Consider the following 144,179-nt stretch of genomic DNA (forward strand, 5'->3'; position numbering starts at 1 on the left):
AGAGGTCTTCACGAAGCCACTTGTACCCGAATACCCGAAACCCACTCCGGGACCTGATTGGGTCCGGATCCAGAATTGTAAATAACGTCACGGGTCTGGGTCGAATCTGATCTGATTGTCACGGGTATGTTTAATTTTAACTGACTTGTCCAGAAGGACCCATATAAATCCTAACACGACTGCTGCAGTAGAGAGAGAGAACTTTATAATTTATGCTGCTGCTCTTTTCTTTTCACAAAAGGGGCGTGAGTAGCTTGTTGTTGGCCAGCCGTAAGTGGCAATAGGCAACAGTCAGAGCCTCCAGGTGGGGAAAAAGTTAGCAGATATCTAAATCAATGGAAGATGGAATTAAAATGGAATAAAAAAGTTAAAGGAGAAGGAGAGGCTACAATGACCAAAAGCCAACAGTTAGGCTGCTATTAATAGCTATGGCAGCTATTAGTCTACTATAGTGCGAGTCAGCTTGGTTGGTTGCGGTCTCTCCTCTCTCCCTCCCTGTTCCATGTCACTCGCTCACACTCACAGTTGCCTATACACACAGCACAGCCACTGCTAGAGCGTCACCTCTACCTCCTCTCCTTTGCACTTTATCAGTCCTGCAGTGCCCCCAGGCAATAGAAATGAGTTACATCCCATGATCTATAATACATTCATTACATACTGTATTGAACAGTCTAGGTACATTTTCATAATTTTCCTTCCATTCACAAACAAATACATTTATCTTACTGGAGAAAGCATCTGAGTGAGCAAAACAGTGCCCTTCTGTCTCTATGTGTAGGCCATCTATCTGATGCTGTCTGGTCATGAAGCGTATGACCTTCTTGCCACCGTTGCATTGAATGCAAGGGAAGCCAGCGAGCATTTGGCCTCCCTTGATAAAAAAGTATAAAATCATAGCCAATCAGCATTGAGCTAAACTGAGTCAGCTCAACTGTGAATGCTCCTGCGCACAAAAAAAAAAGTGTCAAGGGAAGCCAGTTTGGATTTGGCTTCACTCCGATCTCTTCGCATCAAGAGAAATATGTCATTAACAGAAATAACTTGAATTGTTGCATCTCATTGTGTTGTCCTCGGGAGGCTAGCTGGCTAGCTAAAGTGGACCCTTTCCTATATTAGCCATGGATGGAGATAGGGATTTGGACTTGGATACGGGCCAATGATTATAATGGTGATTCTGATCCAACCATAAATTGATACATTGTGTCCTCAGACTGAGAGGATAGAAGTTCAATATGTAGCTAGATGTAGAAGGCTAATGTTAACTAGCTAACGTCGCCCATGAAAGGAAGTTAGGCTAGTGAGCAAGCATTTTAGCCAGGTAGCCCAGTACAACAAAAAATACAACGTACTGTCTGACAGAGTCATAGGCCGGTTCGTCAACATGAAAGAAAGGAGGATGGCTTTGGCATTTCTCTACAAGTAGAGTGAGCATACATGTTTTTTTCTATTTGCATGAACGCACACACACACACACACACACCCACACACACACACCACACACACACACACCACACACACACACACACACACACACACACACACACACACACACACACACACACACACACACTCTCCTCTCAGTCTTGTATAGCTAACCTTGTGGGGAACAATTTATTCCCATTCAAAATCCTATTTTCCCTAAGCCCTAACCCTAGCTCCTAACCATAACCCTAATTGTAAACCTAAACCCCTACAAATAGCATTATACCTTTTGGGGACTAACAAAATGTCCCCAGTTGGTCCAGTGTTTGTTTGTTTACTATTCTTGTGGGGAGTTCTGGTCCAGAAGTCTTCTGTTGATTGGTCTAAATTGTTTTTGGTATATTTTAGTTGTCACTAGCGGACTAAGCATAGGTGATTTGATGATGTTAAAATGGTGCTGGAATAGTGGAGGCAGCTCCTGTTTTCGTTGCGACTTACTCTCCGTGGTGACTTACTCTCCGTGGTTCTAAATCAATAGTTGTTTAGCAGGCCAAAAATGTCTGAAACATTAGTCAGTTGTGCAACTGAATGTATCTTCCGCATTTAGTCCAACCTCTCTGGTTGGACTCATTTAGTCCAACCTCTCTAAATGCTGGTCATTTATGAACATTTGGACATCTTGGCCATGTTCTGTTATAATCTCCACCCGGCACAGCCAGAAGAGGACTGGCCACCCCTCATAGCCTGGTTCCTCTCTAGATTTCTTCCTAGGTTTTGGCCTTTCTAGGGAGTTTTTCCTAGCCACCGTGCTTCTACACCTGCATTGCTTGCTGTTTGGGGTTTTAGGCTGGGTTTCTGTACAGCACTTTGAGATATCAGCTCATGTAAGAAGGGCTATATGAATACATTTGATTTGATTTGATTTGGCTGCCTTAAACAAAATCCACGGCTTCAGCACCCAGGTAATGGTGGGTTAAGTGCTTTGCTCAGGGGAAGAACGACCGATTTTTACCTTGTCAGCTTGGGGATTCTATCCAGCAACCTTCCGGTTACTGGCCCAACGCTCTAACCACTAGGCTACCTGCCGCTTGACCATGTAACTGTTTGTTACATGAAATATGCTTTGCGGACTTCACCTGACAGAGGTCACACTCCAGTTTTGTTATAAAAGAAAGGCGTGGTAGAATTTATTCTGCCACTTTCATATTGTCTCGGCCTTAGGCCTATATACATCACGGTCACAAGGCGTATGAACTAACAGGTTATAGAGTAAACAACGCAATTATCACAGCACAAGTTGTAATTTGGCAATTTTGTTTCTGGGTTGGTTCCCCTGTGATTTTATCCACACACTGTGACTGGCACTGACGTTCTTTAAAAGTCACATTTAATGAGTTTATCCACTGTACTTCAAATCTATACTTTTCGAAAGAACTGACATTTTTTCTAACGCACACGAGCACGTCCGAGGAGTCTATATTCAGAACCACATTCCTGTAAAGCTTAGAGACGATCTAATGTTAAATACTGTTGAAGTATTATGGCTACAGGTTCATCTGCCTCACCTAAAGCCCATTCTGGTGGGATGCTGCTATAGACCACCAAGTGCTAACAGTCAGTATCTGGCTAATATGTGTGAAATGCTTGATAATGTATGTGATATCAACAGAGAAGTATATTTTCAGGGTGATTTAAATATTGATTGGATATCATCAAGCTGCCCACTCAGGAAAAAGCTTCAAACTGTAACCAGTGTCTGCAAAACTGGATCAGGTTGTGTGGTGGCTAATTTCTGCATTACCAAATGAGGAGAGTTACAAACTTCACACACCAGTCAGAGTTATACTTAAAACTACATCTTTAATAATTAAGATGCTTTTGCAAAAGCACTTTGACTTTCAATGATGCGCTATCTCTAATGAACCATTGAGAAGTGACTACACAAAAGTACAAAGATCTTTTATAGCCAAGATACACCCCTCTCAACATACATGACGAACCACAGATACATAGAATGGGTCACAAGGTTAAGTTTTGTATGAAAGATATCTGTAGAACATAGCCGACAGCAACTGCTGTATCAACAGTGTTCATTGTATAGACCAGTGTCTGGTCCTCCTACTCCAAACTGGAACCGTCCCTCCTTGGTACGGTATGGAACAGAACCATTAGCTCATGTCCTCTGGAATGCTCTTTAGGAGTAATTATCAAAAGACATCATAAATCTCCTCTGTCAGTGCTCTCTCATAGAGGCCCATCCTCAGTAAAACATACACACATACACACATACCTCTGTAGACAATGTTCCATTCTGTCCTCTTCCCTTTCTGATATTCTGCATATCACCAGAGACATGTAAAAGACAAGCCTGACCTATCCCCTCTCTGGGCCCCATGTGACTGAGCCCCAGCTGAGGGAAAAGTGCAACTGAAAGACACCAGAGTCCAAAGGGATACATTCTAATGACAATTATCTCACATAAGCATATTATGCAAATAAAACATCTTAATTATCTATGTTACCCAACTAATTCTGATTCATCCACCACAGTTGTCAGTCAACCTACCAGGGTCGTTACAAACAGCACAGGAATTAAATCATCAACATGTATTGATCCCATTTTTACTAACGCTGCAGATATTTGCTTTAAAGCAGTATCCAAATCCATAGGATGTAGTGATCACAATATAATAGCCATATCTAGGAAAACCAAAGTTCCCAAGGCTGGGCCTAATATAGTGTATAAGAGGTCATACAAGAAGTATTGTAGTGATTCATATGTTGATGATGTAAAGAATATTTGCTGGTCTGTGGTGTGTAATGAGGAGCAACCAGATGCTGCACTTCACGCATTTATGAAACTACTTATTCCAGTTACTAATAAGCACGCACCCTTTCAGAAAATGACTGTAAAAACTGTTAGATCCCCATGTATTGATGAGGAATTGAAAAATTGTATGGTTGAGAGGGATGAGGCAAAAGGTATGGCAATTAAGTCTGGCAGCCCAACTGATTGGCAAGTGTACTGCAAATGAAGAAATAATTTGCAGTATCATGGGGGGGTGTCAATGTAATAGTCTGGTGGCCATTTGATGAATTGTTCAGCAGTCTTATGGCTTGGGGGTAGAAGCTGTTAAGGAGCCTTTTGGTCCTAGACTTGGTGCTCCGGCACCGCTTGCCATGCGGTAGCAGAGAAAAGTCTATGACTCGGGTGACTGGAGAGTCTGACAATTTTATGGGCTTTCCTCTGACACCGCCTATTATATAGGTCCTGGATTGCAGGAAGCTTGGCCCCAGTGATGTACTGGGCCGTATGCACTACCCTCTGTAGCGCCTTACGGTCAGATGCCGAGCAGCTGCCATACCAGGCGGTGATGCAACCGGTCAGGATGCTCTCGATGGTGCAGCTGTAGAACTTTGAGGATCTGGGGACCCATGCCAAATCTTTTCAGTCTCCTGAGGGGGAAAGGTTTTTCTCGTGCCCTCTTCACGACTGTCTTGGTGTGTTTGGACCATGATAGATCGTTTGTGATGTGGACAGGTGTGTTAGCTGGGGCTGGGGCATAAGTGTGACACCAATCAGTCCCCCGAGGACTGGAGTTGCCCAGGCCTGTGCTAGCAACATGTTGTGGGGATATCTTTCAGCGGCAGGATCGAAGGAAAGATGAACGGCGTAAAGTACAGAGAGATCCTTGATGAAAATCTGCTCCAGAGCTCTCAGGACCTCAAACTGGGGCGAAGGTTAACCTTCCAACAGGACAACGACCTTAAGCACACAGCCAAGACAACGCAGGAGTGGCTTTGGGACAGGTCTCTGAATGTCCTTGAGTGGCCCAGCCAGAGCCTGGACTTGAACCCGATCAAACGTCTCTGGAGAGACCATAAAAAAGCTGTGCAGCGATGCTGCACATCCAACCTGACAGAGCTTGAGAGGATCTGCAGAGAAGAATGGGAGAAACTCACCAAATACAGGTGCACCAAGCTTATAGCATTATACGTAAGACTCAACGCTGCCTAAGGTGCTTCAACAAAGTACTGAGTATAGGGTCTGAATACTTATGTAAATGTGATATGTCAGTTTTTTGCAATTTCTGTCTAAACTACTGGCACACAGCTCGGACACCCATGCATACCCCACAAAACATCCCACAAGAGGTCTCTTCACAGTCCCCAAGTCCAGAACAGACTATTGGAGGCACACAGTACTGCATTGAGCCAAAACTACATGGAACTCTATTCCATATCAACTAACTAATGCAAGCAGTAAAATTAGATTTAAAGTAGTAGCAGAGTACCTATCCAAAGTACCTGCCCAATATCAATTGTAGAGTCCAAGTTAGTCTCTCTCACAGCACCACCATCCATATTTCTGTCTGCTTGGCTATTTTTTTACACATCTAAAATTAGCATTGGAGATATAATTGAACTATTAGTTGTTAGTATTGAATTAAAGGACTAACAAATACCTAAATATATATAGCATTAAGATTTGGCACTGATTATAAAAAAGATATGCCTTTTTTATAGTGGGAGTGTGACTCCGTTAGCACATGGCTTTTCCCAGTGTCATTGGTTTGAAGTGATGTCAATCACGAAGGGGCAGTGCTCCACCTGTCAAGTTGAAAGGTGACAAGAGAGTGAGGAGATATCTGTGGGGGAGACATGGCGAGCAGGTCCAGAGGGGAACGTGGCTTCTGGGCTTAGCAATATTCCCTGCAAGCTTGATCTTAACACAAGCTTAATTATTTTGTGTTGAGTTCACCTTGTGTAGCACTAGCACAGTCAGTGTAGTCAGCTCAGCTTCCCCCATTGAGACCGTGTCTGTGCCTCGATCTAGGTTGGGCAAAATTAAAAATGGCGGTGTTCGCTTTAGCAATCTCACTAGTATAAAGACCTCCTCCATTCCTGCCATTATTGAAAGAGATTGTGATACCTCACATCTCAAAATTGGGTTACTTAATGTTAGATCCCTCACTTCCAAGGCAGTTATAGTCAATGAACTAATCACTGATAATAATCTTGATGTGATTGGCCTGACTGAAACATGGCTTAAGCCTGATGAATTTACTGTGTTAAATGAGGCCTCACCCCCAGGTTACATTAGTGACCATACCCCCCGTGCATCCGGCAAAGGCGGAGGTGTTGCTAACATTTACGATAGCAAATTTCAATTTACAAAAAAAAAAACAACAATGACGTTTTCGTCTTTTGAGCTTCTAGTCATGAAATCTATGCAGCCTTGCCGGATATAAAAGCATTTGCATAAACCTAAAAGATTAAAACTGCTCACATTCTTATGTTGAGAACATTTAACTCTGTTATCAGTAGCAGAGGTAAAAGAAAAGGTCACGGATGCTGTGTCCATTAAATATATATTTTTTTGCACATTGAACTACTTGCTAGTATGCTTTCTTTTAGATATTTCCAAGTTTTTAGAACAGATAATTTCTTTAAAAAAAAAAAAGATTTACATTAGTCAAATCCATTATCAAATCTTTTTTACAGATTCAAACTTTTAAATTGTCCAATTATTATGTTTATAATGTCCATACTGGAGACGTCATTTGCTCTGGGAATAAAAAGGGGAAAACTTGTCAAGTCGTGCTTGATGTTGTACAGAGCAACACAATGTTTAAACCATCATAACTTTTTACAGGATACAGTTAAACATTTTTCATTTATTTAACCTTTATTTAACTAGGCAAGTCAGTTAAGAACAAATTCTTATTTACAATGACTGCCTAGCTCAGCCAAACCCTACCTTAACCCGGATGACGCTGGACCAATTGTGCACCACCATATGGGACTCCCGATCACGGCCGGTTGTGATACAGCCTGGGATCGAACCCTGGTCTGTAGTGATGTCCCTAGCACTGCCTTAGACCACTGCGCCACTCAGGATACAACCTTACAGTGAAATGCTTACTTACAGGCTCTAACCAATAGTGCAAAGAAAAGTGTGTGTGTGTGTAGGTAAGTAAAGAAATAAAACAACTGTAAAAAGACATTTGAAAATAACAGTAGCAAGGCTATATACAGACACGGGTTAGTCAGGCTTATTGAAGTAGTATGTACATGTAGTAAAGTGACTAAGCATACATGATGAACAGAGAGTAGCAGTAGCGTAAAAAGACGGGTTGGCGGGTGGTGGGACACAATGCAGATAGCCCGGTTAGCCAATGTGTGGGAGCACTGGTTGGTCGGGCCAATTGAGGTAGTATGTACATGAATGTATAGTTAAAGTGACTATGCATATATGATAAACAGAGAGTAGCAGCAGCATAAAATAGGGGTTGGGGGAGGGGCACAAAATGCAAATAGTCCGGGTAACCATTTGGTTACCTGTTCAGGAGTCTTATGGCTTGGGGGTAAAAACTGTTGAGAAGCCTTTTTGTCCTAGACTTGGCACTCCAGTACCGCTTGCCATGCGGTAGTAGAGAGAACAGTCTATGACTGGGGGTGGCTGGGGTCTTCCTCTGACACCACCTGGTGTAGAGGTCCTGGATGGCAGGCAGCTTTGCCCCAGTGATGTACTGGGCCGTACGCACTACCCTCTGAAGTGCCTTGAGGTTTGAGGCCGAGCAATTGCCGTACCAGGCAGTGATGCAAATGGTCAGGATGCTCTCAATGTTGCAGCTGTAGAACCTTTTGAGGATCTCAGGACCCATGCCAAATCTTTTTAGTTTCCTGAGGGGGAATAGGCTTTGTCGTGCCCTCTTCACGACTGTCTTGATGTGTTTGGACCATTCTAGTTTGTTGTTGATGTGGACACCAAGGAACTTGAAGCTCTCAACCTGCTCCACTACAGCCCCGTCGATGAGAATGGGGCATGCTTGGTGCTTGGTGCTCCTTTTCCTGTAGTCCATAATAATCTCCTTAGTCTTGGTTACGTTGAGGGATAGGTTGTTATTCTGGTACCACCCGGCCAGGTTATCTCACAACATTAGACCTGTTAATACTCTAATCCATCAAGGTCTCACTGTTATGAATCCAATAACTACACTACAGATATTGTTGCAATCTCTTTGTCTAAGGGTCCTTGGCCTAATTACATGGTCTGTAACCTGAATGAATGTGTGCATTTTCTGTTGTTTTTGTCAGCAAACAGTTTGTGCCTAGGGAGACAGCAACCTTCCAGGGCCAGCTCTGTCTCTCTTGACCTCATGGTCAGCCAGTCCAATCAGATTATTGTTGGTTCAGATGGTGACTAAACATGTACAAAAAGGAAAAATACAAAAAGACATGCCCAAACTAAAGATTCAAAAGCCAAACGAAAGGCTTTATGGCCACTAAACAAACCCAGCAGCCTCACGGCTTGCCAACTGGTACACTGGCTGAATATCACCCTAATTGGCAGCACCTGATTTGTTTATCCACCATGCTCAACACCTGGATAAGGTTGCTGCTGCCCCCTAGGGGAATGGAGTGTGGAAGTGTATCCTGGACAATTAGTTTGTCTATGTCCTAACACAAACCTTGTACCTACAAGTTTTACATTCCATAACCTCTCCCTCCAACCTCCTGGAAAAACCAATTTGACCATTTCATAGCCTAGAATTAAAACATATCCTACACGTGGATTTATTTGTCCCTTTAAGGAGGGTTCAACATTTGACCTATAATAATTATATTATGCTCTAGTATCCTCCAGACCTATTCAATGAATAAGCAACTATAGCTTCAAACAATGTTCAACATTCTTTATTTTTCTCAAGGAATTGTCTTAATTTACTTCTTCAGACATACAGTTTCATAGACAATAAGGTGTGTTGAGGTTAGACTTGCACAGAGCACCTATCATTGAGATTTTGTCTATATTGATATTCACTTGCCCTCAATGGAACATAAAAGGGTAAAATCCAATGTGAAAGCAATGTGTGATTTGATTGTATATCAGTGTGATCACAAGTTTTGGAATTGCTTAGACTGTTTAAGCTAATGTCCTCCAGTGGGTGGCAGTAAAACTCATGAAATAATCACAATTTTACATTTTGGTCATTTAGCAAATGCTCTTATCCAAAGCAACTCACAGTAAGTAGTAAGTCGAACCTACAACCTTGGCGTTGCAAGATCAATGCTCTACCAACTGAGCAACACGAGACAACACAATCAACCAGGATGAAATCAGACATTATGTATAATACATGATCTACATAACAGTCTAGGTCTATACTGAAGCAGGAAGAAGAATAACAAGAGCCACAGCACTGACGTTCTTTAAAATGTCACATTTAATGAGTTTCACCACTGTACTTCAAATCTACACTTTTAGAGACCGGACATTTTTCCCAAAACACACGTGAGCACATCCGAGGAGTCATTTCTGGTCTCAACTTCACATTGGCTTTAAGGTCCTTGTAAGCAGAGCTTTATAGATATATTTAACGTAAATTGTATTCAAATTACATTACCTCTGAGTATAAACTTCAAATGTCTTATAAAAATGTGTGACAGCACAAGTAGTACCTATCCAAATTTTGCCCAAATATCAGTTGCAGAGTTCAAGTTAGTCTCTCTCACAGCACCACCATCATATTTCTGTCTGCTTTGTTATTATTTGTACATATCTAAAATTAGTATCAGTGGGTTTTTGTACCTAATTTCAACACAAAATCTCTTCACACACAGATATTACACAGGGAGACGGGGGGGAGGGTCATAGACTATCAAATATATGACTCAACGTCAACTAACAGTCTGGAATCGCTTGGCTATTGATAGGGTCTTTTAATACAATGACATGATGAATCCTACCTCTGGCAAATTTAAAATAGTTTTTCAAATGAGTGAAAAAGAAAATTAACTGTTTTTATATATAAAAACAGTTAGTTTTCTTTTATATATATATAAAAGATGTAAGGGACATTCAAGTTGTATTTTTAATTCTCCACATGAAATGATACATTTGTGGAGGTAAACAAACCAAGTAATAGAGCTCAAGAGGTAGAGAGCAACATTGTCATTCTTTATATACATATACACACAGTAGTAAAGTGTTTCTCTAAGGTAGAAATAATAATAAGAAAAAAGCCTTCTACTTCAATATATCCACAGCTCTGCAGTACACACAAGACACAATTAACATAATTGGTTGTGTTTTTTCGTTTGTTTTCTGAATCATTTTTGTTTTGGATTATTTATGTCTTCTACATGTTCGTGTACAGGGGAAAACATAAAAAAGACAAAATAAAATATATACATTTATATGCAAGTCTCAAAAATAAAATAAAATGCACAGCCCTAAAAATGTGCAGGCTAATACACCTATACAGCAGTATTGTTTTGAGTTTTCATTTATTTATCTTTATCCTCCATTGTAGATTTTGTTTAAAATCTATTTGTTTTTCACCTATTGACATATCATATTCCATGGATCATGAGAAAGCATGCCATTGAACATTGACTGAAAGAAATAGAAAATAATCATCTAAAAATATATTAAATAGTTTTCTTCTGAGAGTTTATTTTATTGGCGTAGGTGCAGGTGTGGGTGACATGAAACATCGCAATGGGGAGTGAGGCTTAAAGTAGACCTAATATTACTGGGTAAATTATTAATTGACCTTATTAATTGATGGGAATATCTATCTCTTTGACACCATTCTTGATAAGGTGACACCCCCTAACCTAAGCAAGTCACTGTAGTTAGTTAAACATATTAATTTGCACGTGACAGGACACACGTATAAGCAACACACACACCCCACTTGTTAGAACCTTATGGAATAAATCAACATCTTCCAGAAATGGAAGTATCCCCGTATCATCAAACATCTATTTTTTTTTAAATCTTGGTTTCGCTTTCTCTTTAGAATAGTTTAATTATTTTGGTTTGGCTGATCTTCGTATTATTTTTCTTGTCTGTCTTTAACTAGGTATGTATTGACAGAACATGGACATGCAGTGTATAGTAGGACTATATATTCAGAAGACATGGCAGGGGAACCAGTGAACGTCTGTATCCCTTACACTCTTAACATGCCTGTTCATATGGTACAGTACGTTTAACAGCAGATTACTTGAATTCGGTCTCTCAGAGCCTCCAGAGAGAAAACGCAATGACCAAGTACCACCCCAACATGGCCTTCTTGTTCCTGTAGCACAAAATCTGTGCCGAATACCACAATGTCAATATGTACCCTAAACTACTTTGTGTCTGTCCCCCGTCATGTTACTGTACTTCTACCCAGAGCGGAGGATCTCTTCAGCTCTCAGTGGCGCTTCCACTAATAGCCTATTCTTTGATGCAACCACATTCCATGGTTCCCACATTTTACCCAGCTAATACTGACACAGCACCATACTTCCACATGCCCATACTTGGGTTAGTCATGCGAGTGTGTGTGCCAGGTGGGGTGTGAGGGGTTCTCGCCATACGTATGGCAACCAAGTGGCATGCAGAGCACACACCTCTTCACAAATACTGACTTCTAACCCCGGGGGACAGCAGGCATAGAACAAACAGCAATAGAGCAGGAAAAACAATTGACAAAACAAACAATGAAACCCTCTGACTAAACTGTTTAACAGTACACCACAAATAAATAAAAAGCATTATCTCTAATTGAACGTTGTGATTTCTGGGCTGGGGTTAACTAGCGTGAGCAGGTAGTGTCTTAAATCCTGTGCTATATATAAAAAGAACACCCTTTCCAGAACGCGTCTCCCTCCTTTAATAAATAAGTGATGACTATGCATGTATGGAAGTGGACGGGAGCTGTGCGTTGCCCTCTGGGACTGCAGGCAGAGACTACGAGGACTCTCTGCAGCATACGGTCTCATCCCTGGCTTTACACACACTTTCAAGCCCACGAGGTTGGCCCTTATACCAGCTCTGCACAATGTTTGTATGCACATGTGTGTGTGCATCCATTTGTGGCTTTGCATCTACAGAGCAGTGTGGGCATACACACATAGCACACTGTAAAAGTCCCTCCATAACCCAGTCAGCAGTGGTTGGTTGGGTTCATTTTAAAACTTCATAGTTAGTATTACAGTACACACACAGTGGACATTGCTAGTCCTAGACTCCAGTGAAATGCTACACAGGGTGGGGTTTCTTCTTCATGTCCTCAGTAGTCCAGCACGGGGCCGGGGTGTGGCCCAGACAGCAGCTATTCCCACACCAGGGGGGACGGGGGCATCTCAGAAGGCTGAGCCACAGTGGAACTGTCAGGGAGAGACGGGCGAGAGAGAGAAACATTGAGGGAGACGAGTGAAAGAAAGAACAAAAGAGGAGACAGAAATAGATGAGGGGACAGGGAGAGATGGAAAGATATGTTCAGTCATTGGCACTGCCTCACCACCACTTTCTGTTTAATGAGCAGCATGCATCTACTGTAGAGGACCTGCAGAAAAAGCGATTAACTATTGCACCAAATCCTTCACAATAACTCTCAGCATGTTGGCTGGCAGGCTGGAGGTAGGAGGAAAACTCACAAATCAGATGTTGTAGGCCGGTAATAACAAACTGCAAGGAGAAAGACGTATTGGTTGCCAATGAGGAAAGCTGGCCAATGCTATGGACTGTTACTGTTCTCATTGTGACACAGAAGGACACAGGTATCAAGGTGTGGCAGGTAGATTATGCTGAGGGAAGGTAAGCGGACATGCTCACAGGACCAGGTCAAGTAGGGTCAATGTCATCTAACAAGCTATCAAGTTCCTAAGAAGTGGCTAGCTTTCAAACTATTGTAGCTTAAGTACAAAAATCCAAACAATGAAGAATATTGTGGTATCCACCGGCAGAGGCCTCTAGTCTTACCTGATAAAGCTTTTGAAAGCGGCTGACTGGGGGTTGATGCAGAGCGGCACTCTGTTCCCCTTCTGCTGTTCCAGGATAAACTGGTGAATGATCTCTGTGGAAGACAGAGACAGAGTCAGACTCAGGGAGATGGACCGAACACATTCTTTACAGTTACACCGACTTTCAAAGTAAGCTTTTTAACCGGGGCTAACTTACTGTGTTATACAGTATTTAGGGCTCGTGTTTTAATTTGGTAAAGATCTATTTTGAATTGTGGATTTTCACTTATAAAACACATGGTTTGTACAGTTGAAGTCAGAAGTTTAAATGTATTTGGCTAAGGTGTATGTAAACTCAGTTTTTCACAATTCCTGACATTTAATCCAAGTAAAAATTCCCTGTCTTAGGTCAGTTAGGATCACCACTTTATTTTAAGAATGTGAAATGTCAGAATAGTAGAGAGAATTATTTATTTCAGCATTTCTTTCATCACATTCCCAGTGGGTCAGAAGTTTACATACACTCAATTAGTATTTGGTAGCATTGCCTTTAAATTCTTTAACTTGGGTCAAACGTTTCGTGGTTGGCTTCCACAAGCTTCCCACAATAAGTTGGGTGAATTTTGGCCCATTCCTCCTGACAGAGCTGGTGTAACTGAGTCAGGTTTGTAGGCCTCCTTGCTCGTACATGCTTTGTCAGTTCTGCCCACAAATCTTCTGTAGGATTGAGGTCAGGGCTTTGTGATGGCCACTCCAATACCTTGACTTTGTTGTCCTTAAGCCATTTTGCCACAACTTTGGAAGTATGCTCGGGGTCATTGTCCATTTGGAAGACCCATTTGCGACCAAGCTTTAACTTCCTGACTGATGTCTTCAGATGTTGCTTCAATATATCCACATAATTCTCCTTCCATGATGTCATCTATTTTGTGAAGTGCACCAGTCCCTCCTGCAGCAAAGCACCCACACAACATGATGCTGCCACCCCCGTGCTTCACGGTTGGGATGGTGCACTTCGGCTTGCAAGCCTCTCCCCTTTTCCTCCAAACATAACGATGGTCATTTTGGCCAAACAGTTCTATTTTTGTTTCATCAGACCAGAGGACATTTCTCCAAAAAGTACGATCTTTGTCCCCATGTGCAGTTTCAAACCGTAGTCTGGCATTTTCATGGCTGTTTTTGAGCAGTGGCTTCTTCCTTGCTGAGCAGCCTTTCAGGTTATGTCGATATAGGACTTGTTTAACTGGATATAGATAGATACTTTGGTACCTTTTTCCTCCAGCATCTTCAAGGTCCTTTGCTGTTGTTCTGTAATTGATTTGCACTTTTCGCACCAAAGTACGTTCATCTCTAGGAGACAGAACGCGTCTCCTTTCTGAGCGGTATGAAAGCTGTGTGGTCCCATGGTGTATATACTTGTGTACTATTGTTTGTACAGATGAACGTGATACCTTCAGGCGTTTGGAAATTGCTCCCAAGGATGAACCAGACCTGTGGAGGTCTACAATTTTTTTTCTGAGGTCTTGGCTGATTTCTTCTGATTTTCCCATGTTCCCAGGTACACCTCCAATTGACTTAAATGATGTCAACTATCCTATCAGAAGCTTCTAAAGCCATGACAATTTTCTGGACATTTCCAAGGTGTTTAAAGGTACAGTCAACTTCGTGTATGTAAACTTCTGACCCACTGGAATTGTGAAATAATCTGTCTGTAAACAATTGTTGGAAAGATTACTTGTGTCATGCACAAAGTAGATGTCCTAACCGACTTACCAAAACTATATTTTGTTAACAAGAAATTTGTGGAGTGGTTGAAAAATGAGTTTTAATGACACCAACCTAAGTGTATGTAAACTTCTGACTGTATTTAGTGCGGGGCCGGGGAGATTTCTAAATACAACTGTATTTAGAAATCACGTGGTAAAATGGTAGTTGCATTATATTGATCTGATTATTTTGCTCATTGGGGTTCATTAAAACAAGCGTTGTTGTGTAGATACCACTTAGGACGAAGTAAATAGTTGAAATAAGTACCAGAGAGTACAATATCTGAAGTAAAAGTAAAATGCTATTCATTTCTTTTTTTTGTCACAGGCCTACTCCAGGATATCTGGCACCTGCACTAAGGTTTCAGATGTATTGAGCTATGTTTTGTCATTCATCACATTCCTGCAAACTCCAGCCATCTGTCTTTTGCTGCAGAGGAGGAAAGTGTGATTGCATTAAACAATTGATGACAAATCATCTTAACATTTCAGTCATTTTTACCAGTTTGAGCATGCACGTTTGTGTGTACAGTACATGTGCACACACCAAAGGCCTCTAAACGCTAGCAACTAAAGTGGTGCACTAGAGGCCAGTGCAGCAGTTTGTCAACAGCTTGGAGCTAGCCAGCAGTTAGCCTACCACCAGGCAGAATGGCTAATCTCTCAATGGAAATAAGGGGCAAGCGGATTGAGGGATGGGGGGGGTGGAGAAGAATGGGGGTGGGGAGGAAGAGGAGTAGGAGGGAGGGAAGAGAAGGGGGTGGGGAGGAGTAGGAGGAAGAGAAAATAAGGGAGAGAAGGAGGAGGGAGAAAGGCTAGGTTTATTTCGACCACCCTCCACCAGAGTAAGCCTGCTTTTAGAAGACAACCTCACTAATACCTGCTGACAGAACAGGCCACCACTGATCTGGGTCTCCCCCTATGTAATGATCATGCTGTTTAAAAAGCTTCTTGATATGTAAAGTCCATGGAGAACAAGAGCACCTCCTCCCAGCTGCCCACTGCACTGAGGCTAGGTAACACGGTCACCACCGATAAATCCATGATAATCGAAAATTTCAATAAGCATTTCTCAACGGCTGGCCATGCCTTCCTCCTGGCTACTCCAACCCCGGCCAACAGCCCCCCCCCCCCCCCCCCCCCCCCGCAGCTACTTGTCCAAACTTACCCAGCTTCTCCTTCACCCAAATCCAGATAGCTGATGTTCTGAAAGAGCTGCAAAACCTGGACCCGTACAAATCAGCTGGGCTAGACAATCTGGACCCTCTCTTTCTAAAACTATCCGCCGCCATTGTTGCAACCCCTATTACCAGCCTGTTCAACCTCTCTTTCGTATCGTCTGAGATCCCTAACGATTGGAAAGCTGCCGCGGTCATCCCCCTCTTCAAAGGGGGTGACATCCTAGACCCAAACTGTTACAGACCTATTTCCTGCCCTGCCCATCTAAAGTCTTCGAAAGCCAAGTTAATAAACAGATCACTGACCATTTTGAATCCCACCGTACCTCCTCCGCTGTACAATCCGGTTTCCGAGCCGGTCACGGGTGCACCTCAGCCACGCTCAAGGTACTAAACGATATCATAACCGCCATCGATAAAAGACAGTACTGTGCAGCCGTCTTCATCGACCTGGCCAAGGCTTTCGACTCTGTCAATCACCGTAAAACCAAATGCATGCTTTTCAACCGTTCGCCACCCGCACCTGCCCACCCGGCTAGCATCACCACCCTGGATGGTTACGACCTAGAATATGTGGACAACTATAAATACCTAGGTGTCTGGTTAGACTGTAAACTCTCCTTCCAGACTCATATTAAACATCTCCAATCCAAAATCAAATCTAGAATAGGATTTCTATTTCGCAACAAAGCCTCCACTCGCGCCGCCAAACTTACCCTAGTAAAACTGACTATCCTACCGATCCTTGACTTCGGCGATGTCATCTACAAAATAGCCTCCATTACTCTACTCAGCAAACTGGATGCAGTCTACCACAGTGCCATCTGTTTTGTTACCAAATCACCTTATACCACCCACCTCTGCAACCTGTATGCTCTAGTCGGCTGGCCCTCGCTACATATTCGTCGCCAGACCCACTGGCTCCAGGTCATCTATATGTCTATGCTAGGTAAAGCTCTGCCTTATCTCAGCTCACTGGTCACGATAACAACACCCACCCGTAGCACACGTTCCAGCAGGTATGTCTCACTGATCACCCCCAAAGCCAACACCTCATTTGGCCGCCTTTCCTTCCAGTTCTCTGCTGCCAGTGACTGGAACGAATTGCAAAAATCGCTGAAGTTGGAGACTTTTATTTCCCTCACCAACTTTAAACATCAGCTACCTGAGCTGCTAACCGATCGCTGCAGCTGTACATAGTCCATCTGTAAATTGCCCACCCAATCTACCTACCTCATCCCCATACTGTTTTTATTTTATTTACTTTTCTAATCTTTTGCACACCAGTATTTCTACTTGCACATCATCATCTGCTGATTTATCACACCAGTGTTAATCTGCTAAATTGTAATTACTCGCTCCTATGGCCTATTTATTGCCTACCTCCTCATGCCTTTTGCACACACTGTATATAGCCTTTTTTCACCCTACTGTGTCATTGACTTGTTTATTGTGTTATTGGCTTGTTTATTGTTTACTCCATGTGTAACTCTGTGTTGTTGTCTGTGTCACACTGCTTTGCTTTATTTTGGCCAGGTCGCAGTTGTAAATGAGAACTTGTTCTCAACTAGCCTACCTGGTTAAATAAAGGTGAAATAAAATAAATAAATAAAATGGATGCAATGGATGGATGTCTATCTATCACCCATTGAAACTAATTAGCTTTAGCTAAAGCTGCATCTCTTTGCAAACCCAGTGGAAAAACATAACCCAGCAACATAAAGGGGATAAAAACGGATGAGATAGATAGGCCTAAAACAGAGGATAAAATGATCAAAACAACAAAACTTGAAAGGGCTAATTCCCATAGTACAACTCTGCCCTCTGCTGGTTAGTCGACAGACTCACCTTTGACCTGTCTGACGGAGGTCAGATTCTTCTCGAAGCCGTCGTCGAACTTGGGGTTGGTGACAGGCTCGAAGTCGCTGGTGTAGACGCGGCCAGAGGAGGTGGTGTAGCAGCACTTACACATACAGGTGTGGTACCTCAGTCGGCCCTCGTCCAGGTAGGGGTGGGCCAGGGCATCCTTTGCTGAGATCCGTTTAGACTGAGGGAGGGCCAAACACACACTGATGTACACAGACTACACACACACTGATGGAATACATACAGGACTATGAAATCCCTCCAAATCAAATGGTCTGTTTGATAAAGCATTTGCTGGCTCTCATAAACAGCAGTCTACTGCACATTCTCTCTCTTTCGAGGACACCCATATTAAAACTAGACCTTGGAATCAAACCAAATCAGCCTCAACTGAATAACCATCTGACTAGTCAGCAATATCCCACTTAGATGTGCCAGATTGAAACGAGGGGCGAGAAATACTGCCATCCGGTCTGGAAAAAGACACCCGAAAAGAAAGGTTGGCTTATTTCCACATTACAGATCTCAATGAGACAACCCTGTATTCAGTAGGCCTCGATAACTCGATGTATTTGGCCACCATCATTACCATATGTCAGATTCCTCCTAATCTGTTAGTGACAGAGCCTCAGAATCATTACAGTGCTCATCTTATTTCCCCAGTCAGTCAGGAGATGCCAAGAAACACCACCGCGTGTGTTCTGTCAACGCTAGCTGCTAGTAGGGTTTCTGCACACACACTCACTCACACACACACCATGGATGTAGGACAAGCATGCAACATTGTTTGGTTTTAATCATCTCCTAAGTGCATGAATAAGTAAACGTGTGGGTCGGGGAGAGAAGATGGCATAGTTAATCAACCTCCCTTTGTTGCATAAGACAGTGAATAAGCGTCAACTCGTCAACCTAACTCATGATAGGAGGATGTTGTTGCAGGGCAGTAGGGTCAAGGCAGTGCTCTTTAGGGGTTGGACTTGGAGACATATGCACTGGGGGAACAGTCTTACACCCTAGCTATTCATCTTTCTGGATTGGCCACTGGCCAGAGGTGAAAGCCTGCCATTGAAGCCAACGTCATTCAATTGAAAGCTGGATTGTTGATTACAGTCAGTGACAGTGGTGTCTAGGGTTACCACCACCTTCCACATGTTCCCTTTGGTCAGGATGTTGAATTCAGATTTTTCCAATGTGTAGTGGAGTTGACTGTACAGAAGTGATGCAAAAACTGTCTTCGTACCATAACGTATACTTGTACGTTTTAGGAAAATAAGGTATGTTATTTAGGCAGAAAGCCAAAAAGCTGCTTCCGTCTGTAAGCAGGAGCCAAAACTCTTGAGTAGTCTTTTTTACATCTCTAGATATGGTGTCCAATCTGCAGGTCATTTAGCCTTTGAACCATTACTTGTAATGAGGATATTATTTTTGTTTAGACAGAAATGGCATCCTATTACTGTGGAGTATAATGATCTGTTTCCCCAACAGGCACGCACGCTCGCGCACACTCTCTCTCTCGTTTACCAAAGCTTGTCGGGACACACAATTGATTCCCATTCAAAATCCAATTTTCCCTAACCCTAACCCCAAAACCTAACCTTAACCCTAAACCTAACTACTAACCCCCCTAGAAATAGCCTTTTTCCTTGTGGGGACTAACAAAATGTCCCCAGTTGGTCACATTTCTGTTTGTTTACTATTCTTGTGGAGGCTTCTGGTCCTCACAAGTACAGCTAAACATGACAACACACACACACACACACACACACTACTCACCGGATCGAACACAAGCATCCTGCACAGGAGGTGAACAGCTTCGTGGGTGGCCTGGCTGGAGAGGGTGTACAGGACAGGAAGGGATGGCTGCAGAGACAGGAAATTACATACAGTCAGTCAAATAGTTACACCATCAACTTAACCAAATAAAGCTATTTCAATGCTGGCCTTGTTTTTATTACATGCGGATTTTAACAATTGTGAAAACAGCTTGGATGATAATATCACGAACTGTACATTCAACATGAGATTTTTGACATTCAGAAGAAGCATCTACCTGTGAAGGCAGTGTAGATGGTAGTACAGTTTTTGTACAGCAGTCAAGGGCTACTGCATACATATTTCAATGTGGATTCAATTGAATTGCGTCCTACAGTAGATCTTATCTGTGGCATCAAAGCCAGCCACAGCCAACGATTTTACAAATCTCTCCTTCACTTCCAATGGTCTTCCACGCTGCCGCAAAAGGGATCTTTTAAATGACAGCACCGCTGTGTGCTTATCTCTAAGAGTAGGTGGGTCCAAAAGTTATTTTTACACTCTAATTGCTTTCCTGCCCCATCTCTCTCTCTCAAACTCAACAAAGTTGATTGAAAAATCCATTGGTAATCACCTGTTTAGGTTTTGCAGGTGCAAACCCCAACTGGTGATTCACACTCTCCAGGAGATGACTTTCTGTTACAACACACACTCTCCAGGAGATGACTTTCTGTTACAACACACACTCTCCAGGAGATGACTTTCTGTTACAACACACACTCTCCAGGAGATGACTTTCTGTTACAACACACACTCTCCAGGAGATGACTTTCTGTTACAACACACACTCTCCAGGAGATGACTTTCTGTTACAACACACACTCTCCAGGAGATGACTTTCTGTTACAACACACACTCTCCAGGAGATGACTTTCTGTTACAACACACACTCTCCAGGAGATGACTTTCTGTTACAACACACACTCTCCAGGAGATGACTTTCTGTTACAACACACACTCTCCAGGAGATGACTTTCTGTTACAACACACACTCTCCAGGAGATGACTTTCTGTTACAACACACACTCTCCAGGAGATGACTTTCTGTTACAACACACACTCTCCAGGAGATGACTTTCTGTTACAACACACACTCTCCAGGAGATGACTTTCTGTTACAACACACACTCTCCAGGAGATGACTTTCTGTTACAACACACACTCTCCAGGAGATGACTTTCTGTTACAACACACACTTCTCTCTCCGATGTGTTTCAGGAGAGGGGGAGGAGGAGAAGATAAGGAGAGGAGAGGGGGAGCAGAGGAGAGGAGAGGGGGAGGAGGTTGATAAGGAGAGGAGAAGCAGAGGAAGTGGAGGAGAGGAGAAAGAGAAGGGGAGGAGAGCAGAGGCGAGGGGGAGGAGAGCAAAGGAGAGGGGGAGGAGAGCGGGAGGAGAGCAGAGGGGGAGCAGAGCAGAGGGGGAGGGAAGGGGGAGGAGAGCAGAGGCGTGGGGGAGGAGAGGGGGAGCAGAGCAGAGGAGAAGGGGAGGAGAGCAGAGGAGAGAGGGAGCAGAGGAGAGGGGAGGAGATCAGAGGAGAGAAGAGAGGGAGGAGAGCAGAGGCTTTTAAAGCTGCATCCTCAGGACAATGGACATGAAATGTTCACCTTTTTTCCAAGGCTGCATAGTGTGTGTGGTGTGGGTGTATGTGTGCATGCGTGCGAGTGTGTCTATGTTCCATTGGGCAGAGTTGATTGCAATGTGTGACAACTCCAGTGATAATTAAAAGTGGACCCAAGTTCTCCGTTACCGGAAGTAGGATTTTCACCTATTAACTCTGTGCTTTGTTTGTGTGTGTTACATCAGTGTGTGTGTGTTACATCAATGTGTGTGTGTTACATCAATGTGTGTGTGTGTTACATCAATGTGTGTGTGTTGCCATGGTGGCAGCGCATTGGGGCATGGTGCTGGGCCGAGAGAGAGAGCGTGGAGGTGCACAGTAGCAATAGTAGGCATTAGTCTGGGATTAGCAGGGGATGCAGTTCTAGACAGATGAAGGGGGAGGAGGGCTGGAGAGAGAGAGAGGTGAGGCTGGACCCCTGTCCCACTCCCTGTCCCGGCCCCATGATGCCACCTGGGGCACCACAATATTAAACAAACAATGACTCAGGAAAAGACTCTGAAACAGCCATGGCGCTGTTTCAGTCTAGACATCACTCAGAAACTCATACTGTGGCAAACACTGTGAAGGAAGAGACTGTCTAAGAGGAAATTAAGGCCCTTTTTAAAGACAACATAGAGATATAGATGCATCTATCTACTTACATGATACACTACATGAACACAAGTATGCGGACACCTGCATGTCGAACAGTAAGCCAGCGTTCCCTTTCTGACTTACGAGAAGAGAGAGAAAGAGGCTCCAGGTTGGTTTAGCTCTGCTCTCTTCTAGGCTTAGCACTAGGAACTTTCCTCAGCTTAACACAGATGAGCTTCCTGTGTGGTGAAACCCATGTGACCCCTACCCCCCCTGCATTCCATCTTCTCCTCAACCCCCCCAACACACAAACAACACACACTATGCCCAAAGACAGTACAGTATGAAGACACACTACCGGTCAAAAGTTTTAGAACACCTACTTACTCAAGGGTTTTTCTTTACTTTTACATCGTAGTATAATATTAAAGACATAAAAACTATGAAATAACACATTTGGAATCATGTAGTAACCAAAAAAGTGTTAACCTCTTACATCTAGACGTTCCGCTAGCGGAACACCTGCTCCAATATCCAATGATGGGCGTGGCGCGAAATACAAATTCCTCTAAAATCCGAAAACTTCCATTTTTCAAACATATGACTATTTTACAGCATTTTAAAGACAAGACTCTCGTTAATCTAACCACACTGTCCGATTTCAAAAAGGCTTTACAACGAAAGCAAAACATTAGATTATGTCAGCAGAGTATCCAGCCAGAAATAATCAGACACCCATTTTTCAAGCTAGCATATAATGTCACAAAAAACAAAACCACAGCTAAATGCAGCACTAACCTTTGATGATCTTCATCAGATGACAACCCTAGGACATTATGTTATACAATGCATGCATGTTTTGTTCAATCAAGCTCATATTTATATAAAAAAACCAGATTTTTTACATTAGCATGTGACGTTCAGAACTAGCATACCCCCCGCAAACATCCGGTGAATTTACTCAATTACTCACGATAAACGTTCACAAAAAACATAACAATTACAGAACTCCTCTATGCACTCGATATGTCCGATTTTAAAATAGCTTTTCGGTGAAAGTACATTTTGCAATATTCTCAGTAGATAGCCCAGCCATCACGGCTAGCCATTTAGACACCGACCAAGTTTAGCCCTGATCAAACTCCGATTTACTATTACAAAAGTTTCATTACCTTTGTTGTCTTCGTCAGAATGCACTCCCAGGACTGCTACTTCAATAACAAAATGTTGGTTTGGTCCAAAATAATCCATCGTTATATCCAAATTGCGGCGTTTTGTTCGTGCGTTCCAAGACACTATCTGAAATGGTAAATCAGGGTCGCGAGCATGGCGCAATTCGTGACAAAAGATTTCTAAATATTCCATTACCGTACTTCGAAGCATGTCAACCGCTGTTTAAAATCCATTTTTATGCCATTTTTCTCGTAAAAAAGCGATAATATTCCGACCGGGAATCTCCGTTTAGCTAAACAGAGGAAAGAAAACAAAGCTTTCGGTCGACGCGGGCACGAGCCTGAGTCTCACAGTACTGTAACCAGCCACTATCCAAACGCGCTACTTTGTTTCAGCCAGAGCCTGCAAAGCCACGATTCAGCATTTTGCCGCCTTCTGAGAGTCCATGTGAGCCGTAGAAAGTGTCACGTAAGAGCAGAGATCCCCTGTAATAGATAGAGATAATCAACAAGGCCAAGAAATAGTCAGACAGGGTACTTCCTGTACAGAATCTTCTCAGGTTTTGGCCTGCCAAATGAGTTCTGTTATACTCACAGACACCATTCAAACAGGTTTAGAAACTTTGGAGTGTTTTCTATCCAAAGCTAATAATGATATGCATATTCTAGTTTCTCGGAAGGAGTACTAATCAGATTAAATCGGGTACGTTTTTTATCCGTCCGTGAAAATACTGCCCCCTAGCCATAACAGGTTAAACAAATCAAAATATATTTTATACTCTTTATAAATCTTCTTACGGCTAGGGTCTATTTTCCTGAATTTCCGTCTGACAGACGTGCCCAAAGTAAACTGCCTGTTACTCAGGCCCAGAAGCCAGGATATGCATATAATTGGTAGAATTGGATAGAAAACACTCTGACGTCTGTAGAAATGTTGAAATAATGTATGAGACTATAGCACAATTGATATGGTAGGCGGAAGTCCAAAGAAAAACAAACCAGAATATATCATTGTTTTTAGGTCCCAGGCTCGTATAATGGAAAGCTATGGGTCCTATGCAATTCTAGCTTCCAGATTGCAATTCCTATGGCTTCCACTAGATGTCAACAGTCTTTGTTCAAGGTTTCAGGCTTGTTTCTTCCAAAACGAGTAAGAATTTGGAGTTTTTATACAAAGAGTCTCAGTGGAAAAATCAGTTTGTTCGCACGCAACAAAGAGGACGTGCGCTAATCTTACATTTCTATTGAACATACTTCTTTCCGTATGAAATATTATAGTTTATTTACATTTTAGGGTACCTGAGGATTAAATAGAAACGTAGTTGGACTTGTTTGAACAGTTTAGCTGTAGCTTTTCGGATTCCTTTGTCTGCATGTTGAACGAGTGGATTACTGAAATCGATGGCGCCAACTAAACTGACATTTTGGGATATAAAGAAGGATTTTATCTAACAAAATGACCACTCATGTTGTAGCTGGGACCCTAGGGATTGCAAACAGAGGAAGATTTTCAGAAGTAAGTGATTTATTTAATCGCTATTTGTGATTATGAAGCCTGTGCTGGTTGAAAAATGTTGATGTGGGGCGCCGTCCTCAAACAATCGCATGGTATGCTTTCACTGTAAAGCCTATTTGAAATCGGACAATGCAGTTAGATTAACAATAATTTAAGCTTTTAACCTAGATAAGATACTTGTATGTTCATAAATGTTTAATATTACAATTATTTATTTGAATTGCGCGCCCTCCAATTTCCCGCTGACGGGACACCTAGCCCTATTATATAGCCACCCTTTGCCTTGATGACAGCTTTGCACACTCTTGGTATTCTCTCAACCAGCTTCATGAGGTAGTCACCTGGAATGCATTTCAATTAACAGGTGTGCCTTGTTAAAAGTTAATTTGTACAATTTCTTTCCTTCTTAATGCGTTTGAGCCAAACAGTTGTGTTGTGACAATGTAGGGGGTATACAGAAGATAGCCCTATTTGGTAAAAGATCAAGTCCATATTATGGCAAGAACAGCTCAAATAAGCAAAGAGAAACGACAGTCCATCATTACTTTAAGACATGAAGATCAGTCAATATGGAAAATTTCAAGAACTTTGAAAGGACCCACTTGCTTGCATAGGACCCACTTGCTTGGGCCAAGAAACACGAGCAATGGACATTAGACTGGTGGAAATCTGTCCTTTGGTCTCTAGTCCAAATTAGAGATTTTTGGTGTGGGTGAACGGTGTGGGTGAACGGATGATCTCTGTATGTGTATTTCTCACCGTAAAGCATGGAGGAGGAGGTGTTATGTTGTGGGGGTGCTTTGCTGGTGACACTGTCTGTGATTTATTTAGAATTCAAGGCACACTTAACCAACATGGCTACCACAGCATTCTGCAGCGATATGCCATCCCATCTGGTTTGGGCTTAGTGGGACTATCATTTGTTTTTCAACAGGACAATGACCCAATACACCTCCAGGCTGTGTATGTGCTATTTTACATCAGGGGCAGCCAGGGCAAGCTGCCTGCCTCTCCCACACCCTCCTCTCAAACATTGTCCTCTCTCTCTGCCCCCATCCCTCAGCACGACAAACAAGTTGTACATCACTCTGCCATACAACAACAAAGCCTTCCCAGGCTACAGCAGGGCACTGTGAAAGGAAGAGTTGCACCTGGGGATGTATGGTGGTGTGGACAAGTGGATGTGATTCCACTGTTTACTCATGCAAACCTGCTGCTAACGCTAGCTAGCTAGCCAGCCTCCTGGAGCTAAGAGATGAGACTGGTGAAAAATGGGATGGGCCAATAAAGATGTAGGTAATTATTTGAACAAACTGCCAGAGACTAGGGTTCAACCAGCGTGTCAACGCCATATCAGACTGTTCTGTACAAAGATTTGGAGAAAGGGGAAGGCGGGTTTATTTGGATTGTGTGTGTGTTGTGTGTGCTCCAGCAGCAGAGTGAAGTGTGTGAGTAGCAGCCTCTGGTAACTTCTCTACCCAGACGGACAGCTCAGGTAACAGCAGACTGGCAGTGAGGCTTCCTGTTTCAGCAGAAAACCCTGCACTTTGCTTTGCCGTGGTTCGAGGGTAGAGCAGAGTGGTTGGGGGGTGTGCGTGCGTGTTTGCATGAGAGAGAGCGAACGACAGGGAGTGACACATACACAGTGTGTGTGCGCGTGCGTGAGTGTGGCGAGGGTGTGCTTAGCAGCTTTCAAGACCTTCTCTGATTTCTAAACTCATTTGGGATGGGGTATTGACCTGTCTAAGCCTCCATAGCAGGGTGGGTGAGGGCTAGCAACCTGGTGTGTTCTATTTTCCCCTATACATCTCATATGACTGGACCAGTTATTGCAGTCCTTTTATGGATGGCCCAGGGTGCATCCCAAGACTCTAAAGTCGTGTCCTCTTCTCATCTCCTCTCTCCCTCATCTACAGCTTGCTCTGAAAACAGAGTAGGGGTGAAGTGATATGGTGGATGACGACCTGGAATTTGCGCTTGCCCGTCTTGTTCTCTCACACCAGTACAGATGAAAGAGAGCTGTTGAGGACAGGAAGCTCCATTAGAGTAGTGAGAAGGAGAGGAAGCTTCATTCGAGTAATGAGGAGAGGAAGCTCCATTACAGTAGTGAGAAGCAGCGAGGACACGAGAGGAGAGGGAGCTCCATTAGATTAGTGAGAAGGAGAGGAGAAGAATCTACATTAGGTTAGTGAGAAGGAGAGGAGAGGAATCTACATTAGGTTAGTGAGAAAGAGAGAAATCTATATTAGGTTAGTGAGAAGGAGAGGAGAGGAATCTACATTAGGTTAGTGAGAAAGAGAGAAATCTATATTAGGTTAGTGAGAAGGAGAGGAGAGGAATCTACATTAGATTAGTGAGAAGAAGAGGAATCTACATTAGGTTAGTGAGAAGGAGAGGAATCTACATTAGGTTAGTGAGAAGGAGAGGAATCTCCATTAGGTTAGTGAGAAGGAGAGGAATCTCCATTAGGTTAGTGAGAAGAAGAGGAATCTACATTAGGTTAGTGAGAAGAAGAGGAATCTACATTAGATTAGTGAGAAGAAGAGGAATCTACATTAGGTTAGTGAGAAAGAGAGGAGAGGAATCTACATTAGGTTAGTGAGAAGGAGAGGAATCTCCATTAGGTTAGTGAGAAGGAGAGGAATCTCCATTAGGTTAGTGAGAAGAAGAGGAGAGGAATCTACATTAGGTTAGTGAGAAGGAGAGGAATCTCCATTAGGTTAGTGAGAAGGAGAGGAATCTCCATTAGGTTAGTGAGAAGAAGAGGAATCTACATTAGGTTAGTGAGAAGGAGAGGAATCTACATTAGGTTAGTGAGAAGAAGAGGAATCTACATTAGGTTAGTGAGAAGAAGAGGAATCTCCATTAGGTTAGTGAGAAGGAGAGGAATCTCCATTAGGTTAGTGAGAAGGAGAGGAATCTCCATTAGGTTAGTGAGAAGAAGAGGAATCTACATTAGGTTAGTGAGAAGGAGAGGAATCTACATTAGGTTAGTGAGAAGAAGAGGAATCTACATTAGGTTAGTGAGAAGGAGAGGAATCTCCATTAGGTTAGTGAGAAGGAGAGGAATCTCCATTAGGTTAGTGAGAAGAAGAGGAATCTACATTAGGTTAGTGAGAAGAAGAGGAATCTACATTAGATTAGTGAGAAGAAGAGGAATCTACATTAGGTTAGTGAGAAAGAGAGGAGAGGAATCTACATTAGGTTAGTGAGAAGGAGAGGAATCTCCATTAGGTTAGTGAGAAGGAGAGGAATCTCCATTAGGTTAGTGAGAAGAAGAGGAGAGGAATCTACATTAGGTTAGTGAGAAGGAGAGGAATCTCCATTAGGTTAGTGAGAAGAAGAGGAGAGGAATCTCCATTAGGTTAGTGAGAAGGAGAGGAATCTCCATTAGGTTAGTGAGAAGGAGAGGAATCTCCATTAGGTTAGTGAGAAGAAGAGGAATCTACATTAGGTTAGTGAGAAGGAGAGGAATCTACATTAGGTTAGTGAGAAGAAGAGGAATCTACATTAGGTTAGTGAGAAGAAGAGGAATCTACATTAGGTTAGTGAGAAGAAGAGGAATCTACATTAGGTTAGTGAGAAGGAGAGGAGAGGAATCTACATTAGGTTAGTGAGAAGAAGAGGAATCTACATTAGGTTAGTGAGAAGAAGAGGAATCTACATTAGGTTAGTGAGAAGAAGAGGAATCTACATTAGGTTAGTGAGAAGGAGAGGAATCTACATTAGGTTAGTGAGAAGAAGAGGAGAGGAATCTACATTAGGTTAGTGAGAAGGAGAGGAATCTACATTAGGTTAGTGAGAAGGAGAGGAATCTACATTAGGTTAGTGAGAAGGAGAGGAGAGGAATCTACATTAGGTTAGTGAGAAGAAGAGGAGGAATCTACATTAGGTTAGTGTGAAGGAGAGGAGAGGAATCTACATTAGGTTAGTGAGAAGAAGAGGAATCTACATTAGGTTAGTGAGAAGGAGAGGAATCTACATTAGATTAGTGAGAAGGAGAGGAATCTACATTAGGTTAGTGAGAAGAAGAGGAGAGGAATCTACATTAGGTTAGTGAGAAGGAGAGGAATCTACATTAGGTTAGTGAGAAGGAGAGGAATCTACATTAGGTTAGTGAGAAGGAGAGGAGAGGAATCTACATTAGGTTAGTGAGAAGAAGAGGAGGAATCTACATTAGGTTAGTGAGAAGAAGAGGAGAGGAATCTACATTAGGTTAGTGAGAAGGAGAGGAATCTACATTAGGTTAGTGAGGAAGAGGAGAGGAATCTACATTAGATTAGTGAGAAGAAGAGGAATCTACATTAGGTTAGTGAGAAGGAGAGGAATCTACATTAGGTTAGTGAGAAGAAGAGGAGAGGAATCTACATTAGGTTAGTGAGAAGAAGAGGAGAGGAATCTCCATTAGGTTAGTGAGAAGGAGAGGAGAGGAATCTACATTAGGTTAGTGAGAAGAAGAGGAATCTACATTAGGTTAGTGAGAAGGAGAGGAATCTACATTAGATTAGTGAGAAGGAGAGGAATCTACATTAGGTTAGTGAGAAGAAGAGGAGAGGAATCTACATTAGGTTAGTGAGAAGGAGAGGAATCTACATTAGGTTAGTGAGAAGGAGAGGAATCTACATTAGGTTAGTGAGAAGGAGAGGAGAGGAATCTACATTAGGTTAGTGAGAAGAAGAGGAGGAATCTACATTAGGTTAGTGAGAAGAAGAGGAGAGGAATCTACATTAGGTTAGTGAGAAGGAGAGGAATCTACATTAGGTTAGTGAGGAAGAGGAGAGGAATCTACATTAGATTAGTGAGAAGAAGAGGAATCTACATTAGGTTAGTGAGAAGGAGAGGAATCTACATTAGGTTAGTGAGAAGAAGAGGAGAGGAATCTACATTAGGTTAGTGAGAAGAAGAGGAGAGGAATCTCCATTAGGTTAGTGAGAAGGAGAGGAATCTACATTAGGTTAGTGAGAAGGAGAGGAATCTACATTAGGTTAGTGAGAAGGAGAGGAATCTACATTAGGTTAGTGAGAAGGAGAGGAATCTACATTAGGTTAGTGAGAAGGAAAGGAGAGGAATCTACATTAGGTTAGTGAGAAGGAGAGGAATCTACATTAGGTTAGTGAGAAGAAGAGGAGAGGAATCTACATTAGGTTAGTGAGAAGAAGAGGAGAGGAATCTACATTAGGTTAGTGAGAAGAAGAGGAGAGGAATCTACATTAGGTTAGTGAGAAGAAGAGAAATCGACATTAGGTTAGTGAGAAGAAGAGGAGAGGAATCTACATTAGGTTAGTGAGGAAGAGGAGAGGCATCTACATTAGGTTAGTGAGAAGGAGAGGAGAGGAATCTACATTAGGTTAGTGAGGAAGAGGAGAGGCATCTACATTAGGTTAGTGAGAAAGAGAGGTTAGTGAGAAGAAGAGAAATCTACATTAGGTACACAGTGTGTGTGCGCGTGCGTGAGTGTGGCGAGGGTGTGCTTAGCAGCTTTCAAGACCTTCTCTGATTTCTAAACTCATTTGGGATGGGGTATTGACCTGTCTAAGCCTCCATAGCAGGGTGGGTGAGGGCTAGCAACCTGGTGTGTTCTATTTTCCCCTATACATCTCATATGACTGGACCAGTTATTGCAGTCCTTTTATGGATGGCCCAGGGTGCATCCCAAGACTCTAAAGTCGTGTCCTCTTCTCATCTCCTCTCTCCCTCATCTACAGCTTGCTCTGAAAACAGAGTAGGGGTGAAGTGATATGGTGGATGACGACCTGGAATTTGCGCTTGCCCGTCTTGTTCTCTCACACCAGTACAGATGAAAGAGAGCTGTTGAGGACAGGAAGCTCCATTAGAGTAGTGAGAAGGAGAGGAAGCTTCATTCGAGTAATGAGGAGAGGAAGCTCCATTACAGTAGTGAGAAGCAGCGAGGACACGAGAGGAGAGGGAGCTCCATTAGATTAGTGAGAAGGAGAGGAGAAGGATCTACATTAGGTTAGTGAGAAGGAGAGGAGAGGAATCTACATTAGGTTAGTGAGAAGAAGAGGAATCTATATTAGGTTAGTGAGAAGAAGAGGAATCTATATTAGGTTAGTGAGAAGGAGAGGAGAGGAATCTACATTAGATTAGTGAGAAAGAGAGAAATCTATATTAGGTTAGTGAGAAGGAGAGGAGAGGAATCTACATTAGATTAGTGAGAATAAGAGGAATCTACATTAGGTTAGTGAGAAGGAGAGGAATCTACATTAGGTTAGTGAGAAGAAGAGGAATCTACATTAGGTTAGTGAGAAGGAGAGGAATCTCCATTAGGTTAGTGAGAAGGAGAGGAATCTACATTAGGTTAGTGAGAAGGAGAGGAATCTCCATTAGGTTAGTGAGAAGAAGAGGAATCTACATTAGGTTAGTGAGGAGAGGAATCTACATTAGATTAGTGAGAAGGAGAGGAATCTACATTAGGTTAGTGAGAAGAAGAGGAATCTACATTAGGTTAGTGAGAAGGAGAGGAGAGGAATCTACATTAGGTTAGTGAGAAGAAGAGGAGAGGCATCTACATTAGGTTAGTGAGAAGGAGAGGAATCTACATTAGGTTAGTGAGAAGGAGAGGAATCTACATTAGGTTAGTGAGAAGGAGAGGAGAGGAATCTACATTAGGTTAGTGAGAAGGAGAGGAGAGGAATCTACATTAGGTTAGTGAGAAGAAGAGGAATCTATATTAGGTTAGTGAGAAGAAGAGGAATCTATATTAGGTTAGTGAGAAGGAGAGGAGAGGAATCTACATTAGATTAGTGAGAAAGAGAGAAATCTATATTAGGTTAGTGAGAAGGAGAGGAGAGGAATCTACATTAGATTAGTGAGAATAAGAGGAATCTACATTAGGTTAGTGAGAAGGAGAGGAATCTACATTAGGTTAGTGAGAAGAAGAGGAATCTACATTAGGTTAGTGAGAAGGAGAGGAATCTCCATTAGGTTAGTGAGAAGGAGAGGAATCTACATTAGGTTAGTGAGAAGGAGAGGAATCTCCATTAGGTTAGTGAGAAGAAGAGGAATCTACATTAGGTTAGTGAGAAGGAGAGGAATCTACATTAGATTAGTGAGAAGGAGAGGAATCTACATTAGGTTAGTGAGAAGAAGAGGAATCTACATTAGGTTAGTGAGAAGGAGAGGAGAGGAATCTACATTAGGTTAGTGAGAAGAAGAGGAGAGGCATCTACATTAGGTTAGTGAGAAGGAGAGGAATCTACATTAGGTTAGTGAGAAGGAGAGGAATCTACATTAGGTTAGTGAGAAGGAGAGGAGAGGAATCTACATTAGGTTAGTGAGAAGGAGAGGAGAGGAATCTACATTAGGTTAGTGAGAAGGAGAGGAGAGGCATCTACATTAGGTTAGTTAGAAAGAGAGGAATCTACATTAGGTTAGTGAGAAGGAGAGGAGAGGAATCTACATTAGGTTAGTGAGAAGGAGAGGAATCTACATTAGGTTAGTGAGAAGGAGAGGAATCTACATTAGGTTAGTGAGAAGGAGAGGAGAGGAATCTCCATTAGGTTAGTGAGAAGGAGAGGAGAGGAATCTACATTAGGTTAGTGAGAAGGAGAGGAGAGGAATCTACATTAGATTAGTGAGAAGGAGAGGAATCTACATTAGGTTAGTGAGAAAGAGAGGCATCTACATTAGGTTAGTGAGAAAGAGAGGAATCTACATTAGGTTAGTGAGAAGAAGAGGAATCTCCATTAGGTTAGTGAGAAGGAGAGGAGAGGAATCTACATTAGGTTAGTGAGAAGAAGAGGAGAGGCATCTACATTAGGTTAGTGAGAAGGAGAGGAATCTACATTAGGTTAGTGAGAAGGAGAGGAATCTACATTAGGTTAGTGAGAAGGAGAGGAGAGGAATCTACATTAGGTTAGTGAGAAGGAGAGGAGAGGAATCTACATTAGGTTAGTGAGAAGGAGAGGAGAGGCATCTACATTAGGTTAGTGAGAAAGAGAGGCATCTACATTAGGTTAGTGAGAAAGAGAGGAATCTACATTAGGTTAGTGAGAAGAAGAGGAATCTCCATTAGGTTAGTGAGAAGGAGAGGAGAGGAATCTACATTAGGTTAGTGAGAAGAAGAGGAGAGGCATCTACATTAGGTTAGTGAGAAGGAGAGGAATCTACATTAGGTTAGTGAGAAGGAGAGGAATCTACATTAGGTTAGTGAGAAGGAGAGGAGAGGAATCTACATTAGGTTAGTGAGAAGGAGAGGAGAGGAATCTACATTAGGTTAGTGAGAAGGAGAGGAGAGGCATCTACATTAGGTTAGTTAGAAAGAGAGGAATCTACATTAGGTTAGTGAGAAGGAGAGGAGAGGAATCTACATTAGGTTAGTGAGAAGGAGAGGAATCTACATTAGGTTAGTGAGAAGGAGAGGAATCTACATTAGGTTAGTGAGAAGGAGAGGAGAGGAATCTACATTAGGTTAGTGAGAAGGAGAGGAGAGGAATCTACATTAGGTTAGTGAGAAGGAGAGGAGAGGAATCTACATTAGGTTAGTGAGAAGGAGAGGAGAGGAATCTACATTAGATTAGTGAGAAGGAGAGGAATCTCCATTAGGTTAGTGAGAAGGAGAGGAATCTCCATTAGGTTAGTGAGAAGGAGAGGAGAGGAATCTACATTAGGTTAGTGAGAAGGAGAGGAATCTACATTAGGTTAGTGAGAAGGAGAGGAATCTCCATTAGGTTAGTGAGAAGGAGAGGAGAGGAATCTACATTAGGTTAGTGAGAAGGAGAGGAATCTACATTAGGTTAGTGAGAAGAAGAGGTTAGTGAGAAGGAGAGGAATCTCCATTAGGTTAGTGAGAAGAGGAGAGGAATCTACATTAGATTAGTGAGAAGGAGAGGAATCTACATTAGGTTAGTGAGAAGGAGAGGAATCTCCATTAGGTTAGTTAGAAAGAGGAATCTACATTAGGTTAGTGAGAAGAAGAGGAGAGGAATCTACATTAGGTTAGTGAGAAGGAGAGGAATCTACATTAGGTTAGTGAGAAGAAGAGGAGAGGAATCTACATTAGGTTAGTGAGAAGAAGAGGAGAGGAATCTACATTAGGTTAGTGAGAAGGAGAGGAATCTACATTAGGTTAGTGAGAAGGAGAGGAATCTACATTAGGTTAGTGAGAAGGAGAGGAGAGGAATCTACATTAGATTAGTGAGAAGGAGAGGAGAGGAATCTACATTAGGTTAGTGAGGAAGAGGAGAGGCATCTACATTAGGTTAGTGAGAAAGAGAGGTTAGTGAGAAGAAGAGAAATCTACATTAGGTTAGTGAGGAAGAGGAGAGGCATCTACATTAGGTTAGTGAGAAAGAGAGGTTAGTGAGAAGAAGAGAAATCTCCATTAGGTTAGTGAGGAAGAGGAGAGGCATCTACATTAGGTTAGTGAGAAAGAGAGGTTAGTGAGAAGAAGAGAAATCTCCATTAGGTTAGTGAGAAGGAGAGGAATCTCCATTAGGTTAGTGAGAAGGAGAGGGATCTCCATTAGGTTAGTGAGAAGGAGAGGAATCTACATTAGGTTAGTGAGAAGGAGAGGAATCTACATTAGGTTAGTGAGAAGGAGAGGAGAGGAATCTACATTAGATTAGTGAGAAGGAGAGGAGAGGAATCTACATTAGGTTAGTGAGGAAGAGGAGAGGCATCTACATTAGGTTAGTGAGAAAGAGAGGTTAGTGAGAAGAAGAGAAATCTACATTAGGTTAGTGAGGAAGAGGAGAGGCATCTACATTAGGTTAGTGAGAAAGAGAGGTTAGTGAGAAGAAGAGAAATCTCCATTAGGTTAGTGAGGAAGAGGAGAGGCATCTACATTAGGTTAGTGAGAAAGAGAGGTTAGTGAGAAGAAGAGAAATCTCCATTAGGTTAGTGAGAAGGAGAGGAATCTCCATTAGGTTAGTGAGAAGGAGAGGGATCTCCATTAGGTTAGTGAGAAGGAGAGGAATCTACATTAGGTTAGTGAGAAGGAGAGGAATCTCCATTAGGTTAGTGAGAAGGAGAGGAGAGGAATCTCCATTAGGTTAGTGAGAAGGAGAGGAATCTCCATTAGGTTAGTGAGAAGGAGAGGAATCTCCATTAGGTTAGTGAGAAGGAGAGGAGAGGAATCTCCATTAGGTTAGTGAGAAGGAGAGGAGAGGAATCTCCATTAGGTTAGTGAGAAGAAGAGGAATCTCCATTAGGTTAGTGAGAAGGAGAGGAATCTCCATTAGGTTAGTGAGAAGGAGAGGAATCTCCATTAGGTTAGTGAGAAGGAGAGGAATCTCCATTAGGTTAGTGAGAAGGAGAGGAATCTCCATTAGGTTAGTGAGAAGGAGAGGAATCTACATTAGGTTAGTGAGAAGGAGAGGAATCTACATTAGGTTAGTGAGAAGCAGCCCGAGTGCCTGTACTTCTCTGTGGACGTTCTCGCTGTCTGGGAGAATAAACAGATGTAATGACGTCGCTGATTCAGCTCGGAAAACCTTGTCTTTAAAAGCGGAACTCGCTCCTTCTGCCATGTTTCACTTCTCTCTTCCCCCCCATCCTTCCCTCCCAAGCTCCAAAACCCCAGACACCCATTGCGTAAAAAGGAACCCCTTCTTCCCTCTTCAAAGCTCCTTGGTCAACCTCTCACCCTCTCTCCTGTGCCCTCTCATCCACCTCTCGCAGGTCCTTCACCTCCTCCAGAGGGAAAAGAATGGGGGGATGAGGAGGGCAGGGGCTCTCTGTGATGCTTCATTCTCTCCACCTCTCTGATCTTCACAAAGACCCTGTCCTCTTACGAGAATACGTAGCTCGCCAAACTCTCCAAAAAACCTTCAAGTGTGTGTTGACCTCTGGCTGCATGTTGTACGCTTTGAACTTGCATCTGAAGGAACAGCTAAAACCAGGGCTTTTACAGAGATGTTATGTACTGAATGTGATCAACTTGTGAATAATCATCCACAGAAAGGTGTAAATCAGCCACTGAACAGCCACCCTGCAGGTAGAGCATGGTTGGTAGTGATGGGGGAAAAGAATCCATAGTTACATATCAGGATATTATTTTTGATGATATACTGTATCATATTGTTTTCACAATATCACAATATTATTTTTGTGCTAGTTTGCTGTACCTCCACCAAAACTCAAAGCTTGTTCTCCATATTCTTTTTAAATAGAGAGCCAATTTGTTTTCATGACTCTCTCATCACTCTGCAGCAGACATATGGTTAGCAATATTTTTGCAACATCGAATCGTAATAAATACACAGTATTGAATTGCAATACATTTAGAATCGTGAGAATCAGGGAGGGGGATTCAGATGAACAGCCACCCTGCAGGTGGAGGACCAACATGATTGTTGGGGGTGTAAGATTAACTCCAGATGCTAATATATTTCCTACCACTGCATTTCTGTGAGCGTCATACACTTTTTCAGACTACCGTCAAGCCCCCTCCCTCCCACCTCAACCGCATGATGGCACAATGTGTCCTGGGACTGCACTGGTGGCAGGAAACATGATCCCTTTTGGCTCGCACCCCACCACCATCCTCCAACCCACATCCCCCATCACTCCCCTAACCCTCCCTCCTCTCCATATGCTGTCCCTACCGGCCCCAGGTCTGTAATCTAAACGTCAGTCGATAGACATGATTAAAACATCCTGCTCCACGCATTGCCTAGCCTGCAGGAGACACACACATGGGAGGGAGCGTCGAGTGACAAGGTCATCTAAATGTCAGCGTTTGCTTACAGTGATGGTGGGGGTGGGTGGTGGCCGTATGCATGCACCCACACACACACACAACACGGGGTAGGGAGATGGCAAGGAGGTATAAGAGTGGCCTGGCTTGTGGGTCGATGGGAGGCAGGGGGCAAAGGCACAGTGCTTGCTCTGCAGTTCCTGTTCCCTGCAGGATACCATCTGCCCAAATCAGACATGGAAGACTCACAGAACACACACCCAATACCAATCAACCATTGGCTGGTTACTAGCTATGTCATTCCATTCACAGAGACCCGACCCACTTACGCAAATCTGTCAAGCCTTAGTAATGAAGACAAGAGCTCCAGAGGACTGTAGGATCACACTCACACACACACACACACACACCAGGGCTGTCCCTGACAAGACAAATCTTGGTGACCAAAAGTAATCTGTTCTTTCAACCAATTGATTGGTCGAAATGTTTAAACGTGTATTTTTCCATATATAGACACACCGTATGTGTTTTAATAAAGTCAACTATATATGCATGGAGCTTGTCTGATACTTTAAGCTGACTGTTGAAATAAAACACAAGAGAGAGCCAGATATCTAGATAACCAGAAGAAAGAAAACTTCACCTGACCCAACCATTCTCCTCCTGCTCCTGCTGGCTTTCACAGATTCTGCCATTACTCTCCTGAAGTTGCCGGTAATGGGCTGCACGAGGAGTCGGCAACCTTTCTCATGTGGAATGGCAATTTATTTCACCATTTCTACTGATCTGCGTGCCCGTTATGGTTTTCATCTGCACATTTGTGGAATAGTTTCATTTATTTATAATAACGTCTTCATATCTCAAAATCATTGTCATGTGGTTAATCAAATACTATGAAAATGATACTTTTTAGGTTTGTAACTTCTATTCCCATTGCCAACTATGTAAAAATAGCCTACATAAAGCCAATAAATAAAAACTGCAGCATGCAGGTAGAAAATATCCCGATAAAAATAAATATCCTATAAATCACATTGGCTAAGCATGGCTTGTCTGCAATGAACTTGAATCATTGTATCAACTATTAACTTGGGTCCAGCCAGAAGCTTGCACTAGCGAACTTGTAGCATTGGATAAAATATTCAGGGCCCTCAGAGTTTCCCGCGCCAGTGAGCTTGGGACAGACACAGATGTAGGCTACTTGCGAAAGGGATAAGAAGCAGTGCTTGACTTGGCCAGGAACTCACCAGAGCTGAGTACAGACACCTAATGCGTTTGAGCCAATCAGTTGTGTTGTGACAAGGTAAGGTTGGTATACAGACGATAGCCCTATTTGGTAAAAGACCAAGACAATATTATGGCAAGAACAGCTCAAATAAGCATCATTGCTTTAAAACATGAAGGTCAGTCAACACGGAAAATTTCAATAACGTTGAAGGTTTCTTCAAGTGCAGCCGCAAAAATCATCAAGCTCTACGATGAAACTGGCTCTCATGAGGAACCAGGAGTTCATTAGAGTTGACTGTACCTCAGTTATTGCAGCCCAAATAAATGTTACAAAGTTCAAGTAACAGACACATCTCAACATCAACTGCATGATTTATTTTTTATTTTTTTTATTTCACCTTTATTTAACCAGGTAGGCTAGTTGAGAACAAGTTCTCATTTATAACTGCGACCTGGCCAAGATAAAGCAAAGCAGTGTGACACAGACAACAACACAGAGTTACACATGGAGTAAACAATAAGTCAATGACACAGTAGAAAAAAGGCTATATACAGTGTGTGCAAAAGGCATGAGGAGGTAGGCAATAAATAGGCCATAGGAGGGAATAATTTTCAATTTAGCAGATTAACACTGGAGTGATAAATGAGCATATGATGGCAGCGAACGGTTGAAAATCATGCATTTGGTTTTACTAGCGTTTAAGAACAGTTAGGGCCACAGAAGGAGTGTTGTATTGCATTGAAGCTCGTTTGGAGGTTTGTTAACACAGTGTCCAAGGAAGGGCCAGAAGTATACAGAATGGTGTCGTCTGCATAGAGGTGGATCAGGGAATCGCCCGCAGCAAGAGCGACATCATTGATATATACAGAGAAAAGAGTCGGCCTGAGAATTGAACCCTGTGGTCGTCCCATAGAGACTGCCAGAGGTCTGGACAACATGCCCTCCGATTTGACACATTGAACTCTGTCTGCAAAGTAGTTGGTGAACCAGGCGAGGCAGTCATTAGCAAAACCAAGGCTATTGAGTCTGCCGATAAGAATACGGTGATTGACAGAGTCGAAAGCCTTGGCCAGGACGATGAAGATGGCTGCACAGTACTGTCTTTTATCGATGGTGGTTATGATATCGTTTAGTACCTTGAGCGTGGCTGAGGTGCACCCGTGACCGGCTCGGAAACCGGATTGCACAGCGGAGAAGGTACGGTGGGATTCAAAATGGTCAGTGATCTGTTTATTAACTTGGCTTTCGAAGACTTTAGATAGGTAGGGCAGGATGGAAATAGGTCTAACAGTTTGGATCTAGGGTGTCACCCCCTTTGAAGAGGGGGATGACCGCGGCAGCATTCCAATCTTTAGGGATCTCGGACGATACGAAAGAGAGGTTGAACAGGCTGGTATAGGGGGTTGCAACAATGTCAGGCAATCATGTCATGTCAGGCCATCATGGTTGAATTGCTGCAAAGAAACCACTATACTAAAGGACACCAATAAGAAGAAGAGACTTGTTTTGGCCAAGAAACATGAGCAATGGACATTAGACTGGTGGAAATCTGTCCTTTGGTCTAATGACATTTTAGGTTCCAACCGCCGTGTCTTTGTGAGATGCAGAGTAGATGAACGGAGGATCTCCGCATGTGTGGTTCCCACCGTAAATCACCTACAGTGTCACCAGGAAAGCATTTGATGGTGTGGGTGCTTTGCTGGTGACACTGTTGGTGATTTATTTAGAAATTAGAATTCAAGGCACAATTAAGCCGCATTTCTACCACAGCATTCAGCAGCGATACGCCATCCAATCTGGTTTGCGTTTAGTGGAACTATCATTTGTTTTTCAACAGGACAATGACCCAACACACCTCCAGGCTGTGTAAGGGCTATTTGACCAAGAAGGAGTGTGATGGAGTGTGGCATCAGATGACCTGGCCTCCACATCACTTGACCTCAACCTAATTAAGATGGTTTGGGATGAGTTGGACCGCAGAGTGAAGGAAAAGCAGCCAACAAGTGCTCAGCATATGTGGGAACTCCAAGACTGTTGGAAAAGCATTCCAGGTGAAGCTGTTTGAGAGTATGCCAAGAGTGAACAAAGCTGTCATCAAGGCAAAGGGTGGCTACTTTGAAGAATCTATTTGTTTAACACGTTGTTACTACATGACTCCATATGTGTTATTTCATAGTTTTGATGTCTTCACTATTATTCTACAATGTAGAAAATAGTAAAAATAAAGAAAAACCCATCAATGAGTAGGTGTGTCTAAACTTTTGACTGGTACGTACATAAACTGTGTATGTATGCATGTATGCATGTATGTATGCATGTACGTACGTACGTACATACATATGTAAACTTCCGACTTCAACTGTGTATGTATGTATGTATGTATGTATGTATGTATGTATGTATGTATGTATGTATGTATGTATGTATGTATGTATGTATGTATGTATGTATGTATGTATGTATGTATGTACGTACGTATGTGAATTATAAGTGAAATAATCTGTCTGTAAACAATTGTTGGAGAAAAAAAAACGTACGTACATACATACATACATACACAGTTGAAGTCTGAAGTTTACATACTTCGGTTGGAGTCATTAAAACTCGTTTTTCAACCACTCCACAAATTTCTTGTTAACAAACTATAGTTTTGGCAAGTCGGTTAGGACATCTACTAAAATGACATCTACTAAGTCATTTTTCCAACAATTGTTTACAGACAGATTATTTCACTTAATTCACTGTATCACAATTCCAGTGGGTCAGAAGTTTACATACACTAAGTTGACAATGCCTTTAAACAGATTGGAAAATTCCAGAAAATGATGTCATGGCTTTAGAAGCTTATGATAGGCTAATTGACATCATTTGAGTCAATTGGAGGTGTACCTGTGGATGTATTTCAAGGCCTACCTTCAAACTCAGTGCCTCTTTGCTTGACATCATGGGGAAATCAGAAGAAATCAGCTAAGACCTCAGAAAAAAAATTGTAGACCTCCACAAGTCTGGTTCATCCTTGGGAGCAATTTCCAAATGCCTGAAGGTACCAAGTTCATCTGTACAAACAATAGTACGCAAGTATATACACGATGGGACCACGCAGCCGTCATACCGCTCAGGAAGGAGACGCGTTCTGTCTCCTAGAGATGAACGTACTTTGGTGCGGAAAGTGCAAATGAATTACAGAACAACAGCAAAGGACCTTGAAGATGCCGGAGGAAACAGGTACCAAAGTATCTACATCCACAGGTAAACGAGTCCTATATGGACATAACCTGAAAGGCCGCTCAGCAAGGAAGAAGCCACTGCTCTAAATCCGCAATGAAAATGCCAGACTACGGTTTGCAACTGCACATGGGGCCAAAGATGGTACTTTTCGGAGAAATGTCCTCTGGTTTGATGAAACAAAAATAGAACTGTTTGGCCATAATGACCATTGTTATGTTTGGAGGAAAAAGGGGGAGACTTGCAAGTCGAAGAACACCATCCCAACTGTGAAGCTCGGGGGTGGCAGCATCATGTTATGGGGGTACTTTGCTGCAGGAGGGACTGGTGCACTTTACAAAATAGATGGCATCATGAGGACGGAAAATGATGTGGATATATTGAAGCAACATCTCAAGACATCAGTCAGGAAGTTAAAGCTTGGTCACAAATGGGTCTTCCAAATGGACAATGACCCCAAGCATACTTCCAAAGTTGTGGCAAAATGGCTTAAGGACAACGAAGTCAAGGTATTGGAGTGGCCATCACAAAGCCCTGACCTCAAACCTATAGAAAAATTCTGGGCAGAACTGACAAAGCGTGTGCGAGCAAGGAGGCCTACAAACCTGACTCAGTTACACCAGCTCTGTCAGGAGGAATGGCCAAAAATTCCCCCAACTTATTGTGGGAAACTTGTGGAAAGCTACCAGAAATGTTTGATCCAAGTTACACAATTTAAAGGAAATGCTACCAAATACTAATTCAGTGTTTGCAAACTTCTGACCCCCTTTGAATGTGATGAAAGAAATAAAAGCTGAAATAAATAATTCTATCCACTATTATTCTGACATTTCACTTTCTTAAAATAAAGTGGTGAGCCTAACTGCACTAAGACAGGGAATTTTTACCAGGATTAAATGTCAGGAATTGTGAAAAACTGAGATTAAATGTATTTGGCTAAGGTGTATGTAAACTTCCGACTTCAACTGTACAAACATACAGTTGCTACTGCTCGACTAACAAAATATTGGTCGAACAACAGCCTATCAACCAGTCGACTAATTGGGGTCAGACCTAACAAACACACAAACAGCTGGATCTTTTCTCAGTAAGGGGTGAAACCTATGTTCTTTAAATAAATATAGTCAATATAAAAGTCAATGAAACAAAGAGGTGGAACAAAACATCAACAAAACGCCATCTTGCTGTCCAAGAGGACCATTCATCACTGACTCCTGTAATAATTGATATGTAGGACTTCTGAAAACCTTGCTCTGGAGACTCATCTGCTGTCCTGCTCCAGAAAACATCAGTGTCCTTACCTGTTTGTGTGGTCCTCTGAGGATGTGGGCCCTGGCCCCCTCACACGCCGTCCTCATGGCCTCCAGAGAGGGAGTTCCCAGCAGGTCCGTGATCAGATCCAGCTTCAAGACAGAAGAACACCATGCAGTATGTGTTACTGTACTTGAGACATGCACGCACGAACGAACGCACACACAAACAAGCGCTATGGCACATATGCAGTAAAGGCAAAGTAGTTGAGAGAGGCAGGCTAAGTAAATGACTCCAGGGAGCTGTACTGTATGTATTGTGTGTGTACTGACTTATTGCTCCAGAATGCAATTTTGCAGTGTATTGTGAACATACAGTATCTGTCATTTTAGACACGAGCCATTTGTGTTGATATCAGAAGTGAAAGGGAGTAGTGTGTACTGAGACATAAAACTGCATTCATCCCTCCCCAGCTAACTCAACATGTCATCTGTAATTTCGTTTTTTTTACCCCTTTTTCTTTCCAATTTCGTGATATCCAATTGGCAGTCACAGTCTTGTCCAATCACTGCAACTCCAGTACGGCCCCGAAAGACGACTAAATTCAGCCTGCAGGCGCCTGGCCCACCACAAGAAGTCGCTAGAGCGCAATGAGCCAAGTAAAGCCCCCCTGGCCAAACCCTCCCCTAACCCGGACGACACTGGGCCAATTGTGCGCCTCCTCATGGGTCTCCCAGTGGCAGTCGGCTGGGACACAGCCTGGGATCGAACCCAGGTCTGTAGTGACGCCTCTAGCAATGCGAAAACAGTGCCTTAGACCGCTGTGCCACTCGGGAGGCAACATGTCATCTCTGAAAGGGATGTAAACGAGGCAGGACCAGAGCCCAAGGTCTGGAGAGACACGGACACTAAAGGTTCAAGGAAACTCTGTTCTGTTTTCAAATACAAACTTGATATCTGAAAGCTCTGCTCAAGCTGAAAAAAACCCATCTCAGTGAAGTCTACAGACTAACACAAGGATGGCGAATACCTTTTTGTCTTATAAAATAAGCCCAGAAATGCTCTGCACTGAATACTAGATCAGCAAGTATTCCATGTCAGATCAACATGTCCCCAGTGTTTACAGTATTGGTTACCTGCTGGATGGGGCTTTGGGCCTGGAACAGGATGCGTCGGCCCAGTAGCTCGGCGAAGATGCATCCTATAGACCAAATGTCGATGGCGTTGGAGTAATGGTGGCTGCCCATGAGGATCTCTGGCGCGCGGTAATACTGGGTCACCACCTCCTGAGTCATGTGACGAGACTCGTCCAGCTCCTCCACCCGCGCCAGCCCAAAGTCACAGATCTGGAGAGGGATGAAGGCAGAGAACATGTTCACATTAATACAGCCATCGATACCAATATACAAATAGACTAGTCCTCCCAAACCAACTTAACCCAAGGTTTAGATGCATGCAGCTTCTTGTAAGATACACTATTTATTATTTGGCAGCTTACTGTGACTGTTCTGAGTCAATTGTTACATAACTGAATGAGAACATCGTCTGATACATCTAAAAGACACAAAAGAAAGGAATAGTTGGATCGTTCATAAACGGACTAACGAGCTGCTCTGAAATTCTTTGTTCCCTCATCTCTTTCCCCCCAAACTCTTCAAGGGATGAGCAGCTTTGCAGAAATGCATGGCGCACCACTAATTCTATTTTCCAATGAAAACACTCACTGAAGTTGATTAGCAACCTCTTCTATGGTGTCCCTACAGGAACACACTTCCATCTCGGTCTCCCCCCCACCCTCACCTCCTCCAAAGAAATCTTAGGACAACACAGCTACGTGCTAAAAAAAAAATAAAATTTTTTTTTTTTTTTCAATTTCTTCTTGTTGCTCTGTTAGCTAAATATACATTCTGGTCAGAATGACAGAAAGTGAAGGATTGGGGAGCCACATTAGTGTCGCACTACTCCAGACAATTGCTCCCCATCAGCTTGTACACAACTGAATCAAACTGCTTGAGTAGCTGATGCTGCTGAGGGAGATTTTTGGAAGGGGATGTTTATCATCAGAAATTAAATGACCGCCTCTCTAAAATAATGGCAGACTTGGTAGAGAAGGAACACAGCAATATCATGGGCAGACAGCACCCAATCATATGCAGGGAGCATCACAGAGGCAGGCAGGGATGGGTTTGTCTGAAAATAGTCCAGAATGTGTAGGGAAGGTTTTTGGGAAATGAGAATTAGGAGCTAAATTAGTAAATGTCTGCTAGAGACAATCTGTTCTCCAGAGTCAGCCAGAGAATGAATCTCTCTCTCTCCCTCTCCCCCTCTCCCTCCCAGTTGTCTGTGAGGGGGAGCTAAGGGTAGAATAAACCCAGGCAGGGCCTCCATTATTAGACCCCAGGATGAAGATTTAGGTGTCAGGAGCCCAGCATCATGTACTGTAGAAGTCAGACCCCCAGTAACACAGGCTACAGAGACTCAGGGCGCCAGACAGCGAGTGAGGGCAGGAGTGTGTGTGTGTGTGTGTGTGTGTGTGCGCATTTCAGATACTGTACTTCCACAGAGCAAACTCCAACCCCAAGTTGACCTCATAAATATCATACTGTAGATCTCAGTTGAGTAATACATGTCATCATCACAGGAGGATGGAGATGTTAGATAGCAGGGGACAGTAGATCAACCTTAAGCACACAGTTGCTGTTGACCAGGAGGTTGCCAGGTTTGATGTCTCGATGTAGGATGCCAGCTGAGTGCAGGTACTTCAGTCCTACAGACAAAACACATGCCGGGAAGGATTCAGTTGAACGGTTTTCAAACAGTTCCTTGTGTGAAGGTCCCACCCCGTTTTTTATCATGACGATTCAAACTGATATGTGTGTGAATATCACATTTTAATGTTTGCAATGTGATCTGGGAGTGTGTGAGCATGTCGGAGAGGTCTTACCTCGGAGGATCTGATAGAGAAACACTTTGACGTGGTCTGGGCTGAGGGGCTGAGGTGACACGATGATCTTATGGAGGTCACTCTGCATCAGTTCTGTCACCACATAGCTGGACGAGGAGTGGTCAAGGAAAACAACACCACAAAGACTACACAGATATTCTGCAGAGAAGAGCTAGCTAGGTAGTGAAGAGGGGTTAATGGAAGTAAGTGGGAATGGGTCGAGGAAAGACTATTCACAGTGTCTGTTCTGTTACATTCTAAACTACATAAAATGTTGCCACCCTAAATGGATGTTACTGACAGAGGTTGTTCCAATTCCTCTGCAAGTAGCAGTACGGTATCGATCCATTTTCACAATGGACTACTGCTGAGAGTTTTAATTGACCTCTATGGTGGGGTCTCTATTTCCTTCTTTCGTTCTGCCCCTTTCACACTCTCCTGGGAAAGACATTCAGGCAGCCCTGTTTTGCTCTCCCGCCTCAGTCATTCTGGCAGGGTAGACACAAAATACATTACATGTGGCATACCTGAACCACAGCGCATAGAAACGCCTCTCTGATAGAAACAACTTAATCCTGCCATCTAGCACTGTCAGCAGGCAGGCCAACTCCCAGAGCACACAGGCAGCCCAGCCCACCCCTGTCGTGTGTGTGTGAGAGAGAGTGAGAATGATTAGAGCTGAGTGTGCGACACTGCCTCATCGATCCTCCACAGCTCAGGCAGGGACTTTAACAAAAGTGCGCACGCACGCACACACACACACACACACACACACACTTCAATAAAGATGGAATGAAGCTACTTGTGGCATGATATCAGAAGAAGAACAGAAAAGGCAGTGCACACACACCCCACCAGGAAGGTTGAGGCTACGTACCCGCTCGTGCACACGCCTGAAACACACGCACACACAGCCACAGCCAGTTGGAGAAGGCTGAGGACACTGGGTGCCTTGTGCTCCGTTGGGTCCTCGCCTCCCTGCAGACCCCCCCCATGTCAGCTGCTCAACAACTCCCACTCTTTTACAGCCATTTTTTGTTAGCTGACGCCAATGGCGACAGCTAGACCTCCTGGGGTCTGACACATAAAAAATACATTACAGAAAAAAACAATTTACAATTTACATACCATTTTAAAACAATAACAGACATTACAGACATACACAATTTCAGTGCATTCAGTAAGTATTCAGAGCCCTTCCCTTTTTCCACATTGTTACGATAGACTTTCTAAAATGGATAAATATAAAATGTTCCTCAGCAATCTTCACACAATGCCCCATAACGACAAAGCAAAAACTGTTCTTTAGAAAATTTAGCAAATGTATTAAAAATAAAAAAAACTGATACCGTATTTACATAAGTATTCAAACCCTTTGCTATGAGACCCAATAATTGAGCTCAGGTACATCCTGTTTCCATTGATTATCCTTGATGTTTCTACAACTTGGAGTCCACCTGCGGTACATTCAATTGATTGGACATGATTTGGAAAGGCACACACCTGCCTATATAAAGGTCCCACAGTTGACAGTGCATGTCAGAACAAAAACCAAGTCATGAGGTAGAAGGAATTGTCCGTAGAGCTCCGAGACAGGATTGTGTCAAGGCACAGATCTGGGGAAGGGTAAAAAAAGATTTCTGCAGCATTGAAGGTCCCCAAGAACACAGTGGCCTCCATCATTCTTAAATGGAAGTTTGGAACCACCAAGACTCTTCCTAGAGCTGGCCGCCCGGCCAGACTGAGCAATCGGGAGAGAAGGGCCTTGGTCAGGGAGGTGACCAAGAACCCGATGGTCACTTTGACAGAGCTCCAGAGTTCCTCTGTGGAGATGGGAGAAGGACAACCATCTCTGTAGCACTCCACCAATAAGGCCTTTATGGTAGAGTGCCAGATGTATGCCACTCCTCAGTAAAAGGCACAACAGCCTGTTTGGAGTTTGCCAAAAGACACCTAAAGGACTCTCATACCATGAGAAACAAGATTCTCTGGTCTGATGAAACCAAGATTGAACTCTTTGGCCTGAATGCCAAGCGTCACGTCTGGAGGAAATCTGGCACCATCCCTATGGTGAAGCATAGTGGCGGCAGCATCATGCTGTGGGGATGTTTTTCAGTGGCAGGGACTGGGAGACTAGTCAGGATCGAGAGAAAGATGAACGGAGCAAAGTACAGAGAGATCCTTGATGAAAACCTGCTCCAGAGCGCTCAGGACCTCAGACTGGGCGAAGGTTCACCTTCCAACAGGACAGCGACACTAAGCACACAGCCAAGACAATGCAGGAGTGGCTTCAGGGAAAAATCTTTGAATGTCCTTGACTGGCCCAGCCAGAGCCCAGACTTGAACCCGATCGAACATCTCGAGAGACCTGAATATAGATGTGCAGCGACGCTCCCCATCCAACCTGACATAGCTTGAGAGGAATGGGAGAAACTCCCCAAATACAGGTGTGGCAAGTTTGTAGCGTCATACCCAAGAAGACTCATGGCTGTAATCACTGCCAAACGTGCTTCAACCAAGTACTTAGTAAAGGGTCTGAAAACTTATATAAATGTGATATTTCTAAAAACCTGTTTTTGCTTTGTCATTATGGGGCATTGTGTGTAGATTGATAATAAGATTTTAAAATAAGGCTGTAACGTAACAAAATGTGGAAAAAGTCAAGGGACTGAATACTTTCTGAATGCACTGTACATACATTACTACATGTGCCTTAACGCGTCACCCCTCCCTGTCTTATCACTCGCCTCACACACACACTCCCTCCCTCTATCACAAGGCCTCTCCCTTGCATACTACTATCCCACCCCCTCTCTGCTAGCGTCTCACACACATGGAGAAGTGCCAACCGGCCACACCACAGTGGAGAACACGAGGCCCAGGGGCCAAGGACCCATCTATCTGGCCTCGGCACAGCTCCAGATGCTTCCTTTCTGCTTGATAAAACTAAACGCTTAATTACCACTTAGCGTCTCACCGACAGCATTTTCTGTATTTTATATATACACACTGTGTGCATGTCTTCTTCAGCAAGAGACATGCACGGTTTAGCCTTCAACATTTATTAATAATTCATGTTTTGTTACATTGGTCTAAATTTAGAGCCACGCCAAATTGGGAGCAAATTACATTTCGCTACGCATCCATGTCATCTCAAAGTGACAATGACTAATAACGACAACATATATTTTCCATAATAGTTGTGAAATCCCACGCAATAGGTATTCTGACAATTCATGGATGAAACAACTCATTGCCAATTACAATTTGCTAAATTGTCAGGAAATAACCTAAGCCCAGAAGGAGTCCAATAATTGTATCAGTGACAAGGCAGGGAACAGATTACTTTTGTCCTGCCTCTAATACTGTATAATTATCCTCACGCAAATCATCTGCATGCTTGATTCCTCCACTGAAATGCAAACTACACTCTTTCCTCTGAGGCCCATGCTCGCTCGGTGGTGGTTGACTCTCTCTCTGCTGTGGTGACAATAACAAGGCTCTCTCTTTCTGCGAGTAAAAAGGCATGCCCTGATGGTGGGTGGGTGAGTGAGTGAGTGCGGGAACACCAGCCACTAGGGCTCTGGACACCTCTAGTCATTCAGAGGAGTGATGGAGATGGAGCAGAGAAACGTGTGAAGAGGGGAATGGTTTGGAATCTGGGGATCAGTTCCTGTTATAAGAATGGAGTGCGCAACATATATAAAGGGTAGATCCCTGTGGACTGAGGTAGCTAGTTATATTTTTCTACAATGAAGCTCCAGTATTATTGTGTGTATAGACTTTAGTTGAGTTAGTCTGTGTAGGGTATGGCACCACTGGCCTTCCCACCTGTGAGCATTCATTCTCCTTTTAACCATGTGACCTGGCGCTGAACACATTCCCAGAGGGCTCTGGTTACCTGTTACTATGCCAACCAACGCATCCAAGAAGTGGGAAGTGGCAGAGAGGCACCTGGGGTCTGCTGTATGTCAGGGAGCCAACCCTCCCCCTCCCTGCATGACTAACCCACAGAAGAGAGGATGTGGAGCAAGAGGCAAAGTACTCATGTAAACACACACGTTGACAAGGTGAGGTAAGGGGAAACCTAAGAGACATTTTAAGACCTCTTCTGGTTTTCCCTGTTTAAATGACAGTGGAACATGAGGTAAAGCCCCCCCCTCCCTCCATTAAAGGTCATATTGTAGCAGGACTCAGAAACATGAACCAGGCTCCCTAGTCAGGAAGTCTCAAATCAGCACACACACGACACATCCTCCTACTAAACTCAGCAAAAAAAAGAAACCTCTCTTTTCAGGACCCTGTCTTTCAAAGATAATCCAAATAATTTCACAGACCTTCATTGTAAAGGGTTCAAACACTGTTTCCCATGCTTGTTCAATGAACCAGAAACAATTCATGAACATGCACCTGTGGAACGGTTGTTAAGACACTAACAGCTTACAGACGGTAGGCAAGTAAGGTCACAGTTATGATAACTTAGGACACTAAAGAGGCCTTTCTACTGACTCTGAAAAACACCAAAAGAAAGATGCCCAGGGTCCCTGCTCATCTGCGTGAACGTGCCTTAGGCATGCTGCAAGGAGGCATGAGGACTGCAGATGTGGCCAGGGCAATAAATTGCAATGGCCATACTGTGAGACGCCTAAGACAGAGCTACAGGGAGACAGGATGGACAGCTGATCGTCCTCGCAGTGGCAGACCACATGTAACACCTGCACTGGATCGGTACATCCGAACATCGCACCTGCAGGACAGGTACAGGATGGCAACAACAACTGCCCGAGTTACACCAGGAACGCACAAACCCTCCATCAGTGCTCAGGCTGTCCGCAATAGGCTGAGAGAGGCTGGACTGAGGGCTTGTAGGCCTGTTGTAAGGCAGGTCCTCACAAGACATCACCAGCAACAACAACGTCGCCTATGGGCACAAACCCACCGTCACTGGACCAGACAGGACTGGCAAAAAGTGCTATTCTCTGACGAGTCGCGGTTTTGTCTCACCAGGGGTGATGGTCGGATTCGCGTTTATCGTCAATGGAATGAGCGTTACACCGAGGCCTGTACTCTGGAGAGGGATCGATTTGGAGGTGGAGGGTCCGTCATGGTCTGGGGCAGTGTGTCACAGCATCATCGGACTGACCTTGTTGTCATTGCAGGCAATCTCAATGCTGTGCGTTACAGGGAAAACATCCTCCTCCTTCATGTGGTACCCTTCCTGCAGGTTCATCCTGACATGACCCTCCAGCATGACAATGCCACCAGCCACACTGCTCGTTCTGTGCATGATTTCCTGCAAGACAGGAATGTCAGTGTTCTGCCATGGACAGCGAAGAACCTGGATCTCAATCCTATTGAGCACGTCTGGGACATGTTGGATCGGAGGGTGAGGGCTAGGGCCATTCCCCCCAGAAATGTCCGGGAACTTGCAGGTGCCTTGGTGGAAGAGTGGCGTAACATCTCACAGCAAGAACTGGCAAATCTGGTGCAGTCTGAGGAGGAGATGCACTGCAGTACTTAATGCAGCTAGTGGCCACACCAGATACTTACTTTTAATTTTGACTGCCCCCTTTGTTCAGGGACACTTTATTCCATTTATGTTAGTCACATGTCTGTGGAACTTGTTCAGTTTCTCTCAGTTGTTGAATCTTATGTTCATACAAATATTTACACCTGTTAAGTTTGCTGAAAATAAACGCAGTTGACAGTGAGAGGACATTTCTTTTTTTGTTGAGTTTATATCGCTATGTGCATTGGGATGAGTCATTTTGTTTCATGATGAAAAGTCAAGCACGTCCATCCATTTCATAAAGCACCTGAAATGTCTTCCTAAATCCACATTTACATTTAATCTAATTGCCTGTGAGTGTCCCTCCCTCCCTTATTGTTGCAGTGCATCAGGCTGTAATCATCACGTCTTCCTGTGTCAGGAGCAGTTTAATCATTATCAGGCTGTAATCATCACGTCTTCCTGTGTCAGGAGCAGTTTAATCATTATCAGGCTGTAATCATCACGTCTTCCTGTGTCAGGAGCAGTTTAATCATTATCAGGCTGCACAGGCCTGGCTGTGTGTGTGTTTGTATAGAAGAGTGTATTCACTTTAACATGCTGCCTGATTAAAAACACCCCCTCTACATAATAACCAGCGTGTAGATCTGGGGAGATGACATTCATATTCCTGTTCTGACAGAGCAGACCAAGACGGAGCACACACCAGCCTACAGTGCTCTGCCGTTGGTGCTGAATAAACACACATGCATGCACAAACACATGCACAAACACACACACAAAGACAGAAAGGGTGTCAGACCTCTCGCTCCCTCTCATTCATAAATGCACCCAAGCAACTTCAGTAGAGACCTTAATACTAAAATAGGTACAGTCACTTCCGGAACAGCAAATAACTGACTATATCTGACACATGGATGCAGTCAGTCCTGAGTCAAACACACCACACTACTCCGAGATAGAGAGCCTATTCAGATTAGCCACCCATTCCCAGACTCTGTATTCAGCAGGATAATATAATTTTCCGAGGGGGTATTTATAGGAATTCTAAGAAATAGAAAGAGCAGTGGGCAACCAACCCTAAGCATGGTGATTGTGGAATAGACTCAATATCCAAGTCATTTCCTGACAATGTTTAACTCCCCATAACAGACTTGTGAAAAGCAGACAGGCATGTGGTTGCCCTGAATGTGCTCTCTCTTTCTCTTGGCAGGTTGTGATAGCCCCATGCCATGTCACATTGAGGGCTATATACAGCCTGTTGTTGTGTCAGTAATTCACTAGCCTTCCTTGATGTGTGTGTGTGTGTGTGTGTGTGTGTGTGTGTGTGTGTGTGTGTGTGTGTGTGTGTGTGTGTGTGTGTGTGTGTGTGTGTGTGTGTGTGTGTGGTAATGAACATAGGGGTGCCATGGTAAAGATATGGAGACACGTTGGCTCAGATAACTCTGGAGATTACCCTCAGTGGAAGACAGTGAAGTAGTTGTTTATCAGGACTAGTAGGGGTGTTGGTAGGTGGTAAAATGTTAACCTCTCAAACCAGGCTGGAAAATGAGATGAGGGGAGCTAACCCCCTACAAAAGTACACCCAAGAAAAACAGCATGCACACCAAAACCCACATAGGAAATGCTTACAAGTTAGCAGAGCTACCAGCCTCAACCCCTACCAGGGCTCTAAACTACGACCAATTTGGTTACATTTGTGATTCATTTTTCTGTGCGACCAAGCTCATCACTAAGCTCCGGACCCTGGGATTGAAAACCTCCCTCTGCAACTGGATCCTGGATTTCCTAACGGGCCGCCCCAGGTGGTGAGGGTAGAAAACAACACATCCGCCACGCTGACCTTCAACATGGGGCCTCTCGGGTGCGTTGCTAGTCCCCTCCTGTACTCTCTGTTCACCCACCACCATCATTAAGTTTGCTGACGACACGACGGTGGCAGGCCTGATCACCAATGACGATGAGACAGCCTTCAGGGAGGAGGTCAGTGACTTGGCAGTCTGGTGCCAGGACAATAACCTTTCCCACAACGGCAGCAAGACAACGGAGCTGATCGTGGACTAGAGAGAACGGAGGGCAGAGCACACCCCCATCCACAGGACTGTAGTGGAACGGGACGAGAGCTTCAAGTTCCTCATGTCCACATCACTAAGCATACATGCAATGTCATCAGAGGCTGACGTATGCTGAAAGTGGAACAAGAGAGCTCGGTTGTTTTTGAAAGTTTGTGGGACCACTACTATCTGTCCCGGGATACTGCCAAACCCTAATAACCTGCGGCTTGGTAAAGCGGTTAGCCTATCTGCTCGCTATGAAGCTAGCCAGGTTTCCTTGACAGTTTGAACACCGCCCTCGATACGGTTAGCCCTTGCGGCTGGTACTGCGGATAGTTCCGGGCTTGTGGCTGTATAAATCCCAGCTGTTTGTTGACGTTTCCGTCGGCCCTGAGAGCTGTGCTGGCTGGAACTGCGTTGAGTACCAGCGTTAGCCTACGTTGCTACCATGACAAAGACCAAAGCCTAAAATCTTTGAAATTGTTGCATGTTTAAAAGCCAGTGAGCTCACTGAAATTATAAATAAGGAGTTGGTCAGTATAAAAATAAGGGATAAATAATAAACGGGTCATAAATAGAGAAAACTAAAAGCATTGCATTTGTTTTAAAACATTCTCTAAAACCTAAACCTCAATTGGAATTGTGTAGAAATGGTGTGACCACTGAGCAAGTTGAGTAAGCTAAACTGCTAGGTATAACATTGGATGGTCAATTATCATGGCCAAGTCATATTGACAAAGTTGTTAAGATGGAGAGGGGTATCTGTTAAAATAAACGTTAGGTATTTTTTACACAATTCAACTGTACTAGTTGTTCAGGCTCTGGTCTTGTCCCATCTCGATTACTGTCCACTAATATGGTCAAGTGCAGCAAAGAATGACCTAGCAAAGCTGCAGCTGGTTCAAAACAGAAGCAGCACACCTTGCCATTAATTACACATACAGAACTAACATCAACAACATGCATGCCAGTCTTTCCTGGCTGAGGGTTGACGAGAGACTAACTGCAGCAAATCTTGTTTATGTGATAAATATTATTAAATTCACATTTCCAAACTGTCTGTATAATCAACTTACATATAGCTCTGAAAGACATACTTACCCTACCAGACATGCCGCTGGGAGTCTCTTCACAGTCCCCAAATCCAGAACGAATTCAAGGCAACGCACAGTATTATATAGAGCCCTGATCACATGGAACTCAATTCCATCTGAAATTACTCAAGCAATTGCAAAATTTGCTTTAAAAAAAACAAATAACACACCTCACCTAGTTGTAATGGCTATGTTAATGATTTAAATGTATCTAAATTGTAAAGTGTATTTTTCTTTCTGCATTGTTGGGAAGGGCCATAAATAAGCATTTCCCTGTTTGACTACACCTGTTGTTTATGAAGCATGTGACAAATACATTTGATTTGATCATAATTGTTGTAATGATAAGGCTTCACTGTACTGTTATTTCCAGTGGTGGAAAAAGTACTCAAATGTCATACTGTAGTAAAAGTAAAACATACCTTAACAGAAAATGACTCGAGTGAAAGTAACCCAGTGAAATACTATTTGAGTAAAATTCTAAAAGTAATATAAATAGTAAAGTGCAGATACCCCAAAAACGACTTATGTAGTACTTTAAAGTATTTTTACTTATGTACTTCACACCACTGGTTATTTCCAAGCGCCAAAAAGATATGCCCCATTAATATAGCAAAAACGGTTTTCTTCTAGCCCAACCAGGTCAAAAGATCTGACCCATATTACCGGGGCAAGGTTTTTGTCTTCCTATAGTGGATCGCCGGGACTGCATTTTACATTCATAAACCATGCCGTGGGCCATTCTAAAACTACTTGCGCGTATTCAGTGACGTTGCCTGGTTTTGTACCGGAAGGCCTGCCGACTTCAAGTGCTTCCTACTGGGTATCACGGTCGGTAGCTAACGTGGCCTACATAAGAAATAATTAATATTGACAGCCATCTAGATGTCAACTTGATACATAGCCTAAATACAGACTACTACTCAATGGGGAGAGCATGAATCGCAGCACCGGGAAACAGTGCCCTTGACAAGCACTACTGTCCGGTAACGGAGTGGCATGTAGCTACCTAGTAGCCAATATCAAGGTAACCGTCACAGTAAGCACACGCATAAAACGCACGAAGCAACAGTACACCCATAATAAATACTTTTAATCCAAAATAAACAATTGTCCGTTTTATAACTGAAAATGTACAATTATTTGTGTAAAACAAACAGTGAAATACGACTCAGACTCATCCTCTGGTTTAAAAACAGAAGTCCAAACTCTCGCGGTACGGTCGCTCAACGTACGGTAATTGCGTGGTAGGAAATAATTTCCCTTTATCCGGTTTACAACCTCACTGCCAGTTAATTGAAAATGGAACCTTTTTCAAAATATCACCCTTTCTAAAACAAGCCATATACAGCTGGTTGCAAATCCATTTTCACCCTCCAGAAAAGACAGAACAAATATTACAACAAATAATGGTTAAAATTAAATATAATATTTTTTATAGCAATTAGTGTATGAAAAAAATGAATTATCTTTGGTAATGATATTATGAATGGGAAAGGTGGAGTTATGTCACGTGTAGTTAACAAACATATATGGAAATGTTTACTCTATCCAAAATTACAACCAACAGATTGCAGCATTACCGCAAAAATGGAGAAGGCAAGTGCCCTTAATTTATTGACCAAAATTGGCAACCAGTTTAACTTGAGGACCAGAATGTTGACCGCGGCGCCACACAAGTGGCAAAATAGTTGGCAAGAGATTTTTTTATGTGCCAATTCTGTGGCACGTGGTTTTTGAACCGACACATAAAACAACGCTTGCGAGTTTTTCAATTTAAATTATTATACAAATTTCTTGCCACAAACAGAATGTTATGTATTTGGGGCATACAACCATCTCAGCTCTGCAGATTTTGCTACGAAGAGACAGAATCATTAGATCCCTTATTTTGGTATTGCCCCTATGTAGCTTGTTTCTGGTCACAGGTTCAGGAATGGCTGAAAAATCACAACATTTATCTCAAATTAACCCTACAAATAGCACTGTTGAGAGATTTGGAAAACCATAATCAATCAATCAACAATATAACAATAGTTTTAGTAAAAATATTTATCTTTAACTTACAATCTGTAGATACTATGTAATTAGTCAGGTTCAGAATTTCTGTGAAACAGCACAGTTGAAAAATATATGGCACATGGAAATCATAAGAGGGCAGTTTACAGAGATAGGTGTGATGGACTAAGAGTAGCTGAGGGGTGGGTTTACAGAGATAGGTGGGATGGACAGAGTAGCTGAGGGGTGGGTTTACGGAGATAGGTGGGATGGACTAAGAGTAGCTGAGGGGTGATAATGAAACCGAAGAAAAAGAACACAGCTTAATCAACACCGTCCAACCTATAGCAGAGCGCTTTCCACACACCCACTACTTTCCACACGCCCACTACTTACCTTTTCGACACACCCACTTGCCCATACTCAGGTCGCTTAATTGGGATGCAGCTAACGCCTTCTCCATCTCAACTGGAAAATTGTGCTTTTACACAATGTACAAACCTTATATTCTGCTAATTACTTTGTAATTTCAATGACAGGTATTCGATCAACATTTTCGTTTTTCTAATAAATTAACGTCTTTACGGTATTACATATTAGTTTCTAGGGCACAACAATATAGGCTGTATCTAAATCAATAAAAAATAGTATTTTCTGATGCTCCTAAATTTCATGTGGTGCTCCTAACTGTTTTAAGTTGGGAACACCAGTGCTACCAATTATTTCATTTTTTAAAATTTAGAGCCCTGACCCCGACACACACATGCATCTGTAATGGCAGCCTTCTTCCTTCGCAGGATGCAAGCAGCAGCAAAGTAGTGTGTGTGTGTGTCAGTGAAGGCTCCTCAGAGGAGGAAGGGGACAACCATGCTCCTCAGTGAATTTCATAAAACATTTAAAAAGTTCACCTTTTTAGATAAAACTATACTAAATATATTCACGTCACCAGTAGCCTCAACAGCACTACGTAGGGTAGCACCATGATGGAGCCGGAGGACAGCTAGCTTCCATCCTCCTCTGAGTACATTGACTTTAATACAAAACTTAGGAGGCTCATGGTTCTCACCCCTTTCCATGGACTAACACAGTAATTATGACAACTTCCGGAGGACATCCTCCAACCTTTCAGAGCTCTTGCAGCATGAACTGACATGTTGTGCATCCAATCAAAGGATTAAATGAATCAATCTAGTACTGAAAGCATAAGTTATAGCTAGCTAGCACTGCAGTGCATAAAATGTGATGAGTAGTTGACTCAGAGAGAGAAAGACAATAGTTGAACAGTTTTAAACAAATACATTTCGTATTTTTTTTTTCACTTTCAGTTTCACTTACTTAGCTAGCAAATGCAGTTAGCTAGTTTAGCCTACTCAAACACCCTGCTCAAAAAGAGGGATGCTATGTTAGCTAGCTGGATATGACTATCCAACAACACAAAAAAAGCTTCCAAGCGAAGGTAAGCGTTTGGTTTTACAAATGTATTGCCACCAAGGCCCGCCGGTGTTAGTTCTAAAATGCCTACTGACTGTATACTGTAACGTTACTGCATGATTGTAGCGGGTTTACTAACACGTTATTTCTATTAGCTATGTTGACTATGCCATTACTTTATCAGATATGGTGACAACGATGTAGGCTGTGTGTAGCGGTTATGATATGGTTTGGCTTGGAAAGTTTTTTTCGCCTGGTCACATACAGCTGATGTGTTGTGCATTGAAGTTCACAAGCGAAGGGAAAAGGTGAGAGGAGGAGAGCGCATAGATACGAGAAGGAATATAACGTGGCAGCTATGAAAGTGAACTGTGTTTACAGGTGATCAGGGTTGTATTCATTCTGCCTATTAAGTTGAAAAACATTTCTTAAACAGAATGAAGTGGGGATAAACATATCTGAATTTGTCCAATAGAAACTCTTGTTTGCAACTGTTGGACTAATGATTACACCCTAGATCAGCTAGCTGCAGGCAAGAGTGTGCCAGGCGGTATTGAATGTGTCACTGTCTGTCCATGTGTTACTGTCTGTCCCCTCAAATTTTTCTCGCGACATGTGTGCATCTAGGTTGTAAACGTTCATTCATAGACTAGGTTCTAGCATCATCATGATTGCTATAGAGAAAATTTGAGTATCATGTAAACCTATCGCTGTTACATTGAACTGGGTGAATGGAATATGAATGACAGTCATCCAATATGCTGTATTAATAACAAGGCAATGCTCATGGAAAAAAAATAATTGTCCTCCCTCATCTTAAACAGAAACGGGACCGACCGCCACTGGTGTGTGTGTGTACATGTGTGTGTGCCCCCCAGGATATACACAGAACAGGATAGTTATATCACAGAGGCCCAAGCTCCAACCACTACGCCTGAAGGACTCATTCTATCAACGACACTCTGATTTATTCATAGCTTTAGTGTTACGCTACTAAACAAAAACATGAATGTCGTTTCTCACTCAAAAAATATATATAAACACAGAAAAATACAATTGAATTGGATTCATAGTGGAAAATCTACATCAGCAAAGTGGAGAAAAATTCCTGGTTTCCCTGCCTTCAAATAGACCGATGCCTGAGTTCAATATGCCACCACTCACCCACTCTCAAAGGCACAAATTGTCATGCACGTGAGAGCACAGCATATATTCCAGTTGTTGTTGTTTATTCTATTATCAAAAAGCACACAGAGAAATCCTGCTATACAGTACACTCATTAGGGCCTTCCATTGTGTGCTTTAAAGCGAGTCCAAAAGCAGCAGAATGTCACACAATTTAGAGTAAAGTGAATAATCACTCTGCCGAATGAGTAACAGCTAAAAATACAGAGGGAAATAAATCTCTCAGCTAAGTGGCTTTTGTTTCTTTATTAATGAGAGATCAATTTCTCTCATAATTCACTAGAAAGACTGCCAAGACAGAACTAAAGAAAGCCCACTTGGTTTAGAGAGATCTAAACTAGAAATAAAGAAATGTAGTGAAGGGTTTATAAGAGCATATGGAGTGACCGGGAGCCAGTTTAATACAAGGGAGCAACGTGTCATTTGTATGATTAAATTATATGCTAGATTACTGAGAAAGCTCGGAAAGCCTCAAGCCTCATTCCTCCCAATTCCAGCCCATAAAGGAAATATTAGAAATAAGAATGGAAACTAAATGGGACATCTCAGCATTTTACACTCCCTCCCTCCTTACCTCCCTCCTCATCCTCCTACATCCAAAAATAAACCATTAGGCAGTTATGTGCTGGGGCGCCAAGGAAAAGAGAACTAAAAGGTGTCGGTGAGAGGCTTGTGCCTTTCCCTTCACACTGAACATGCAGAATGGGAGCAGGCTCAACTTATTTTTCCAAAGCTACAGTATTCAGTCAGTCACTAGACACCAACTGATGGTGCTGTTGACTGATGAGGACCAATATGGGGGATAGCAGTGGGTAAACAAACAGCCAAATGACCCCCCTCCATCCAAACCACCTGTAAGAGTGAAAACATAAAGACTGAGAAAGAGGTACACGCTACCTGCCAGTAGATCACCCACCCATCTATCTCCCACTGAATCAGCAAGCTCAGCTCCTTTCCTCCGGTCTCCTCCCACGCCCCAATCGTCACTCCTAGAAGCAAAATAATGTCAATGAGACAGGTCAGTAAAAATCTCACCATTTTAACAACCCCAGCAGACATAGACTTCCCTGGGGATAGGCGATAGAGAGAGAGAGTTTCTAAATCTGATAGGGGCCTTCCAGCAGGTAGCATAAGACTGGATCTGGACTGACTCCATACAGGCTGAGCCCACTTAGCAGCAATGACACAACACATCCCATCTAAACAACGCAATGCAAACAGATCAGATTTAATCTACAGCAGACAAGTCTGTCCACTTTAATCTGTGGAAGGAACCAGCAGCCGGGGAGATTCACTGATAGCTAAGATAGTTGCTTAAACAAAATTGCATGGAATATGTGTAAGAAGTGGTTTTAAACTCCTACGATTGTGAGACTGGAAGGAAGGGGTTTGATGAATACAGGCCACAGACTGGCCACTGTGTTATCATTTAAGGATACATTTCCTCAAAGTAGTCGATGTGTGGAGGCTGTAGGATGTCGAGAGCCGAGAGCACCTGTGGAGAGGAGAGGAGGTCAGGCACATCCGCAGGGAGGGGATGGAGAGGGATCAGAGAGAGAGAGTAAAGAGAGAAAGAATCGGAAAGGACAGAGAGGAAGAGATGAGGGTGGGAGGTGACAGGGGGAAGAGAAAAAGAGGAACCAAGAGAGGGGAGGGAGGCTAGCCATCCACTCACGTTATCATGTTTGAAGAAGCACAGCATCTTCAGCTCGCGGAAGACCCTCTTACAGGAGACGAGGTTCTGGAAGACGTTGGGCATCTTTTTGAGGGCGACTCGCTTTCCATCCCGGGGGTCCGTCACTGACCTGGAGTGGGGGGAGAGGATCAGAGAATGAGACGAGACCCTCACAGACAGCACACAGCAAGCTCCTGTCATAGCCCTGTAGTTGATACCCAGCCACATATTCAGAGTGAGTGGCAACACAGTAAATTATTAAAAACATGAAAAACATAGCATGAAAAAACAAGCAGTCTAAGAAATTATCAATATTAACAGTGCTAAGAGAGAAATAAGTGCAATTCAGGTTAAACACTGCTTTGGTTACGCTAGTGAAGCTACTATCATCTAAACAGGGGTGCGATTTGGTCACACTACTAAGGTACTATCATCTTAGCAGGGGTGAAGTAACTGTAAACCCAGAAATACAAATACATCTCACACCAGGAAGTTCACATTCAGTGGTGTTCCTGTATTGAATAACAATATTTATTTACATTTTCCTTAAAAGGAAATGTCTTCATAACAACCACCTAACCCCAGCCTTAAGAGGAAGATTAGTCCAGAGCATTTTACAATTCCCATTAGCAGAAAACAGAAAGGTCGTGAAATAGAGGTTATTTATTTTCACTGAGACGGTGGTCATTGAGGCACACTGTGTAGTTTGTCAACATGCATCTAATGTAACACGGACCAGAACAACCTGAACCCTTGACACACACAATTAAGTATGTACAGTACCAGTCAAAAGTTTGGACACAACTACTCATTCAAGGGTTTTCTTTATTTTTACTATTTTCTACATTGTGTAATAAGAGTGAAGACATCAAAACTATGAAGTAACACATACGGAATCATGTAGTAACCAAAAAAAGTGTTAAACAAATCAAAATATGTTATATTTCAAATTCTTCAAAGTAGCCACCCTTTGCACACTCTTGGCATTCTCTCAACCAGCTTCATGAGGTAGTCACCTGGAATGTTTTTCAATTAACATGTGTGCCTTGTTAAAATGCTTTTGAGCCAATCAGTTGTGTTGTGACAAGGTAGGGGTGGTATACAGAAGATAGCCCTATTTGGTAAAAGACAGAGTCCATATTATGGCAAGAATAGCTCAAATAAGCAAATAGAAATGACAGTCCATCATTACTTTAAGACATGAAGGCCAGTCAATCTGTAAAACCATCAAGCGCTATGACGAAACCTCCACAGAAATGGAAGACCCAGAATTACCTCTGCTGCAGTTACCAGCCTCAGAAATTGCAGCCCAAATAAATGCTTCATCAAGGTGACCCGATCCTGTAGGTTCATGCTCTACAACATTCGCAGAGTACGACCCTGCCTTACACAGGAAGCGGCGCAGGTCCAAATCCAGGCACTTGTCATCTCCCGTCTGGATTACTGCAACTCGCTGCTGGCAGGGCTCTCTGCCTGTGCCATTAAACCCCTACAACTCATCCAGAACGCCGCAGCCCGTCTGGTGTTCAACCTTCCCAAATTCTCTCACGTCACCCCGCTCCTCCGCACACTCCACTGGCTTCCAGTTGAAGCTCGCATCTGCTACAAGACCATGGTGCTTGCCTACGGAGCTGTGAGGGGAACGGCACCTCCATACCTTCAAGCTCTGATCAGTCCCTACACCCAAAGAAGGGCACGTAAGTTCAAGTAACAGAGACATCAACTGTTCAGAGGAGACTGCATGAATCAAGCCTTCATGGTCAAATTGCTGCACTACTAAAGGACACCAATAATAAGAAGAGACTTGCTTGGGCAAAGAAACACGAGCAATGGACATTAGACCTATGGAAATTTGGCCTTTGGTCTGATGAGTCCAAATTTGAGATTTTTTGTTCCAACCGTTGTGTCTTTGTGAGACGCAGAGTAGGTAAACGGATGATCTCAACATGTGTGGTTCCCACCATGAAGGAGGTGTAGGGGTGCTTTGCTTGTGTCAGTGATTTATTTAGAATTCAAGGCACACTTAACCAGCATGGCTACCACAGCATTCTGCAGTGATATGCCATCCCATCTGGTTTGCGCTTAGTGGGAATATAATTTGTTTTTCAACAGGACAATGACCCAACACACCTCCAGGCTGTGTAAGGGCCATTTGACCAAGAAGTAGAGTGATGGAGTGCTGCATCAGATGACCTGGCCTCCACAATCACCTGACCTCAACCCAAATGAGATGAGTTAGACCACAGAGTGAAGGAAAAGCAGCAAACAAGTGCTCAGCATATGTGGGAACTCCTTCAAGGCTGTTGGAAAAGCATTCCAGGTAAAACTGGTTGAGAGAATGCCAAGAGCGTGTAAATCTGTCATCAAGGCAAAGGGTGGCTATTTTGAAGAATCTAAAATATATTTTGATTTGTTTAACACTTTGTTACTACATGATTCCATGTGTTATTTCATAGTTTTGATGTCTTCACTATTATTCTACAATGTAGTAAAAATAAAGAAAAACCCATCAATGAGTAGGTGTGTCTAAACTTTTGACCTACCCACATAATCACTCAAATTATGTTTCAAAGGTAATGGTAATAAAAGTTATTAACAAAGTGTGGAGACAAGAAGAAAGTGTGATCTGATAGAGAGAATATGGTAAATGGTTAACTGGATGAAGTATTTGTTTAATTTATCATGCCTGCATTGATGCCGCAGATGGATCACTAGCAGACAGAGCAGAAAGCCATGTGAGTCAGACAGGCCAGACCACCCTTGGAACCCACATCTCACTTAAAGGACACACACACACACACACACACACACACACACACACACACACACACACACACACACATTTACTTACGCACACTACAGCACCTCGCACAGTCGCACACAAACTCACATTCACCAACATACCCATGAACCCTCTCACTCAGACACACACACACTTCCAGGCCGAGAGATGAGAAGCAGTAACCACCTTGAGGATCTCGCAGACCCTCACAGTTTTTAATCAGCAAGCCTTTTAGAGATGAAACGCTTTTCCAAAATAATATTATCCCCCACTTCAAACAGGAAAAATAAACCCTAAAACCATAAGAGTTTAATCTAAGAAGAAAAGCCTGGTTCCACATTCTATTTCCTTCCCGAATGGCCAGGAGTGAAAAATGTATCCATCAATTGTGGTTTGATTCAAACCTACAGCCAGATACCATGCAGCAAGCCTTTGATGTGGGTCGAAATGGTACCTGCTGATCAGGGCATCACTGGGAGAGTACAAGGAGGCGTGGGCCTGATGCGATTTTTCACTTGGACGGCCGTCTACGCACTGACTCACAGCGACAAGTTCAGAAGAGAGCAAAGGGAACCCCAGTTAGAACTCAGGGCTGAAGCCTGTCTGACCAACCAGATCTTGTCATAAATACAACATACAGAGGACACCGCTGCTGAAACAGTCTGCATCTCTGGCAGAACATTGATCCGTGTGGTTGAGACCTGTGTGCTGTGCCGCCTGCTATCCACTGCCCAAATCATGCAAGAATCCAATTCGATACTGGATTCAATACTGGATTACGCTAGTGAGCGTAACATGTTTTTATAATTGGCATTTTTAGGACAATACCTATGAATATTTGAAATGTACCATATTGCTTTCGCGGGGGTATTGTGCTGCATAAATTTGCTAATGCAATATCCACACCTCCGCGGAGTAACCTACACACCTCCGCGGAGTAACCTACACACCTCCGCGGAGTAACCTACACACCTCCGCGGAGTAACCTACACACCTCCGCGGAGTAACCTACACACCTCCTTGGTTTCCTGTTGAAAATATATTTGGAGATATAGGTTTTAACACCAGCCTGGGCTCTCTCATGCGTCAGCCTTATGGGGAATGTACTAGCTAATGTGCCACAGTTCCTCTTGTCCCATCGCTACATTACAACAACTACAGTAGGGCCATCCCCGACTACAATAAAATATTGGTTCGACCAATTGACTGGTCGAAATGTTAAAACATGTATTTTTCCATATACAGACACACCTTATGTATTTTAATAAAATCAACTACATGTAGGCTACTGAGATTGTCTGATGCTTTAAGCACACTGTGAATTAAATAATTAAGACACACAAATGACTCAAGAGGGAGCCAGAGATCGAGATAGCTTAAACAGAAGAAAAAAAAAAATGTTCCCGAACCACCACCTCCTGCTGCTGGCCTTCCCAGATTCTGCCATTACACTCCCGAAGTAGCTGATAATAGGCTACACTAGGGGTCAGCAACCTTTTCCATTTAGAGTGCCAAATTTATCTTACCATTTCTACCGATCTGCGTGCCAATTATGATCTTCATCTGGACATGTTTGTGGAACAATTTCATTTATAATATAGTCTTCATATCTCATAATCATTGTCATGTGATTATTAAGAATTCTATCTAAATTAAAATTATACCAAATCTAAAAGTAACTTCTATTGCCATTGCCAACTTGGGAAATATAGCCTACATAAAGCCAACGAATAAAAACAATGCAGCTTGTAGTTACAAAATATCCTGATAAAAATAAATCACATTGGCTTTGCATGGCCTTTCTGCAAGGAACTTGAAACATTGTATCAACTATCAACTATCAGCCCCTAGTTTGCTCTAACAAACTTGCAACATTGTATAAAATACTCTGGCCCATCAGTTTCCCAAGCCAGTGAGATCCAGACAGACACAGCTGTAGGCTATTTGCGCAAGGTATAAGAAGTAAATAAGGTAGGCCTACTTTATGACCTTTCCACCTGATAAAAGCATGATAGTTTTTCCCTTTCACGAGAGTGGTTATAGAAAGGGAGCTGGAAAGATTTTTCAAATAGGCTACATTGAGGAACTATTGTCACTCTCAATGGATGTACAGTACCAGTCAAAAGTTTGGACACACCTACTCAAGGGTTTTTCTTTATTTTTACTCTTTTCTACATTGTGGAACAATAGTGAAGACATCAAAACTATAAAATAACACATATGGAATCATGTAGTAACCAAAAAAAAAGTGTTAAACAAATCAAAATTTGACATTCTTCAAAGTAGCCACCCTTTGCCTTGATAACAGCTTTTCACACTCTTTGCATTCTCTCAACTAGCTTCATGAAGTAGTCACCTGGAATGCATTTCAATTAACAGGTGTGCCTTGTTAGCAGTGAATTTATTTCCTTCTTAATGCTTTTGAGCCAATCAGTTGTGTTGTGACAAGGTAGGGGAGGTATACAGAAGATAGCCCTACTTTGTAAAATATAATAATATGGCAAGAACAGCTCAAATAAGCAAAGAGAAATGACACTCCATCATTACTTTAAGACATGAACTTCAGTCAATACGGATAATTTCAAGAACTTTGAACGTTTCTTCAAGTGCAGTCGCAAAAACCATCAAGTGCAATGATGAAACTGTCTCTCGTGAGGACCTCCACAGGAAAGGAAGACCCAGAGTTACCTCTGCTGCAGAGGATAAATTCATTAGAGTTAACTGCACCTCAGATTATAGCCCCAAAACATGCTTCAAAGTTCAAGTAAGACATCTTAACATCAACAGTTCAGAGGAGACTGCATGAATCAGGCCTTCATGGTCAAATCGCTACTAAAAGGACACCAATAAGAAGAAAAGACTTGCTTGCGCCAAGAAACACGAGCAATGGACATTAGACCGGTGGAAATGTGCTTTGGTCTGATGAGTCCAAATTTGAGATTTTTGGTTCCAACCGCCCCATGTCTTTGTGAAACACAGAGTAGGTGAACAGATGATCTCCGCATGTGTGGTTCCCACCGTGAAACATGGAGGTGTGATGGTGTTGGGGTGCTTTGCTGGTGTCACTGTTGGTGATCAATGGATGTAAAAAAAGACTTTGTTTACTTTCTGTTTGAGGTGAAGACATTTTTTATTTGAGAAGCTTCACAGCTCATTAGTGGTGGTGAGTTAAGCCAATCAGAAATACTATCAGATCCCCAAATGGGCACATTCATACGCCTCCATTTGTGCGCAGGACAGGTAACCTAGGCCTACTTCTATGCGTAATCAGCTGCGCGTCCTTACTCAACATTGACAGAGCACTTCAAACAAAACACAATGAATAAATTGACAACTCGTAAATGAAATGAACCACAAGTGTAGCCTAGGTTTTGCGCTCTGCAAACAACGTGTCCACTCTGACAATGAGAACTGTAAAAGGCCGTAATAGTAATATATTGAATGCACTAACAGAAATTACGTTAACCAAACAAACATTGTACATGACAAATTATGACCAAACAATCGACCAGTCGACAAAATGGGGTCAGCCCTAAACTAGTGTCATATTTAGAAGATTCAAACAAAGGTATGTTTGAAATGTCAATAATCATGTTATATTTTGCCTCACACGGCAGGCGGTCTGGTGAGTTTACTGACAGAAACAAGCCTTCTTTCCACCACAAGGTTAATGCATCATAATGCATTTTTTAGAAGGTGTATTTTAGATCCAAAAAAGGGGAGGCGGAAGGAAGAAGCGGAATGTATCTCATCTGTTTATTATTAATAGATGGTGTGTTTCAGGCAGCTAGTGAAGGATCTGCAGTCACAGCAGCAACATTCTGTGGTTTCTAGGCCCTCTGTCTCCCCTATAGAGCAGCACAGACCGCAGCTGCCTGCCTGCCTCTCCCCCAGCCTGTATGCTCATCATGACCAGTGTCGCTCTCTCTCTTCACAAACACAGGAATGCTTTTATTATTGTTGCTGTCGTGTCCTGGCCAGGAGGAAGGGAGGGACAGGTAAAAACCTCTCTGAATAAACCAATGTTAGGCCTCACCTGACCTGTCACTGGCCACAATGCAGTCCACAGCTACACATCACACTCATAGTGGATCTGGTTCCACCCCGGCACGGGCAGCTTAGAAGAACAGGCACAAGTTACTCCACAAACCACTCAAACATTGGAAGGTTTCACACTCCTCATTAATCAAAAGCAGAAGTGTTGAGTAACTGATCAGTCAACAGTGGGAAGTCAGCTTTGCCCCTTGATTACATTCCACCTAGCAGATGCATGGTTTAAATCACTATGATGGAAACCATGTTCATACATACATCCACCCCACACACCCATCATTTTCCATATACTTGTTACTGGCCATGGGAGGGTGATTGTTGCAGAAACCCCACAGGTGGGTATTAGGTCAATGCCCTGACGACCAGGGCTGGGCGGTATACCGTATTTTACTATATACCAGTATTGATGCATGGACCGGTTTGGGTTTTTACTTTACCTTCTATAACGGTATTTGAATGTTTGGTTTGTTAAATGTGATATGCCGTGTGTAACGTCCCATTTTTATAGTTTACTCCGCTACTTGAGTCATCCCTCTCCGCTCTCTCTCCCTCTCTCCACACAGACAAAGTCCCACCTCCTGTCACTCAAGGAGCGCATTTGTTGTTGCTTGACCACGAGACACTTTCGTTCGGTCTACATGGTCAATGCAGCACATGCAACAATGTTGATGACAACGATGTGGTTTCCAATTTGATCTTGATATAAATCCACAAGCGTTCTATTATTACAATATTAGTTCGTGTTTCTTACATCTGCAAACAGCTAGTTTGTATTTTCTTAGCAAGTTAAGCTAAATCGTGTTAGCCACTAATGCTAATCGCGAGTTATCAAATAAAAGTACTGAGTCAGAGCAATCGTAGCTAGCTAATACAGCCTGATACCAGTACTGGTGGAGGCCTAAATCAGCATGTTGTTTGTGCAGCAGTATCTTCTAAATCAAAGAGGAATAGGCGAAGCATGAATGTGTTGGCTATATGAATAAAGATATAACGTAGCCAAAGATTATATGGTCCCCTAGGAAACACAGAACATTACATTGGTTCCTCAGAACCTGCCACTATAACTCGACCATGGCATTTTCATTCGTTGTCATGTCAAACAACACTGTATTCAAAGTGCCCACTATTATTTATATTCTAACTATAGAATTATAATAAACATTCTATTTCCATGATTCCAAAAGTTCACCCAAGTGTTTTGATCTAAATCTCAATTGCAACATTTGGTTAAAAATACTGTAGCAGTGTGGAAAGGATCTCAAATAAGTGCAGGAAATGCAGAAATTGATGGAAATGCAGGAAATGATTTTAGGTTGAAGTTGAATTGAACAGTATAAAACAATCAGAATGGAGAAAGACCCATTGAAATCGTTTAGAATATATGTGTTGTCACGCTAGGGTCACGCACTACTCATGAAGCAAATGTAGAACTTTTATTAAATCAAAAACATCAAATACCATCATACTGCCAATTTTATTTTTAAAACATATGATATTTTGGCCATAGACTCCAGCAGCTAATGGAAAAATTGTGGGGGTTATGAAACCTTTTATTTTTTTACTTAACCTTTATTTAACTAGGCAAATCAGTCAATAACAAATTCATATTTACAATGATGCCCTAGGAACAGTGGGTTAACTGCCTTGTTCAGGGGCAGAACGACAGATGTTTACCTTGGCAGCTTGGGGATTCGGTCTAGCAACCTTTCGGTAACTGGCCCAACGCTCTAACCACTAGGCTGCCTGCCGCCCCAAACATGTGACAACAACAAACACTATATAACACCAGCACAGAGAACACCAGTCGTGCTCTACAGGCAGGAACAGTTTGTCCCAACTTTTGTTAAAGAGAAGAATAGCAAGTTTAGTCCCACAATAGCCACAAAACAAATGCCTGTTTGTGTAATGTGCTACTCAGATAAAAGGCAGTAGTTTAGATTAGAGGTCGACCAATTAAATCGGCATGGCCGATTAATTAGGGTCGATTTCAAGTTTTCATAACAATCGGTAATCTGACTTTTGGGATGCCGATTATGGCCGATTACATTGTAATCCACAAGGAAAATGCGTGGCAGGCTGACCACCTGTTATGCGAGTGCAGCGTCAAAAGGACCTTGTGGCTGCAAGGAGACAAGGTAAGTTGCTAGCTAGCATTAAACTTATCTTATAAAAAACAATCAATCTTCACAATCATTAGTTAACTACACATGGTTGATGATATTACTAGGTTAACTAGCTTATTCTGCGTTGTATATAATCAATGCGGTACCTGTTAATTTATCATCGAATCACAGCCTACTTCAACTTCGCCAAACGGGTGATGATTTAACAAAAGCGAATTTGCAAAAAAAGCACAATCGTTGCACAAATGTACCTAACCATAAACATCAATGCCTTTCTTAAAATCAATACACAGAAGTATATTTTTTTAAACCTGCATATTTAGTTACATTTCTTTTATGTTAGCAGGCAATATTAACTAGGGAAATTGTGTCACTTCTCTTGCGTTCAGTGCAAGCAGAGTCAGAGTATATGCAACAGTTTGGGCCGCCTGGCTCGTTGCGAACTGTGTGAAGAGCATTTCTTCCTAACAAAGACCATCATTAATTTGCCAGAATTGTACATAATTATGACATAACATTGAAGGTTGTGCAATGTAACAGCAATATTTAGACTTAGGGATGCCACCCGCTCGATAAAATACGGAACGGCTCCGTATTTCACTGAAAGAATAAACGTTTTGTTTTCGAAATGATAGTTTCTGGATTTGACCATATTAATGAATCTATGACTTGATATTTGATAGAGCAGTCTGACTGAGCAGTGGTAGGTAGCAGCAGGCTCGTAAGCATTCATTCAAACAGCACTTTACTGTGTTTGCCAGCAGCTCTTAGCAATGCTTGAGGCACAGCGCTGTTAATGACTTCAAGCCTATCAACTCCCGAGATTAGGCTGGCAATACTAAAGTGCCTATAAGAACATCCAATAGTCAAAGGCATATGAAATACAAATGGTATAGAGAGAAATAGTCGATGCATCATAATTCCTATAATAACTACAACCTAAAACTTCTGAACTGGGGATATTGAAGAACTGGGAATATTGAACCACCAGCTTTCATATGTTCTCATGTTCTGAGCAAGGAACTTAAACGTTAGCTTTTTTACATGGCACATACTGCACTTTTATTTTCTTCTCCAACACTGTGTTTTTGAATTATTTAAACATGTTTCATTATTTATTTGTGACTAAATAGATTTTATTTATTTATTATATTAAGTTAAAATAAGTGTTCATTGTTTATTCAGTATTGTTGTAATTGTTATATATATATATATATAAAAAATCGTCCGATTAATCGGTATCGGCTTTTCTTGGGTCCTCCAATAAATTGGTATCGGCGTTGAAATATCATAATCGGTCGACCTCTAGTTAGATTACTGTAGATTACTGACGGATTTAGATTAAATTACTGTAGATTATGGACGTATTTAGATTACTGACCTATTTAGATTAAAGTTTGCGTTCAGTGCTGAGTCGTCAAGCAGTGTTTCCCCTATACTCAGTTTTAGTTTTGTTTGAGTCACTCAGATAGCATAAGAACACAGCATAAACTATGGCAAAATGAGTTGCAGGAAAATAGCTTTAAAACTAAAATGTTCTTACCCCTTTTTGCCACTGCTGCTGAGAAAAATCCTAGGGGAAACACTGTCTAGTCAAGCAGAACAAAGCAACTGCTAACTTTGCCTGGAACATTTCTATCCCTACTTATTTAAAACAACCCTTTTTTTGTAAGAATAAGTATGTGCTAGAATATATCCCAAATGGTATGAATCAACACATAAACTAAACAGGGCTAGGGCTTGGAGTCTGGTAGCTGCAGGCCTGGTACTGTGAGGTGGACCACAAAAAGCAGCCCCTTTCAAAGTGAAGCCTGAGAGGACACAGAGGCAGTACTGTGCTGGCACTGGCATCTAGTTAGCCATTTTCCCGGCCTCTTTCATTTCCCTAATTAAGCAACAAAGCCTGGCCTCCTCACCCATCCTCCTTCCCCAACACACGCTCCTCCTTCAACCCAGGGACCAAGGCACTCACCTCAGGAAACTTCACAACAGTAGACACATGCCTGTTGGGCCCAGCCTGCTCCACGTACCGCCTGGCTCCTGGGAGTCTCAGAGAGGGGGGTCACCAGGTGTTACCAGGTGTCGGCCGGGATGGACGTGTGAGTTTGGTCGGTATGAGTCACACTCATAAGTAGGCTTGGCCGGTATACCATATATACCTTATACCGGTGTATTTGGCAACAGCCACGGGATGGTTTTTCAATACCGTCAATACTGATGAAACTATTTATTTTGAAAGTATTTTTTTTAATACATTTGAATATTTGTAGATACTTTTTAAATGAATCGCTGCAGTCATCTTGTGGAGGTAAAGCAGATCGTGGTCTTCATTTCACCTGTCACATCATTTATGATGATGCTTACCGGTAGTCCCCAGTCACGTGGTGTTGGTTTATGAGCACACAACAAGTCACTGTTGTGCAGCACACACCAGGTGATCTAGTTACAGTACGGAATTCACAACTAAATGTTTGCCAGCTAGATATCTTCTAACTATTAAGTTAACTGTCTACATTTTTCAAAATGCTCTGCAGTTGCGTATTTGGTTTGCTAATTTAGTAGGTAGTTATCTAAGTGGTTAGCTTCTTGCAAAATCAAGCTTCTCTTGGTAACAGCAGAGAATCCCCTTCTGGGTTAAGAGCCTTGCTGTCTAATATTTGTTTTGTGAGTGCAGCAAAACTGAGTAGCATTCTTTTGTTACTTGTATAACTTTATGAGCTGGGGGTGTCTGTCCTGCTAATAGTTTGTCAGAGATGTTCGCAACGTGCTCATTAGCATTTAGCTGGCATTCGCTATGGGATTGTACATGTACTTGTTAGCATTGCTAACTTTCAGATTAGAGAGGCTCAGTGGGGTTTGAAAATAGCTCTCCTTGTGTTCAGTGCCAGTATTACTGAATATCCCAAGATGGCACAAGGTTGGTATGACAATCTGGATACCTCCCAAGCCTAATTACAAGGACTGATTCTTTCTGTTAAAAAGCTCAAACCTCACCACAGGAATCTGGTTAAATTAATTGTTTTTATTGATCTTTTTACAGGTAGTCAATGCTGAGACCAAGGTCTCTATTCCAGATGAGACCTGTTTTGCAAAATAAAACATATCAAAATACAATATACACATTAAATTACACATCCAAATACACAACAATAGTATGGGGAAGAATTAGCATATGCTTGCATGGCAGCAGTGAGGGGTGTTGGGGACAGCATGTGAGGCCCCTCTCGTTCACATAACACACTTTCACGTCTACCTCTTACTAATCTGGGAACCCAGAACCAAAACTAGCTAGCGCTGGCCAGCTCGACTGTTACGAGAGACTAACCTCCTACAATCACAATATCCAGAAACAGTTATTGTGCTGCAAACAGCAGCATCTGCTGTAGCCATTAGCAACCTCTCCAACAATTAGCTGACAAATGAAGAAGAGTGCTGCAGGGATGGCACCAGAGAGAGAGAGAGAGAGAGAGAGAGACTACACATTATGGCCAGCCATTCATTGTCTGCTAACTTAATCCCATTTGCCTGACTGGAGAAGTAGGGCTCTAACACTTTTATTCACATCTAACCTAAAGTGCCTGTGAGAAACAGATATTTATTGAGGAGCCCTACTTCAAAGTTCTTAACAGCTATGAGACAGAAATGGGGTGCATGGCTTTTTCATAGTTTACCTTGGGTTTCAATTATATTTCTGGATGATAGAATGTAGTAGTTGAATTAATAGTAGAACAACATATCCCATTGGGTTCACATCACAATCATTTTTTTTTTTTTACTTTTGAATTAGTCTCTATGGGGGAAGAACACATCAATGCTAAATTGGCAGAAACAGTAGTAACAGACATAATAGTAAGCCCTTTAAAGAGGTTCAGCACAGCCTACTGTAGTGGTCGTGCTCCCATGCATGTGTTAGTGTCAAACAACCTATGGCTGTTCTAACAGGGCTTAGAGACGATCTGGTGGCAGCTAGCATAGCGCTCCCTCTGCTTGTTTCAAAGCTCTGCAGAGGTGTCAACGACCTAGTTATTTTAAAAAAGTGTTATAGTTATTCTTAAAAAGTGTAATTACAGTCACAGATGCACAACGGAAGCATTTTTAACATGCCCAGGGCAGAGAAGAACATGGAGGATGAAAAGTGACAGACGCGAGAAGGTTTTAAGAAATTGTTTTAAGGAGAGAGACACAGATCACAGCACCACCGGGTCACTTTCTCCAGTCTAATTTCGCCAGATAATCAGATTGGGAGGAGTTGGTGACAGCAAGAGAATAGGAAGATGATTGAATGTCTGTGGTGAGAAAGAGAGTGGCCTACGACATGTCTTGATTATTTTTGTGTCAATGCCAATTGCATCATGTAGTCCATTTAGTTTATCTCACCAGAAAGATTGAGACACAAAAAATGGTGTGATTTGAATTAACAAAGAGGAGACAAAGGTCTGTGAGACATGGGTTTGATTTTAGACACATGAAAAGTGGGATGTATATGGAGGGTACGGGGCAACAGAAGACGAACAGTAGAGTGGCTAATGACTTTGGAGATCGGGAAAGGGCAGATCCCGGGTGGACAGCCATACCCTCTGCCCGAGCCGATACCGGGGAGCCTGGGTCCGGTGACAGTCCGCTTGTCGTTGATACCTGGAGGTGGTCTTGAGAAGGGCTGACTGGGCTCTCTTCCAGGTACGATGACAGCAGCGGACAAACATCTGAGCCGACAGTATGCCAATCTCTTCCTCTTGCTCAGGGAAGAGCGGGGGCTGATAGCCCAGAGAACACTCAAAAGGGCAAGAGACCCGTGGGGTGTATTTGACCCACACTAGTTGCTGGCTCCAGGTGGTGGGGTTGGCGGACACCAGGCAGCGAAGAGCCATTTCCAAGTCTTGGTTGGCTCGGAACCCGGAAGACAGGCTGGCCGACGACCCAATGCGTGTGCAGAACGCCTTCCAGAACTGAGGACCCTGGTCGGAGACAGTGTCCACCGGGAGTCCATGGATCCGGAAGACGTGCTGCACCATGAACTGGGCTGTCTTTTTGGCATAGGGTAGCTTGGGGAGAGGAATGAAGTAGGTGGCTTTGGAAAACCAGTCCACTACTGTCAGGATGGTGGTGTTGCCATCAGACGGGGGAAGACCCGTGACAAAGTCCAGGGATATGTGAGACCAGGGACAGTGAGGGACAGGCAGTGGTTGAAGAAGACCAGCCGGCGCTTGCCAAGTAGTCTTGTTCTGCACACAGACCATGCAGGCAGTGATGAACGCGGAGACGTCCGGGACCATGATAGGCCACCAAAAGCGTTGTCGCACAAAGGCCAGGGTCCGACGGGAGCCTGGGTGGCAGGCAAGCCTGGAGGAGTGGGCCCACTCCAGGACTGAGGAGCGGACACCATCAGGCACAGACATCCGGTTATCTGGGGCCCCTCCTTGGTTTGGCTGGGAACGCTGTGCCTCACGGACCTGCTTCCCTATTCCCCAGCTGAGTGCCATCGCCAGACACGAGTTGGGAAGGATGGTATCGGGGTGCGAGGGTGTAGCAGCGGGGCTATAGCAGCGAGACAGGACATCTGGCTTAATGTTCTTGGATCCTGGTCGGTAGGAGAGGGATAAGTTGAACCGGGTGAAGAGCAGGGCTCACCGAGCTTGCCTGGAATTGAGACGCTTGGCGGTGCGGAGATATTCCAGGTTCTTGTGGTCGGTCCACATAACGAACAGATTTTCCGCACCCTCCAGCCAGTGCCTCCACTCCTCCAACACCATCTTCACCGCGAGAAACTCATGATTACCCAAATTGTAGTTCCTCTCCGTGGGGATGAGAGAAGGTGGCACAAGGATGTAGCTTGAGGTCCAGGTACTCCGTGGGAATTAAAGAGATCCGGGGCAACATCCGAGCCCACAGGAAGACATCCCGGACAGGATATGCTGACTTCAGACAATGGGCGTGGCAGAACGGGTTCCAGCCCATAATGGCACCAGCAGTCCAGTCAATAATGGGATTGTGTCGCTTAGAGCCAAGGGAATTCCAATACCACGGAACCTGAGGAGACTTAATCAGCATAAATTGGATTGCCTCGCTGTGGTTCCCTGACACTTGTAGGTTGATGGGAGTGGTATTGTGAGTGACCTGGCCTATAGAGCTCCCGTCCAGAGATCTAACGTCTAACGCTGAGTGGAGATGCCCAGCTCGGACGCCAGGATAGCTTCCAGAAATAACTCTCATCAGCTCCAGAGTCAATGAGTAACCGGAGAGATTTTGACTGGTTCCCCCACAGCAGGATGGCAAGGAAAGGGGTGCGAGTAAGGGGAGAGGAAAAGTTATCCATAAGGCCCACCAGAGTACTCACCCCTTCTTGATGAGCCTGGTATTTTAACCTGTTAGGGCTAGGGGGCAGTATTGACACGGCCGGATAAAAAACGTACCCGATTTAATCTGGTTACTACTCCTGCCCAGTAACTAGAATATGCATATAATTATTGGCTTTGGATAGAAAACACCCTAAAGTTTCTAAAACTGTTTGATCGGTGTCTGTGAGTATAACAGAACTCAAATGGCAGGCCAAAACCTGAGAAGATTCCATGCAGGAAGTGGCCTGTCTGACAAGTTGTGTTTCATCTTGGCTCTTTTTATTGAAGACTGAGGATCTTTGCTCTAACGTGACACTTCCTACGGCTCCCATAGGCTCTCAGAGCCCGGGAAAAAGTTGAACGATATCGAGGCAGCCTCTGGCTGAAACACATTATCGCTTTTGGCAAGTGGCCGATCAGAGTACTATGGGCTTAGGCGCGTGCCCGAGTCGACCCCATGCTTTATTTTCTTTCGTCTGTTTACCTAAACGCAGATTCCCGGTCGGAATATTATCGCTTTTTTATGAGAAAAATGGCATAAAAATTGATTTTAAACAGCGGTTGACATGCTTCGAAATACGGTAATGGAATATTTATAATTTTTTTGTCACGAATTGCGCCATGCTCGTCACCCTTATTTACCCTTTCGGATAGTGTCTTGAACGCACGAACAAAACGCCGCTGTTTGGATATAACTATGGATTATTTTGAACCAAACCAACATTTGTTATTGAAGTAGAAGTCCTGGGAGTGCATTCTGACGAAGACAGCAAAGGTAATAACATTTTTCTTATAGTAAATCTGACTTTGGTGAGTGCTAAACTTGCTGGGTGTCTAAATAGCTAGCCCTGTGATGCCGGGCTATCTACTGAGAATATTGCAAAATGTGCTTTCACCGAAAAGCTATTTTAAAATCGGACATATCGAGTGCATAGAGGAGTTCTGTATCTATAATTCTTAAAATAATTGTTATGCTTTTTGTGAACGTTTATCGTGAGTAATTTAATAAATTCACCGGCAGTGTTCGGTGGGAATGCTAGTCACATGCTAATGTAAAAAGCTGGTTTTTGATATAAATATGAACTTGATTGAACAAAACATGCATGTATTGTATAACATAATGTCCTAGGGTTGTCATCTGATGAAGATCATCAAAGGTTAGTGCTGCATTTAGCTGTGGTTTGGGTTTATGTGACATTATATGCTAGCTTGAAAAATGGGTGTCTGATTATTTCTGGCTGGGTACTCTGCTGACATAATCTAATGTTTTGCTTTCGTTGTAAAGCCTTTTTGAAATCGGACAGTGTGGTTAGATTAACGAGAGTCTTGTCTTTAAAATGGTGTAAAATAGTCATATGTTTGAAAAATTGAAGTTTTTGCATTTGAGGTTTTTGAATAATGCGCCACGGGATTACACTGGCTGTTACGTAGGTGGGACGATTTCGTCCCACATACCCTAGAGAGGTTAATAGGCAGGTAGCTACGAAATGACCCATAGCTCCACAATATAGACAGGTCTGGGTGTGGAGTTGGAGTCAATCTACACCTGCCCAGGTGCCTGGACTCCGTAGGAGGTGAGCCGGCAGCCCTCGTGATTCCCAAGAGAACTCAGGTGACGTCGGGTTCACTCGGACATGTAAACTTCGGGAGTCTCCGGGATTCTTCGGAGGCGAGGTGGGAATCTAGGGTGACATGGCACAGATTACCTCTCCCTCGTACGTTCTCGAAGCCACCCATCGAGCCGGATGGTCAAGGCTATGAGGGAGTCAAGGTCCATGGGCAGCTCCCAGGCTGCAAGCTCATCTTTGACCACCTACAATCATCCGTGAAGGAACATGTCGAACAATGCTTCCGGTTTCCAGGCACTTTCAGCCGCCGACGTGGAAAAATCCAATGCGTAGTTTGCCACACTATGTGAGTTTTGACATAGCTGGAGCAGCTTACAAGTAGCCGCTCTCCCAGACAACGGAGAATCAAACACCTTCCAAACTTCTGCAACTAACTCCTCTAGACTGAGGCAAACAATTGCCACCACACCGCCGTAGTCCAGTCGAGTGCCCTCCCGGACATCACCGTTTATGATGTACGCTGTCCTTGAGCGGTCTGAGGGGAACGAAGAAGGGTGCAGCTCGAAAATGAGGGAGCACTGGGAGAGAAAAGCCTGGCAGGTTCCGGAATCTCCAGCGTAGCACTCTAGAAGAGGGAAGCGGGGTTCTCAGGACAATGGGGTAGGCTTCGAGATTACGGGTGTGACCCGCTGCCCAGTGGGGAATCCGCGTAATTGCTCCAGCAAAGTCTCGAACGCCTGGTCATGGCGTTCTGCCAGGGTATGGAGTCCCTCCATAAGACATTGCAGTAAACTCCTTGTGACATTCAATGGTGGCTCCTTGCAGGGAAACACCATTATGGAGCTGGTCTGAGTCTGCTGGGTCAGTCAGGGCCAGTTTGTACTATCATGTTTTAGAGAAGACCCAGATGCAGACAGTGTCAAAGTAACAAAAGTTTATTACTAGAATGGGGCAGGCAAACCGACAGGTCAAGGGCAGGAAGAGGTCAGTAATCCAGATCAGAATCAAAAGGTACCGAAAGGCAGGCAGTCTCAGGGTCAGGGCAGGCAGAGGTAAATAATCCAGGGCGGTGTGACAAGGAACAGAACGGCAGGCAGGCTCAGGGCAGGCAGAAGGATAAAAACCGTGAAAACAGGAACTACAGAAATAGACAGGCGCAAGGGGAAAAAACGCTGGTAGGCTTGACGGACAAAACGAACTGGCAACAGACAAACAGAACACAGGTATAAATACACAGGGGATAATGAGGAGATGGGAGACACCTGGTGGGTGGTGGAGACAAGCACCACGACAGGTGAAATAGATCAGGGTGTGGCACAACAAGTAGATCCTTATACGCCTCCATAAGGTAAGTCTGAATACCAACTACTGAGAAGTACATAGGAAAGGCTTGCATACTTGTTTTGGTCCTGACGTCAGAGTGTGCAGCTGAATACACTCGGTTTGTTATTTTAACTAAAACATAACCAATCTTTTGTTTAAACATAAATACTGAACTTGTTTTTGCATGGACTCCACGACGCAGTTAGCTTTTTACAGCTAGGACTGCTATTTCTTGTCCCAGAATCCCACTTAACTGTTAGAACGGACGAGCCGCTAACCTAGCTAAGCTGCTAACGTTAGCCATCAAGATCCTAAATTAGTTTTCCAATGGAACCCTCTGTCTGGATAACTAAATGAACGGTTCCAGCGGAGTAGCTGTATCTACTCCGCTTTGTTTCGGGACAAACTGGATCAATGGTTCCAATGCGGCAATTGTTTGCTTGCCGAGGATTATAGGCTTAAGGTGGCTTCCTTGATCATGCAGGTAGCCAGACTACGTAAGAAACTGGGGAAAACGCAGAGTGGAATGTTTTTGACCTTTTCTATGCCGGTGGCTAGACGGCATTCACGCATGATGGATGCATCTCTGTCTCGTCATTTGTCGTTATCCGAATGACCGGTGTTGCCTGGAGTTCGTTCGCCAGGGGAGCCATCTCCTGCCTCTCCTCCCCCATCTGATAGCGGAGTCGAAGGAGCACAGCAAGAGGAGCATGTCAAGCAATGATGGTCGCGTGTCACGAGCTGTGGAAGCCGAAGACAGCGTCCTCCCGTAAAGCAGTCTACATTCCCAATGAAAGGCCCGGAGCGGATACAAACAACGAATAGTTTTGGCGCCCTGGAGCCTTATCTTCCTGCACGTTCGTCACTGGGGGTACCTGTGTCTGCAGCCACTGTGCATACTCCTACTCTATCCCCTACGATTTCGAAGTCGACGTCGGCAACCTTCCGTCCCTGCTCTGGATTGAGCGGGGCTTCTCTATCTGTCAGAGGCCTGCACCATCCTGTGAAGCGTGGGAGTGGACGGATTTCCTTGTCCTTCTCGCCAGCCGTGATTTTGGGCAGCTCAATGGTAAGAAATGTGACTGTTCCTGGTGCAAAAACAATGTCCTATCCCGGAGCTCGAGTAAATTACATTACTAAGCTGCTCACGAATGTACAACGCTAGGACATGGACATCGATTCTATCGTAGTCCATATGGGTTTTAATGACATTATGAAGGGCATCTCTGAACAGTTGAAACTGGATTTCAAAGAGCTGATTGACTCTCTGCTAGACACTACTAAAATACCCATCATATCTGGCCCTGTGCCCTCTCTGAATCGTGGCATTGAATGCTTTAGCAGGATTCTCTCTCTTCACAACTGGCTACGTGATTATTGCAGCTCAACCTTTTGGAAACAAAACACGTTTTATAAGAAGGATAGGATCCACCCAAATCATTTGGGTTCCTGGGTCCTTTCACAGCATTATAAGGCTGCATTGAGATAATGACTTATCAATGACCCAAGCCCAGCTCAGTTAATCCCTACTATTGTGTCAGTGAGTCATCATAATGCTTTAGCAAATGTACATTATACCAGGGGCATTGGTAGACACAATGTAAGTAACCTAATCTATGTCCCTCTAACTGCCCTGAATGCCTCTGCTGATCCTACAGCTATTGTATGCAGCAATCATGTGCCTATGAACCAGATTTATGCTGGAGGCACTGAGGCAGTGTGCCCTAGTAGGAAGTTCAGTGTGCAGCTCACCCTGCACTAACATGAATAACATGAGATTATCTACTTCTGCTAAGCTTCCCAGCAAAACAATGAAAACAAGCAAGCATTCCAGAAAAGTGCTCAAAATAGCCCATGTTAACATATGTAGCTTAACCTCTCTAGGGAAGGTGGGACGAAATCGTCCCACCTACGTAACAGCCAGTGGAATCCTGTGGCGCGTTATTCAAATACCTTAGAAATGCTATTACTTCAATTTCTCAAACACATGACTATTTTACACCATTTTAAAGACAAGACTCTCGTTAATCTAACCACACTGTCCGATTTCAAAAAGGCTTTACAACGAAAGCAAAACATTAGATTATGTCAGCAGAGTACCAAGCCAGAAATAATCAGTCACCCATTTTTCAAGCTAGCATATAATGTCACATAAACCCAAACCACAGCTAAATGCAGCACTAACCTTTGATGATCTTCATCAGAAGACACGCCTAGGACATTATGTTATACAATACATGCATGTTTTGTTCAATCAAGTTCATATTTATATCAAAAACCAGCTTTTTACATTAGCATGTGACGTTCAGAACTAGCATACTTCCGCAAACTTCCGGTGAATTTACTAAATTACTCACGATAAACGTTCACAAAAAACATAATTATTTTAAGAATTATAGATACAGAACTCCTCTATGCACTCGCTATATCCGATTTTAAAATAGCTTTTCGGTGAAAGCACATTTTGCAATATTCTAAGTAGATAGCCCGGCATCACAGGGCTAGCTATTTAGACAACCACCAAGTTTGGCACTCACCAAAGTCAGATTTACTATAAGAAAAATGTTATTACCTTTGCTGTTCTTCGTCAGAATGCACTCCCAGGACTTCTACTTCATTAACAAATGTTGGTTTGGTTCAAAATAATCCATAGTTATGTTCAAATATCCTCTGTTTTGTTCGTGCGTTCAAGACATTATCCAAAGTGTAAAGAAGGGTGACGCGCCCGACGCGTTTCGTGACAAAAAAATTATAAATATTCCATTACCGTACTTCGAAGCATGTCAACCGCTGTTTAACCTCTTACATCTAGACGTTCCGCTAGCGCAACACCTGCTCCAATATCCAATGATAGGCGTGGCGCGAATTACAAATTCCTCAAAAATACAAAAACTTCAATTTTTCAAACATATGACTATTTCACAGCATTTTAAAGACAAGACTCTCCTTTATCTAACCACACTGTCCGATTTCAAAAAGGCTTTACAGCGAAAGCAAAACATTAGATTATGTCAGCAGAGTACCAAGCCAGAAATAATCAGACACCCATTTTTCAAGCTAGCATATAATGTCACAAAAACCCAGAAGACAGCTAAATGCAGCACTAACCTTTGATGATCTTCATCAGATGACACACCTAGGACATTATGTTATACAATACATGCATGTTTTGTTCAATCAAGTTCATATTTGTATCAAAAAACAGCTTTTTACATTAGCATGTGACGTTCAGAACTAGCATACCCCCCGCAAATATCCGGAGGAATTTGCTAACAATTTACTAAATTACTCACGGTAAACGTTCACAAAAAGCATAACAATTATTTTAAGAATTATAGATACAGAACTCCTCTATGCACTCGATATGTCCGATTTTAAAATAGCTTTTTGGTGAAAGCACATTTTGCAATATTCTAAGTACATAGCCCAGGCATCACGGGCTAGCTATTTAGACACCCGGCAAGTTTAGCACTCACCAATATCAGATTTGCTATTATAAAAGTTTGATTACCTTTTGTTGTCTTCGTCAGAATGCACTCCCAGGACTGCCACTTCAATAACAAATGTTGGGTTGGTCCAAAATAATCCATCGTTATATCCGAATAGCGACGTTTTGTTCGTGCGTCCCAGACACGATCCGAATGGTAAAGAAGGGTCGCGCGCATGACGCAATTCGTGACAAAAAAATTCTAAATATTCCATTACCGTACTTCAAAGCATGTCAACCGCTGTTTAAAATCAATTTTTATGCCATTTTTCTCGTAGAAAAGCGATAATATTCCGACCGGGAATCTCCTTTTCGGCAAACAGAGGAAAAAAATCTCAAAGACGGGGGCGGCCAGGTCAAGCGCCTAAGCCCACAGTCCCTTGATCGGCCACTTGAGAAAGGCGATAATGTGTTTCAGCCTGGGGCTGGGATGACGACATTCAGGTTTTTCCCGGGCTCTGAGCGCCTATGGACGACGTAGGAAGTGTCACGTTAGAGCAGAGATCCTTTGTAAAAGATAGAGATGGCAAAGAAGTTCCAGAAATGGTCAGACAGGCCACTTCCTGTAAAGGAATCTCTCAGGTTTTGACCTGCCATTTGAGTTCTGTTATACTCACAGACACCATTCAAACAGTATTAGAAACTTTAGGGTGTTTTCTATCCATATATAATAAGTATATGCATATTCTAGTTACTGGGTAGGATTAGTAACCAGATTAAATCGGGTACGTTTTTTATCCAGCCGTGAAAATACTGCCCCCTAGCCATAAGAGGTTAAAATCATTTTTTATGCCATTTTTCTCGTAAAAAAAGCGATAATATTCCGACCGGGAATCTGTGTTTTAGTACAAAGAGAGAGAAAATAAAAACATGGGGTCGCCTCGTGCACGCGCCTCAGTCTCATTGTCCTCTGATAGACCACTTACCAAAGGCGCTAATGTTTTTCAGCCAGGGGCTGCCTCGACATCATTCAGCTTTTTCCCGGGTTCTGAGAGCCTATGGGAGCCGTAGGAAGTGTCACGTTACAGCAAAGATCCTAAGTTTTCAATAAAAAGAGTCAAGAAGCCCAAGGAATGGTCAGAGAGGGCACTTCCTGTACAGAATCTTCTCAGGTTTTTGCCTGCCATATGAGTTCTGTTATACTCACAGACACCATTCAAACAGTTTTAGAAACTTTAGGGTGTTTTCTATCCAAAGCCAATAATTATATGCATATTCTAGTTTCTGGGCAGTAGTAATAACCAGATTAAATCGGGTACGTTTTTTATCCGGTCGTGCAAATACTGCGCCCTAGCCCTAACAGGTTAACCTGTTGGGGATAGGGGGCAGTATTTGCACGGCCGGATAAAAAAAACGTACCCGATTTCATCTGGTTACTACTCCTGCCCAGTAACTAGAATATGCATATAATTATTGGCTTTGGATAGAAAACACCCTAAAGTTTCTAAAACTGTTTGAATGGTGTCTGTGAGTATAACAGAACTCAAATGGCAGGCCAAAACCTGAGAAGATTCCATGCAGGAAGTGGCCTGTCTGACAAGTTGTGTTTCAAAACCCTGAGACAAATCCTAACAGGAAATGGAAATCTGATGTGTGGAATCACTTCAAACCTTTGCCATTGAAACACACAGGGACTTATTAATCATTTAGCACTTCCTAAGGCTTCCACTAGATGTCTCCAGTCTTTACAAAGTGGTTTGAGTCTTCTATGGTAGAAACTGACCCAAAGAGAGGCTTGGGAAGTTGGTCACAGGGGGAGGGCTATTACTACTATGACACGGGCGCCCATGGGAACCATTTTGTTCCGAAACGTTTAGTAAGACAATGCAATCGTCTGCCTTGAATATTATTGAAGCTCTGGTTGAAAAAGGCCCTAAAGATTTGTGTTATACAACGTTTGACATGTTTGAACGGACGTAAATATATATTTTTTGCACATTCGTGACGACAAGTCCCGCGCGCTTCAGTACATTATGAGTAGCCTTCGGAACGCGCTAACAAGAAGGAACTATTGGTACATAAATTATTAACTTTTTCGAACAAAACTACATTTGTTGTGGACCTGGTATTCCTGGAAGTGCCTTCTGATGAAGATAATCAAAGGTAAGGGAATATTTAAAATAGTATATTGATTTTAGATGGTTCCAAGATGGCGCTAACATGTATCGCCTAGCCTATTTCTCTGAGCATACCACGTTGTTTATTGCAAAGTGTGATTTCCCAGTAAAGTTATTTTTAAATCTGGCAATGCGGTTGCATTCACGAGATGTTAATCTATAATTCTTTGAATGACAATATTACATTTTAATAATGTTTTCGAATAGTAATTTTGTAAATTGTAGCGCTGATTCACCGGAAGCATTTGAGGGAAAATATTTTCTGAACGTCACGCGCCGATGTAAAATGCTGTTTTTATATATAAATATGAACTTTATCGAACAAAAAATGCATGTATTGTATAACATTATGTCCTAGGAGTGTCATCTGATGTAGATCAAAGGTTAGTGCTGCATTTAGTTGTGTTTTGGGTATTTGTGATGCATGTAGTTGCTTTGAAAATGGCAGTGAGATTGTTTTTGACAGGGTACTCTCCTAACATAATGTAATGTTTTGCTTTTGCTGTAAAGCCTTTTTGATATCGGACAACGTGGTTCGATTCAGGAGAGGTCCATCTATAAAATGGTGTAAAATAGTCATATGTTTGAGAAATTGAAGTTACAGCATTTGAGGTTTTGTATTTCGCGTGACGCGATTCCACTGGCTGTTGACTAGGGTGGGACACAAGCGTCCCACGTTCCCAGACAGGTTAAATAATATGGCTACAGGTTCATCTGCCTCACCTAAAGCACATTCTTGTGTGAACTGGTATAAATACCAAGTGCTAACAGTCAGTATCTGGATAAAAATGTGTGAAATACTTGATAATGTATGTGATATCAACAGAGGTATATTTTCCTGGGTGATTTTAAATATTGTCTGGCTTTCATCAAGCTGCCCACTCAAGAAAAATCTTCAAATATGTAACCAGTACCTGCAACCTGGTGTGGTTATCAGTCAACTTACCAGGGTAGTTGCAAACAGCACAGGAATGAAATCAACAACATGTATAGATCACATCTTTACTAATGCTGCAGAAATGTGCTTGAAAGCAGTATTCAGATCCATTGGATGTAGTGATCACAAAATAGTAGCCATATCTTGGAAACCTAAGATTCCAAAGGTTGAGCCTAATATCAAATCAAATGTATTTATATAGCCCTTCGTACATCAGCTGATATCTCAAAGTGCTGTACAGAAACCCACCCTAAAACCCCAAACAGCAAGCAATGCATGTGAAAGAAGCACGGTGGCTAGGAAAAACTCCCTAGGAAAAACTCCCTAGAAAGGCCAAAACCTAGGAAGAAACCTAGAGAGGAACCAGGCTATGAGGGGTGGCCAGTCATCTTCTGGCTGTGCCGGGTGGATATTATAACAGAACATGGTCAAGATGTTAAAATGTTCATAAATAAATAGTGTATAAGAGGTCTAATATAGTGTATAAGAGGTCATACAATAAGTCTTGTAGTGATTCATATGTTGTTGATGTAAAGAATGTGTTGGTCCATGGTGTGTAATGAGGAGCAAACGGATGTTGCACTTGACACATTTATGAATTTGCTTATCCCAGTTACTAATAAGCAAGCACCCATTAAGAAAATGACTGTAAAAACTGTTAAATCCCCGTGGATTGATAAGGAATTGAACAATTGCATGGTTGAGAGTGACGAGGCAAATGAAATGGCAAATAAGTCTGACTGTACAACCGATTGGCAAACATACTGCAAATTGAGAAATCATGTGACTAAACTGAATAAAAAGAAGAAACTAAACTATGAAACAAAGATAAATGATATAAAGAATGATAGTAAAGCGCTTTGGAGCACCTTCAATTACATTTTGGGAAAAAAGGCAAACTCAGCTCCATCATTCATTGAATCAGATAGCTCATTCATTACAAAACCATCTGATATTGCCAACTACTTTAATGATTTTTTCATTGGCAAGATTAGCAAACTTAGGCATGATATGCCAGCAACAAATGCTGACACTACACATCCAAGTATATCTGACCAAATTATGAAAGACAAGAATTTGAGTAAAGCCAGTGTGTCCATGTATGCGGATGACTCAACACTATACACGTCAGCTACTACAGTGACTGAAATGACTGCAACACTTAAAGAGCTGCAGTTAGTTTCAGAATGGGTAGAAAGGAATAACCTAGTCCTAAATATTTCAAAAACTAAAAGCATTGTATTTGGGACAAATCATTCACTAAACCCTATATCTCCAGTAAATATTGTAATAAATAATATGGAAACTGAGCAAGTTGAGGTGACTAACTGCTTGGAGTAACCCTTGATTATAAACTGTCATGGTCAAAACATATTGATACAACAGTAGCTAAAATGGGGAGAAGTCTGTCCATAATAAAGCGCTCCTTTAACAACACTATCAACAAGGCAGGTCCTACAGGCTCTAGTTTTGTCGCACCTGGATTACTGTTCAGTCGTGTGGCCAGGTGCCACAAAGAGGGACTTAGGAAAATTGCAATTGGCTCAGAACAGGACAGCACGGCTGGCCCTTAAACGTACACAGAGAGCATGTAATGACATGCATGTCAACCTCGCATGGCTCAAAGTGGAGGAGAGATTGACTTCATCACTACTTGTATTTGTGAGAAGTATTGACTGTTTTATGTCCGTTTTATCTTTATTAAACTACTAGCACACAGCTCAGTCACCCATGCATACCCCACAAGACATGCCACCAGAGGTCTCTTCACTGTCCCCAAGTCCAGAACAGACTATGGGAGGCGCACAGTACTACATAGAGCCATGACTACATGGAACTCTATTCCACATCAGGTAACTGATGCAAGCAGTAGAATCAGATTTAAAAAACCAAAATACACTTTATGGAACAGCTGGGACTGAAGCAACATAGGCGCACACACACACACACACACACGTACACATGGATTTTGTGTTGTATGTGGTAGTGGAGTAGGGGCCTGAGGGCACACAGTGTGTTGTGAAATCTGTTATAAAGATATTGTAATGTTACTGCCTTAATTTTGCCGGACCCAGTAAGAGTAGCTGATCCATAATAAATACAAGAATAATTGGGGAGGGGGGGGCGTGTGCCGTGAGGTGTTGCTTAATTCGTTTTTTTTAAACCAGGTTTGCTGTTCACTTGCACTATATGGGATGGAAGGGAGTTTGGTTGTTCGGTAGCAGGAACATGCCTTCAAACCTACAACCTATTCTACTGCATTATGGACTTGTGTAATGTAAAACCTTCACACAGACAAACCATTATATTCCCTCCAAGAGTTGAAAGGTAAAATGTCTTACTGGCAATGGCAACATACTGTATTACAGCAGATTTCCAGGAAGAGCTGTGAGCGTACAATACCGTTCAAAAGTTTTAGAACACCTACAGTCCCCCGACCTCAACCAAATTGAGATGGTTTGGGATGAGTTGGACCGCAGAGTGAAGGAAAAGCAGCCAACAAGTGCTCAGCATATGTGGGAACTCCTTCAAGACTGTTGGAAAAGCATCCAGGTGAAGCTGGTTGAGAGTATTCCAAGAGTGTGCAAAGCTGTCATCAAGGCAAAGGGTGGCTATTTAAAAATATAGATTTTGATTTGTTTAACACTTTTTTTGGTTACTACATGATTCCATATGTGTTATTTCATAGTTTTAAATGTCTTCACTATTATTCTACAATGTAGAAAATAGTAAAAATAAAGAAAACCCCTTCAATGAGTAGGTGTTCTAAAACTTTTGACCGGGTAGTGTACGTGTGTGTGTGTGTGCATGCTTGTGTTTGTGTGGGGTCAGTAGAAGAAATGGGCTGTGTCTGTCAAACCTCAGAACTTTATTACTGTGTTCCAGGCAGTAGCCTGGTTGTTTGAGCATGTTAGCAGCACTAACATGGATCAGGGGTTGGATCAGGGGTTGTTGATAGCACACAGCAATTACATATTATAAAAAGGCCTCCAATCCCCTGCCTAATTCATATTGGCTCTGCCACTATCAGTGAGGATGCATGGCTGCTCTGGCCTGGGCTAGCCTGGAAGGCATGGGGGTAAGGGATGGCAGGGGGGTGGACATGGTACAATTGAAACTGTATGTGCTGCAAATATGTGCTAAACAAAAAGCCCTCTCTTATTAAAGAAGTTCAGAGATCACCGTGAGAGGCATTATACAACTGACTAGTTCTTAATGAATTTTCATACATATGAACCTTCCACCGTACTAGGGAGAAATATTCCCTCTAAACTGCATGCTATGCAGAAGAATTGCCAGCCCGCGCAGAGACGCACAAGACTGAATTTCTCTAAAATGTACACTATCTTTCTGGCTTTAAACAGATCATATTTTACCTCTACTGTGGAAATTGGTATTGAATCAACATAACAGTCCCTTTCAACGCAACAAACCAAATCTCACTTCAAGACTGAGTTGGTGATTTTGTAGTAGGCTGAGGAGCGCGTCGGAGTATGCGCTAGCAGCTTGGTCGATCCAGCATCTGCATTGGCAGTACAGCATTTACTGTGATGCCGCCTCTGCAGAAGTCGGGGCATTCATACTTCTTGCACTTCGCGGAGCATAGCAGAGCTGTTGTGAAGGAAGTTATCAAGGAAGGGAGTTTGTGTTTATACAGGATGTACCGCCCCCACCTACAGTCAACAGATCATGTCAGTGCGGACCTATAGAGTTATATGGAGCCCTCCGCATTGTTACAAAATTTGGAAGGCACACGGCATCTTCGTACAGAGCTTAAATTTGGCCTCCGCAGACCTCCGGAGACTCCGATTGCGTCACCCGCACAGAGCCTCAGAACCGCATTAAAGGATCAACCATAAATTGGCTTTTATTCTATTTACATTTACGTCATTTAGCAGACGCTCTTATCCAGAGCGACTTACAAATTGGTGCATTCACCTTATGATATCCAGTGGAACAACCACTTTACAATAGTAGTATTATATTTCACAGGCGTTTTGGGGGTTTCGGGGAGAGAAGCCTATATGCGCACTTGAGATCACTAACCAGAGTTGTGTGTAGCCGTGTGTGCACATTTGTTGATATTCTTTACTAGTCAGTGAGTTACTACCCAGTTTATAGCTTAATTTGGGCAGCAATGCGGGAGTGATTGCTTCCTACAAGAGCACAAAACTTGTACATATTGTACAGTGCATTTGTGAAGTATTCAGATCCCTTCACTTCTTCTACATTTTGTTACGTTACAGCCTTATTCTAAAATTGATTAAATAAAAATATTCCTCAATCTACACACCATACCCCATAATGACACATTTTATTAAAAACAAAAAACAGAAATAACTTATTTACATCAGTAGTCAGACCTTTTGCTATGAGACTTGAAATTGAGCTCAGGTGCATCCTGTTTCCATTGAACATCCATGAGATGATTCTACAACGTGATTGGAGTCCGCCTGTGGTAAATTCAAATGATTTGGAAAAGCACACACACACACACACACACACACACACACACACACACACACACACACACACCGTCTATATAAAGGTCCCACAATTGACAGGCCATGAGGTTGAAGGAACTGTCTGTAGAGCTCGGAGACAGGATTGTGTCAAGGCACTGATCTGGGCAAGGGTTACAAAACATTTCTGCAGCATTGAAGGTCCCCAAGAACACAGTGGCCTCCATCATTCTTAAATTAAAGAAGTTTGGAATCACCAAGACTCATCCTAGAGCTGGCCGCCCAGCCAAACTGAGCAATCGGGGGGAAAGAGCCTTCGTCAGGGATGTGACCAAGAACCCGATGGTCCCTCTGACAGAGCTCCAGAGTTCCTCTGTGGAGATGGGAGAACCTTCCAGAAGGACAACCATTTCTGCAGCACTCCACCAATCAGGCTTTTATGGTAGAGTGGCCAGACGGATGCCACTCCTCAGTAAAAGGCACATGACAGCCCGCTTGGAGCTTCCTAAAAGGCATCTTAGACCATGAGAAACAACATTTTCTGGTCTGATGAAACCAAGATTTAACTCTTTGGCCTGAATGCCAAGCCTCACATCTAGAGGAAACCTGGCCCCATCCCTACGATGAAGCATGGTGGTGGCAGCATCATGCTGTCCAACCTGAAAGAGCTTGAGAGGATCTGTAGAGAAAAATGGGAAAAACTCCCCAAATACAGGTGTGCAAAGCGTGTAGTGGCATACCCTGTAATCGCTGCCAAAGGTGCTTCAACAAAGTACTGAGTAAAGGGTCTGAATACTTATGTAATTTTGATATGTTTTTTTTTTTTTTTTTTACATTTACAAACATTTCTAAAAAACAGTTTTTGCTTTGTCATTATGGGGTATTGTGTGAAGATTGATAAGGGAAAAAAAGAAAAAAACTATTTAATCAATTTTAGAATAACGCTGTAAAATAAAAAAAGTGGAAAAAGTCAAGGGTCTGAATACTTTCCAAATGCATCCATGTGGAAATGTTATGGAATTTGCTTCATTGGTTTTGTTGATAGGTCACTCTGATAGGCCTACATTATGCTTAAATAGCCACAATAGCCTATTGACCCCTGTCTGAAACTAACAAAGTGAGTACAGCCTCAGTGTTCACAGTTAATAATGCGCGCCGGAAGTCGCACAGAATGCTCGCAAAATACAGTGCCCACTCAGTAGCAGACCTGAAATTTGCTTTGCCACATTTTATTTTTTACATTGCTAAGGGGTGACACCAACTGCTGTTTCAAAAGAGAAAATGACTGATTGGATGTCATGTTTTCCCTAAGCTGGGACAACTATACTGACAGCTGTTCTGATGGACAGCAAGATCAACATCTACAGTCTCTCTGCTTGTTACTGGACTTCCCCTCACAACACCCATGACCCATATTCATGTTTGAACACCAGTCTCAAGGTATTTCTTTTCCCTTGGACAAGCAGCATGTTATAAATGTTAGCTGGGTTTCATCTTTTGACCAGTTCACAGTGTCCCTGGTTCTTTTCAATTATGGGATCCAGGTTGATTGGATGACGATTGATTTAAAGAACCATACAATGCGTATGGCAGCCATCTTATGCCACATTGGGTTCCCATTTGCTGGGTGTTAAACAAGGTCAGTTCATTTCCGTTGACAAATTGATGTGTTCATGCTATCACAGTCCCAAAGAAGCCACTTGAATTTGAGAGGCTTGAAATGGACTGAGGGCATTTTGTTATGTAATTGGATTCGATGTTCAAGTGAGAGGACTGTGAGGTAAACTCTCATGTTTTTGTTGCTATTCTCCCACTGTTGCGTCGCTCACCTTCTAATAAATCAAATGCCTGTGACATCCCCTTGTTCATCCCAAAAATAATGGAGTTGTGTTAATTAGAAATGTTAATGATCGTACAGGCTAATATTAGAAAAAGCCTCCAGGCACGAAACACTGAAGAACAGGGGCTACACACACACACAGTTTTGTACAGCTAACCTTGTGGGGACACACAATTCAGTCCCATTCAAAATCCTAATTTCCCTAAACCGTACTCTTAACTTAACCCTAACCCAAAAACATAAACCTAGCTCCTAACCCTAACTCTAACCCTAAACCCCCTAAAAATAGAATTTGACCTTGTGGGGACTAACAAAATGTCCCCAGTTGGTCAAATATTTGTTTACTATTCTTGTGGGGACTTCTGGTCCCCAGAAGAATAGTTAAACACACACACACACACAGAATATTGAACATAACTACACTCTCTTATACATTCACACACACTGACTCACAAATAATCACAGAATAATAAATGCAGATACCAGTGCACACATTTTAACACACACAGTGCATTGCAGTAGCTATGTCAGGATCAATCAGCCATAGACAGTGGAGGCCCAGGGGAAAGATGGCAGATAATGGTTTATAGCACAACTCGTGTCCCTCCAGGCTCACACAGTCAAAAACACAGGCACACAGTGGAGCGCCAGCCTGCCTGTATGCTGCAAAGTGTGTGTGTGTGTCTGTAAAGTGGATGATTCTCTATATCCGCTTCTTTTCTCTTCCAACAGAAATCAAATATTTTATTTCATCTCTCTTCAAAGTACAATAGAGGAAGAAAACACAAGACATTTGTGTAGTTCCCTATAGACACAGAGGTTTGAGCGCCTGCCTCTTCCCTCTGTCCTGCTCCCTCTGTACTGCTACACACCCAGCACAGTACATTCAGCCTGGCTTCTCCTGCCTTCTTTACCTGGCCTCTGACATAGAAGAGGCTCTTGGTCCTGTAGGAATAAGAGGCCCCATTAACTGTACTGCATGGTATTGTGGTGGGAATAGAGTTTAAAAAGCTGGATGTGTCAGTCCTGCTTTCTAGCTAGCAAGGGCCAATGGGGCTCAACCAGCCGAGGCCCTATGAGGTGAAGAGGTTGCTGTAGCTCAGTACAGCCAGGGGCAGAAGGGCAGGCCTGGGGCATTAGCAGAGAGCAGCCCTCTCAGCCAGCTCACACACACACACACACACACACACACACACCACTACCCCCCATGGTAAACCCTTTCAAATAGGATCAGGGAGCCAACCATATGGTTGCCGCCTAACAAAGGAGGATGATTGGGAGAGGGATGTGCTTGGCTGGCTAGGAAGGACATAAGCTTGTCAGTAATACTGAAGGAAACTAGGTAGCAGCCACGAGAAAAACTATGCCCAATACAAGGAAAACAAAATCAACATTAAATGGCAGAAAAGGAACCATTACATCCAGTGCAGCTGCTGCTCTGAAGGACATGATTGATTAGTGTGTTAGTTGCAGAGACCCCGAGTCAGCAAAAACCTGGTTGAAGAAGCTCTGGAGGGAACACACACACACTAACTGAAAGTTAGCCGGGCTAATTGAGAGCGAGATACCGGTCCATGCAGTTCACTGTGTGATCTCTCCAGGGCAGCCCTTTACTTGACGTCAGCAGGTGGTGGTGAGTGGCAGCCTGGACTGTGCCAAGAGGAAGGTGTTACACACAGATAGCACGGCCTACAGCAGCACAGACACACCCAAGGTCCCCCCCTTACCACCCCACAAGCCAAGCCAGCCCTTACATCTCAGGCTAGCCACCCAGAAAAACAGCTTTCCCACTCTACGGAAAACAAGTCACGGTAAATGCTAGCCATCTGCTGCATGGGTGTCACAACCTCTGGCTGTTGAGGACACTACCTTGCAGATTAGGTGAAAGGAAACTACATCAAACCATTGGATGGTTCCTCATGGTTTATCAACAGTAGAGGAAAGGGTTCAGGATTAGTCTGGAATACTGATTGACTTATTTTATTTTCTGGGTGGGAAAGATGCACTGAGTACTACACTGGGGATAACATGTTAAAGTGAAATTCACTTGTTTTGAACATGGGCCCCTGGTTTTGGGACCATCCTGCCATGCTGCCAAAACACAAAGAATAGATTCTCAAAGGACACGATTCTCTGATATCCACAGTTCTGATTGGTCTAGGCCATTCAGGCTAGGAGAAACTCCCCCTCCTTGATTTGTGGCCTTCCTCTGAAATATCCACATGCACTTTACTGCATCACCATTAGTTTCAACACGCAATTTAAAGTAGGAAAATTCAACTTTAAATCACATAAAGCAATACAATTAGAATTAATTTACTTTGACAACTGAACATAGAATTTGTCACACAAATTATTGGAAACACCAGTTATTAAATGCATTTTAAAGTACCATATTATTAGCAAATGTTATGCTAGTGATTTTTTGACCGTTATCGCAACATAAGCTACAGTAATTTTAGTTATGCAAATGGTATAAGTAGCAGTCACTGTTCCTGTTGTAACAAAAATGCAATTACTAAAGTTCTGTATAACAATATGTTAATACTACAATGTTACTGCACAGTTATAATAAAAACTTCAAGCCCAAGTGTTACCCATTCTTCTTTCAATGTGTCAATAAAAAGCTATTTTTGAGTTTTTTATTTTATTTTTACAGGGACAGTGCACATTAATCAACGTTTCAGTAAAAGTGCCGGTTTTAGCCAGCCGGCTAATTTTCAACCACAGTCCCTGGGCAGGTTATTAAAAACAATTACAATACAGACAATCAATGAGCAGTGAGCACACGCAGAGCAACATAGGACAAGCAAGACGTAGCATACAGACAGAACAAAAAGCAACAAGACAAAATCCATAAAAGAAACAAAGTTCAATGAGCACACAACTCATATGCAGGAAGTATTGCCCAACTGGCACTTCAAGAATAATAGACCTTCACTAGTAGCACAGTGGACATTATTAACTGCCAGTTGGTCTCAATTGACAAACACTAGCTAACGTGGCCTATTGCTACAGAGAATTGAGCAGAATTGTTTAGAGCTTCATTCAGATTCAATACTTATTTTTTTAAAACACTGTTAAATTAATGACTATTTGCACCGTCTCCTGTATTGAGCCACTTATGGAGCCAGATAATGCTTTAAAAAAAATTGGTCCGCGCCGCCCCGGGAGGGACTGTAGTGGTAGAAGCGGGAACAGTAATGGAGGACGACAACACATGGTTTTCCTGCTCCCTGTCAGAGATGCAATCAAACGCTGTCACGCAGGGGTCTAGGGGGAGGTTCTACTGAGAATGCCTGCAAACATCTTTATCTTCATAGACAACTCCCCTCTCTGCTCTGAGAGGACAGGAAAAAAACATGTGCAGTGTGTGTGTGTTTATGGAAAAGGGGGTTAGAAAGTTTTGGTAATTTAAGGTGCTTTCAGACAATTTCTGTGAACTTTGTGCGGTTGGCTTAATTTTTTGTGCAGTGTGAACACCCCCAAAAGGAACTCAGACTGCTCAACACAGCCCCTGAAGCAAACCGAACTGAGGCCTCCCGAAGAGGTGGTCTGAGGTTGATTTGCTTGATGTCCGTAGTCCGATTACCTTTTAGTGCTACGTGAACACAAAGCTCTCCAGGATCGCTTGCCATTATTCCAGCACCACACACTAGCCTACTGCAACACTGTTTCCTTGCCATAACCCTTAGCATTGGTGCCACAAACGAGGGAAGATGCGCAGGCAGGTTGGCATAAAAAACATGTGCTGTTTTTGGACATTGAGTAGCGACTGTCAAGGATGCACAGAAATTTCAAAAAAGGTTTGTACTGACACAATGTTTTGATTATTTGTTTGCGACATGTGATCTATAGGCTACGAAGGAGCTTCATCGGCTATTTATTTGATTGTGGGGTTTAAATAATGTGAGAAAACGACAACATATTTGGTGAGAATCACATCATAGGGGTACAAAATTAATGCAAGCTCTTAAAGGTGTAATAGCCTACATTGAGAGTACTTTTCAATTATAGCATTATTCAATCTGCAATTTTTCTTCTGCTATTTATCCTGTTACAAGTACTATTTACATGTCAATATTATATTTGGATTATAATTATGTATTATCTTAAGTAAATACAATCTACTAGCTTTCTAAATGGTATGACTTGGCCAACATTTTCTTAAAGTGAACTGGCAAAAGAGATGAGTCCTCATTCAAAGGAAAGGGTAGTGTGAATACAAAGAGAGCCGAGTTATTTGGCTTTTTTTTCACCCCAGAGTTCACTTTAAAGAGGACTGATTGGTTATTTTAAAAGAGGACTATATGTGAAGACACCGTTAGACGCTAGGCTCCCCTCTCCCTCCCCTTTTCTCTCTTCCTGTTCCTCATAGCCTTCTAAATTGATGGCCTTATCTGCCCATCTCCCACATTTCCTCAGGATGCTGTAATGAGTAAAGTCTACCTCTCCCTCCCTCCGTCCAGTGGGCCAATATCCAGGGATATAAGTATTACTTTAGCTCTAGCATGCATGGATCACAGAGCACACTGGGCTAAGCTGGCACGTTAGTTGTGGGCATTCCTGGCCCTCCTCCATGGCAATTCCACAAGTGTCAACCAAACACTGAGTCACACCAGCTGGTCACCAGAGGTTCCCACAGGTGGTACGTCTTGCTGTATGTGAAGACAGGTTAATGTGTGGAAGAGTCTAGAGTGACTACAAGAGGGCCATATGGGGCACGGAGGACCCGTCTGTAACAAACCAGTAAGAACAGTTGATTTGCAGGTAAATATGAGTCCCTAGAGCCCTATTCTCAGCATAGGAGTCCTGAGGAGGCTGATGGGAAATGTGCTCACAATCAAATGCAGTGACTACTAGAGAAGCTAAAAATAAACATGAGGAATGTGTTAAGTGCCAGGCCTTTAAATCAAGATGTCGTCTTTGGCAGTGCGTTTTTAATTAACATGTGAATTTTCCCAGGATGAGAGGGACATTGTGTCAAGTATTTGTTATCCCTGCTTTAGCAAAGCTAGAGACTCTCTGATTTAGTATTTTAACAGTCATTTAAGTTCTGCCTCATCCTCAACAATGACATTTTTTTTTAAATACGATCTAGGGCCGACCAATTGCTCCGATTACAAAACATTCACACAACAACTGACATCAGACAGTGTGTTCTCTCTGTTGTGAGGCTTCTTTCTCTTCGTCCGTTTCTCAGCCAAGATCTGCTAAACTAAGCAAACATGGAGAGTTTCTTTTAAATTTGATTTGAGCGGCATGTTGTTTATAGAAGCCAAACCCCCTAGTTACATGACCACCGCAATCTGGACCCCCTCTGCCCTACGAGGAACATTCTGAAACAGATGTTGATTGCTGTTATGAAGTATGGAGCTGTGGACAGGGTCAACGAGGTCGGGGATAAGCTGCCAGCCGCAGGTGACTGTAGGGTTAAACAAGCATACATCCATAACAGTATTTCCCTCCATCCACCCCAGCAGTACTTCAAAAGGTAAGCCCTGCGCTCGCCGCTGTTCTCAGTCTGTGCATCTGCCAAACGCAGGCCTCGTAAGAGCTGCTTCTGACTGCCACGGCTGCTGCTACTGTAGAGAGAACAGGCTGTCTGGGAGCCTTTCATGCTCAAGGTACTAAAAGCCTCAGGCAGCCAGTCTACAGGCTTCATAATTATCCCAAAAAACAAAGACATTACAGTGAATGAGGCTGGCAAGTCAATGGCTAACGTAGGTCATCTGTAAGGGGAAAGGGGTGTTTTGTTTTTGACTAGGACACAACACGATACACACAACCTTTGAAATGATGCTGTGTTGGTGAACTTTAAAGTTGATACTGAGCTGCAGGTATGGTGGTGTGCTGTGCAAGGTTCATTGTGAGTAACAGAAGGTCAAAGGTCACCGTAAACGCAGCACTCTCTTCATGTCAGCCCTTGAATCAGCGACGTAGGATAACGTGTGGATTACCAGAAGCCCAGTCAGAGACTAGCTACACAGTGTGTCCTGAATAAGGTAGCTTTTACTATGAAATAACTAACTGCAGGCAAGACTAGCTTTCTCTTAAAAGGTTGATGTAAGAAGGTTTCCAACAATGTATTCGTTTGTTGTTCTAATATTTTGATATACTTAAAGTCTCTTATTTACCCAGGTATTGTACCTGAAGGTTAACAATTAAACAGCTAAATGAACTGATGTCATCCTTAATCCTACATTGATTGTCATTCACCTCCTAATGCTTCTCTTAAACTCATTCAACAGCGTTTGTAGGTTAAACCTATATCACCTGCCCTGCAAAGACTTCTGGGAGAGTGATCTGACCCGTGTTTGATCATCATCTCACTGCAGGTCACAGAGGCCAATGAGTCTGACACGGGGTAAGGCAAGAGAAAACACACACACCTGAACGTTTCCTCACTTCTTGACCCTTTAAAAAAAAACTACTGGAATAAAGAAGATCAGGTCAAACATGTAGAGGGCAAACGAGAACAACCAGCCTCTTTTCAACCAATAAACCAGAAGGATATAATCCTTCTGGTTTATTGGTATGCATGTGTGTGAGAGGGCTATTAGGTGGATGGGGCTACTCTTAACACCTCAAACCCCACTCGTCTCTCTGCGACCACACAAACACATCCCACACAAGGATCAAACCACAGCTGCCAGCATGGAAACCAACTACTTAAAGGGATAGTTCACCCAAATTACACATGGGTTTCCTTACCTTGTAAGCAGTCTATGGACAAGGTATGACAGCAATCCATGCTTTGATTTTATTTCCATGGCACTGTTCCAAATGCTAACGTTTTAGCATTTGAGGCACAAATCCCATGATTTGAACATGATGCACGAAAAATGCTAATATCGGTCCCATAACTTGAATGGGATTTGTGCCACAAATGCTCAATTCTAAATAAGGTTGTGTGCCACAAAATGCATTTGGAAACATAGGGCCCTATAAAATCTGCATTGTGGAGAACAAGGACTGATTCACGGAATCCAGACATTCAAATGGAATTCAACAATATTCAAAAGGTATTAAACTTAGTAGGAAGTCACCTAAATGTATTGAACTTATTCGAAAATTCATAAAATTTGCCCAAGTTAATCATAAGACATGAACACAAAGCATCAGTGGTTAGCTATTTCCCTGCAACTTTCTGAAACGGCACAGGAAGGCCCATGGGGCAGCAGGTAGCCTAGTGGTTAGAGCGTTGGGCCAGTAACCGAAAGGAAACATTACAGAAACATTGCTAACCAAACAACAGTCTCTTGATTTAATAAGCAATGAAACGACAAAGGACATTCCTAACAAACAGCACCTCCTGCACAAAATGTGAAGACAGACATGTTCTAAAAGCTCTACTGTCCTTTGTTTAGTCACAAAAAACATGATTTTATTCAAAATGTTACGGGTTACCAATGTCTAATGCTCCTTACAACTGTGTTATTCACAGAAGCAAATTGTATGGTTTTGTAATGGCTTTGATAACAACAAATCCCCGTAGGTCTTTAGAGTAAAGTTTGGTTGAGAAGTGGAGAGATGAGCTGGGTCCAGTACACTCCTGGAGCAGACAGAGAAGTAATCAGAGTGGAGCCAGCTTCTCAACAGGTGTTGTTGTATAGGCTGCTATCCTAATCTCCTTTTGTACACTGATCTGAAAACACAGGATGGGTGAAAGAAAGGTGGTTGATAACTACTGGGATTTTGATTTCCAAAGGGATGAATACATTATTTTTTTCTTCAAATAAAATGTTCTCCCTTTTCTAGAGTCAAAAGAACACAGGCAGTGAATGAGTTTAAAATTAATTTCTAAATAAAGATTTTACCGATCATCTCCGTGAAGTCGGCCCGGCCCCACTTTACAATAACCTCTCCATCACCCACCACAAATAATCATTCCCAACCATTATGTAACTAAGATTCTTTGCTTCCAAATCTACTGGACAACTATTGGAAAAGAGATTTGACTCTCCATCATGTGTTGCTGATGACCTTTACGTTGTTATTCTAAATTCATTTCTGCATCCGCCCATATGAATCATTGTTTTTCATTACTGATATTTCCATGACATTTATAAACCATCTATAAGTCTTTTCATGACTTTAGAATTCATGAAAGTAATGATCATGTTTGGCCAAAATACTTGATGAAGTTTGCAACATGCATGAGTCATGACATGAATAACCTAACTAATGGATAAACACTCAATGCAAGACAAAATACCCTCCTTGCCCGTAGGAAGAGATTAGCTGCACTGCCATGTGCTGTTAGTTTTAGAGCCCTTGGCTTAAGCGTACAGTTAATGAGAGATAGCCAAAGGAATTAAAATTTAACCTGAGAAGCCAAATTCCATCTGGACTGTATGCAGTTGAGCACATGACACAAGCTCTCTATGCCAGGGCAAAGCCAATTTACTCCACGTATCACAGCTGCACGCATCGCTGAGCACTTACTGCACTGGAGGGCACTCCAAGAGAGATGGTCCACTGATAACTAATAGCCCCCCTCTGCAGGTTTCCTGCCCCGTATTTTGGCACGGGTCTGGAATGGATAGCCATGCAGTTATTTATGCCTTTAACTAACTCCACAACATGAGCCAGACTTGTAACATGGTGTTGAAGGGAGCCACCACTGCTTCGGGATATCCCCGATCATGTGCCTGCCAGACCAGCGCTGGTGTTGGTCTGCTCACATGCAGCCTATATAGTCAGTTTCTATAGATTTTTAGGACAAGTAAAACATAAATAAACACTACCATTCCTTGAACACCTGGCTGGAAAACTGTCATAGTGCAATGATTCATTAATAATTGGAATTTCACCAATAGAAAACCATTAAATTGCTGACGTTTGCCTGTTCAAACTAAACCTCACACCAAGCTTTGAAAACACCCTCCTCATTCTGAAGCTGTATTTTCAAGATTCATATTTAGTACTGAAACCACATTGGACTGAGTCTGAGTGGAAGTTTGTTTTTCAAACGAGAGGCCTAGAGAGCTCTCAGCTGGATGGGTCTCTGGGAGGGAGTGGCGAGCTCCTGAAAACCTCTGTGCCTTCAGTGAGTGCAGAGCTATAAATATCCAGGCGGGCAGCAGCGGTGCAGATTAAAATCAGACAATGAGCAACAGGAAGTGATTTTGAGGAAAGGTCAGGCTAAGATTACAGAGGCAGTCGTAGCGGGGTGGGTCTGGTGTTGCTGGGGATGCGCAGAAGAGGAGGAGCAGGAAAAGGAGGAAGATGGTGACCCTGACCAATGGTGTGCGCAGCAAAAAGAATACAACAAGCAGACATCCTCACCCTGCGACTCCAAACATAAACCCAGCCAGAGACACTGTATATGCCCAGTCCCTTTATCACTTTATTGTTTTCAGATCTGATGAGAGTAAGCAATAGGGTGAAAGGTTCTCTAAGGCCATTGGAAGACTAGGTTGCCAACAACATATTGCTTAAATACCTATAGGACGATTCCATGCCAGAATAAAAGATTTTTGGTATCTCAGATTATTCAGGCAATTCTCACATAGAAACTTAATTGGGAGGAAGGATGTTTGAATTGCTTTTTACATTTCTACCACACATTTTATTTTTAAAATCATGATGAAAGTGGCCCTTTAGACATATACACTGAGTGTACAAAACATTAGGAACGCCTGTTCTTTCCATGACATTGACTGACCAGGTGAAAGCTATGATCCCTTACTGATGTCACTAGTTAAATCCACTTCAATCAGTGTAGATGATGGGGATGAGACAAGTTAAAGAAGGATTTTAAAGCATTGAGACAATTTGGATTGTGTATGTGTGCCATTCAGAGGGTGAATGGGCAAGACTAAATATTTAAGTGCCTTTGAACAGGGTATGGTAGTAGGAGCCAGGCGCACCGGTTTGAGTGTCTCAAGAACTACAATGCTGCTGGGTTTTTCAAGCTCAACAGTTTCAAGAATGTATCAAGAATGGTCCACCACCCAAAGGACATCCAGCCAACTTGACACAACTGTGGGAAGTATTGGAGTCAACATGGGCCAGCATCCCTGTGGAACACTTGACACCTTGTAGAGTCCATGCCCCAACAAATTGAGGCTGTTCTGAGGGCAAAACGGGGTTCAACTCAATATTAGGAAGGTGTTTTGTACACTCAGTGTACATGCCTCCGGTAAGAACTTATGATCCGTGAACCATACATGACAGACAACATCTTGGTATAATTATAGTTTGCTCTAACATATGGATTATGTCTAGATTCTGAAATACACATTTACATTCAATTATTCAACATTAAGACTATTAACATGAGTATCTGAAAACTCCCCTTTTTGATTTTGCTTATTTTTTTTTTTAGACATTATTTGGAACAATATACTCTTCAAAACACATACAATTTCCAGAGTGGGTTCTCTGGTACTTTTAATGATATGACCCATTTTATAGATAGAAATTGACATTATAGATCATTAACCAATCACAACCATCCCTTAGGATTGCACATTCAGCAAATCACCAGAAGAGAGAGTTCCCTTTAAATACATTTACCATTCACTGTGTTGGTGGTGCTCATTGATCAGAATTTCAGAATTGGCAGAGCCCACTCTGGAAATGTGATGTACTTGTAGAGTATACTGTTCCAAACAATAGGTTTTAAAATGAACAAAATCAAAAATGGTTGTTTTGAGATATTCATATTAATATTTGTAATGTTTAATAAATTGATGTGAAAATGTGTATTTGAATCTAGACATGATCCATATGTTAAAGGACACTATAAGGACTATAACGACACCAAGACGTTGTCTGTATCATGTATGATTTACGGGTCATAAGGTCTTACAGGAGGCACGTATAGGTCTAAAAAGGGCCTAAAATGGCCACTCATCATTATTCAAACATTTAAAGCATGTCAAACATTTTTATGTGAGAATTGCCAGAACAATCTGGGATCCCAAAATTATTTTCCACTCCCACTGGCATGGAATCACCCTATATAGCCCCTTGAGATGTGCAAATACCGAAGGGGTAGCTTAAGGAAGTGTATGGGTTGTTTTTAGAGGGGAGAAAAGAAAAAGGCAGGTAGAGTTTGACTGACCACTGACTGTTCGGAGACACACAGGACATTTGCTGAGTGATAACAGTGCTACTGCAATACTGTTGTAGTAATAACGATGTTTTGCACAGGTAGCAACTTCAAGGCCCACCAGAATTCACATGTGCTCTGTACTTCAAAGAAGTGAAGAGCACAATGTGGTAATATAGGCCAACTAATCTATTTCCAAAACGAAGGCACTTGAACATGGTCAGGTTGAGAGCCCTGGCCCCTTGATGAGAGCCCAGAAACAGATGAAAGCCTAATCCCAAATCGAGTCTGTGGATGTTACCCCCAGGACAGATCCCTGGAGCAGAGAGCTGTGTATCAAAAGCCATTTAACCCCCCACCTTCACTCACATTTTGCACCTCAACTTTAGAAAATAAATAGGCTTCATAAACTCCTACAGTACATAAAGATAACTCAGTTTTGAGGATTGACAGAGATAGGGGAGGTGAGTTAGGTCTCACTTCTGAAGATTTTTGGCCTGTGCGTCCACCTCATGGGAAACCAAAATGTTGAATAACTAACTGTTACTGACATAATCACAACATAGGCCTACATACTTATTCATATCTAACTTTGTAGCCTACTAAACAAGGTCAGTACACGTGCACACGGCCAGTTTATTGAGAGCGCACGGCATCATATTCTTAGACTAATCCAGCAGGGAGGTAAACATATTTGTAACACTTACCAGACCACCCCAAAAGCGCCATAGCCGATGGGTCTGTCGGGCTCTATGTCCAGCTGCGGCTGTAAGTGGTGTGAGTGTTGATGGTGGTGGTGAGCTTTGACAGCCGCAGCTTGAACTTGGGCAGGTGCGGCAGCCGCTGCCGGACCGGGGGCTTGTCCAGGAGCTGGCGAGGGAAAGTATGGTTGCTGCTGGCTCGGGTTCAACATTACCGCTGCAGCTGTAGAAGCGTGCTGTTGTACAGGGTGAACAGCGGCGGCAGAGCCGGGGTGTTGCAAGTGATGTTGGCCCGGGTGGTGATGGTGGTGGAGATGGGGAGGTGGGAGATGCGGTAGTTGGTGGTGATGGTGCGGGTGATGGCCAGCAACTGCCGAGGCGCCACCGTTGTATGCAGCCATCATTTTTGCGGCATTGGCTGCCGTTGTTCCGCACAGAGCCATTCACTCAATAACAATCAAAAATAAAGGAAAAGGAGGGAAATATGGGTAAAATTGGCCGTTTATTTTACGAGGAAATAATACCCCAGGTGAAGATATGCTGTGGGATTGGGCAGATGGTTTTTAACTGATCATTTGGTTGTGACCCGATGCATGAAATCAAAAACTCTTGAAACGGTTTGAATTAAATAAACATGTCAGCTATAATTCTGAGAGCAACCTCACTCTACCTAACAGCCTCATCATTACACGGATCTGACCTACTTATTGTAATGGAATTTATTTCCGCATGCACTGACAACAGATACGCTACTAAACTAACAATAATTAATATGTAAATGCAGTGCACCTTGTAAAAAATGTTCAATAAAAATGCGACAGAAAATAACCCGTACCCCCCACAATAAATAAATGATCGCGGCCCTAGATCTCCCTCATGTTGGAAGTGGCGGCCCCCTCTCCACTGACGAAACTCTCAATTTCCCCTAATTGATATGAAAAGAGAAACCGATATGTATCACATGGGAAATAGCACAGCATTCATCTTTCAAATGTACTCAAGTTTTCCATATTGTCTGGTCCACCACCGCTGTTGTTCCCACAGCCTTTGCAGAAGTTATTCGGCTTTTAGGTCAAGCTACAGTTGCTAGCTTGATAGCCACTTGTATTCGGCGTTGCAAGAACAGTATGGGATACTTCAAATGTTCCGCATATAACAACAATTCCCATATTATGTAGCAGTAGACTGCGAGAACAAATAGACCCAATCAAAGCGAGAACGCGAACGAGAGGTGTGATACAATGTAGCCGTCTTGTAGAAATGGGATATGGACCGTTGTCCTCCCTCAGATGTCACAATTCCCGTAACCCCACACTCCAGAAATCCAAATCATGTTGGTAAAATTAGCTATCTTTTTTTCCTGGAACGAGGAAAACAAATTATTCCGAGAGCACAGTCAACTTCTTTTCCCCATTGGATCCAGTGTGTTCAGTTTGTTCCGCACACTATCTCCTTACGCAGCACACACATACAGCCATTAAAGGAAAATATGAATAAAAACTAAAAATATGAAAAAGTCCCTTGTATTTAGAAAACAAGCTGCCAGTGTTGACTCCCTCAAGCCGGATGGTGCTGCCCGGACCGAAGCAGAAACAAGATCAGCCAGAGTCCCCGACCAGTCGGTGATGGAAGGATGTCCAATCAAAACACGAGTCTGGCGTTTTTTATGTTGTTCAGCCAATCAGTTGGATCCAGATAGCAACCGAGGAATTACCACACAAGTCAAAGCCTGTGACACTAGAAACTATCGCCATTGTGGAGATCTAGACTTGTAGGTCGCAGTGAAATATGAATGGAACAGTTGAACCCGAATGGAGAACACGAGCTCCAGTTGCTCACAGAGATTACGCGAGGAGCGCGACCCAATCATTATCCTCTCAACACGAACGTCCCCTATAACGCACAGTGATAGACATGGGATGTAACCAATAACTCCTTACGTCTCTTCATATATCGCAAGGGCTATGAAAAGGGCATTCAGTAGCCTAGCTATGCTATCTATGTATACTCCACAAAAAATCATTCATTATTTCGTAGCCTATTTGTTGTGATTATAGACTTACTAACAGTATTACACGACAAAATGACAGTCACACAAAACACATTTGTCCATGACTCCCCCTGATACAACATTATCAATAAATAAATACAAATCGCAGCACCACTACCACCAAACTACTTCCCATGGCTATAACTATAATCTCTCTGTGTGTCTGGGGAGTAGGTTTACTATATTCTCTCTCTCTCTGTGTCTGGGGAGTAGGTTTACTATATTCTCTCTCTCTCTGTGTCTGGGGAGTAGGTTTACTATAATCTCTCTCTCTCTGTGTCTGGGGAGTAGGTTTACTATATTCTCTCACTCTGTGTGTGTCTGGGGAGTAGGTTTCCTATATTCCCTCTCTCTCTGTGTCTGGGGAGTAGGTTTACTATATTCTCTCTCTCTCTGTCTTTGGAGTAGGTTTACTATAGACTCTCTCTCTGTGTCTGGGGAGTAGGTTTACTATATTCCCTCTCTCTCTGTGTCTGGGGAGTAGGTTTACTATATTCTCTCTCTCTCTGTCTTTGGAGTAGGTTTACTATATTCTCTCTCTCTGTGTCTGGGGAGTAGGTTTACTATATTCTCTCTGTCTCTCTGTGTCTGGGGAGTAGGTTTACTATAGTCTCTCTCTCTCTGTGTCTGGGGAGTAGGTTTACTATATCTCTCTCTCTCTCCTGTGTCTGGGGAGTAGGTTTACTATAGTCTCTCTCTCTCTGTGTCTGGGGAGTAGGTTTACTATATTCTCTCTCTCTCTGTCTTTGGAGTAGGTTTACTATATTCTCTCTCTCTGTGTCTGGGGAGTAGGTTTACTATATTCTCTCTCTCTCTGTGTGTCTGGGGAGTAGGTTTACTATATTCTCTCTCTCTCTGTGTGTCTGGGGAGTAGGTTTACTATATTCTCTCTCTCTCTGTGTGTCTGGGGAGTAGGTTTACTATATTCCCTCTCTCTCTGTGTCTGGGGAGTAGGTTTACTATATTCTCTCTCTCTCTGTGTCTGGGGAGTAGGTTTACTATATTCTCTCTCTCTCTCTGTGTCTGGGGAGTAGGTTTACTATATTCTCTCTCTCTGTGTCTGGGGAGTAGGTTTACTATATTCTCTCTCTCTCTCTCTGTGTGTCTGGGGAGTAGGTTTACTATATTCTCTCTCTCTGTCTGGGGAGTAGGTTTACTATATTCTCTCTCTCTGTGTCTGGGGAGTAGGTTTACTATATTCTCTCTCTCTGTGTCTGGGGAGTAGGTTTACTATATTCTCTCTCTCGGTGTCTGGGGAGTAGGTTTACTATAGTCTCTCTCTCTCTGTGTCTGGGGAGTAGGTTTACTATATCTCTCTCTCTGTGTCTGGGGAGTAGGTTTACTATATTCTCTCTCTCTCTGTGTCTGGGGAGTAGGTTTACTATATTCTCTCTCTCTGTGTCTGGGGAGTAGGTTTACTATATTCTCTCTCTCTGTGTCTGGGGAGTAGGTTTACTATATTCTCTCTCTCTGTGTCTGGGGAGTAGGTTTACTATATTCTCTCTCTCTCTCTGTCTGGGGAGTAGGTTGACTATATTCTCTCTCTCTCTGTGTCTGGGGAGTAGGTTGACTATATTCTCTCTCTCTCTGTGTCTGGGGAGTAGGTTTACTATATTCTCTCTCTCTGTGTCTGGGGAGTAGGTTTACTATATTCTCTCTCTCTGTGTCTGGGGAGTAGGTTAACTATATTCTCTCTCTCTGTGTCTGGGGAGTAGGTTTACTATATTCTCTCTCTCTGTGTCTGGGGAGTAGGTTTACTATATTCTCTCTCTCTGTGTCTGGGGAGTAGGTTTACTATATTCTCTCTCTCTGTGTCTGGGGAGTAGGTTTACTATATTCTCTCTCTCTGTGTCTGGGGAGTAGGTTTACTATATTCTCTCTCTCTGTGTCTGGGGAGTAGGTTTACTATATTCTCTCTCTCTGTGTCTGGGGAGTAGGTTTACTATATTCTCTCTCTCTCTCTGTCTGGGGAGTAGGTTGACTATATTCTCTCTCTCTCTGTGTCTGGGGAGTAGGTTGACTATATTCTCTCTCTCTCTGTGTCTGGGGAGTAGGTTTACTATATTCTCTCTCTCTGTGTCTGGGGAGTAGGTTTACTATATTCTCTCTCTCTGTGTCTGGGGAGTAGGTTAACTATATTCTGTCTCTCTCTGTGTCTGGGGAGTAGGTTGCTAACCCCCGGTCGGGGAGTAGGTTCTCTCTCTCTCTCTGTGTCTGGGGAGTAGGTTTACTATATTCTCTCTCTCTCTGTCTGGGGAGTAGGTTGACTATATTTTCTCTCTCTCTGTGTCTGGGGAGTAGGTTTACTATATTCTCTCTCTCTGTGTCTGGGGAGTAGGTTTACTATATTCTCTCTCTCTGTGTATGGGGAGTAGGTTTACTATATTCTCTCTCTCTCTGTGTCTGGGGAGTAGGTTTACTATATTCTCTCTCTCTGTGTCTGGGGAGTAGGTTTACTATATTCTCTCTCTCTCTGTGTCTGGGGAGTAGGTTTACTATATTCTGTCTCTCTCTGTGTCTGGGGAGTAGGTTTCCTATATTCTCTCTCTCTCTGTTTCTGGGGAGTAGGTTGACTATATTTTCTCTCTCTCTCTGTTTCTGGGGAGTAGGTTTACTATATTCTCTCTCTCTGTGTCTGGGGAGTAGGTTTACTATAGTCTCTCTCTCTCTGTTTCTGGGGAGTAGGTTGACTATATTTTCTCTCTCTCTCTGTTTCTGGGGAGTAGGTTGACTATATTTTCTCTCTCTCTCTGTTTCTGGGGAGTAGGTTTACTATATTCTCTCTCTCTGTGTCTGGGGAGTAGGTTTACTATAGTCTCTCTCTCTCTCTCTCTCTCTCTCTCTCTGTGTCTGGGGAGTAGGTTTACTATATTCTCACTCTCTGTGTCTGGGGAGTAGGTTTCCTATATTCTCTCTCTCTCTGTTTCTGGGGAGTAGGTGTACTATATTCTCTCTCTCTCTGTGTCTGGGGAGTAGGTTTACTATATTCTCTCTCTCTGTTTCTGGGGAGTAGGTTTACTATATTCTCTCTCTCTGTGTCTGGGGAGTAGGTTTACTATATTCTCTCTCTCTCTGTGTCTGGGGAGTAGGTTTACTATATTCTCTCTCTCTGTGTCTGGGGAGTAGGTTTACTATATTCTCTCTCTGTGTGTCTGGGGAGTAGGTTTACTATATTCTCTCTCTCTATGTGTCTGGGGAGTAGGTTTACTATATCTCTCTCTCTCTCTGTGTGTCTGGGGAGTAGGTTGACTATATTCTCTCTCTCTCTGTCTGGGGAGTAGGTTGACTATATTTTCTCTCTCTCTGTGTCTGGGGAGTAGGTTTACTATATTCTCTCTCTCTGTGTCTGGGGAGTAGGTTTACTATATTCTCTCTCTCTCTGTGTCTGGGGAGTAGGTTTACTATATTCTCTCTCTCTGTGTCTGGGGAGTAGGTTTACTATATTCTCTCTCTCTCTGTGTCTGGGGAGTAGGTTGACTATATTTTCTCTCTCTCTCTGTCTGGGGAGTAGGTTTACTATATTCTCTCTCTCTGTGTCTGGGGAGTAGGTTTACTATATTCTCTCTCTCTGTGTCTGGGGAGTAGGTTTACTATATTCTCTCTCTCTGTGTCTGGGGAGTAGGTTTACTATATTCTCTCTCTCTGTGTCTGGGGAGTAGGTTTACTATATTCTGTCTCTCTCTGTGTCTGGGGAGTAGGTTTACTATATTCTCTCTCTCTCTGTGTCTGGGGAGTAGGTTGACTATATTTTCTCTCTCTCTCTGTTTCTGGGGAGTAGGTTTACTATATTCTCTCTCTCTGTGTCTGGGGAGTAGGTTTACTATACTCTCTCTCTCTCTCTCTCTCTCTCTGTGTCTGGGGAGTAGGTTTACTATATTCTCACTCTCTGTGTCTGGGGAGTAGGTTTACTATATTCTCTCTCTCTCTGTGTCTGGGGAGTAGGTTTACTATATTCTCTCTCTCTCTGTGTCTGGGGAGTAGGTTTACTATATTCTCTCTCTCTGTGTCTGGGGAGTAGGTTTACTATATTCTCTCTCTCTGTGTCTGGGGAGTAGGTTTACTATATTCTCTCTCTCTCTGTGTCTGGGGAGTAGGTTTACTATATTCTCCTCTCTGTGTCTGGGGAGTAGGTTTACTATATTCTCTCTCTGTGTGTCTGGGGAGTAGGTTTACTATATTCTCTCTCTCTATGTGTCTGGGGAGTAGGTTTACTATATTCTCTCTCTCTCTCTGTGTCTGGGGAGTAGGTTTACTATATTCTCTCTCTCTCTCTGTGTCTGGGGAGTAGGTTTACTATATTCTCTCTCTCTGTGTCTGGGGAGTAGGTTTACTATATTCTCTCTCTCTCTGTGTCTGGGGAGTAGGTTTACTATATTCTCTCTCTCTCTGTGTCTGGGGAGTAGGTTTACTATATTCTCTCTCTCTGTGTCTGGGGAGTAGGTTTACTATAGTTCTCTCTCTCTGTGTCTTTGGAGTAGGTTTACTATATTCTCTCTCTCTGTGTCTGGGGAGTAGGTTTACTATAGTCTCTCTCTCTCTGTGTCTGGGGAGTAGGTTTACTATATTTTCTCTCTCTCTGTGTCTGGGGAGTAGGTTTACTATATTCTCTCTCTCTGTGTCTGGGGAGTAGGTTTACTATATTCTCTCTCTCTGTGTCTGGGGAGTAGGTTTACTATATTCTCTCTCTCTCTGTGTCTGGGGAGTAGGTTTACTATATTCTCTCTCTCTGTGTCTGGGGAGTAGGTTTACTATATTCTCTCTCTCTCTGTGTCTGGGGAGTAGGTTTACTATATTCTGTCTCTCTCTGTGTCTGGGGAGTAGGTTTACTATATTCTCTCTCTCTCTGTGTCTGGGGAGTAGGTTTACTATATTCTCTCTCTCTCTGTGTCTGGGGAGTAGGTTTACTATATTCTCTCTCTCTGTGTCTGGGGAGTAGGTTTACTATAGTCTCTCTCTCTCTGTTTCTGGGGAGTAGGTTTACTATATTTCTCTCTCTCTCTGTGTCTGGGGAGTAGGTTGACTATATTTTCTCTCTCTCTCTGTGTCTGGGGAGTAGGTTTACTATATTCTCTCTCTCTGTGTCTGGGGAGTAGGTTTACTATAGTCTCTCTCTCTCTCTCTCTCTTCTCTCTCTCTGTGTCTGGGGAGTAGGTTTACTATATTCTCTCTCTCTGTGTCTGGGGAGTAGGTTTCCTATATTCTCTCTCTCTCTGTGTCTGGGGAGTAGGTTTACTATATCTCTCTCTCTCTGTGTCTGGGGAGTAGGTTTACTATATTCTCTCTCTCTGTGTCTGGGGAGTAGGTTTACTATATTCTCTCTCTCTGTGTCTGGGGAGTAGGTTTACTATATTCTCTCTCTCTCTGTGTCTGGGGAGTAGGTTTACTATATTCTCCTCTCTGTGTCTGGGGAGTAGGTTTACTATATTCTCTCTCTCTGTGTCTGGGGAGTAGGTTTACTATATTCTCTCTCTCTCTGTGTCTGGGGAGTAGGTTTACTATATTCTCTCTCTCTCTCGTGTCTGGGGAGTAGGTTGACTATATTCTCTCTCTCTCTGTGTCTGGGGAGTAGGTTTACTATATTCTCTCTCTCTCTGTGTCTGGGGAGTAGGTTTACTATATTCTCTCTCTCTGTGTCTGGGGAGTAGGTTTACTATATTCTCTCTCTCTGTGTCTGGGGAGTAGGTTTACTATATTCTCTCTCTCTCTGTGTCTGGGGAGTAGGTTTACTATATTCTCTCTCTCTGTGTCTGGGGAGTAGGTTTACTATATTCTCTCTCTCTGTGTCTGGGGAGTAGGTTTACTATATTCTCTCTCTCTCTGTGTCTGGGGAGTAGGTTGACTATATTTTCTCTCTCTCTCTGTCTGGGGAGTAGGTTTACTATATTCTCTCTCTCTGTGTCTGGGGAGTAGGTTTACTATATTCTCTCTCTCTCTGTGTCTGGGGAGTAGGTTTACTATATTCTCTCTCTCTGTGTGTCTGGGGAGTAGGTTTACTATATTCTCTCTCTCTGTGTCTGGGGAGTAGGTTTACTATATTCTCTCTCTCTGTGTCTGGGGAGTAGGTTTACTATATTCTCTCTCTCTCTGTGTCTGGGGAGTAGGTTTACTATATTCTCTCTCTCTGTGTCTGGGGAGTAGGTTTACTATATCTCTCTCTCTCTGTGTCTGGGGAGTAGGTTTACTATATTCTCTCTCTCTCTGTGTCTGGGGAGTAGGTTTACTATATTCTCTCTCTCTCTGTGTGTCTGGGGAGTAGGTTTACTATATTCTCTCTCTCTCTGTGTGTCTGGGGAGTAGGTTTACTATATTCTCTCTCTCTCTGTGTCTGGGGAGTAGGTTTACTATATTCTCTCTCTCTCTGTGTCTGGGGAGTAGGTTTACTATATTCTCTCTCTCTCTGTGTCTGGGGAGTAGGTTTACTATATTCTCTCTCTCTGTGTCTGGGGAGTAGGTTTACTATAGTCTCTCTCTCTGTGTCTGGGGAGTAGGTTTACTATATTCTCTCTCTCTGTGTCTGGGGAGCAGGTTTACTATGTCCTCTCTCTCTGTGTCTGGGGAGTAGGTTTACTATATCTCTCTCTGTGTCTGGGGAGTAGGTTTCCTATATTCTCTCTCTCTCTGTGTGTCTGGGGAGTAGGTTTACTATATTCTCTCTCTCTCTGTGTGTCTGGGGAGTAGGTTTACTATATTCTCTCTCTCTCTGTGTTTCTGGGGAGTAGGTTTACTATATTCTCTCTCTCTCTCTGTGTCTGGGGAGTAGGTTTACTATATTCTCTCTCTCTCTGTGTGTCTGGGGAGTAGGTTTACTATATTCTCTCTCTCTGTGTGTCTGGGGAGTAGGTTTACTATATTCTCTCTCTCTCGTGTGTCTGGGGAGTAGGTTTACTATATTCTCTCTCTCTGTGTGTCTGGGGAGTAGGTTTACTATATTCTCTCTCTCTCTGTGTGTCTGGGGAGTAGGTTTACTATAGTCTCTCTCTCTGTGTCTGGGGAGTAGGTTTACTATATTCTCTCTCTCTGTGTCTGGGGAGTAGGTTTACTATATTCTCTCTCTCTGTGTGTCTGGGGAGTAGGTTTACTATATTCTCTCTCTCTGTGTCTGGGGAGTAGGTTTACTATGTTCTCTCTCTCTCTGTGTCTGGGGAGTAGGTTTACTATAATCTCTCTCTCTGTGTCTGGGGAGTAGGTTTACTATACTCTCTCTCTCTGTGTCTGGGGAGTAGGTTTACTATATTCTCACTCTCTGTGTCTGGGGAGTAGGTTTACTATATTCTCTCTCTCTGTGTCTGGGGAGTAGGTTTACTATATTCTCTCTCCCTGTGTCTGGGGAGTAGGTTTACTATATTCTCTCTCTCTGTGTCTGGGGAGTAGGTTTACTATATTCTCTCTCTCTCTGTCTGGGGAGTAGGTTTACTATATTCTGTCTCTCTCTGTGTCTGGGGAGTAGGTTTACTATATTCTCTCTCTCTCTGTGTCTGGGGAGTAGGTTTACTATATTCTCTCTGTCTGTGTCTGGGGAGTAGGTTTACTATATTCTCCTCTCTTGTCTGGGGAGTAGGTTTACTATATTCTCTCTCTCTGTGTCTGGGGAGTAGGTTTACTATATTCTCTCTCTCTGTGTCTGGGGAGTAGGTTTACTATATTCTCTCTCTCTGTGTCTGGGGAGTAGGTTTACTATATTCTCTCTCTCTGTGTCTGGGGAGTAGGTTTACTATATTCTCTCTCTCTGTGTCTGGGGAGTAGGTTTACTATATTCTCTCTCTCTCTGTGTCTGGGGAGTAGGTTTACTATATTCTCTCTCTCTCTCGTGTCTGGGGAGTAGGTTTACTATATTCTCTCTCTCTGTGTCTGGGGAGTAGGTTTACTATATTCTCTCTCTCTGTGTGTCTGGGGAGTAGGTTTACTATATTCTCTCTCTCTCTGTCTGGGGAGTAGGTTTACTATATTCTCTCTCTCTGTGTCTGGGGAGTAGGTTTACTATATTCTCTCTCTCTCTGTGTCTGGGGAGTAGGTTTACTATATTCTCTCTCTCTCTGTGTCTGGGGAGTAGGTTTACTATATTCTCTCTCTCTGTGTCTGGGGAGTAGGTTTACTATATTCTCTCTCTCTGTGTCTGGGGAGTAGGTTTACTATATTCTCTCTCTCTGTGTCTGGGGAGTAGGTTTACTATATTCTCTCTCTCTGTGTCTGGGGAGCAGGTTTACTATCTCTCTCTCTCTCTCTGTGTCTGGGGAGTAGGTTTACTATATTCTCTCTCTCTCTGTGTCTGGGGAGTAGGTTTACTATATTCTCTCTCTCTCTGTGTGTCTGGGGAGTAGGTTTACTATATTCTCTCTCTCTCTGTGTCTGGGGAGTAGGTTTACTATATTCTCTCTCTCTGTGTGTCTGGGGAGTAGGTTTACTATATTCTCTCTCTCTGTGTCTGGGGAGTAGGTTTACTATATTCTCTCTCTCTCTGTGTCTGGGGAGTAGGTTTACTATATTCTCTCTCTCTGTGTCTGGGGAGTAGGTTTACTATATCTCTCTCTCTGTGTGTCTGGGGAGTAGGTTTACTATATTCTCTCTCTCTCTGTGTCTGGGGAGTAGGTTTACTATATTCTCTCTCTCTCTCGTGTCTGGGGAGTAGGTTTACTATATTCTCTCTCTCTGTGTCTGGGGAGTAGGTTTACTATATTCTCTCTCTCTGTGTCTGGGGAGTAGGTTTACTATATTCTCTCTCTCTCTGTGTCTGGGGAGTAGGTTTACTATATTCTCTCTCTCTCTGTGTCTGGGGAGTAGGTTTACTATATTCTCTCTCTCTCTGTGTCTGGGGAGTAGGTTTACTATAGTCTCTCTCTCTGTGTCTGGGAGTAGGTTTACTATATTCTCTCTCTCTGTGTCTGGGGAGTAGGTTTACTATAGTCTCTCTCTCTCTGTGTCTGGGGAGTAGGTTTACTATAGTCTCTCTCTCTCTGTGTCTGGGGAGTAGGTTTACTATATTCTCTCTCTCTCTTGTGTCTGGGGAGTAGGTTTACTATATTCTCTCTCTCTCTGTGTCTGGGGAGTAGGTTTACTATATTCTCTCTCTCTGTGTCTGGGGAGTAGGTTTACTATATTCTCTCTCTCTTGTGTCTGGGGAGTAGGTTTACTATATTCTCTCTCTCTCTGTGTCTGGGGAGTAGGTTTACTATAGTCTCTCTCTCTCTGTGTCTGGGGAGTAGGTTTACTATATTCTCTCTCTCTCTGTGTCTGGGGAGTAGGTTTACTATATTCTCTCTCTCTCTGTGTCTGGGGAGTAGGTTTACTATATTCTCTCTCTCTCTGTGTCTGGGGAGTAGGTTTACTATATTCTCTCTCTCTCTCTGTGTCTGGGGAGTAGGTTTACTATATTCTCTCTCTCTGTGTCTGGGGAGTAGGTTTACTATATCTCTCTCTCTCTGTGTCTGGGGAGTAGGTTTACTATATTCTCTCTCTCTGTGTCTGGGGAGTAGGTTTACTATATTCTCTCTCTCTGTGTCTGGGGAGTAGGTTTACTATATTCTCTCTCTCTCTGTGTCTGGGGAGTAGGTTTACTATATTCTCTCTCTCTGTGTCTGGGGAGTAGGTTTACTATATTCTCTCTCTCTCTGTGTCTGGGGAGTAGGTTTACTATATTCTCTCTCTCTCTGTGTCTGGGGAGTAGGTTTACTATATTCTCTCTCTCTGTGTCTGGGGAGTAGGTTTACTATATCTCTCTCTCTCTGTGTCTGGGGAGTAGGTTTACTATATTCTCTCTCTCTGTGTCTGGGGAGTAGGTTTACTATATTCTCTCTCTCTCTGTGTCTGGGGAGTAGGTTTACTATATTCTCTCTCTCTCTGTGTCTGGGGAGTAGGTTTACTATATTCTCTCTCTCTCTGTGTCTGGGGAGTAGGTTTACTATATTCTCTCTCTCTGTGTCTGGGGAGTAGGTTTACTATATTCTCTCTCTCTGTGTCTGGGGAGTAGGTTTACTATATTCTCTCTCTCTGTGTCTGGGGAGTAGGTTTACTATATTCTCTCTCTCTCTGTGTCTGGGGAGTAGGTTTACTATATTCTCTCTCTCTGTGTCTGGGGAGTAGGTTTACTATATTCTCTCTCTCTCTCGTGTCTGGGGAGTAGGTTTACTATATTCTCTCTCTCTCTGTGTCTGGGGAGTAGGTTTACTATATTCTCTCTCTCTCTGTGTCTGGGGAGTAGGTTTACTATATTCTCTCTCTCTCTGTGTCTGGGGAGTAGGTTTACTATATTCTCTCTCCTCTGTGTCTGGGGAGTAGGTTTACTATATTCTCTCTCTCTCTGTGTCTGGGGAGTAGGTTTACTATATTCTCTCTCTCTGTGTCTGGGGAGTAGGTTTACTATATTCTCTCTCTCTCTGTGTCTGGGGAGTAGGTTTACTATATTCTCTCTCTCTGTGTCTGGGGAGTAGGTTTACTATATTCTCTCTCTCTGTGTCTGGGGAGTAGGTTTACTATATTCTCTCTCTCTGTGTCTGGGGAGTAGGTTTACTATATTCTCTCTCTCTGTGTCTGGGGAGTAGGTTTACTATATCTCTCTCTCTCTGTGTCTGGGGAGTAGGTTTACTATATTCTCTCTCTCTGTGTCTGGGGAGTAGGTTTACTATATTCCTCTCTCTCTGTGTCTGGGGAGTAGGTTTACTATATTCTCTCTCTCTGTGTCTGGGGAGTAGGTTTACTATATTCTCTCTCTCTGTGTCTGGGGAGTAGGTTTACTATATTCTCTCTCTCTGTGTCTGGGGAGTAGGTTTACTATATTCTCTCTCTCTCTGTGTCTGGGGAGTAGGTTTACTATATTCTCTCTCTCTCTGTGTCTGGGGAGTAGGTTTACTATATTCTCTCTCTCTGTGTCTGGGGAGTAGGTTTACTATATTCTCTCTCTCTGTGTCTGGGGAGTAGGTTTACTATATTCTCTCTCTCTGTGTCTGGGGAGTAGGTTTACTATATTCTCTCTCTCTCTGTGTCTGGGGAGTAGGTTTACTATATTCTCTCTCTCTGTGTCTGGGGAGTAGGTTTACTATATCTCTCTCTCTCTGTGTCTGGGGAGTAGGTTTACTATATTCTCTCTCTCTGTGTCTGGGGAGTAGGTTTACTATATTCTCTCTCTCTCTGTGTCTGGGGAGTAGGTTTACTATATCTCTCTCTCTCTGTGTCTGGGGAGTAGGTTTACTATATTCTCTCTCTCTGTGTCTGGGGAGTAGGTTTACTATATTCTCTCTCTCTCTGTGTCTGGGGAGTAGGTTTACTATATCTCTCTCTCTCTGTGTCTGGGGAGTAGGTTTACTATATTCTCTCTCTCTCTGTGTCTGGGGAGTAGGTTTACTATATTCTCTCTCTCTGTGTCTGGGGAGTAGGTTTACTATATTCTCTCTCTCTCTGTGTCTGGGGAGTAGGTTTACTATATTCTCTCTCTCTGTGTCTGGGGAGTAGGTTTACTATATTCTCTCTCTCTCTGTGTCTGGGGAGTAGGTTTACTATATTCTCTCTCTCTGTGTCTGGGGAGTAGGTTTACTATATTCTCTCTCTCTGTGTCTGGGGAGTAGGTTTACTATATTCTCTCTCTCTCTGTGTCTGGGGAGTAGGTTTACTATATTCTCTCTCTCTCTGTGTCTGGGGAGTAGGTTTACTATATTCTCTCTCTCTGTGTCTGGGGAGTAGGTTTACTATATTCTCTCTCTCTGTGTCTGGGGAGTAGGTTTACTATATTCTCTCTCTCTCTGTGTCTGGGGAGTAGGTTTACTATATTCTCTCTCTCTCTGTGTCTGGGGAGTAGGTTTACTATATTCTCTCTCTCTCTGTGTCTGGGGAGTAGGTTTACTATATTCTCTCTCTCTGTGTCTGGGGAGTAGGTTTACTATATTCTCTCTCTCTCGTGTCTGGGGAGTAGGTTTACTATATTCTCTCTCTCTGTGTCTGGGGAGTAGGTTTACTATATTCTCTCTCTCTCTGTGTCTGGGGAGTAGGTTGACTATATTTCTCTCTCTCTGTGTCTGGGGAGTAGGTTTACTATATTCTCTCTCTCTGTGTCTGGGGAGTAGGTTTACTATATTCTCTCTCTCTGTGTCTGGGGAGTAGGTTTACTATATTCTCTCTCTCTGTGTCTGGGGAGTAGGTTTACTATATTCTCTCTCTCTCTGTGTCTGGGGAGTAGGTTTACTATATTCTCTCTCTCTGTGTCTGGGGAGTAGGTTTACTATATTCTCTCTCTCTGTGTCTGGGGAGTAGGTTTACTATATTCTCTCTCTCTCTGTGTCTGGGGAGTAGGTTTACTATATTCTCTCTCTCTGTGTCTGGGGAGTAGGTTTACTATATTCTCTCTCTCTGTGTCTGGGGAGTAGGTTTACTATATTCTCTCTCTCTGTGTCTGGGGAGTAGGTTTACTATATTCTCTCTCTCTCTGTGTGTCTGGGGAGTAGGTTTACTATATTCTCTCTCTCTCTGTTGTCTGGGGAGTAGGTTTACTATATTCTCTCTCTCTCTGTGTCTGGGGAGTAGGTTTACTATATTCTCTCTCTCTCTCGTGTCTGGGGAGTAGGTTTACTATATTCTCTCTCTCTCTGTGTCTGGGGAGTAGGTTTACTATATTCTCTCTCTCTCTGTGTCTGGGGAGTAGGTTTACTATATTCTCTCTCTCTGTGTCTGGGGAGTAGGTTTACTATATTCTCTCTCTCTGTGTCTGGGGAGTAGGTTTACTATATTCTCTCTCTCTCTGTGTCTGGGGAGTAGGTTTACTATATTCTCTCTCTCTCTTGTGTCTGGGGAGTAGGTTTACTATATTCTCTCTCTCTCTGTGTCTGGGGAGTAGGTTTACTATATTCTCTCTCTCTCTGTGTCTGGGGAGTAGGTTTACTATATTCTCTCTCTCTGTGTCTGGGGAGTAGGTTTACTATATTCTCTCTCTCTCTGTGTCTGGGGAGTAGGTTTACTATATTCTCTCTCTCTGTGTCTGGGGAGTAGGTTTACTATATTCTCTCTCTCTCTGTGTCTGGGGAGTAGGTTTACTATATTCTCTCTCTCTGTGTCTGGGGAGTAGGTTTACTATATTCTCTCTCTCTGTGTCTGGGGAGTAGGTTTACTATATTCTCTCTCTCTGTGTCTGGGGAGTAGGTTTACTATATTCTCTCTCTCTGTGTCTGGGGAGTAGGTTTACTATATTCTCTCTCTCTCTGTGTCTGGGGAGTAGGTTTACTATATCTCTCTCTCTCTGTGTCTGGGGAGTAGGTTTACTATATTCTCTCTCTCTCTGTGTCTGGGGAGTAGGTTTACTATATTCTCTCTCTCTCTGTGTCTGGGGAGTAGGTTTACTATATTCTCTCTCTCTTGTGTCTGGGGAGTAGGTTTACTATATTCTCTCTCTCTGTGTCTGGGGAGTAGGTTTACTATATTCTCTCTCTCTCTGTGTCTGGGGAGTAGGTTTACTATATTCTCTCTCTCTCTGTGTCTGGGGAGTAGGTTTACTATAGTCTCTCTCTCTCTGTGTCTGGGGAGTAGGTTTACTATATTCTCTCTCTCTGTGTCTGGGGAGTAGGTTTACTATATTCTCTCTCTCTGTGTCTGGGGAGTAGGTTTACTATATTCTCTCTCTCTGTGTCTGGGGAGTAGGTTTACTATATTCTCTCTCTCTGTGTCTGGGGAGTAGGTTTACTATATCTCTCTCTCTCTGTGTCTGGGGAGTAGGTTTACTATATTCTCTCTCTCTCTGTGTCTGGGGAGTAGGTTTACTATAGTCTCTCTCTCTCTGTGTCTGGGGAGTAGGTTTACTATATTCTCTCTCTCTGTGTCTGGGGAGTAGGTTTACTATATTCTCTCTCTCTGTGTCTGGGGAGTAGGTTTACTATATTCTCTCTCTCTGTGTCTGGGGAGTAGGTTTACTATATTCTCTCTCTCTCTGTGTCTGGGGAGTAGGTTTACTATATCTCTCTCTCTCTGTGTCTGGGGAGTAGGTTTACTATATCTCTCTCTCTCTGTGTCTGGGGAGTAGGTTTACTATATTCTCTCTCTCTCTGTGTCTGGGGAGTAGGTTTACTATATTCTCTCTCTCTCTGTGTCTGGGGAGTAGGTTTACTATATTCTCTCTCTCTGTGTCTGGGGAGTAGGTTTACTATATTCTCTCTCTCTCTGTGTCTGGGGAGTAGGTTTACTATATTCTCTCTCTCTCTGTGTCTGGGGAGTAGGTTTACTATATTCTCTCTCTCTCTGTGTCTGGGGAGTAGGTTTACTATATTCTCTCTCTCTCTGTCTGGGGAGTAGGTTTACTATATTCTCTCTCTCTGTGTCTGGGGAGTAGGTTTACTATATTCTCTCTCTCTCTGTGTCTGGGGAGTAGGTTTACTATATTCTCTCTCTCTCTGTGTCTGGGGAGTAGGTTTACTATATTCTCTCTCTCTCGTGTCTGGGGAGTAGGTTTACTATATTCTCTCTCTCTGTGTCTGGGGAGTAGGTTTACTATATTCTCTCTCTCTGTGTCTGGGGAGTAGGTTTACTATATTCTCTCTCTCTCTGTCTGGGGAGTAGGTTTACTATATTTCTCTCTCTCTGTGTCTGGGGAGTAGGTTTACTATATTCTCTCTCTCTGTGTCTGGGGAGTAGGTTTACTATATTCTCTCTCTCTGTGTCTGGGGAGTAGGTTTACTATATTCTCTCTCTCTCTGTGTCTGGGGAGTAGGTTTACTATATTCTCTCTCTCTGTGTCTGGGGAGTAGGTTTACTATATTCTCTCTCTCTCTGTGTCTGGGGAGTAGGTTTACTATATTCTCTCTCTCTCTGTGTCTGGGGAGTAGGTTTACTATATTCTCTCTCTCTCTGTGTCTGGGGAGTAGGTTTACTATATTCTCTCTCTCTCTCTGTCTGGGGAGTAGGTTGACTATATTTCTCTCTCTCTGTGTCTGGGGAGTAGGTTTACTATATTCTCTCTCTCTGTGTCTGGGGAGTAGGTTTACTATATTCTTCTCTCTCTGTGTCTGGGGAGTAGGTTTACTATATTCTCTCTCTCTCTGTGTCTGGGGAGTAGGTTTACTATATTTCTCTCTCTCTCTGTTTCTGGGGAGTAGGTTTACTATATTCTCTCTCTCTGTGTCTGGGGAGTAGGTTTACTATATTCTCTCTCTCTCTGTGTCTGGGGAGTAGGTTACTATATTCTCTCTCTCTGTGTCTGGGGAGTAGGTTTACTATATTCTCTCTCTCTGTGTCTGGGGAGTAGGTTTACTATATTCTCTCTCTCTCTGTGTCTGGGGAGTAGGTTTACTATATTCTCTCTCTCTCTGTGTCTGGGGAGTAGGTTTACTATATTCTCTCTCTCTCTGTCTGGGGAGTAGGTTTACTATATTCTCTCTCTCTGTGTCTGGGGAGTAGGTTTACTATATTCTCTCTCTCTGTGTCTGGGGAGTAGGTTTACTATATTCTCTCTCTCTGTGTCTGGGGAGTAGGTTTACTATATTCTCTCTCTCTCGTGTCTGGGGAGTAGGTTTACTATATTCTCTCTCTCTCTGTGTCTGGGGAGTAGGTTTACTATATTCTCTCTCTCTGTGTCTGGGGAGTAGGTTTACTATATTCTCTCTCTCTCTGTTCTGGGGAGTAGGTTTACTATATTCTCTCTCTCTCTGTGTCTGGGGAGTAGGTTTACTATATTCTCTCTCTCTGTGTCTGGGGAGTAGGTTTACTATATTCTCTCTCTCTCTGTGTCTGGGGAGTAGGTTTACTATATTCTCTCTCTCTCTGTGTCTGGGGAGTAGGTTTACTATATTCTCTCTCTCTCTGTGTCTGGGGAGTAGGTTTACTATATTCTCTCTCTCTGTGTCTGGGGAGTAGGTTTACTATATTCTCTCTCTCTGTGTCTGGGGAGTAGGTTTACTATATTCTCTCTCTCTCTGTGTCTGGGGAGTAGGTTTACTATATCTCTCTTCTCTCTGTGTCTGGGGAGTAGGTTTACTATATCTCTCTCTCTCTGTGTCTGGGGAGTAGGTTTACTATATCTCTCTCTCTCTCTGTGTCTGGGGAGTAGGTTTACTATATTCTCTCTCTCTGTGTCTGGGAGTAGGTTTACTATATTCTCTCTCTCTGTTCTGGGAGTAGGTTTACTATATTCTCTCTCTCGTGTCTGGGGAGTAGGTTTACTATATCTCTCTCTCTCTGTGTCTGGGGAGTAGGTTTACTATATTCTCTCTCTCTCTGTGTCTGGGGAGTAGGTTTACTATATTCTCTCTCTCTGTGTGTCTGGGGAGTAGGTTTACTATAGTCTCTCTCTCTCTGTGTCTGGGGAGTAGGTTTACTATATTCTCTCTCTCTGTGTCTGGGGAGTAGGTTTACTATATTTCTCTCTCTCTGTGTCTGGGGAGTAGGTTTACTATATTCTCTCTCTCTCTCTGTGTCTGGGGAGTAGGTTTACTATATTCTCTCTCTCTCTGTGTCTGGGGAGTAGGTTTACTATATTCTCTCTCTCTGTGTCTGGGGAGTAGGTTTACTATATTCTCTCTCTCTGTGTCTGGGGAGTAGGTTTACTATATTCTCTCTCTCTGTGTCTGGGGAGTAGGTTTACTATAGTCTCTCTCTCTCTCTCTCTCTCTCTCTCTCTCTCTCTGTCTGGGGAGTAGGTTTACTATATTCTCTCTCTCTGTGTCTGGGGAGTAGGTTTACTATATTCTCTCTCTCTGTGTCTGGGGAGTAGGTTTACTATATTCTCTCTCTCTGTGTCTGGGGAGTAGGTTTACTATATTCTCTCTCTCTGTGTCTGGGGAGTAGGTTTACTATAGTCTCTCTCTCTCTGTGTCTGGGGAGTAGGTTTACTATATTCTCTCTCTCTGTGTCTGGGGAGTAGGTTTACTATATTCTCTCTCTCTCTGTGTCTGGGGAGTAGGTTTACTATATTCTCTCTCTCTGTGTCTGGGGAGTAGGTTTACTATATTCTCTCTCTCTCTGTGTCTGGGGAGTAGGTTTACTATATTCTCTCTCTCTGTGTCTGGGGAGTAGGTTTACTATATTCTCTCTCTCTCTGTGTCTGGGGAGTAGGTTTACTATATTCTCTCTCTCTCTCTGTCTGGGGAGTAGGTTTACTATATTCTCTCTCTCTGTGTCTGGGGAGTAGGTTTACTATATTCTCTCTCTCTCTGTGTCTGGGGAGTAGGTTTACTATATTCTCTCTCTCTCGTGTCTGGGGAGTAGGTTTACTATATTCTCTCTCTCTCTGTGTCTGGGGAGTAGGTTTACTATATTCTCTCTCTCTCTGTGTCTGGGGAGTAGGTTTACTATATTCTCTCTCTCTCTGTGTCTGGGGAGTAGGTTTACTATATTCTCTCTCTCTCTGTCTGGGGAGTAGGTTTACTATATTCTCTCTCTCTGTGTCTGGGGAGTAGGTTTACTATATTCTCTCTCTCTCTGTGTCTGGGGAGTAGGTTTACTATATTCTCTCTCTCTCTTGTGTCTGGGGAGTAGGTTTACTATATTCTCTCTCTCTCTGTGTCTGGGGAGTAGGTTTACTATATTCTCTCTCTCTCTGTCTGGGGAGTAGGTTTACTATATTCTCTCTCTCTGTGTCTGGGGAGTAGGTTTACTATATTCTCTCTCTCTGTGTCTGGGGAGTAGGTTTACTATATTCTCTCTCTCTGTGTCTGGGGAGTAGGTTTACTATATTCTCTCTCTCTCTGTGTCTGGGGAGTAGGTTTACTATATTCTCTCTCTCTCGTGTCTGGGGAGTAGGTTTACTATATTTCTCTCTCTCTGTGTCTGGGGAGTAGGTTTACTATATTCTCTCTCTCTCTGTGTCTGGGGAGTAGGTTTACTATATTTCTCTCTCTCTCTGTCTGGGGAGTAGGTTTACTATATTCTCTCTCTCTGTGTCTGGGGAGTAGGTTTACTATATTCTCTCTCTCTGTGTCTGGGGAGTAGGTTTACTATATTCTCTCTCTCTGTGTCTGGGGAGTAGGTTTACTATATTCTCTCTCTCTCTGTGTCTGGGGAGTAGGTTGACTATATTTTCTCTCTCTCTCTGTCTGGGGAGTAGGTTTACTATATCTCTCTCTCTCTGTGTCTGGGGAGTAGGTTTACTATATTCTCTCTCTCTGTGTCTGGGGAGTAGGTTTACTATATTCTCTCTCTCTGTGTCTGGGGAGTAGGTTTACTATATTCTCTCTCTCTCGTGTCTGGGGAGTAGGTTTACTATATTCTCTCTCTCTGTGTCTGGGGAGTAGGTTTACTATATTCTCTCTCTCTCGTGTGTCTGGGGAGTAGGTTTACTATATTTCTCTCTCTCTCTGTGTCTGGGGAGTAGGTTTACTATATTCTCTCTCTCTGTGTCTGGGGAGTAGGTTTACTATATTCTCTCTCTCTCTGTGTCTGGGGAGTAGGTTTACTATATTCTCTCTCTCTCTGTCTGGGGAGTAGGTTTACTATATTCTCTCTCTCTGTGTCTGGGGAGTAGGTTTACTATAGTCTCTCTCTCTGTGTCTGGGGAGTAGGTTTACTATATTCTCTCTCTCTCTGTGTCTGGGGAGTAGGTTTACTATATCTCTCTCTCTCTGTGTCTGGGGAGTAGGTTTACTATATTCTCTCTCTCTCTGTGTCTGGGGAGTAGGTTTACTATATTCTCTCTCTCTCTCTGTGTCTGGGGAGTAGGTTTACTATATTCTCTCTCTCTGTGTCTGGGGAGTAGGTTTACTATATTCTCTCTCTCTCTCGTGTCTGGGGAGTAGGTTTACTATATTCTCTCTCTCTGTGTCTGGGGAGTAGGTTTACTATATTCTCTCTCTCTCTGTGTCTGGGGAGTAGGTTTACTATATTCTCTCTCTCTCTGTGTCTGGGGAGTAGGTTTACTATATTCTCTCTCTCTCTGTCTGGGGAGTAGGTTTACTATATTCTCTCTCTCTGTGTCTGGGGAGTAGGTTTACTATATTCTCTCTCTCTGTGTCTGGGGAGTAGGTTTACTATATTCTCTCTCTCTCTGTGTCTGGGGAGTAGGTTTACTATATTCTCTCTCTCTGTGTCTGGGGAGTAGGTTTACTATATTCTCTCTCTCTCTGTGTCTGGGGAGTAGGTTTACTATATTCTCTCTCTCTCTGTGTGTCTGGGGAGTAGGTTTACTATATTCTCTCTCTCTCTGTGTGTCTGGGGAGTAGGTTTACTATATTCTCTCTCTCTCTCTGTGTCTGGGGAGTAGGTTTACTATATTCTCTCTCTCTCTGTGTCTGGGGAGTAGGTTTACTATATTCTCTCTCTCTCTGTGTCTGGGGAGTAGGTTTACTATATTCTCTCTCTCTGTGTCTGGGGAGTAGGTTTACTATATTCTCTCTCTCTGTGTCTGGGGAGTAGGTTTACTATATTCTCTCTCTCTCTGTGTCTGGGGAGTAGGTTTACTATATTCTCTCTCTCTCGTGTCTGGGGAGTAGGTTTACTATATTCTCTCTCTCTCTGTGTCTGGGGAGTAGGTTTACTATATTCTCTCTCTCTCTCTCTGTGTCCGGGGAGTAGGTTTACTATATTCTCTCTCTCTGTGTCTGGGGAGTAGGTTTACTATATTCTCTCTCTCTCTGTGTCTGGGGAGTAGGTTTACTATATTCTCTCTCTCTGTGTCTGGGGAGTAGGTTTACTATAATCTCTCTCTCGGGAGTAGGTTTACTATATTCTCTCTCTCTGTGTCTGGGGAGTAGGTTTACTATATTCTCTCTCTCTGTGTCTGGGGAGTAGGTTTACTATATTCTCTCTCTCTGTGTCTGGGGAGTAGGTTTACTATATTCTCTCTCCCTGTGTCTGGGGAGTAGGTTTACTATATTCTCTCTCCCTGTGTCTGGGGAGTAGGTTTACTATATTCTCTCTCTGTCTGGGGAGTAGGTTTAATATATTCTGTCTCTCTCTGTGTCTGGGGAGTAGGTTTACTATATTCTCTCTCTCTCTGTGTCTGGGGAGTAGGTTTACTATATTCTCTCTCTCTGTGTCTGGGGAGTAGGTTTCCTATAGTCTCTCTCTCTGTGTCTGGGGAGTAGGTTTACTATATTCTCTCTCTCTCTCTCTCTCTCTGTGTCTGGGGAGTAGGTTTACTATATTCTCTCTCTCTGTGTCTGGGGAGTAGGTTTACTATATTCTCTCTCTCTGTGTCTGGGGAGTAGGTTTACTATATTCTCTCTCTCTGTGTCTGGGGAGTAGGTTTACTATATTCTCTCTCTCTGTGTCTGGGGAGTAGGTTTACTATATTCTCTCTCTCTGTGTCTGGGGAGTAGGTTTACTATATTCTCTCTCTCTGTGTCTGGGGAGTAGGTTTACTATCTTCTCTCTCTCTGTGTCTGGGGAGTAGGTTTACTATATTCTCTCTCTCTCTGTGTCTGGGGAGTAGGTTTACTATATTCTCTCTCTCTGTGTCTGGGGAGTAGGTTTACTATATTCTCTCTCTCTCTGTGTCTGGGGAGTAGGTTGACTATATTTTCTCTCTCTCTCTGTCTGGGGAGTAGGTTTACTATATTCTGTCTCTCTCTGTGTCTGGGGAGTAGGTTTACTATATTCTCTCTCTCTCTCTCTCTCTCTCTCTCTGTGTGTCTGGGGAGTAGGTTTACTATATTTTCTCTCTCTCTGTCTGGGGAGTAGGTTTACTATATTCCTCTCTCTCTGTGTCTGGGGAGTAGGTTTACTATATTCTCTCTCTCTCTGTGTCTGGGGAGTAGGTTGACTATATTTTCTCTCTCTCTCTGTCTGGGGAGTAGGTTTACTATATTCTCTCTCTCTGTGTCTGGGGAGTAGGTTTACTATATTCTCTCTCTCTGTGTCTGGGGAGTAGGTTTACTATATTCTCACTCTCTGTGTCTGGGGAGTAGGTTTACTATATTCTCTCTCTCTCTGTGTCTGGGGAGTAGGTTTACTATATTCTCTCTCTCTGTGTCTGGGGAGCAGGTATACTATATCCTCTCTCTCTCTCTCTCTGGGGCGTCGGTCTACTCTCTCTCTTTCTCTCTGTATGTCTGGGGAGTAGGTTTCCTATATTCTCTCTCTCTCTGTGTGTCTGGGGAGTAGGTTTACTATATTCTCTCTCTCTCTGTGTGTCTGGGGAGTAGGTTTACTATATTCTCTCTCTCTCTGTGTCTGGGGAGTAGGTTTACTATATTCTCTCTCTCTCTGTGTCTGGGGAGTAGGTTTACTATATTCTCTCTCTCTGTGTCTGGGGAGTAGGTTTACTATATTCTCTCTCTCTGTGTCTTTCGTGTAGGTTTACTATAGTCTCTCTCTCTGTGTCTGGGGAGTAGGTTTACTATATTCTCTCTCTCTGTGTCTGGGGAGTAGGTTTACTATAGTCTCTCTCTCTCTGTGTCTGGGGAGTAGGTTTACTATATTCTCTCTCTCTGTGTCTGGGGAGCAGGTTTACTATATTCTCTCTCTCTCTGTGTTTCTGGGGAGTAGGTTTACTATATTCTCTCTCTCTCTGTGTGTCTGGGGAGTAGGTTTACTATATTCTCTCTCTCTCTGTGTGTCTGGGGAGTAGGTTTACTATATTCTCTCTCTCTCTGTGTGTCTGGGGAGTAGGTTTACTATATTCTCTCTCTCTCTCTCTCTGTCTGGGGAGTAGGTTTACTATATTCTCTCTCTCTCTGTGTCTGGGGAGTAGGTTTACTATATTCTCTCTCTCTCTGTGTTCTGGGGAGTAGGTTTACTATATTCTCTCTCTCTGTGTCTGGGGAGTAGGTTTACTATATTCTCTCTCTCTGTGTCTGGGGAGTAGGTTTACTATATTTTCTCTCTCTCTGTGTCTGGGGAGTAGGTTTACTATATTCTCTCTCTCTCTCTGTGTCCGGGGAGTAGGTTTACTATATTCTCTCTCTCTGTGTCTGGGGAGTAGGTTTACTATATTCTCTCTCTCTCTGTGTCTGGGGAGTAGGTTTACTATATTCTCTCTCTCTGTGTCTGGGGAGTAGGTTTACTATGTGCTCTCTCTCTCTGTGTCTGGGGAGTAGGTTTACTATATTCTCTCTCTCTGTGTCTGGGGAGTAGGTTTACTATATTCTCTCTCTCTGTGTCTGGGGAGTAGGTTTACTATATTCTCTCTCTCTGTGTCTGGGGAGTAGGTTTACTATATTCTCTCTCTCTGTGTCTGGGGAGTAGGTTTACTATAGTCTCTCTTCTCTCTGTGTCTGGGGAGTAGGTTTACTATATTCTCTCTCTCTCTGTGTCTGGGGAGTAGGTTTACTATATTCTCTCTCTCTCTCGTGTCTGGGGAGTAGGTTTACTATAGTCTGTCTCTCTCTCTCTCTGTGTCTGGGGAGTAGGTTTACTATATTCTCTCTCTCTCTGTGTCTGGGGAGTAGGTTTACTATATTCTCTCTCTCTGTGTGTCTGGGGAGTAGGTTTACTATATTCTCTCTCTCTGTGTGTCTGGGGAGTAGGTTTACTATAGTCTCTCTCTCTCTGTGTCTGGGGAGTAGGTTTACTATATTCTCTCTCTCTGTGTCTGGGGAGTAGGTTTACTATATTTCTCTCTCTCTGTGTCTGGGGAGTAGGTTTACTATATTCTCTCTCTCTCTGTGTCTGGGGAGTAGGTTTACTATATTTCTCTCTCTCTGTGTCTGGGGAGTAGGTTTACTATATTCTCTCTCTCTCTGTGTCTGGGGAGTAGGTTTACTATATTCTCTCTCTCTGTGTCTGGGGAGTAGGTTTACTATATTCTCTCTCCCTGTGTCTGGGGAGTAGGTTTACTATATTCTCTCTCTCTGTCTGGGGAGTAGGTTTACTATATTCTGTCTCTCTCTGTGTCTGGGGAGTAGGTTTACTATATTCTCTCTCTCTCTGTGTCTGGGGAGTAGGTTGACTATATTCTCTCTCTCTGTGTCTGGGGAGTAGGTTTACTATATTCTCTCTCTCTGTGTCTGGGGAGTAGGTTTACTATATTCTCTCTCTCTGTGTCTGGGGAGTAGGTTTACTATAGTCTCTCTCTCTGTCTTTGGAGTAGGTTTACTATATTCTCTCTCTCTGTGTCTGGGGAGTAGGTTTACTATAGTCTCTCTGTCTCTCTGTGTCTGGGGAGTAGGTTTACTATAGTCTCTCTCTCTCTGTGTCTGGGGAGTAGGTTTACTATATTCTCTCTCTCTCTCTGTGTCTGGGGAGTAGGTTTACTATATTCTCTATCTCTCTGTGTGTCTGGGGAGTAGGTTTACTATATTCTCTCTCTCTGTGTGTCTGGGGAGTAGGTTTACTATATTCTCTCTCTCTCTGTATGTCTGGGGAGTAGGTTTACTATATTCTCTCTCTCTGTGTGTCTGGGGAGTAGGTTTACTATATTCTCTCTCTCTCTGTGTCTGGGGAGTAGGTTGACTATATTTTCTCTCTCTCTCTGTCTGGGGAGTAGGTTTACTATATTCTCTCTCTCTGTGTCTGGGGAGTAGATTTACTATATTCTGTCTCTCTCTGTGTCTGGGGAGTAGGTTTACTATATTCTCTCTCTCTCTCTCTCTCTCTCTCTCTCTCTCTGTGTGTCTGGGGAGTAGGTTTACTATATTTTATCTCTCTCTGTCTGGGGAGTAGGTTTACTATATTCTCTCTCTCTTGTGTCTGGGGAGTAGGTTTACTATATTCTCTCTCTCTCTGTGTCTGGGGAGTAGGTTGACTATATTTTCTCTCTCTCTCTGTCTGGGGAGTAGGTTTACTATATTCTCTCTCTCTGTGTCTGGGGAGTAGGTTTACTATATTCTCTCTCTCTGTGTCTGGGGAGTAGGTTTACTATATTCTCACTCTCTGTGTCTGGGGAGTAGGTTTACTATATTCTCTCTCTCTCTGTGTCTGGGGAGTAGGTTTACTATATTCTCTCTCTCTGAGTCTGGGGAGCAGGTATACTATATCCTCTCTCTCTCTCTCTCTTTCTCTCTGTATGTCTGGGGAGTAGGTTTCCTATATTCTCTCTCTCTCTGTGTGTCTGGGGAGTAGGTTTACTATATTCTCTCTCTCTCTGTGTGTCTGGGGAGTAGGTTTACTATATTCTCTCTCTCTCTCTCTGTGTCTGGGGAGTAGGTTTACTATATTCTCTCTCTCTCTGTGTCTGGGGAGTAGGTTTACTATATTCTCTCTCTCTCTGTGTCTGTCGTGTAGGTTTACTATAGTCTCTCTCTCTCTGTGTGTCTGGGGAGTAGGTTTACTATATTCTCTCTCTCTCTCGTGTCTGGGGAGTAGGTTTACTATATCTCTCTCTCTCTGTGTCTGGGGAGTAGGTTTACTATATTCTCTCTCTCTCTGTGTCTGGCGAGTAGGTTTACTATATTCTCTCTCTCTGTGTCTGGGGAGTAGGTTTACTATATTCTCTCTCTCTGTGTCTGGGGAGTAGGTTTACTATATTCTCTCTCTCTCTGTCTGGGGAGTAGGTTTACTATATTCTCTCTCTCTGTGTCTGGGGAGCAGGTTTACTATATCCTCTCTCTCTCTCTCTCTTTCTCTCTGTGTGTCTGGGGAGTAGGTTTACTATATTCTCTCTCTCTCTCTGTGTCTGGGGAGTAGGTTTACTATATTCTCTCTCTCTCTGTGTCTGGGGAGTAGGTTTACTATATTCTCTCTCTCTCGTGTGTCTGGGGAGTAGGTTTACTATATTCTCTATCTCTCTGTGTGTCTGGGGAGTAGGTTTACTATATTCTCTCTCTCTCTGTGTGTCTGGGGAGTAGGTTTACTATATTCTCTCTCTCTCTGTGTGTCTGGGGAGTAGGTTTACTATATCTCTCTCTCTCTGTGTGTCTGGGGAGTAGGTTTACTATATTCTCTCTCTCTCTCGCTGTGTCTGGGGAGTAGGTTTACTATATTCTCTCTCTCTCTGTGTTTTTCTTGTAGGTTTACTATAGTCTCTCTCTCTGTGTCTGGGGAGTAGGTTTACTATATTCTCTCTCTCTGTGTCTGGGGAGTAGGTTTACTTTTTTCTCTCTCTCTCTGTGTCTGGGGAGTAGGTTTACTATATTCTCTCTCTCTCTCTGTGTCCGGGGAGTAGGTTTACTATATTCTCTCTCTATGTGTCTGGGGAGTAGGTTTACTATATTCTCTCTCTCTCTGTGTCTGGGGAGTAGGTTTACTATATTCTCTCTCTCTGTGTCTGGGGAGTAGGTTTACTATGTGCTCTCTCTCTCTGTGTCTGGGGAGTAGGTTTACTATATTCTCTCTCTCTCTCTCTCTCTCTCTCTCTCTCTCTCTCTCTCTGTGTCTGGGGAGTAGGTTTACTATATTCTCACTCTCTGTGTCTGGGGAGTAGGTTTACTATATTCTCTCTCTCTGTGTCTGGGGAGTAGGTTTACTATATTCTCTCTCCCTGTGTCTGGGGAGTAGGTTTACTATATTCTCTCTCTCTTGTCTGGGGAGTAGGTTTACTATATTCTCTCTCTCTCTGTGTCTGGGGAGTAGGTTTACTATATTCTCTCTCTCTCTGTGTCTGGGGAGTAGGTTTACTATATTCTCTCTCTCTGTGTCTGGGGAGTAGGTTTACTATATTCTCTCTCTCTGTGTCTGGGGAGTAGGTTTACTATAGTCTCTCTCCTCTGTCTTTGGAGTAGGTTTACTATATTCTCTCTCTCTGTGTCTGGGGAGTAGGTTTACTATAGTCTCTCTGTCTCTCTGTGTCTGGGGAGTAGGTTTACTATAGTCTCTCTCTCTCTGTGTCTGGGGAGTAGGTTTACTATATTCTCTCTCTCTCTCTGTGTCTGGGGAGTAGGTTTACTGTAGTCTGGCGCGCGTAGGTTTACTATACTCTCTCTCTGTGTGTCTGGGGAGTAGGTTTACTATATTCTCTCTCTCTCTCTGTGTCTGGGGAGTAGGTTTACTATATTCTCTCTCTCTGTGTGTCTGGGGAGTAGGTTTACTATATTCTCTCTCTCTCTGTGTCTGGGGAGTAGGTTTACTATATCTCTCTCTCTCTGTGTCTGGGGAGTAGGTTTACTATATTCTCTCTCTCTGTGTCTGGGGAGTAGGTTTACTATATTCTCTCTCTCTCTGTGTCTGGGGAGTAGGTTTACTATATTCTCTCTCTCTCTGTGTCTCTCGCTCTCTGTGTCTGGGGAGTAGGTTTACTATAGTCTCTCTCTCTCTCTCTCTGTGTCTGTGTCTGGGGAGTAGGTTTACTATATTCTCTCTCTCTGTGTCTGGGGAGAAGGTTTACTATAGTCTCTCTCTCTCTCTCTCTCTCTCTCTCTCTCTCTGTATCTGGGGAGTAGGTTTACTATATTCTCTCTCTCTGTGTCTGGGGAGTAGGTTTACTATATTCTCTCTCTCTGTGTCTGGGGAGTAGGTTTACTATATTCTCTCTCTCTGTGTCTGGGGAGTAGGTTTACTATATTCTCTCTCTCTGTGTCTGGGGAGTAGGTTTACTATATTCTCTCTCTCTGTGTCTGGGGAGTAGGTTTACTATATTCTCTCTCTCTGTGTCTGGGGAGTAGGTTTACTATATTCTCTCTCTCTGTGTCTGGGGAGTAGGTTTACTATATTCTGTCTCTCTCTGTGTCTGGGGAGTAGGTTTACTATATTCTCTCTCTCTCTCTGTGTCTGGGGAGTGGGTTTACTATATTCTCTCTCTCTCTCTGTGTCTGGGGAGTGGGTTTACTATATTCTCTCTCTCTGTGTCTGGGGAGTAGGTTTACTATATTCTCTCTCTCTGTGTCTGGGGAGTAGGTTTACTATATTCTCTCTCTCTGTGTCTGGGGAGTAGGTTTACTATATTCTCTCTCTCTGTGTCTGGGGAGTAGGTTTACTATATTCTCTCTCTCTGTGTCTGGGGAGTAGGTTTACTATATTCTCTCTCTCTGTGTCTGGGGAGTAGGTTTACTATATTCTCTCTCTGTGTCTGGGGAGTAGGTTTACTATATTCTCTCTCTCTCTCTCTCTCTTTCTCTCTGTGTGTCTGGGGAGTAGGTTTCCTATATTCTCTCTCTCTCTGTGTGCTGGGGAGTAGGTTTACTATATTCTCTCTCTCTCTCTGTGTCTGGGGAGTAGGTTTACTATATTCTCTCTCTCTCTGTGTCTGGGGAGTAGGTTTACTATATTCTCTCTCTCTCTGTGTCTGGGGAGTAGGTTTACTATATTCTCTCTCTCTGTGTCTGGGGAGTAGGTTTACTATATTCTCTCTCTCTGTGTCTGGGGAGTAGGTTTACTATATTCTCTCTCTCTCTGTGTCTGGGGAGTAGGTTTACTATATTCTCTCTCTCTCTGTGTCTGGGGAGTAGGTTTACTATATTCTCTCTCTCTGTGTCTGGGGAGTAGGTTTACTATATTCTCTCTCTCTGTGTCTGGGGAGTAGGTTTACTATATTCTCTCTCTCTGTGTCTGGGGAGTAGGTTTACTATATTCTCTCTCTCTGTGTCTGGGGAGTAGGTTTACTATATTCTCTCTCTCTCTGTGTCTGGGGAGTAGGTTTACTATATTCTCTCTCTCTCTGTCTGGGGAGTAGGTTTACTATATTCTCTCTCTCTCTGTGTCTGGGGAGTAGGTTTACTATATTCTCTCTCTCTCGTGTCTGGGGAGTAGGTTTACTATATTCTCTCTCTCTGTGTCTGGGGAGTAGGTTTACTATATTCTCTCTCTCTGTGTCTGGGGAGTAGGTTTACTATATTCTCTCTCTCTGTGTCTGGGGAGTAGGTTTACTATATTCTCTCTCTCGTGTCTGGGGAGTAGGTTTACTATATTCTCTCTCTGTGTCTGGGGAGTAGGTTTACTATATTCTCTCTCTCTCTGTGTCTGGGGAGTAGGTTTCCTATATTCTCTCTCTCTGTGTCTGGGGAGTAGGTTTACTATATTCTCTCTCTCTCTGTGTGTCTGGGGAGTAGGTTTACTATATTCTCTCTCTCTCTCTGTGTCTGGGGAGTAGGTTTACTATATTCTCTCTCTCTCTGTGTCTGGGGAGTAGGTTTACTATATTCTCTTCTCTCTGTGTCTGGGGAGTAGGTTTACTATATTCTCTCTCTCTCTGTGTCTGGGGAGTAGGTTTACTATATTCTCTCTCTCTTGTGTCTGGGGAGTAGGTTTACTATATTCTCTCTCTCTCGTGTGTCTGGGGAGTAGGTTTACTATATTCTCTCTCTCTCTGTGTCTGGGGAGTAGGTTTACTATATTCTCTCTCTCTGTGTCTGGGGAGTAGGTTTACTATATTCTCTCTCTCTCTGTGTCTGGGGAGTAGGTTTACTATATTCTCTCTCTCTGTGTCTGGGGAGTAGGTTTACTATATTCTCTCTCTCTCTGTGTCTGGGGAGTAGGTTTACTATATTCTCTCTCTCTGTGTCTGGGGAGTAGGTTTACTATATCTCTCTCTCTCTGTGTCTGGGGAGTAGGTTTACTATATTCTCTCTCTCTCTGTGTCTGGGGAGTAGGTTTACTATATTCTCTCTCTCTGTGTCTGGGGAGTAGGTTTACTATATTCTCTCTCCTCTGTGTCTGGGGAGTAGGTTTACTATATTCTCTCTCTCTGTGTCTGGGGAGTAGGTTTACTATATTCTCTCTCTCTGTGTCTGGGGAGTAGGTTTACTATATTCTCTCTCTCTCTGTGTCTGGGGAGTAGGTTTACTATATTCTCTCTCTCTCTGTGTCTGGGGAGTAGGTTTACTATATTCTCTCTCTCTCTGTGTCTGGGGAGTAGGTTTACTATATTCTCTCTCTCTCTCTGTTTCTGCTGGAGTAGGTTTACTATATTCTCTCTCTCTGTGTCTGGGGAGTAGGTTTACTATATTCTCTCTCTCTGTGTCTGGGGAGTAGGTTTACTATATTCTCTCTCTCTGTGTCTGGGGAGTAGGTTTACTATATTCTCTCTCTCTGTGTCTGGGGAGTAGGTTTACTATATTCTCTCTCTCTCTGTGTCTGGGGAGTAGGTTTACTATATTCTCTCTCTCTGTGTCTGGGGAGTAGGTTTACTATATCTCTCTCTCTCTGTGTCTGGGGAGTAGGTTTACTATATTCTCTCTCTCTGTGTGTCTGGGGAGTAGGTTTACTATATTCTCTCTCTCTCTGTGTCTGGGGAGTAGGTTTACTATATTCTCTCTCTCTCTGTGTCTGGGGAGTAGGTTTACTATATCTCTCTCTCTCTGTGTCTGGGGAGTAGGTTTACTATAGTCTCTCTCTCTGTGTCTGGGGAGTAGGTTTACTATATTCTCTCTCTCTGTGTCTGGGGAGTAGGTTTACTATATTCTCTCTCTCTGTGTCTGGGGAGTAGGTTTACTATAGTCTCTCTCTCGTGTCTGGGGAGTAGGTTTACTATATTCTCTTCTCTCTGTGTGTCTGGGGAGTAGGTTTACTATATTCTCTCTCTCTCTGTGTGTCTGGGGAGTAGGTTTACTATATTCTCTCTCTCTCTGTGTGTCTGGGGAGTAGGTTTACTATATTCTCTCTCTCTCTGTGTGTCTGGGGAGTAGGTTTACTATATTCTCTCTCTCTCTCGTGTGTCTGGGGAGTAGGTTTACTATATTCTCTCTCTCTCTGTGTGTCTGGGGAGTAGGTTTACTATATTCTCTCTCTCTGTGTGTCTGGGGAGTAGGTTTACTATATTCTCTCTCTCTCTGTGTGTCTGGGGAGTAGGTTTACTATATTCTCTCTCTCTCTGTGTCTGGGGAGTAGGTTTACTATATTCTCTCTCTCTCTCTGTGTGTCTGGGGAGTAGGTTTACTATATTCTCTCTCTCTCTCTGTGTCCGGGTAGTAGGTTTACTATATTCTCTCTCTCTCTGTGTCTGGGGAGTAGGTTTACTATATTCTCTCTCTCTTTGTCTGGGGAGTAGGTTTACTATATTCTCTCTCTCTGTGTGTCTGGGGAGTAGGTTTACTATATTCTCTCTCTCTCTGTGTTTTTCTTGTAGGTTTACTATAGTCTCTCTCTCTGTGTCTGGGGAGTAGGTTTACTATATTCTCTCTCTCTGTGTCTGGGGAGTAGGTTTACTATAGTCTCTCTCTCTGTGTCTGGGGAGTAGGTTTACTATATTCTCTCTCTATGTGTCTGGGGAGTAGGTTTAATATATTCTCTCTCTCTCTGTGTGTCTGGGGAGTAGGTTTACTATATTCTCTCTCTCTGTGTGTCTGGGGAGTAGGTTTACTATATTCTCTCTCTCTCTGTGTCTGGGGAGTAGGTTTACTATATTCTCTCTCTCTGTGTCTGGGGAGTAGGTTTACTATATTCTCTCTCTCTGTGTCTGGGGAGTAGGTTTACTATAGTCTCTCTCTCTCTGTGTCTGGGGAGTAGGTTTACTATATTCTCTCTCTCTCTGTGTCTGGGGAGTAGGTTTACTATATTCTCTCTCTCTCTCTCTGTGTGTATCTGGGGAGTAGGTTTACTATATTCTCACTCTCTGTGTCTGGGGAGTAGGTTTACTATATTCTCTCTCTCTGTGTCTGGGGAGTAGGTTTACTATATTCTCTCTCCCTGTGTCTGGGGAGTAGGTTTACTATATTCTCTCTCTGTGTCTGGGGAGTAGGTTTAATATATTCTGTCTCTCTCTGTGTCTGGGGAGTAGGTTTACTATATTCTCTCTCTCTCTCTGTGTCTGGGGAGTAGGTTTACTATATTCTCTCTCTCTCTGTGTCTGGGGAGTAGGTTTACTATATTCTCTCTCTCTTGTCTGGGGAGTAGGTTTACTATATTCTCTCTCTCTGTGTCTGGGGAGTAGGTTTACTATATTCTCTCTCTCTGTGTCTGGGGAGTAGGTTTACTATATTCTCTCTCTCTCTCTGTGTCTGGGGAGTAGGTTTACTATATTCTCTCTCTGTGTCTGGGGAGTAGGTTTACTATATTCTCTCTCTGTGTCTGGGGAGTAGGTTTACTATATTCTGTCTCTCTCTGTGTCTGGGGAGTAGGTTTACTATATTCTCTCTCTCTCTCTGTGTCTGGGGAGTGGGTTTACTATATTCTCTCTCTCTGTGTCTGGGGAGTAGGTTTACTATATTCTCTCTCTCTGTGTCCGGGGAGTAGGTTTACTATATTCTCTCTCTCTGTGTCTGGGGAGTAGGTTTACTATATTCTCTCTCTCTGTGTCTGGGGAGTAGGTTTACTATATTCTCTCTCTGTGTCTGGGGAGTAGGTTTACTATATTCTCTCTCTCTCTCTCTCTCTTTCTCTCTGTGTGTCTGGGGAGTAGGTTTCCTATATTCTCTCTCTCTCTGTGTGTCTGGGGAGTAGGTTTACTATATTCTCTCTCTCTCTCTGTGTCCGGGGAGTAGGTTTACTATATTCTCTCTCTCTCTGTGTCTGGGGAGTAGGTTTACTATATTCTCTCTCTCTCTGTGTCTGGGAGTAGGTTTACTATAGTCTCTCTCTCTGTGTCTGGGGAGTAGGTTTACTATATCTCTCTCTCTCTGTGTCTGGGGAGTAGGTTTACTTTTTATCTCTCTCTCTGTGTCTGGGGAGTAGGTTTACTATATTCTCTCTCTCTGTGTCTGGGGAGTAGGTTTACTATATTCTCTCTCTCTCTCTGTCTGGGGAGTAGGTTTACTATATTCTCTCTCTCTGTGTCTGGGGAGTAGGTTTACTATATTCTCTCTCTCTGTGTCTGGGGAGTAGGTTTACTATATTCTCTCTCTCTGTGTCTGGGGAGTAGGTTTAATATATTCTCTCTCTCTGTGTCTGGGGAGTAGGTTTACTATATTCTCTCTCTGTCTGGGGAGTAGGTTTACTATATTCTCTCTCTGTCTGGGGAGTAGGTTTACTATATTCTCTCTCTCTCTGTCTGGGGAGTAGGTTTAATATATTCTGTCTCTCTCTGTGTCTGGGGAGTAGGTTTACTATATTCTCTCTCTCTCTGTGTCTGGGGAGTAGGTTTACTATATTCTCTCTCTCTGTGTCTGGGGAGTAGGTTTACTATATTCTCTCTCTCTGTGTCCGGGGAGTAGGTTTCCTATATTCTCTCTCTCTGTGTCTGGGGAGTAGGTTTACTATATTCTCTCTCTCTGTGTCTGGGGAGTAGGTTTACTATATTCTCTCTCTGTGTCTGGGGAGTAGGTTTACTATATTCTCTCTCTCTCTCTCTCTCTCTCTCTCTCTCTCTCTCTGTGTGTCTGGGGAGTAGGTTTCCTATATTCTCTCTCTCTCTGTGTGTCTGGGGAGTAGGTTTACTATATTCTCTCTCTCTCTGTGTCTGGGGAGTAGGTTTACTATATTCTCTCTCTCTGTGTCTGAGGAGTAGGTTTACTATATTCTCTCTCTCTCTGTGTCTGGGAGTAGGTTTACTATAGTCTCTCTCTCTGTGTCTGGGGAGTAGGTTTACTATATTCTCTCTCTCTGTGTCTCTCTCTCTCTGTGTCTGGGGAGTAGGTTTACTATATTCTCTCTCTCTGTGTCTGAGGAGTAGGTTGACTATATTCTCTCTCTCTCTGTGTCTGGGGAGTAGGTTTACTATATTCTCTCTCTCTGTGTCTGGGGAGTAGGTTTACTATATTCTCTCTCTCTGTGTCTGGGGAGTAGGTTTACTATATTCTCTCTCTCTGTGTCTGGGGAGTAGGTTTACTATATTCTCTCTCTCTGTGTCTGGGGAGTAGGTTTACTATATTCTCTCTCTCTCTGTGTCTGGGGAGTAGGTTTACTATATTCTCTCTCTCTGTGTCTGGGGAGCAGGTATACTATATCCTCTCTCTCTCTCTCTCTTTCTCTCTGTGTGTCTGGGGAGTAGGTTTCCTATATTCTCTCTCTCTCTGTGTGTCTGGGGAGTAGGTTTACTATATTCTCTCTCTCTCTGTGTGTCTGGGGAGTAGGTTTACTATATTCTCTCTCTCTCTCTGTGTCTGGGGAGTAGGTTTACTATATTCTCTCTCTCTCTGTGTCTGGGGAGTAGGTTTACTATATTCTCTCTCTCTCTGTGTTTTTCTTGTAGGTTTACTATAGTCTCTCTCTCTGTGTCTGGGGAGTAGGTTTACTATATTCTCTCTCTCTGTGTCTGGGGAGTAGGTTTACTATAGTCTCTCTCTCTGTGTCTGGGGAGTAGGTTTACTATATTCTCTCTCTCTGTGTCTGGGGAGCAGGTTTACTATGTCCTCTCTCTCTCTCTGTGTGTCTGGGGAGTAGGTTTCCTATATTCTCTCTCTCTCTGTGTGTCTGGGGAGTAGGTTTCCTATATTCTCTCTCTCTCTGTGTGTCTGGGGAGTAGGTTTACTATATTCTCTCTCTCTCTGTGTTTCTGGGGAGTAGGTTTACTATATTCTCTCTCTCTCTCTCGTGTCTGGGGAGTAGGTTTACTATATTCTCTCTCTCTCTGTGTGTCTGGGGAGTAGGTTTACTATATTCTCTATCTCTCTGTGTGTCTGGGGAGTAGGTTTACTATATTCTCTCTCTCTCTGTGTGTCTGGGGAGTAGGTTTACTATATTCTCTCTCTCTGTGTGTCTGGGGAGTAGGTTTACTATATTCTCTCTCTCTCTGTGTGTCTGGGGAGTAGGTTTACTATAGTCTCTCTCTCTGTGTCTGGGGAGTAGGTTTACTATATTCTCTCTCTCTCTGTGTCTGGGGAGTAGGTTTACTATATTCTCTCTCTCTCTCTGTGTCCGGGGAGTAGGTTTACTATATTCTCTCTCTATGTGTCTGGGGAGTAGGTTTACTATATTCTCTCTCTCTCTGTGTGTCTGGGGAGTAGGTTTACTATATTCTCTCTCTCTGTGTCTGGGGAGTAGGTTTACTATATTCTCTCTCTCTCTGTGTCTGGGGAGTAGGTTTACTATATTCTCTCTCTCTGTGTCTGGGGAGTAGGTTTACTATATTCTCTCTCTCCTGTGTCTGGGGAGTAGGTTTACTATATCTCTCTCTCTGTCTGGGGAGTAGGTTTAATATATTCTGTCTCTCTCTGTGTCTGAGGAGTAGGTTTACTATATTCTCTCTCTCTCTGTGTCTGGGGAGTAGGTTTACTATATTCTCTCTCTCTGTGTCTGGGGAGTAGGTTTACTATATTCTCTCTCTCTGTGTCTGGGGAGTAGGTTTACTATACCCCCTCTCTCTCTCTCTGTGTCTGGGGAGTAGGTTTACTATATTCTCTCTCTCTCTGTGTCTGGGGAGTAGGTTTACTATATTCTCTCTCTCTGTGTCTGGGGAGTAGGTTTACTATATTCTCTCTCTCTCTGTGTCTGGGGAGTAGGTTGACTATATTTTCTCTCTCTCTCTGTCTGGGGAGTAGGTTTACTATATTCTCTCTCTCTGTGTCTGGGGAGTAGGTTTACTATATTCTCTCTCTCTGTGTCTGGGGAGTAGGTTTACTATATTCTCACTCTCTGTGTCTGGGGAGTAGGTTTACTATATTCTCTCTCTCTCTGTGTCTGGGGAGTAGGTTTACTATATTCTCTCTCTCTGTGTCTGGGGAGCAGGTATACTATATCCTCTCTCTCTCTCTCTCTTTCTCTCTGTGTGTCTGGGGAGTAGGTTTCCTATATTCTCTCTCTCTCTGTGTGTCTGGGGAGTAGGTTTACTATATTCTCTCTCTCTCTGTGTGTCTGGGGAGTAGGTTTACTATATTCTCTCTCTCTCTCTGTGTCTGGGGAGTAGGTTTACTATATTCTCTCTCTCTCTGTGTCTGGGGAGTAGGTTTACTATATTCTCTCTCTCTCTGTGTTTTTCTTGTAGGTTTACTATAGTCTCTCTCTCTGTGTCTGGGGAGTAGGTTTACTATATTCTCTCTCTCTGTGTCTGGGGAGTAGGTTTACTATAGTCTCTCTCTCTGTGTCTGGGGAGTAGGTTTACTATATTCTCTCTCTCTGTGTCTGGGGAGCAGGTTTACTATGTCCTCTCTCTCTCTCTCTCTCTTTCTCTCTGTGTGTCTGGGGAGTAGGTTTCCTATATTCTCTCTCTCTCTGTGTGTCTGGGGAGTAGGTTTACTATATTCTCTCTCTCTCTGTGTGTCTGGGGAGTAGGTTTACTATATTCTCTCTCTCTCTGTGTGTCTGGGGAGTAGGTTTACTATATTCTCTCTCTCTCTCTGTGTGTCTGGGGAGTAGGTTTACTATATTCTCTATCTCTCTGTGTGTCTGGGGAGTAGGTTTACTATATTCTCTATCTCTCTGTGTGTCTGGGGAGTAGGTTTACTATATTCTCTCTCTCTCTGTGTGTCTGGGGAGTAGGTTTACTATATTCTCTCTCTCTGTGTGTCTGGGGAGTAGGTTTACTATATTCTCTCTCTCTCGTGTGTCTGGGGAGTAGGTTTACTATATTCTCTCTCTCTCTGTGTTTTTCTTGTAGGTTTACTATAGTCTCTCTCTCTGTGTCTGGGGAGTAGGTTTACTATATTCTCTCTCTCTGTGTCTGGGGAGTAGGTTTACTTTTTTCTCTCTCTCTCTGTGTCTGGGGAGTAGGTTTACTATATCTCTCTCTCTCTGTGTCTGGGGAGTAGGTTTACTATATTCTCTCTCTCTCTGTGTCTGGGGAGTAGGTTTACTATATTCTCTCTCTCTGTGTCTGGGGAGTAGGTTTACTATATTCTCTCTCTCTCTCTGTGTCTGGGGAGTAGGTTTACTATATTCTCTCTCTCTCTGTGTCTGGGGAGTAGGTTTACTATATTCTCTCTCTCTGTGTCTGGGGAGTAGGTTTACTATATTCTCTCTCTCTGTGTCTGGGGAGTAGGTTTACTATATTCTCACTCTCTGTGTCTGGGGAGTAGGTTTACTATATTCTCTCTCTCTCTGTGTCTGGGGAGTAGGTTTACTATATTCTCTCTCTCTGTGTCTGGGGAGCAGGTATACTATATCCTCTCTCTCTCTCTCTCTTTCTCTCTGTGTGTCTGGGGAGTAGGTTTCCTATATTCTCTCTCTCTCTGTGTGTCTGGGGAGTAGGTTTACTATATTCTCTCTCTCTCTGTGTGTCTGGGGAGTAGGTTTACTATATTCTCTCTCTCTCTCTGTGTGTCTGGGGAGTAGGTTTACTATATTCTCTCTCTCTCTGTGTGTCTGGGGAGTAGGTTTACTATATTCTCTCCTCTCTGTGTCTGGGGAGTAGGTTTACTATATTCTCTCTCTCTCTGTGTTTTTCTTGTAGGTTTACTATAGTCTCTCTCTCTGTGTCTGGGGAGTAGGTTTACTATAGTCTCTCTCTGTGTGTCTGGGGAGTAGGTTTACTATATTCTCTCTCTCTGTGTCTGGGGAGTAGGTTTACTTTTTTCTCTCTCTCTCTGTGTCTGGGGAGTAGGTTTACTATATTCTCTCTCTCTCTCTGTGTCCGGGTAGTAGGTTTACTATATTCTCTCTCTCTCTGTGTCTGGGGAGTAGGTTTACTATATTCTCTCTCTCTTTGTCTGGGGAGTAGGTTTACTATATTCTCTCTCTCTGTGTGTCTGGGGAGTAGGTTTACTATATTCTCTCTCTCTCTGTGTTTTTCTTGTAGGTTTACTATAGTCTCTCTCTCTGTGTCTGGGGAGTAGGTTTACTATATTCTCTCTCTCTGTGTCTGGGGAGTTCTCTCTCTCTGTGTCTGGGGAGTAGGTTTACTATATTCTCTCTCTCTGTGTCTGGGGAGTAGGTTAACTATATTCTCTCTCTCTCTGTGTCTGGGGAGTAGGTTTACTATATTCTCTCTCTATGTGTCTGGGGAGTAGGTTTAATATATTCTCTCTCTCTCTGTGTGTCTGGGGAGTAGGTTTACTATATTCTCTCTCTCTGTGTGTCTGGGGAGTAGGTTTACTATATTCTCTCTCTCTCTGTGTCTGGGGAGTAGGTTTACTATATTCTCTCTCTCTGTGTCTGGGGAGTAGGTTTACTATATTCTCTCTCTCTGTGTCTGGGGACTAGGTTTACTATAGTCTCTCTCTCTCTGTGTCTGGGGAGTAGGTTTACTATATTCTCTCTCTCTCTGTGTCTGGGGAGTAGGTTTACTATATTCTCTCTCTCTCTCTCTGTGTGTATCTGGGGAGTAGGTTTACTATATTCTCACTCTCTGTGTCTGGGGAGTAGGTTTACTATATTCTCTCTCTCTGTGTCTGGGGAGTAGGTTTACTATATTCTCTCTCCCTGTGTCTGGGGAGTAGGTTTACTATATTCTCTCTCTGTGTCTGGGGAGTAGGTTTAATATATTCTGTCTCTCTCTGTGTCTGGGGAGTAGGTTTACTATATTCTCTCTCTCTCTCTGTGTCTGGGGAGTGGGTTTACTATATTCTCTCTCTCTGTGTCTGGGGAGTAGGTTTACTATATTCTCTCTCTCTGTGTCCGGGGAGTAGGTTTACTATATTCTCTCTCTCTGTGTCTGGGGAGTAGGTTTACTATATTCTCTCTCTCTGTGTCTGGGGAGTAGGTTTACTATATTCTCTCTCTGTGTCTGGGGAGTAGGTTTACTATATTCTCTCTCTCTCTCTCTCTCTCTCTCTCTCTTTCTCTCTGTGTGTCTGGGGAGTAGGTTTCCTATATTCTCTCTCTCTCTGTGTGTCTGGGGAGTAGGTTTACTATATTCTCTCTCTCTGTGTCTGGGGAGTAGGTTTACTATATTCTCTCTCTCTCTCTGTGTCCGGGGAGTAGGTTTACTATATTCTCTCTCTCTCTGTGTCTGGGGAGTAGGTTTACTATATTCTCTCTCTCTCTGTGTCTGGGAGTAGGTTTACTATAGTCTCTCTCTCTGTGTCTGGGGAGTAGGTTTAAAATATTCTCTCTCTCTGTGTCTGGGGAGTAGGTTTAAAATTTTCTCTCTCTCTCTGTCTGGGGAGTAGGTTTACTATATTCTCTCTCTCTGTGTCTGGGGAGTAGGTTTACTATATTCTCTCTCTCTCTCTGTCTGGGGAGTAGGTTTACTATATTCTCTCTCTCTGTGTCTGGGGAGTAGGTTTACTATATTCTCTCTCTCTGTGTCTGGGGAGTAGGTTTACTATATTCTCTCTCTCTGTGTCTGGGGAGTAGGTTTAATATATTCTCTCTCTCTGTGTCTGGGGAGTAGGTTTACTATATTCTCTCTCTGTCTGGGGAGTAGGTTTACTATATTCTCTCTCTGTCTGGGGAGTAGGTTTACTATATTCTCTCTCTCTCTGTCTGGGGAGTAGGTTTAATATATTCTGTCTCTCTCTGTGTCTGGGGAGTAGGTTTACTATATTCTCTCTCTCTCTGTGTCTGGGGAGTAGGTTTACTATATTCTCTCTCTCTGTGTCTGGGGAGTAGGTTTACTATATTCTCTCTCTCTGTGTCCGGGGAGTAGGTTTCCTATATTCTCTCTCTCTGTGTCTGGGGAGTAGGTTTACTATATTCTCTCTCTCTGTGTCTGGGGAGTAGGTTTACTATATTCTCTCTCTGTGTCTGGGGAGTAGGTTTACTATATTCTCTCTCTCTCTCTCTCTCTCTCTCTCTCTTTCTCTCTGTGTGTCTGGGGAGTAGGTTTCCTATATTCTCTCTCTCTCTGTGTGTCTGGGGAGTAGGTTTACTATATTCTCTCTCTCTCTGTGTCCGGGGAGTAGGTTTACTATATTCTCTCTCTCTCTGTGTCTGGGGAGTAGGTTTACTATATTCTCTCTCTCTGTGTCTGAGGAGTAGGTTTACTATATTCTCTCTCTCTGTGTCTGGGAGTAGGTTTACTATAGTCTCTCTCTCTGTGTCTGGGGAGTAGGTTTACTATATTCTCTCTCTCTCTGTGTCTGGGGAGTAGGTTTACTATATTCTCTCTCTCTGTGTCTGAGGAGTAGGTTGACTATATTCTCTCTCTCTCTGTGTCTGGGGAGTGGGTTTACTATATTCTCTCTCTCGTGTGTCTGGGGAGTAGGTTTACTATATTCTCTCTCTCTCTGTGTGTCTGGGGAGTAGGTTTACTATATTCTCTCTCTCTGTGTCTGGGGAGTAGGTTTACTATATTCTCTCTCTCTCTGTGTCTGGGGAGTAGGTTGACTATATTTTCTCTCTCTCTCTGTCTGGGGAGTAGGTTTACTATATTCTCTCTCTCTGTGTCTGGGGAGTAGGTTTACTATATTCTCTCTCTCTGTGTCTGGGGAGTAGGTTTACTATATTCTCACTCTCTGTGTCTGGGGAGTAGGTTTACTATATTCTCTCTCTCTCTGTGTCTGGGGAGTAGGTTTACTATATTCTCTCTCTCTGTGTCTGGGGAGCAGGTATACTATATCCTCTCTCTCTCTCTCTCTTTCTCTCTGTGTGTCTGGGGAGTAGGTTTACTATATTCTCTCTCTCTCTGTGTCTGGGGAGTAGGTTTACTATATTCTCTCTCTCTCTGTGTCTGGGGAGTAGGTTTACTATATTCTCTCTCTCTCTGTGTCTGGGGAGTAGGTTTACTATATTCTCTCTCTCTCTGTGTCTGGGGAGTAGGTTTACTATATTCTCTCTCTCTCTGTGTCTGGGGAGTAGGTTTACTATATTCTCTCTCTCTCTGTGTCTGGGGAGTAGGTTTACTATATTCTCTCTCTCTCTGTGTCTGGGGAGTAGGTTTACTATAGTCTCTCTCTCTGTGTCTGGGGAGTAGGTTTACTATATTCTCTCTCTCTGTGTCTGGGGAGTAGGTTTACTATATCTCTCTCTCTGTGTCTGTCTTTCTCTCTGTGTGTCTGGGGAGTAGGTTTACT

General features: G+C 43.1%; 1 protein-coding gene across 1 annotated transcript; it reads right to left on the bottom strand.

Moving 5' to 3' along the window:
- Nucleotides 1-9,638: 9,638 nt before the first annotated feature.
- On the bottom strand, nt 9,639-104,371 carry nlk2 (nemo-like kinase, type 2). Its single transcript, XM_014214972.3, has 11 exons — nt 102,726-104,371; nt 59,929-60,058; nt 59,693-59,748; nt 44,983-45,089; nt 44,720-44,805; nt 43,175-43,384; nt 42,089-42,190; nt 19,754-19,840; nt 17,963-18,161; nt 13,190-13,283; nt 9,639-12,594 (listed from the first exon to the last, which is right to left on the bottom strand). Exons 1-11 carry the CDS (start codon nt 103,160-103,162, stop codon nt 12,540-12,542), a joined length of 1,563 nt encoding a protein of 520 aa, XP_014070447.1. The 5' UTR covers nt 103,163-104,371; the 3' UTR covers nt 9,639-12,539.
- Between the last annotated feature and the right edge of the window lie 39,808 nt (nt 104,372-144,179).

Source organism: Salmo salar, chromosome 09 (assembly GCF_965601325.2).
Source record: "Salmo salar chromosome 09, fSalSal1, whole genome shotgun sequence".
Lineage (NCBI taxonomy): Eukaryota > Metazoa > Chordata > Actinopteri > Salmoniformes > Salmonidae > Salmo > Salmo salar.

What these genes read in the sequence shown, in the direction of transcription:
- nlk2 (XM_014214972.3), bottom strand. Translation starts at nt 103,162, where the DNA reads ATGGCTCTGTGCGGAACAACGGCAGCCAATGCCGCAAAAATGATGGCT. An exon ending in ACAGCAACTGTGTGCTTAAG is followed by an intron (nt 43,385 to 44,719) that starts GTTGATCTACTG and finishes ATCCCTCTCCAG; the next exon opens with ATCTGTGACTTTGGGCTGGC. An exon ending in CCCAAAGCCCCATCCAGCAG is followed by an intron (nt 42,191 to 43,174) that starts GTAACCAATACT and finishes TCTGTCTTGAAG; the next exon opens with CTGGATCTGATCACGGACCT.